General features: G+C 45.1%; 6 protein-coding genes across 12 annotated transcripts in view; 3 read left to right on the top strand and 3 right to left on the bottom strand.

The window, feature by feature from the left end:
- Positions 1–4,059, bottom strand: part of DDX56 (DEAD-box helicase 56) — an 18,492-nt gene extending 14,433 nt beyond the window's left edge. The window contains exons 1-2 of the mRNA XM_060787430.2: positions 3,951–4,059; positions 525–841 (exon numbers count right to left, since the gene is read on the bottom strand). Of these exons, the coding sequence (XP_060643413.2) occupies positions 525–841; positions 3,951–4,007 (374 nt within the window). The 5' untranslated portion in view covers positions 4,008–4,059. The remainder of the gene's footprint in view (positions 1–524; positions 842–3,950) is intronic.
- A 3,726-nt stretch (positions 4,060–7,785) lies between these two features.
- On the bottom strand, positions 7,786–12,158 carry TMED4 (transmembrane p24 trafficking protein 4). Its single transcript, XM_060787243.2, has 5 exons — positions 11,943–12,158; positions 11,754–11,854; positions 9,620–9,745; positions 8,934–9,080; positions 7,786–8,767 (listed from the first exon to the last, which is right to left on the bottom strand). Exons 1-5 carry the CDS (start codon positions 12,094–12,096, stop codon positions 8,618–8,620), a joined length of 678 nt encoding a protein of 225 aa, XP_060643226.2. The 5' UTR covers positions 12,097–12,158; the 3' UTR covers positions 7,786–8,617.
- Positions 12,159–17,962: 5,804 nt separating this feature from the next.
- Positions 17,963–25,144, top strand: LOC132782758 (interleukin-1 receptor antagonist protein-like). Of its 2 annotated transcripts, XM_067470722.1 has the most exons (5): positions 17,963–18,607; positions 19,144–19,186; positions 21,631–21,719; positions 23,290–23,414; positions 24,479–25,144. In XM_067470722.1, the coding sequence occupies exons 1-5, from the start codon at positions 18,568–18,570 to the stop codon at positions 24,695–24,697; spliced, it is 516 nt and encodes a 171-aa protein (XP_067326823.1). In that variant the 5' UTR covers positions 17,963–18,567; the 3' UTR covers positions 24,698–25,144. The 2 variants fall into 2 exon arrangements, with proteins under 2 accessions (XP_067326823.1, XP_060643650.2); XM_060787667.2 differs by lacking the exon at positions 17,963–18,607 and having other exon boundaries at positions 18,820–19,186.
- Positions 25,145–33,043: 7,899 nt separating this feature from the next.
- PSD4 (pleckstrin and Sec7 domain containing 4) lies at positions 33,044–68,067 on the top strand. 4 transcript variants are annotated; one of them, XM_067470719.1, is made up of 20 exons: positions 33,044–33,249; positions 44,851–45,743; positions 51,459–51,534; positions 51,691–51,795; positions 51,951–52,055; positions 52,211–52,315; positions 52,471–52,575; positions 52,730–53,174; positions 55,260–55,448; positions 55,549–55,629; positions 56,652–56,764; positions 60,480–60,538; positions 60,697–60,786; positions 62,423–62,466; positions 63,266–63,438; positions 64,982–65,052; positions 65,242–65,381; positions 66,462–66,606; positions 66,687–66,833; positions 67,519–68,067. In XM_067470719.1, the coding sequence occupies exons 2-20, from the start codon at positions 44,931–44,933 to the stop codon at positions 67,819–67,821; spliced, it is 3,309 nt and encodes a 1,102-aa protein (XP_067326820.1). In that variant the 5' UTR covers positions 33,044–33,249; positions 44,851–44,930; the 3' UTR covers positions 67,822–68,067. The 4 variants fall into 4 exon arrangements, with proteins under 4 accessions (XP_067326820.1, XP_067326819.1, XP_067326821.1 ...); XM_067470718.1 differs by lacking the exon at positions 33,044–33,249 and adding an exon at positions 39,922–40,018; XM_067470720.1 differs by lacking the exons at positions 33,044–33,249; positions 51,691–51,795 and adding an exon at positions 39,922–40,018.
- Positions 68,068–84,895: 16,828 nt separating this feature from the next.
- Positions 84,896–116,134, top strand: LOC132782753 (aldo-keto reductase family 1 member B1-like). The gene is made up of 10 exons (XM_060787661.2): positions 84,896–85,054; positions 96,366–96,533; positions 101,249–101,365; positions 101,463–101,540; positions 105,069–105,185; positions 107,942–108,048; positions 110,539–110,626; positions 110,718–110,801; positions 114,641–114,729; positions 114,960–116,134. Exons 1-10 carry the CDS (start codon positions 84,983–84,985, stop codon positions 115,000–115,002), a joined length of 963 nt encoding a protein of 320 aa, XP_060643644.2. The 5' UTR covers positions 84,896–84,982; the 3' UTR covers positions 115,003–116,134.
- Positions 116,135–118,613: 2,479 nt separating this feature from the next.
- On the bottom strand, positions 118,614–135,181 carry C7H2orf42 (chromosome 7 C2orf42 homolog). 3 transcript variants are annotated; one of them, XM_060787484.2, is made up of 9 exons: positions 135,074–135,181; positions 128,635–129,463; positions 127,424–127,540; positions 127,012–127,113; positions 126,427–126,531; positions 126,162–126,269; positions 124,735–124,835; positions 121,685–121,850; positions 118,614–119,205 (listed from the first exon to the last, which is right to left on the bottom strand). In XM_060787484.2, the coding sequence occupies exons 2-9, from the start codon at positions 129,449–129,451 to the stop codon at positions 118,994–118,996; spliced, it is 1,728 nt and encodes a 575-aa protein (XP_060643467.2). In that variant the 5' UTR covers positions 129,452–129,463; positions 135,074–135,181; the 3' UTR covers positions 118,614–118,993. The 3 variants fall into 3 exon arrangements, with proteins under 3 accessions (XP_060643467.2, XP_067326818.1, XP_067326817.1); XM_067470717.1 differs by lacking the exon at positions 135,074–135,181 and adding an exon at positions 135,034–135,058; XM_067470716.1 differs by lacking the exon at positions 135,074–135,181 and adding an exon at positions 133,934–134,347.
- Positions 135,182–142,372: the final 7,191 nt, after the last annotated feature.

Raw genomic sequence — 142,372 nt, 5'->3', positions numbered from 1 at the left:
AGAAAGGAGGGAGAGGAAGATTAGGAAAAGGAGAGAAGGAAGGCAAGCAGGAAGGAAGGAGAAGGGAAAATGTGAGGAAAGGAAGACAAAGAAGGGAAGAACGAATATACGAAGGAAGAGAGAGAAAAGGAGGGAAGTAAGTAAGGGAAAGACGGGAAAGGAAAAGAAGGAAGAAAGGAAAGAAAAGAAAGAAAGGATGGAAGAAGGGAAGGAAGAGAGAAAACAGGGAGGAAGAGAGAGAAGGGGAAGGAAATGAAGGGAAGAAACAAAAAATGATGGAAGAGAAATAAGAGAAGGATGGGAAGAAATGAAAGATAGAAGAAGGGGGGAAAGTGAGAAAAGGAAGTGAGGGAAGGTGGGAGGGAAGGAGAGTAAGAGAAAAGAAAGGATGGTGGGAGAGATGAAAAAGCAAAGGAGAGAAGGAATGAAGACAGGAAGGGAGAGAAGGGGGACTGTTTGCAGGGAGGGAAGAAGAAGGGCAGCCCTGCTCCCGCCTTCATTTCCTGCCCAGGGTCTGCACTCACCTTTGTGCAGCAGCCTCCTCGGTGCCTGAGAGGTCTGCAAGGCGGATGTCGCGGGCACAGAAGGTGGTGAGGCGGCGGAGCATGTCCCGGGCCTGCCTCCCAAGCTCCTTGGAGGGCACCAGCACTAGGCCCCGCACGGCGGCCTCTTTTCCCCCACGGCGGAGGAGGAGGAGGCGGTGCAGGAGTGGCAGGGCATAAGCGCCCGTCTTCCCAGAGCCTGTCCTTGCCCGTGCCAGCAGGTCCTTGCCCTCCAGTGCCAGAGGGATGGCTTCGGCCTGCACCAGAGTCGGGCGCCGCCAGCCCAGTGCCGCCACCGCCTGATGGGGAAAGAATAATAAACAAGTGGGTTGCTGTAAGTTTTTCGGGCTATATGGCCATGTTCCAGAAGCATTCCCTCCTGACGTTCCACCTGCATCTATGGCAGGCATCCTCAGAGGTTGTGAGGTCTGTTGGGAACTATAAACCCCCTTTTCCTAGTTTCCAACAGACCTCACATCCTCTGAGGATGCCTGCTATAGAAGTAGGTGAAGTGTCAGGAGAGAATGCTTCTGGAACATGGCCATATAGCCCGAAAAACTTACAGCAACCCAGTGATTCCGGACATGAAAGCCTTCGACAACACAATAATAAACAACTTTATTTATATCATGCCTCCATCTCCCAAAAAAGGGACTTGAGGCAGGTTACAAGGTACTGCAAGTGCAGTATAAACATCAACTGTTCATGAGTATAAAACAATATCACATAAAAGTTATAAATAACCACTATCAACACATAAAATAAAACACACAATTTAAAAACTCACGCCATCTATGGTTATAACTAACTGCCATCAATACTCAACTAAAGTGCCAAAGTGTCAATAACATTATAGGCATCACAGTGACTAGGGATGGAAGTCAAGGTGGTGGGTGTATGGGTGAGTGGGAGAGGGGTCAACTCTGGATGTGGGCAAGAGAATGGTCTTATATGTGGTATTGTGTGTGATATGTGTGGCATGTGTACTGTCTGCATTTAATATGTTTGTAAATATTCTTTTAAGCATAAATTCTCCCTCAAAGGAAAGAACTCCACATGACAGGCACACAGTCTTCACTAAGAAAGCCATGGCTCTGAATCTGCAAGACCTAAGCAGGGCAGTTTGTGATTGGGGTGCATCTACACCAGGCATGGGCCAACTTCGGCCTTTCCTCCAGGTGTTTTGGATTTCAACTCCCACAATTCCTAACAGCCAATTAAATGTTACTCAGGCTCACCAAATGCAACATCTGCACTTCCCTTAAACAGCCACGGGTCTGTGGAATGATGTCCAGAGTGGGGGAAAGAACCCTTGTCTGTTTGAAGCAAGTGTGAATGGTTCAGTTAGCAATCTTGAATAGCATGAGTGGCCATGAAGTTTGCAAAGTCAATCAGTGAGGGTATCTGCATAGAGGTAGCATGGTTTCCTCCTTTCTGTTGAACTTCTCCACGTCTGCTTGTGGATTTCAATGGCTTCTCTGTGTAGTCTGATATGGTGGTTGTCAGAGTGGTCCAGCATTTATGTGTTCTCAAGTAGTATTCTGTGTCTACGCTGGCTCATCAAGTGCTCTGCTATAGCTGAAGATGCCTCTAAACTAGTGGTTCTCAACCTGGGGTCCCCAAGTGTTTTGGCCTACAACTCCCAGAAATCCCAGCCAGTTTACCAGCTGTTAGGATTTCTGGGAGTTGAAGACAATTTCACCTTATGCCTGGAGGCTTTGTCAAACTGGCTACGTGCTAGCAGACTGAAGGTGAATCCGGCGAAGACTGAGATCCTGTGGCATGGCCGCCCGATAGGTCCGACCCATCCATTACCTACCTTTGATGGCGCTGCTCTATCTCCATCGCCTACCGTTAAGAGCCTAGGTGTCGTTTTGGATTCGCAGCTGACGATAGAGGCTCAGGTCGCTGCTGCCAACAAACAGGCCTTTTTCCATCTACGACAAGTGAGGCAACTGGCACCTTACCTGTCGGATGAGGCTCTGGCAACTGTCATCCATGCCACGGTCACAACTAGGCTGGACTATTGTAACACCTTGTATGTTGGCCTTCTTATTTCTACGACCCGAAAGCTCCGTATTGTCCAGAATGCTGCAGCCAGGTTACTCACAAAAACCCCCATGAAATGCCATATAACACCAGTGCTGCGGCATCTACACTGGCTCCCAATTGAGTATCGTGGTTTGTATAAGATGCTGGTCCTGACCTTTAAAACTTTATATGGCCAGGGCCCATTGTATCTTAGAGACTGTCTCTCCTTCTACCATCATCGGAGGTCGCCACGACCATCCCAACGCGATCTGCTCTATATACCGGGTCCTAGGGAAGTGCACTTGGAAAGCACCAGACGCAGGGCCTTCTCTATTTCTGCCCCTGCCTTGTGGAATTCCTTGCCTCCCTATCTGAGAACCATGCGTGACTTAGGGCATTTTATCCTAGCACTTAAGACCTGGCTTTTTACTAAAGCATTTGACCCATGTTAACTTTAATATTTGTATGTGTTTTATCCTGTGTAATTTCTGCAGTGTAAATCGCCTGGAGTATCTCGGATGGAGGGCGGTTAATAAGCAATTAAAGATGATGATGATGATGAAGACCAAAACATCTGGGGACCCACAGGTTGAGAACCACTGCTAGACAAAAACAGCCAGGCCAGCTCTACGCAGATACTCTCACTGCTTAACTTTGCAGCTGCAAGTCTACTCAATGCTAATCAAGATCACCAACTGCAACATCCACACTTGCTTCAAACAGCAAAGGGTCTGTGGAATGATGTCCAGGATGGAAGAAAGAACCCTTGTCTGTTTGAAGCAAGTGTGAATGTTGCAATTAGCAAGCTTTAATAGCTCTGAGTAGCCATGAAGTTTGCAAAGTCAATCAGTGAGGGTATCTGCATAGAGGTAGCCTGGCTGTTGTTGCCTGGAGGCATCCTCTGCTTCCTTTCAGACTACACAGAGAAGCCACTGAAATCCACAAAAGCACATGGACGATTTCAACAGAAAAAAAGAAAACCATGCAAATAAACAAAATCTGGCTTAGAGGATTAAAAAAACATCAGAATCAAAACAGTAAATAAGGGACACCACTCAGAAACAGGTGAACCCCAGATAGCAAACAATCAAGGGCCAGTTAATCTTCCCAAATAGAGGGTGCCTCCAGGCAACACAGGCCAGGCCACCTCTATGCAGATACTCTCACTGATTGACTTTGCAGTTTTATGGCTACTCGCTCACTGCACAATTCCTAACACCTGGAGGGAAGGCCCAAGTTTGCCCATGCCTGATCTACACTGTAAAAATAATGCAGTTTGACACCACTTTAACTGCCATGCTCCTGTGTTATGGAATATGGGGAGGAAAGAGGAAGGAAGAAAGGAGGCAAGCAAGCGCGAATGAACAAGGTCCAGACCTGAAGCAAACGGGGATCCAGGCCCAGGTGCTCGAAACTCGGCTCCTCGTCAGCCATGCTGCTTTCTACTCGCCAGAGGGCCAACTTCCGCCGGAAAACGGCGCCGCGCCTGCGCACATCAAGCACGGAGCATCGAGAGCAAGCTTTGCGACCAGAACAGCCCGATGCTGCCCCCTAGAGGCCCGGGAGGGAAGGGGGGCTCCCACCCAGCCTCTGAACATCAAACATCAAAGCCTTCCCCACAGATGGCCTTTCAGCCTCTGTATAGTATAATAATAATAATAATAATAATAATAATAATAATAATAATAATAATAATAATAATAATAATAATGGAAGAGCCTCATCAAAGCCTTCCCAACAGATGGCCTTCCAGCCTCTATTGTAATATATTAATCATCATCATTATTATCATGGAAGAGCCTCATCAAAGCCTTCCCAACAGATGGCCTTCCAGCCTGTATTGTAATATATTCATCATCATCATCATTATCATCATCATGGAAGAGCCTCATCAAAGCCTTCCCAACAGATGGCCTTCCAGCCTCTATTGTAATATATTAATCATCATTATTATCATGGAAGAGCCTCATCAAAGCCTTCCCAACAGATGGCCTTCCAGCCTGTATTGTAATATATTCATCATCATCATCATTATCATCATCATGGAAGAGCCTCATCAAAGCCTTCCCAACAGATGGCCTTCCAGCCTCTATTGTAATATATTAATCATCATCATTATCATCATGGAAGAGCCTCATCAAAGCCTTCCCAACAGATGGCCTTCTAGCCTCTATTGTAATATATTAATCATCATCATCATCATAATGGAAGAGCCTCATCAAAGCCTTCCCAACAGATGGCCTTCCAGCCTCTATTGTAATATATTAATAATCATCATCATCATTATGGAAGAGCCTCATCAAAGCCTTCCCAACAGATGGCCTTCCAGCCTCTATTGTAATATATTAATCATCATCATCATCATCATTATGGAAGAGCCTCAAAGCCTTCCCAACAGATGGTCTTCCAGCCTCTATTGTAATATCTTAATAATCATCACCATCATAATGGAAGAGCCTCATCAAAGCCTTCCCAACAGATGGTCTTCCAGCCTCTATTTCAAAGCAGAAGCTGGCACCCCATCTACACTGTCATAACTTAACATTTGGGAATGCCATTCCAACGCATGAAATAGAATTATATGAGCTTACACTGCAACAGAATGCAGTTAAACCATTCCGAAACTGCTTTCTCTGGCAGTGTAGATGGGGCCTGGCTCGTCATCTACAAAATGGAAGAGGCAGAAGGTGGTCCTCCTCTTTCTCCTCGAAATGGAAGAGGCAGAAGGTGGTTCAAGTAGGCCTGTCCAGCACTGAAGGAACGGAGGTCCGCAGGCTTGGGAAATTGCATTTCATAGCACCTTGGTTTTTTAAAAAATCCTGTTAAATTTGTTCAGATGGATTTGACTTTTGGAAACAAACTCCTGAACAGTCCTGAAAGCATTTGGCAGAAGAGCTAGTGCAGAATCCCTGTGTGCCTGAGGGACGGATCGATGAAATTGTATGATTGGAGTCTGGCTATGGCCTATTAAGGTCTGGCGAGATTGAAAATGCCACCCTAAAATTAAAACCCGAATATGATTAACTTTGGAACGAAAGTGCTTATGAGAAAACTGATGAGAATGGAGCCGAGAACTTTTTGTGTAAACAACACGTTTACATGGCCAGAGACAATGACTCTGCAAGTTAAGGAAGTTAAACAACATATCTTCTGGAACTGAAGAGCTTTGAGCAAGTCTAAGCTCTTCAATTCCTAATCAAGCAAGAACAGCAGCAAAAAAAGTTCTACATAAGGAGGCTCTTTTCCTCTTTGAAAGTGTGCCAGAACTGCAAGGAATGCAGATTTGAGTACCCACCTCCTTCTTCCAATGAAGCCTGATGGACTGAATGAAGAAGGATGGCGAGTATGAACATTGAACGAATGGATTATGAGTGAATTTTGGAGTAAATGTGATGTTCCCCTTTTGTCTGTGTAATCAATATAGGTAAAGAAGGTATGAAGGAAGGAAAAAAGGAGGGAAGTAAGAAAGAGAAAGAAGGGAGGAAAGAGGGAGAAAAGATAGAAAGTATGAAGGGAAGATAGATAAAAGGAGAGAAGAAGGAAGAGAAAGAAGGGAAGGGAAAAGAAGGGAGAGTAGAGAGAGAAAGGGAAGGGAGAGAAGCTATGGGTGGAGGTGAGGAAAAGAAAAAAAAAGAAAGATGATGAGGGAAGGGAGAGATGAGAAAAAGAAACGGATAAAGGGATGAAACAGGAAAGAAAGAAAGAAGGGATGAAGGAATAGAAGGAAAAGAGAAAAATGAGGGAAAGAAGGGAAAAAGCAGGAAGGAAGGAAGAGAAAGAAAGGATGAAAGGAAGAAGAGAACAAAATAAAGGAGGGAAGAAAGAGGAAGAAAGTGAAAGAAGGGATGAAAGGACGGGGAGAAGAGAGAATAGAGGAGGAAAGGGAAGAAACAGGAAGAAAGGAAGAGAAAGAATGGATGACAGGAAGGGAGAATAAAGGAGGGAAGAAACAGGAAGAGAAAGAAGGGATGAACGGACTGAGAGAAGAGAGAATAAAGCAGGGAAGGGAAGAAAAAGACAGGAAGAGAAAAGGGATGAAAGGAGGGAGGAAAGAGAGAGAAAAGGAGGTAAAGAAGAAACAAGAAAAGAAAGGCGGGATGAAAGGAGGGAGGGAAGAGAGAAAAAAGGAGGGAAAAAACAACAAGAGAAATTTATTTACAGCATTTATATACCGCTTTTCTCACCCCAAGGGGGTGATGAAAGAAGGGAGAAGAGAGAAAAGGGAGGGAAGGAAGGAAAGAAACACGAAGGAAAGAAGGAAGGGATGAAAGGTGGGAGAGAATCATAGAATTGGAAGGGACCTCGTGGGCCATCCAGTCCAACCCCCTGCCAAGAAGCAGGAAAATTGTATTCAAAGCACCCCAACACATCCAGCCTGTTCAAAAGCCTCCAAAGAAGGAGCCTCCACCACACTCTGGAGCAGAGAATTCCACTGCTGAACAGCTCTCGCAGTCAGGAAGTTCTTCCTAATGTTCAAATAGAATATCCTTTCTTGTAGTTTGAAGCCATTATTCTGCGTCCCAGTCTCCAGGGCAGTCTCTCTCCTCCCTATGACTTCCTTTCACATACTTACATATGGCTCTCATATCTCCTCTCAGCCTTCTCTTCTTCAGGCTAAACATGCCCAGCTCTTTAAGCTGTTCCTCATAGGGCTTGTTCTCCAGACCTTTGATAATTTTAGTTGCCCTCCTCTGGACACATTCCAGCTTGTCAACATTTCCCTTCAATTGTAGTGCCCAGAATTGGACACAGTATTCCAGGTGTGGTCTGACCAAGTCAGAATAGAGGGGGAGCATTACTTCCCTGGATTTAGGCACTATACTCCTATTGATGCAGACCAAAATCCCATTGGCTTTTTTTGCTGCCGCATCAGAAGAGAGAAACAAGGAGGGAAGAAATGGGAAGAAACAGGGAAGGAGGAAGGAAGAGAAAGAAGGGAGACTGTGTGTCTCCTTCTTTCTCTGAAAGTGCCTAATGCACTCTGTCCTACTGAAAACAGATTAAAGCACAATTTAAGGTGCTTTATTGATGACATGAGCAGCCCCTCGGTACCCTTTGCTGGGGCCTCTGGCCATGAACAGATTCCCCTCAGCCCCCCTCTCCGCCACCACCACCACCACCGATGGCTCCCTTTGGGCTCCCAGTGAGAAGAGGGGCCAGACTCAGGAGCCCAATGCAGCCCAAGGCCCTTTCGACACACAAGAAACAGTGCTTGCAGCAAAATGTTTATTTCACTCCAAAAACCGTAGCAAGGGACACTAGGAAGAACATACCCTACCGAACTGGGAAGCAAAGACTCCTTGGGACCAAAGCGGTGGGAGAGGGGGGGCGGGAGGGAACCTTGACACCATTTCAGGGTGCCAAAGGTCCAGCTCTGGCCCAGTCCAAGCAGAAACAGGAGGGGCCCTTCTCCCTTCTTCCTGACCCTCTGGGCCCCAAGGGTGACTGGCTTCCCTGCCAAGGAACCAGAGACAGCATCAGGAGGAGAACAAAATACTAAGACTCTGCATTGATCTCCTATTGACTCTTAAATGGTGAGGATGGCCTAGTCACTGGTGCTAAGAGTTGTTCCTCTTAAAGAGATATGCTACCCCTGCAAAGACAAGGATGTCCACAAATGAGCTCTGGCCTATGCTACCATCCCAAAAAATTGCACAAATGTCCTTCGCCCCATTTCCCCTGCGGCCCCAAGCGCTTATTGAAGCACAGTCACACAAAGCCAGTAGGAGAGGGGCACTTTGGGTCATCTCAGCCATCGGGCGACAGCACAAGGGGAGAAAGGAGGCCTCTTTACGCACGAGAAGCAACACCTTCTCCTTCCGTTGTCCTGCATTCCCTGAATTCCAGCTTCCTGAGCACAGGTCCAGGCTTAAAAAGGGCAGCCGGGGGCGAATGGTGGGCTTTGCAAAGGGGTATTTGTGGCTCAGCCAAGGGCAGTCTGTATTGGGCCTCCATTTCAGTCCAGTGCTTTAGGAAATCCGGAAGCGTGATGACACGTGCCGTAGTGGCCAAAGACGGGGGGCTTTTGTGTGCCACCGGAGGATCTAAACCAATTTCTTGGCCTCGAAGAAACTCTTGAGGTGCCTCATCTGCCAGATGCCCGTCAGGATGAGGATTACCGTCTGGGCGATGGACCACCACAGCACCCGCTGGTTGGTGCTCTCGCTGGTCATGCGGAAACGCTCCTCCCGGTACTGCAAAGCAGATGCACCCTGTCAGTGACAGAATCACAGCCCCGTGCCTCTCCACAGGACACCAATAAGACCCCAGCCAAGCCCAATGTGTGCCAAAGGCTAGGGACTGTGCTGCATAAGTAGATGGGGAGGGCAGGACTTGCAATGGAGGATTCTCCCAACTCACCCTTTGGTAGTTCTGCTCCTTCTGGATCTGCTCCACTTGGTCCAGGAGCTGCCTGGCCCTCAGCTGCAGCTCCGTCAACTTGTCCTTAGCTGCAATCTCCGGGTAGTTGTTGGCATGCTCCCCGACCTGCAGGTCCAAGTGGACACGCTGTGGAGGCACAAGGAAGAGAAAAAGGAGGAGAATAAGGAGGAGGAGGAGAGAGAGGAGGAGGAGAGGAAGGAAGGGGCAAGGAAATAAAAGAAGGATGGAGGAGGAAGGACAAAAAGAAGGAAAAAGGAGGAAGAGGAAGAAAGAAGGAGAAGAGGGAGGAAGAGAAGCAGGAGAAAAAAAGGAGAGGAAGAGAAGAGGAAGAAGAAGGAAAGGAAGAAGAAGAGTAGGAGAGGAAGAGAAGAAGGAGGAGAAGAGGAGTAGAAGAGATAAGAGGAGAAGGAGGGAGAAGAAAGAAAAAGGAGAAGCAGGAAGAGAAGTGGGAGGAGAGGAAGAGGTAGGAGAAGAGCAGGAGAGGAAGAGAAGAAGGAGGAAAAGTGGAAGGAGAAGGAGAGGAAGAGGAGAAGAAAAGGAAGGAGAGGAAGAAAGAGTGAAAGAGAAGAAGATGAGAGGAAGGAGTGGAAGGAGGAAATTAAATCAGCCTTGGATCAGGCAGATCCCCATGCCCCTGCCATCGCTTTCCGCAGCCCCTCACTCACCAGGGTGCCACCTGCGAAGAGGGCCAGTCGCGTAGAGTTGGAGTGAAGGCAGAGCTGGTGCTCCCCAGGCGTGTGGGAGGTGAAAGTGAAGCGCCCCTCGGAGCCATACTGCCGCGAGAGGACCACCTGCAGCAAAGGGGGAGGACAGGGGGGAGACGTTGGCTTTTGGCCCCAGGAGCCCCTCTCTTTTCCCTTCTTTCCTAATGGCGTATTGTGGCTCATTAGGGTGTGGGATTCAGCGCATAGGTGTGCCACATGAACACCATGAGAAGCCTCTGAGTCTATGTAAAATGAGCAATAATTCGTATATTTTTGAAAATACGAATAAAAGGTGTGTTTTGCTATATTACATTTTACTTGTCTTGTTTTATCCCTGCTGCACCCCAACTTGAACCACAAGGAGAGGCAGGTAAAATTATTATTACTATTATTATAATTATTATATTACAGTCTGTGTTCCTATCTCTCATAAAGGGTTGATTTAATCTCCAATTTGCTACTAAGAATGAACAGTTGTGACCCAAAATGATGCATTGCATCAATGTCATCTGATCAACATGAAAGGTATGTCTTGTTACATTCTAATAACCTTGTTTTATTGCTGTTTTAACCCTGCTGTCACCCAACTTGAATCATAAAGAGGCAGGTAAAAACTATTATTATTATTATTTTGACATCGCAGTTTGTGTCTGTGTCCCAAATTATTATTATTTTGAGATTACAATTTGTGTCTGTGTCCCAAATTAGTTTGACATTACAGTTTTATGTCTGTGTCCCAAATTATTATTTTCACATTAGTTTATGTCTGTATCCAAAATTATTAGTATTATTATTTTGACATTACAGATTATGCCTTTTTCCCAAATTATTATTTTCACATTACAGTTTATGTATGTGTCCCAAATTATTAGTATTATGACATTACAGTTGATATCTGCCTCAAATTATTATTATTATTATTATTATTATTATTATTATTATTATTACTTTGACATTACTGTTGATATCTATGTCCCAATCTTTCCCTAGTGGCTCTGTGGGTTAAACCGCTGAGCTGCTTAACTTGCTGACTGAAAGGTTGGCAGTTCAAATCCGGGGAGTGGGGTGAGCTCTCAATGTTAGCCCCAGCTCCTGCCAACCTAGCAGTTCGAAAACATGCAAGTGTGAGTAGATCAATAGGTACCACTCTGGAAGGAAGGTAACGGCACTCCATGCAGTCATGCCAGTGGTCGCATGACCTTGGAGGTGTCTACGGACAATGCTTAGAAATGGAGATGGGCACCAGAGTCTGACACAACTGGACTTAATGTCAGGAGAAACCTTTGCCTTCTTTAAGGTAAAGGTAGTCCCCTGACATTAAGTCCAGTCATGTCTGACTCTGGGGTGTGGTGCTCATCTCCATTTCTAAGCCGAAGAGCCAGCGTTGTCCATAAACACCTCCAAGGCCATGTGGCCGCCATGACTGCATGGAGCGCCGTTACCTTCCCACCGGAGCGGTACCTATTGATCTACTCACATTTGCATGTTTTCGAACTGCTAGGTTGGCAGAAGCTAGGGCTGACAGCGGAAGCTCACGCCGCTCCCCAGAATCGAACCTGCGACCTTTCGATCAACAAGCTCAGCAGCTCAGTGCTTTAACCCACTGCGCCACCGGGGGGTCCTTTACTGTGTCCCAAATTCTTAGTATTATTATTTTGACATTACAGTTGATGCCTGTGTCCCTATCTCTCATAAGGGGTTGATGTGATGCCGGTTTGCTACTAAAACCGAACAGCTTTGACGCAAAATGATGTATTGCGTCTGTGAACGGTTTGGGAAGTAATACCAGTTTGAAAGTGGGTTAAATACTCAGTGTAGATTGAGCCTTGGCACCACATTGTGTGCTTGCAACCCAGGAAAGTCCTCAGTTTAAAGACTGGCCAGTTTGGGAAGTAATACTAGTTTGAAAGCGGGTTAAATACTCAGTGTAGATTGAGCCTTGGCACCACATTGTGGGCTTGCAACCCAGGAAAGCCCCCCGTTTAAAGACTGGCCAAGGGATCGCCTTGGCTTCCTTGGCCGCAGCAGGGCACTGTTTGCCTGGCAAGCTCTGCCCCTCCTCCTGGATGGCCCGCCCCTTCCGCTTCCGGCTGACCTTCCCATCCGGGTCCTTGACCTCCACGAACATGCCCAGGCCGGGCGTCGAGGGCAGGAAGGCCTCGGCCTGCTTGTCCCACAGCTGAGTCCGGTAGTTACCTAAAGATGAGAGGAAATGACGTGTTTACTCTTCTTGGCCCCGCCCCTCGGCCTCGGCCCCGCCCCCGCCGCTTCTGCGCATGCGCACCAATGACCATGGTCTCGTCCGGAATCTCCTCGATGAAGCACCGCTTCTCGGTCTCCCCGATGTGGAAGTAGAGCCCGAGAGCCCCGCGGCTCGCCGGCAGAAGCAGCACGAGCGCCGCCGCCCGGAGCATCCGCCAGGCCGCACAGCCCGCCATGGACGCCGCCTTCTTCGCCTCAGCCAGCCGCCGCGCATGCGCAGCCGGGGAGCGGCGGGGAAAAACCAATCAGGGCAGCCCTGCGCATGCGCGGTGGGCAACTGGGCTGACTCGCTCTCCGGAAGGGGAGGGGGGACGCCACGCCTCCGCCATTAAGCAAGAGCGGAAAGTGTGCCTGTCCCTTTAAGCCTGTGAATGATGACGCCCAGGTTGGGAGGAAGAACCCCATTAGCCACATGAGTAGCCACCAAACTGCAAAGTCAATCAGGGAGGGTTTGGGAGGATTAACTGGCCCTTGCTGTCTGGAGTTGCTATTTCAATTCCTTCTCTAGTGTAAATGTTGCAATGAGCAAGCTTGCATAACATTGAGTAGCTATGAAGTTTGCAAAGGCAATCAGAGAGGATATCTGCATATAGGTAGCCTGGTAGTTGTTGCCTGCAGGCACCCTCTGTCTGGAAGGTGCTAACCGACCTTTCAAATGCTTAAAAAACAATACTTTTGGGTTTTTGGAGAGGCTTTTCCTGTGTCCCCTTTTTTTATTGCACAACAAGCAAGTTTCAGACCAGGGAAAAACTGTACAACCCAAATTCTTAATCTAAGTACATCGAAGAAGGATATGAGAAAGGTTGCATTACTGGAACAGTTTTTGTTGACCTTACAACAGCCTATGATACGGTGCAACATAGGAAAATGCTGCAAAAAGTCTACTATATTACCCGAGACTATGATTTTACAAAAACTATCCAGACTCTCCTAGAAAACCGTAGCTTCTATGGAGTTTCAAGGCAGGAAAAGTAGATGGAGGAGGCAAAAGAATGGCTTACCGCAAGGCAGCGTTCTTGCACCAACCTTTGATCGTTTGCTGTCCGGAGTTCCCCTCTTTCTGAGTGTTCTTTATTTACTGTCTTGATTTTGGTGTGTTTTTTTTTTCATACTGTAACCCAATTTTGTTCATTTTCATGATTCCTCCTTTCTGTTGAAATGGTTCAGGTGCTTCCTGCGATGCCTTGGTCGCTCTCTGGAATGGAGAGATGGCCAGGGCAATTGACACGATCGCTCCGCAACGTCCCCTCTCAAGTAGCCGAGCTAAACCAGCTCCTTGGTTTACTGAGGAGTTGGCAGTGATGAAGCGAAGGAAGAGGGAACTAGAGAGCGTGTGGCGTTCAGATCCGAGCGAGTCAAATCGAGCACGGTTTGTGTCCTTTCTAAGGGCATATGCCGCGGCAATAAAAGCCGCAAGGAAAACCTTCTTTGCGGCTACTATTGCGTCTGCAAGGAACCGTCCGGCGGAGTTGTTCCGGATTGTCAGAGGTCTTTTAACTCCCGCCACCTCAGGCGGGAGCCCTGACAATTCGGCCTCGCGCTGTGAAGCATTTGCTCGGTTCTTTGCAGACAAAGTCGCTTTGATCCGTTCTGGTCTGGACACCATATTAAATGCAGTCTCCGAGGATGTGACACGAGCACCTGCTTGTCCTATTTTGATGGATTCGTTTCAATTGGTGAAGCCCGAGGATGTGGACAAGATACTTGGAGGAATGAGGCCCACTACGTCCATCCTAGACCCCTGCCCATTCTGGCTTCTGAAGGAGGCCAGAGGGGGATTGGCTGAGTGGGTAACGGTGGTGGTTAACGCCTCCCTTCGGGAAGGCGAGATTCCAGCGAGCTTAAAACAAGCTATTATAAAACCGCTGTTGAAAAAACCATCACTGGACCCCACTAAATTTGACAACTTTCGGCCGGTTTCCAATCTCCCTTTTATGGGCAGTCATGGACAGCGTGGTGGCCTCACAACTCCAGGTATTCTTGAGAGACACGGATTATCTGGATTCGGCACAGTCTGGTTTCAGACCGGGACATGGAACTGAGACGGTCTTGTTCGCCTTAGTGGATGATCTGCGCCGGGAGCTAGACAGGGGGAGTGTGTCCCTGTTGGTGCTCCTGGACCTCTCAGTGGCCTTCGATACCGTCAACCACGGTATCCTTCTGGGGCGTCTTGCGGAAATGGGTCTCGGGGGCACTGTTCTGCAGTGGCTCCGGTCATTTCTGGAGGGCCGCACCCAGAAGGTGTTATTGGGGGACACCTGTTCAACACCACAGCCTTTGACTTGTGGGGTTCCACAGGGCTCTATACTGTCTCCCATGCTGTTTAATATCTACATGAAGCCGCTGGGTGAGATCATCCGGAGTTTCGGGGTGCGGTGTCATCTGTACGCAGATGATGTCCAACTCTGTCACTCCTTTCCACCTGCTACTAAGGAGGCTGTCGAGGTCCTGAACCGGTGCCTGGCCGCTGTAACGGTCTGGATGAGGGCGAACAAATTGAAATTGAATCCAGACAAGACAGAGGTACTCCTGGTCAGTCGCAAGGCCGAACAGGGTATAGGGTTACAGCCTGTGCTGGATGGGGTCGCACTCCCCTTGAAGGCGCAGGTTCGCAGCTTGGGTGTGATCCTGGATTCATCGTTGAGCCTGGATCCCCAGGTTTCAGCGGTGACCAGGGGAGCATTTGCACAGCTCAGGCTCGTGCGCCAGCCGCGCCCGTACCTCGGGAAGTCGGACTTGGCCACGGTAGTACACGCTCTGGTCACATCCCGCCTTGACTACTGCAACGCTCTCTACGTGGGGCTGCCCTTGAAGACGGCCCGGAAGCTCCAGCTAGTCCAGCGCGCGGCAGCCATGTTACTAACGGGAGCAAGACGCAGGGAGCATACAACGCCCTTGTTGTTCCAGCTCCACTGGCTGCCGATCTGCTACCGGGCCCAATTCAAGGTGCTGGTGTTGGTCTACAAAGCCCTAAACGGTTCCGGCCCAAAATACCTGTCTGACCGCATCTCGGCCTATGAGCCCACGAGGACTTTGAGATCGTCTGGGGAGGCCCTTCTCTCGATCCCGCCTGCCTCACAGGCACGCCTGGCGGGGACGAGGGATAGGGCCTTCTCAGTGGTGGCCCCCCGGCTGTGGAACACCCTCCCTGTAGACATCAGACAGGCGCCCTCCCTTATGACATTCCGCAAGAGACTAAAGACGTGGTTGTTTGAGAAGGCGTTTGACTAAGTGTTACAACAATTGGCAATGATGATTGGAACGGAACATGGATAACAACATTGGATTGTGATTCTATGATGAGACGTCGCGAATGATTTAGTGTAATTGTATTATTGATAGTGATGTTGTTATTGTTGTTTGTGATATTGCCTATATTGTAATTTGTTTTATATGTTGTACACCGCCGTGAGTCGCCCTAGGGCTGAGAACGGCGGTCTACAAGTGCAGTAAATAAATAAATAATAAATAAATTCTCTATGTAGCCTGACATTAAACAGAAGATGCCTCCAGGCAACAACAGCCAGACTACCTCTATGCAGATACTCTCACTGATTGACTTTGCAAACTTGGTGGCTACTCATGCTATTCAAGCTTGCCAACTGCAACATTAACACTTGCTTCAAACAGACAAGGGTTCTTTCTCCCACCCTGGGCATCATTCCACACACTACGTGGGGCTGCCATTAGACTATTCAGAAGCTTCAAGTAGTCCAATAGGCAGCAGCCAGATTTCTAACTGGAGTGGCGTACAGAAAGAGGACATCGCTTCTGTTGCACCAGCTCCACTGGCTGGCTGTTGCTACCGAGCACAATTTAAAGTGCTGGCTTTAGCCTATAAAGCCCCAAACAGGTCTGGCCCAGCTTACCTGTCCGAACGTATCTCCCTCTATGAGCCAGTTATGAAGTTAATATCTTCTGGGGAGGCCCTGTTCTTGGTCCCACCTGTTTTGCGCTGCAACTGTTGAGGACAAGAAGCAGGGCCTTCACAGCAGTGGCCCCTCAGCTATGGAACTCCCTCCCTAGTGAAATTAGATAAGACCTCTTCTCTCTCCTGACCTTTAGGAAAAGGCTAAAGACATGGATGTATGACCAAGCATTCAGTGAGTAATCCATCAGTGCAATAAGACAATATGGAATAGTGCAGTGAGAAATTGGAACGGCCGCAGACTACAATATCGGATTGTGTGATATTAAATAAGTGGTTTTAAATGTATTAATCATTGTTTTAAAATATATGTTTTTTATTATGTGTGTTTTTATGGCATCGAATCACTGCCTATATATGTAAGCCACCTTAAGTCCCCTATGGGGTTGAGAAGGGTGGGGTATAAATAGGTTAAATCAATTAAATAAATAAATAAAACATGGTCATTTTGAAATTACTCAGAGCCTGTTTCCCTTTTTGCCAGGCAGACAGCTGATATAAATCCCTGGAAATTCCAGGTCCCAGTTAGTCACCAGAGACGGATCTTTGTCCGTGAGTTTATTCGATCGCAATAAACATCACAGTGAACATTCGCAAATGGAGCGCCACGTCGTGCCTCAATCCAGCTTCTGTTTTATAGACATTTCGATTCTTTTGAAACGGTTCTGTTCTGTGCTCAAGTGTCAAAACTTATTACATCATTGTTTATTGAACTATAAATCCCAGCAACTACAACTCCCAAATGTCAAGCTCTATTTTCGCCAAACACCAGTGTTCACATTTGGACATACTGAGTATTCATGCCAAGTTTGGTCCAGATCAATCATTGTGCTCTTTACATGTAGGTGAACTACAACTCCAAAACTCAAGGTCGATGCCCACCAAACCCTTCCAGTATTTTCCTGTTGGTCATGGGAATTCTGTGTGCCAAGTTTGGTGCAATTCCATCATTGGTGGAGTTCAGAATGCTCTTTGATTGTAGGTGAACTATCAATCCCAGCAAGAATAACTTAGAAATGACAAAATCAACCCCAGCCCACTGGTATTCTGATTTGGGCATATCGGGTGTTTGTGCCCAATTTGGACCAGTGAATGGAAATACATCCTGCATATCAGATATTGACATGACGATTCATAACAGTAGCAAAATGACAGTTCTGAAGTAGCAACGAAAATCATGTTATGGTTGTGGGTCACCACAACATGAGGAATTGTATGAAGGTGTTGTGGCATGAGGAAGGTTGAGAAACACTGTTCTAAGAGGAGATATATGGCCTTCTATTCTCATTACCTCACCCTTTGTGTTTAGCAAAACAACTCATTCAACTGCCTTTGAAGTCCCATCACCCAGTCCAGCTGCCCCTGTTAGAGTTTAACTAAAACTAACTTTCAGTTGAGGTACAGAGCAGTGATCAATACCAATTTGCATTATTCTGTACACTTTGGGCTCCTTTTCTCAAAGGAATAAGGAGTGCATTTTGGAGTCACGATATGTTTGCAAGGAGTCAGATTCTGCTGTATGGAAAACAGGGATCTGATCCTTGGCATTTTAGCATTTTAGAAGCATTTTGGTGTTATAGAAGTTTTGGAACTATGAGTTGGCAGGCTTGACCTGCATTTTCTTTTGCAATAAGAACATTGATTTACAGGTGGAAGGTGGTCCCAACAAGGGTTGGCTTGATGTGCCTACTTCCTCTTGAGATGTTTATCCCTTTCGCTCTCCATTCGTACCTCTTCGAATTCCAGAGCACTCTTAGTCACAGCTGACACCAAGTGGGTACGCTGAAGGGCCAGGGCTTCTTAGTTCTCTCTCAGTGTCTCTGCAACTGTTTCTAAGGTCAGCTTCGAGCCCATCTTTCAATGTCTTTTCCTGTCCATCAACATTCTGTTTTCCATTCTTGAGTTGGGAATAGAGTAACTGCTTTGGGAGACGGTGATCGGGCATTCAGACAACGTGGTCAGTCCAGCCGAGTTGATGGCGCAGGAGCATTACTTCAGTGCTGGTGGTCTTTGCTTCTTCCAGCACGCTGACATTTCCCTGCATGTTTTCCCGAGAGATTTGCAGGATTTTTTGAAGGCAACACTGATGGAATTGTTACAGAAGTTGAGAGTGACGTCTGTAGATAGTCAATATTTTGCAGGCATATCGCAGGGTTGGGAGAAGAATAGCTTTATAGACATCTCCGTATGGATGTCCCAATTCTCAAACACTCTCTGCTTCATTCAGAAAAAGGCTGCACTTGCAGATCTCAGGTGGTGTTGTATTTCAGTGTCAATATTAACTTTTATGGAGAGGTGGCTGCCAAGGGAGTGGAAATGGTCAACATTGAACTACAAATCCTTTGAGAGGAGGATGTGTTTGACAACATAAGGACAACCTGAGAGTTGGAAGTCCAAACCTTTGGAGGGGCAGAGGTTTGACACCTTGGAGCCATAAAGTGCTAATGCTTTGCCTCTCCTCTGCTTTGCTTTCCCCTCTTGCAATGGGCCAGCCTTGGGGACACAGATGGCAAGGAAGCCTCTCAGAGGAAGAGGAACCTCCTGGTGGGAAGCTGCATCAGGGGGATTGGGTCTCACGCTCCTAGTGTTGTGTGGCGTCCCTCTTTCGCAAGGGCGTCTTCCCTTCACTGACGCAAGGGCCGCGTGTGCACTTCTCGCCATAAACAGTCTACCAAGTGAGGCCCAGCAGTAGCACAATCTACAGCTCTGGGACCAGACCATGGAAGACTGCACTGTGAAGAAGCCGCCACCTGTGCCAGGTATTCCATCACCCCGAAGCCTCCCAGCTGCTCTCTTCTCTGTCTTATCTCCCTGTCTGGTTCACCTGAGGCTGTGCTTTGGTGCTTGCCTGTTGCAAGAGTGGCTATGTCTTGGCTCAGTCTTTTGTCAGTGGAGAATGGGGCTTTATAGTGGTTTAGGGGTCCTTCTCAGCAGATAAGGGTGCAAGCAGGAGAGCATTAAGAGAAGGGGGAGGAGGCAGAGCTACTTCGGGGCTCTTTGCTGGGGACGGAAGCAGAGGGCCCAGGTTTCCTATCGTGTGGCCCTTTCGTCATTTTGCAGCAATGGGAAGTTACGCCAACGACGTTTCAAGGAAGTTTAATTTCGGCATTCGGCATTGCAACACCCATTGCGACACCGTGGAAAATGTGGGTCCTGGTGTCACAGGCTCCTCATGGACGATGCTGCCAGGAGATCGCGTTGTCAGGGAGAGCCATTTCCCTAGGGATGAGGGGCTCTCACAGACCTCCTTGGGGTAACCCCTTCCTCCTCTTCTTCCTTTCCATTCTCTTTTCAGAGGGAGAGAAAGCCACGGCCAAGGTGGTCATCTTCAAGTCCCGGTAAGTAAAGATGCAAGAAGCCTTGTCCCGAACCTCTGTTCTGCTGGGATGCCCTGGTTGGGGCCAACAACCTCCTCTGCCCCAGATCCCCAGGGAAGCAAAGGCCAAAGGGGTCTCCACAGGTGAGCAGGCCCCTGCTTGCTCTTTGCTGCCTCTAGTGGTATTTGGGGCAGTGGATCCACTCCAGACACTGGTTACAACTGTTGTAGTTCAGCCTGTGACTGTGATGTTCATGATAGGAATGGGGATGAGGGGTTTTCTGGACCTGGGTAATGTTGGCAATAGCGATGAGGGTTTGCCTGGGTCTGAGTTAAGCTCAGACGAGAGGCCCGAGTTGTCTCCTGCAGATTCACAAGGTCACATTCCTGGGGGAGACCCACAACAGTCTTTCTCTGGAAAACAACTGTCTTCTGAGGATGGTTTGTCAGGTGCAGAATTTAACAAGACGGCAAGACTTTTGTAAACAGAGGCAAAAGTACTCACACACATCGAAGGTCAATGGGTTTGCAACAAAAGAGAGATAAGAGATCCTTATGTTGTTGTAAGGGCAAGAGACATGCTTTCCTTTTGGTTCTGGGGTCAGGAAAAGCTTTATATTGTTACATAGGATAGAGTTGCCTCAGTCTCATCAACGTTGGAATTTCATGACTCTTGTTTCCAAGTATTCCTAGTTTCCTGTTCCAAGTTTTGCCAGGCTCCTGATCTGTGTATTGAATTTTCATGCTGCCTTGTTCTATGGTTTCATACTTTTGAATCTCGTGTGTTGCCTTATGCTTTGAAGTTCATTGACTATTCTTTATCTTGGGACTATACTGTTTCTTACCATTTTTATTGCTTTGCCTACATTTATTCTTCAATAAACTGCTTGCTGATTTTACCAAGCTGATGTGGTATTTAAGGTTAGAGTTCCTGCTCAGGAGTACAACAGCAACTTTCAGACTGATGGATCTCAGTGTTGTTGAAGGCTTTCATGGCCTGAATCACTGGGTTGCTGTGAGTTATCCAGGCTCTATGGCCATGTTCCAGAAGCATTCTCTCCTGTTGTTTCACCCACATCTATGACAGGCATCCTCAGAGGTTGTGAGGACAATTGAGAATTGAATGGAGAATACAGTTATAATGTATAGAAAAACCACAAATAAAGTTTAAAACTTGGCATTGTGCTAAATTTCCTTTGACCAGAAGTTGGCTACTTGGAGTGCCTCTGGTGTTGCTGTGAAAAGGTCCTCCATTGTGCATGTGGCAGGGCTCAGGCTGCATTGCAGTCAGTGATGTGTGGTTTGCTCTTCTCCACAGTCTCATGTTGTGGACCCCACTGCGTAGCCCTATTTCTTAAGGTTGGCTCTGCATCTAATGGTACCAGAGTGCAGCCTGTTCAGCGCCTTCCAAGTCACCCGGTCTTCTGTTTGCCCAGGAGGGAGTCTTTCATTCAGTATCAGCCACAGATTGACGTTCTGGGTTTGAGCCTGCCACTTTTGGACTCTCGCTTGCTGAGGTGTTCCTGCGAGTGTTTCTGTAAATCTTAGAAAACTATTTCTTGATTTAAGGTGTTGGCATACTGGCTGATATCTAAACAGAGGATGGGCCGGAGATGCCTTGGTCCTTTCATTGCTGGCTGCTACTTCCCGACAGATGTCAAGTGGTGCAATACCTATAAATATCCTGTAATAATGCGGCATGTCTCATTAAGAGCCACATCCACTGTTTTAATGTCGTGAGATGTATTCCACACTGGGCATGCATATTCAGCTGAGTAGCAAGCACAAGGACAGATGTCTTCACTGTGTCTGGTTGTGATCCCCAGGTTGTGCCAGTCAGCTTTCATATGATAATATTTCTAGCACCCACTCTTTGCTTGATATTGAAGTAGTGCTTCTTGTAAGTCAGAGCACAGTCCAGAGTGACTCCCAAGTATTTGGGTGTGCTACAATGCTTTAGTGGGATTCCTTCCTAGGTCATCCTCAGAGCTTGAGATTCTTGTCTGTTCATAAGGTGAAAAGCACATGTCTGTGTTGCAGATGAATTAGAAATCAGCTGGTTTTCCCTGTAATAGACAGTAAGAACACCTAAAGCTTCAGAGAGGTTCTGTTCAACCATTTCAAAGCTCCCAGCTTGGGCAGTGATGGCATAATCATCAGCATAGATGAAACTCTTTGTCCCTTCTGGCAGTGGCTGATCATTTGTGTAAATGTTAAACATTGATGGAGCAAGCATGCTCCCCTGAGGCAGACCGTTCTTCTGTTTCCGCCATCAGCTTCTCTGGCCAAAAAGCTCCTGTTTTGTAGCAGATTTGATTAGGTTTTTTGCTGTATATTTTATGTTGTTGGTTTGCATTGTTGTTGCCTTGTCAGCCAACCCAAGTCCCTCTGGGAAGGGGGGTGAGATGCAAATAAAGTTTATTATTGTTATTGTTATTGTTGTTGTTATTATTATTGTCATTGCAGGATCTGGGACATCAACCAGAAATCCCTCTATCTGCAGGACAATCAGTTGGTGGCTGGATACCTGCAAGGCCCTAACTCTGCAATGGAAGGTGAGTTGCCACTCAGAGCTCTGTTTTTCTGATGAGAAGTAAATAAAGAGGAGCAACAGTTCTTCCTTTGGCTGGACAGGTCCAGATTGGGAGCAGAGCCTTTGCGGAATGGGGCACCATTGACATTGTTTGGGAATTCCACCTTTTTGGGCAGTGAACCCAAAGAGAAGCAAAATAAGAGTTTGTCTCTCTCTTGACCCAGTGGATGCTCTTTTCTTTGACTCTTGGGTGGCCCTCAAGAACTACTATGAGGCCCATTAGTGCTCCTACCCGAACCAATATCATGTAATGATTGGTACTGGGCAGGACTGGGAAAAGATAGGTTCACACCTTCCCTTCCATATCTGCCATTTCTCAGTGCCGGCTTCCCCTTGAGGTTGTTTTTGATGACATGGAACGAGACAGAACACATGGGAAATGGAGGATGTGAGGGAGTGTCCACCACAAATATACAATAGTTTCAATTGTTGCATCTGATTTGTTTAAAATTGTCATTAGATTGTGTTGTTGTGAGCCATCTTGAGTACCCCACTGGGAGAAAGGTGGGATATAAAAAGAGCTAACAACAACAACAACGAGCTGGGTAGGTTTAAAGAATTGGGTCTGTTTAGAAGAGAAGGTTGAGAGGAGGCATGAAAACCATGTTTGAATATTTGAAAGGTTGTCCTAAGGAAGAGGGAGCAGGCATCCTTTCTGCAGCCCTGGAGACTGGGACTCAGTAGAGCCATGGGTTCAAATGACAGGAAAGGAGATACAATCTGAACATTAGGAAGAACTTCTAGAGCTCTTCAGCAGTGGAACTCTCTGCCTTGGAGTCTGGTGGAAGCCCCTTCCTTAGAGGCTTTGAAGGAAGAACTTCTAGAGCTGTTCAGCAATGGAACTCTCTACCTTGGAGTCTGGAAGCTTTAAGGAAGACTTCTACAGCTGTTCAGCAATGGAGCTCTCTGCCTTGGAGTCTGGTGGAAGCCCCTTCCTTAGAGGCTTTGAAGGAAGAACTTCTAGAGCTGTTCAGCAATGGAACTCTCTACCTTGGAGTCTGGAAGCTTTAAGGAAGACTTCTACAGCTGTTCAGCAATGGAGCTCTCTGCCTTGGAGTCTGGTGGAAGCCCCTTCCTTAGAGGCTTTGAAGGAAGAATATCTAGAGCTGTTCAGCAATGGAATTCTCTGCCTTAGAGTCTGGAAGCTTGAAGGAAGACTTCTAGAGCTGTTCAGCAATGGAACTCTCTGCCTTGGAGTCTAGAGGCTTTGAAGGAAGAACGTCTATAGCTGTTTAGCAGTGAAACTCTCTGCCTTGGAGTCTGGAGGCTTTGAAGGAAGAACTTCTAGAACTGTTCAGCAGTGGAACTCTCTGCCTTGGGGTCTGGTGGAGACCCCTTCCTTGGAGGCTTTGAAACAGAGGCTGGAGGGCTTTTCCTGCCTGGCAGGAGGTTGGACTAGATGGCCCACGTGGGCTCTTCCAAGTCTATTATCCTATGAATAGCAATAATAATACCAGAATGCTCCTGAGAAGCTGATGGCGCCTCTCTCTCTCTCTCCCTCTCTCCTTGCCTTTTCTTTCTTCATCCCTCAGAGAAGTTTTACTGGGTCCACAACCTGGCCTTTGAGCACCAGAAATCCCCAGTCATCTTGAGCATCCAGGATGGGAAGAAGTGCCTGGCCTGCTCTCCGGGGGCCAAGCCTGCCCTGCAGCTGGAGGTGAGCCGAGGCAAGAGAAGCCGGGGCCTCACCTGCACCCACCGCTTGCCTTTGTGGCCCCCACCGCCATATTCCCCACAAGAGAGTCCGCCTGGAAGGGGTGTCCGAGTGCATGTGTGCGCACATGGAGTCGGGCTGGCCCTGCTTGTCACCTGGTGATTCGTTCTGTAGCTTTGTTCTTAAGTTGTGGGGGGAATCCTTTGTTGGGAGGTGTTAACTGGCCCTGATTGTTTCTTATCTGGAATTCCCCTGTATTTTGAGTGTTCCTCCTTATTTACTGTCTTGATTTTAGAATTTTTTTAATACTGGGAGCCAAATTATGTTCATTTTTGTGGTTTCCTCCTTTCTTTTGACATTGTCTACATGCTTCTTGTGGATTTCAATGGTTCCCCGGTGTCATCTGACATGGTGGTTGTTAGAGTGGTCCAGCATTTCTGTGTTTCCAATAATAATATGCTGTGTCCAGGTTGGTTCACCAAGTGCTCTGCTATGGCTGACTTCTCTGGCTGGATTAGTCTGCAGTGCCTTTCATGTTCCTTGATTTATGATCTGTAGTTGAACTCATACATAAGTCAGAACAGGTACATATTAAAATGTAACTCTAGCCAAAACCATAGATTTTTTCACCTTTGGGTAGAATAGGGAAGGGTTAACACCCTTGTGGTGTTTCATTTGTTGTCTGTGTCCCTATTTAGAGGATTCCTCCTCACTTTCCATCCCTGTGAAGATTGGATTTTGGAAAATTTGGCTTCTTGTGGAAACAAGTATAGGTGATAAACCTTCAGTGAAGACCTCTTTACCCCATGATAATGACTCTTCCAGGAGTGGATTTTCCCTTCCTTCCAAGGGGAAGATTCCTTTCATGTCTTGTTGCCTCACCTTGTTCTTAACTAAGAGTCATTTGCAAGCTGGATGTTTGTATCTCGAGGATGGCATGCATGTTTGTGATGAGTGTGTCAGGGGCAAGTCTCTTCCTGGGCACCTGGGGCACTTCCAGGAGTGTGTGTAGGGGAGCAGCCCCTCTCCTCTCCACTTAACTATCCCCCTTTGCCTTTTCTTCGCAGAGTGTCAACATCACGGACCTGCCCAAGAAGGGCCACCCCCGCCAGGAGTCCACCCGCTTCACCTTCTTCCTCTCCAATCGGGATGGGATCTCGCGCTTCGAGTCGGCTGCCCACCCGGGCTGGTTCCTCTGCACATCGGCCAGGAGCAACGAGCCCCTCGGCCTCACCCGGGACCCTGGCCCCAACCACGTGGTGGACTTCTACTTCCAGCCATGCTGAAGCCTTTACCCCACAGATCCCCATGTGCCCCAGCACTGCAGAGCTGCTCCTATACAAAGATGCACCCTTCACTGTTCATTCTAGGCCAGGGGTCCTCAAACTAAGGCCCGCGGGCCGAATGCAGCCCTCTAAGGTCATTTACCCGGCCCTCGCTCAGGGTCAACCTAAGTCTGAAACGACTTGAAATCACACAACAACTACAACAATCCTATCTCATGAGGCAAAATCAGGCCCACACTTCCCATTGAAATATTAAGTTTTTATTTGTTAAAAGTGTTCTTCATTTTAATTATTTTATTGTTTTAAGAGTTTTTTTGCACTACAAATAAGATATGTGCAGTGTGTATAGGAATTCATTCATATTTTTTTCAAATCATAATCCGGCCCTCCAACAGTTTGAGGGACTGTGACCTGGCCCTCTGTTTAAAAAGTTTGAGGACCCCTGTTCTAGGCAGGATTTTTTTAAAATAATTTTTATTGTGGTTTAAAAAGTTTAAAAAGTGTAAGTTTAAAAAGACTCTGAGAAGGAAAAAGAAAGAAAAAAATAGAGAAGAAAGGGAAAGGCGGGGAAACAAAGAAAGGGAAAGAAAGAAAATGAGGAAAAAAAGGGTAAAATTATGGTGTTGATCTTCCCAATCTTCATCTTTGTGGTGAACATCAAATCATCCAGACGTCCCCTGGGCAACATCCTTGCAGACGGCCAATTCTCTCACACCAGAAGCGACTTGCAGTTTCTCAGGTCGCTCCTGACAAGACAAAAAAAAAAATCTTTGTGATTATATACTGTTCCTTCTGTTTTTGCTTTTCTATTTGCTCCTCTTTCACCTGATGTCTTGGAGTGGTCATTTATTTTTCTCTAATATTATTATTGTTATCTGCCCCTGAATATTATTTAAATCTTCAAATTAATTTAATCTCTTTCATGTAATCCATTACTAATGTCCAGTCTGTTGTTTTCAAGTATCTGCCTTGTGTTTTTGCTACTAAAAAGGTCAGTTTATCCATACTCAACAACAACAACTTTTTATTGGCGTTATCAAAACAGACATACAAATACATCTAGTCCTCTTAAAATAAAATACAAATATACAGATGTTTGTTACCTTGAATCTTGTCTATCCATAAGTCTGTAGAGGGTGTTTTATTTTGTCTCCACATTCTCGCATAGACGATCCCTCCGGGCCACAGGATAGACCATTGTGCTTTGGTATGCTTAATTCAGCACAGGGTCCCATTGGCCAGAGAGGGACCATCTTCCTGTCCCTTCAAAAAAATGTTTGCAATTCATTTTGCTTCTTTGTTATTGTTCATTCATTCAGTCGTTTCCGACTCTTTGTGACCTCATGGACCAGCCCACACCAGAGCTCCCTGTTGGTCGTCACCACCCCCAGCTCCTTCAGAGTCAATCCAGTCACTTCAAGGATGCCATCCATCCATCTTGCCCTTGGTCAGCCCCTCTTCCTTTTTCCTTCCATTTCCCCCAGCATCATTGTCTTCTCTAAGCTTTCCTTCCTTCTCATGATGTGGCCAAAGTACTTCCTCTTTGCCTCTACTATCCTTCCCTCCAGTGAGCAGTCGGGCTTTATTTCCTGAAGTATGACCTGGTTGGATCTTCTCGCAGTCCAAGGCACTCTCTATTTTGCTTCTATTGTTATGTAAATGTATTAATGCTCAAACCAATAGTCATATGCATTTGCACCAACAGAAGCAACATCTAACAAGCATCTATACAAAACACTGTAAAATCCAATGGTTAAAAGCAAATGGATACAAGCAGGGTTAAACAAAAAGTGCAAAATATACATTGTAAAGTGCAGCGACGCAAGCACGACTTGCAACATGCGCTCTGAACTGCACGTTCACAGATAAGAAGCCAGTATGAATGTTTATTCATATTCAAAACTTAAGAAAAAAAACCCTTAGGGATAATAATCTGTCCCACTCAGGCTAGATAAAAGCATCCCCGGCACAGTTGACAGTGATGTCCACAATCAGCCTTGCCCTGGTTTAAAAAGAGAGACCTTTTAAGTGACTGCGGATTTGGACTCAACAACAACGACAACAAATTATTATAGCCCAGAGACTCTTGCGTCATTGGAATCAGATAAAAGGTAGATCTTTTCTGCAACTGTGTCCGTTTGTAGATATCACAGAATAGCCCTAAGACTGTTTCTCAGCCTTCCTAACACCGCAACCCCTTAATACAGTTCCTCTTGTTGTGGTGACCCCCAATCACTTCAACAAATTTTGCTACTGTTGCGAATCATAATGTAAATATCGGATATGCAGGATTTATTTTAATTAACTGGACCAAATTTGGCACAAATACCCAATATGCCCCTAATTTGAATCCTGGTGGGGTTGGGAGATTGATTTGTTATATGGGAGTTGTAGTTGACACACAGAACTCCCATGACCATCAGAAAATACTGGAAGGGTTTGGTAAGCATTGACCTTGGGTTTTGGAGTTGTAGTTCGACTATATCCAGAGAGCACTGTGGACTCAAACAAGGATGGATCTGGACCAAACTTGGCATGAATACTCCATATGCCCAAATGTGAACACTGGTGGAGTTTGGGGGAAATAGACCTTGACATTTGGAAGTTGTAGTTTTTGGAATATATAGTTCACCTACAATCAAAAAGCATTCTGAACCCCACCAATGATAGAATTGTGCCAAATTTCCCACACAGAAACCCCATGCTTTGAAGGGACTTGCTGGCACAAGGCTCCCTCCAGCCTCGCATGTTCCCCCTTGCCAGTACATGCACACCACGCTGCCATGCACCGAGCACACCTGCCCTCCACTCTCCCTGCTTGAAGTCTCAGAACCAGCCCACCCCTTGGCGGAGATCCGGCCAATCACAGCAGGAGGAGAGCTTTTGGTGGGAGGATTCACTGTCTGTTTCCAAAAAGGAAGAGAAGGACAGGTGGAGAGATCTTCAGCCTTCTCTGCCAAAGGGATTCCTGAGACCATCTATATAAATAAAAATGTAATGTTCATTCGTGGGATTAACATAACTCAAAAACCACTGGACACATTGACACCAAATTTGGACACAAGACACCTCTCAGGCCAACAAGTGACCATCACTCATAAAAACACTGAAAAACACAGTGGAAGGGGCTTAAAAAGCCAAAAAAATAAAAAATACATTACAACCATGTGCATAACCTCATATATGCACATACACACACACATATATACACACAAAACACATATACACATATTGGGCCACAGCAACACGTGGCAGGGCAGGACAGCTAGTCGGAAATATATGTTTTCTGATGGTCTTTGGCAACCCTTCTGAAACCTGCTTGCGACCCACCATGGGTCCCAACCCCCAGGTTGAGTAACACTGCTCTAGTGTTTCAATGAAGGTCTCATCATTGAGTCTCAATCAATTCAACATATTATCAAAGGCTTTCCTGGCCGGAATCACTGGGTTGCTGTAAGTTTTCCGAGTTGTATGGCCATTGTAGCAAAATTGCTACTCTATGTTAAAAATTTGGTGTATAGCTCTATGTTTACATATGGCAGATAGGGAAGAATAGGCACAGACAGGATAGCAACAGCAGAGATAGGATTCATTTGCATATGGAAGCCGATTGGTCATATGCAGATTAGCGTAGGCCCAGGATTTGAACAGGTTGCTAGGCCAAAATGACCGTTGGGGAGAGCCAAGCTAAACATTCAAAAGGGGCGGAGCCAAAGTTTAAAAATAGGCAGCTAGAGAGTCAAAAGAGTTAGTTAGGATTTGCTGTTTGTGAGGTGCAGTTAGGAAGTTAGGAATTGCTGTTTGTGAGGTAAAGTTAGAGAGTTAAGGATTCCTGTTTGTGAGAGACAGTTAGGAACTTCTGTGAGAGAAAAGAGTTAGGAACTCCTGTTAGAAATAAACAGTAATGAAGATGTGTTAAAGACGTCTGATATATATGGAAGCAGTTAGTTAAATAGATCGCAAGTTTTAGGAACATAAAGAAAGCCAGTGGTGCTTTAGTCAGAACATAATTTCAGTCAAGAGTGTGTAAAGCAAGTAACATGTTTGTGAATGAGAAACATTGAAAGTCTATTTCAGAAAAGTAAACCAAGTATATTATACTGACTGTAAGTCTCAAGATTGCAACAAAACACAAATGTAACCACAAGCGTTTGGAGCCTGCAGTTATAAATAATCTGTGTTACTTTGTTATACAGAAGTGTGTCTCAGTGCCTGTACAAAGGTTAAACAGCATACAGAAAGTCCCAGCAAATATAAAAGAAGAAACTGAATCCTTATAAGAGTAAAGAGGATTTTCTTAAATAAAGAAATAGTCTCCCTCCCTCGCTACAATATAAAATGGTGGCAGTGGTGGGATAGAAAAGAAAGGTCTCCCCTGCCACACAACAGTGCCTATAATTCCTCACAGCCATGTTCCAGAAGCATTCTCTTCTAACGTTTCACCTGCATCTATGGCAGGCATCCTCAGAGGTTGTGAAATTTCAGGAGTAGAACAATAATTGTAAAGTAAGGACCACACTATTAAACATGAATAACTAACACTTTCAAACTAGGAGCACTTTCCCTGTCCTCTGCAGCACCAAAACTTGGCTTTGTTGGTAGATGGGAGGGAAGGAAGGGCCTTTGCAGCAAAAGTGGGTTGTTGTTGCTGTTGCTGCAACTGCTTCTGCTGTTTTTGTATGCCTTCCAGCTGTTTTCAGTATCCTCCTTGCAACTATACTCCTAAATAAATCCCCAGAAGTCGCATCAGGATCATCCAACAGAACTTTTGTATCTCACCTGTCTGCTTTTCCAAAGTTTTGTGTCTCCACAAAACTGTAGTATTTTGGGTGCTTTTTTTCATTTTATGCTTTAAATTGTACCGCTCTTTGTTGTTTTTTCCCATCTCTTCTTATGCTACTCACCAAAGAGCAATATGATAAGTGTTAATAAAAAAAATTAACACCATCAGGGCTGGATTGCTCTTCACGGCGTGCATTTCCTTGCACCTGCCTCTCTTCATTTTGATCATCATTTCCTGGGTTCATTAGAGTGGAACGCGTTCCGCTCCATGACAGGATGTTTGCTTCACTCTAGAACCCTGAACCAGGTCGTGGTGTTTCTTTTTCGACATTTATTTTTCTATGAAGTGATTACAGATTAATGAAAACCTAAGGAAGGAAAAGGAAAATGCAGCTTTTCCTGGGTTGGGGGGGAGGCTCCTGCTAAGGCTGAGAGGAAGACCAACCAATTGCTAGATGGAGGGGCTGTCTAGGTTTCCCAGGTCAGATGCACCACCAGGGGCTACAATTATTATTATTATTATTATTATTATTATTATTATTATTATTATTATATAAAAAATAATATAAAATAAATAATAATAATAATAATAATAATGATAATAATAATGTATTGTCGAAGGCTTTCATGGCTGGAATCACTAGGTTCTTGTGGGGTTTTTTCGGGCTATAGAGCCATGTTCTAGAGGCATTTCTCCTGACGTTTCGCCTGCATCTATGGCAAGCATCCTCAGAGGTAGTGAGGTCTCAGGAGGATGCTGAGGATACCTCTGAGGATGCTTGCCATAGATGCAGGCGAAACGTCGGGAGAAATGCCTCTAGAACATGGCTCTATAGCCCGAAAAAACCCACAAGAACCTAATAATAATAATAATAATAATAATAATAATAATAATAAAAGAGTCAGAAAGGTTTTGAAGAGCAAATTAAATGGCAGAAATACAATTAAGGCTCTCAACACCTGGGCCATCCCCGTCATTAGATACACTGCTGGGATTGTGAACTGGACACAAACAGAGCTGGATGATCTGGACAGAAAAACAAGAAAACTGATGACAATCCACTACGCATTACATCCGCGTAGTGATGTCAACAGACTTTACCTGCCCAGAAAATCAGGAGGCAGAGAGAGGGCTTCTGCAAGTGAAACAAACGGTAGAAGAAGAAAAACATGTGCTGGCAGATTATGTGAAAGGCAGTCAAGAACCAACATTGAGGGAAGTAAATAATAGAAAGCTGCTTCAAGTGCAAAAGACAAAGAGTGAATACCGTAAAAACACAATGCAGAGCAGAAGAGGAAACTGGCAAAAGAAGGCTCTCCATGGACAATTCCTGGCAAAAATTGAGAGCCAAATGGACAAAGAAAAAACATGGCTGTGGCTCACAAATGGAACTTTGAAAAAGGAGACGTAGGCCCTGATTCTGGCAGCCCAAGAACAAGCCATTCGAACCAATGCCATCAAAGCCAGAACTGAAAAGTCAACAACAGATCCCAAATGGAGACTCTGTAAGGAAGCAGATGAAACAATAGATCACATCCTCAGCTGCTGCAAGAAGATCGCGCAGACAGACTCCAAGCAGAGGCAGAACACCGTTGCTCAGATGATCCATTGGAAGTTATGCCACAAACACCATCTGCCTGCGACAAAGAACTGGTGGGATCACAAGCTGGAAAAAGTTACAGAGAATGAACACGCCAAACTCCTCTGGGACTTCCGGATTCAGACTGATAGTGTTTTGGAGCGCAAGACTCCTGACCTCACAATCATGTTAAAAAAAACAAAGTATGGATTGTTGATATTGCAATCCCAGGCGACAGCAGGATTGAAGAGAAGCAACTGGAAAAGATGACATGATATGAGGATTTAAAGATCGAACTGCAAAAACTTTGGCACAAGCCAGTTAAGGTGGTCCCAGTGGTGATCAGCACACTGGGTGCAGTGACTAAAGACCTTGGCCTGCACTTAAACACAATCAGTGCTGACAAAATTACCATCTGCCAGTTGCAAAAGGCCATTTTACTGGGGTCTGCATGCATTATTCGCCGATACATCACACAGTCCTAGACACTTGAGAAGTGTCTGACGTGTGATCCAATACAACAGCCAGCAGAGTGTCTGCTGTGGACTCATCTTCTTGTGCTTCAAAATAATAATAATAATAATAATAATAATAATAATAATAATAATAACAATAAATCACACAGTCCTAGATGCTTGGGAAGTGTCCAAAGTGTGATCCAATACAACAGCCAGCAGAGTGTCTGCTGTGGACTCATCTTGTTGTGCTTCAAATAATAATAATAATAATAATAATAATAATAATAATAATAATAATAATAATAGAATATAATGATATATAATAATAATATTGTAATATAATAATACTGATTTAATTAACTATAATACTACTGAATATATAAAATATATTCTGTTTTATTATTCTACATTTGTATATTTTAAGTTGTAATGTTTTAGATTGTTAGACAATTTGAGTCTCTGTATGGAGCAATAAAGCGGTGTGTATATATATATATATATATATATATATATATAGAACCCCCTGATGGGGCAGTTGGTTAAACCGCTGAGCTGCTGAACTTGCTGACCAAAAGGTAAGCAGTTCGAATATGAGGAGCGGGGTGAGCTCCTCCTGTTAGCCCCAGCTTCTGCCAAGCTAGCAGTTCAAAAAGATGCAAATGTGAGTAGATCAATTGGTACCGCTCTGCTAGGAAGGTAAGGCTACTCCATGCAGTCATGCCAGTGGCTCCATAGCCTTGGAGGTGTCTATGCACAATGCCGGTTCTTTGCTTTAGAAATGGAGATGAGCACCAACCCCCAGAGTCAGGCACAGCTGGACTTAATGTCAGGGGAAAACCTTTACATATACATGCACAGGGCCGTAGCCAGAGGGAGGGGTTTAAAAGTTCAACCCTGTCCTGAAATGTGTCAGGTTAAAAAAGAATTTACTCATAAATTGGTTGACCAGTTAAAATTCATGAATAAACCAGGGTTGGGGGGGGGGGGGGGTTAGAACCCTTAAACCCCCTCCCTCTGGCTACGGCCCTGGATACATATATATGTGTGTGTATAAATGTACTGTTCGTTTGTGGGATTAACATAACTCAAAAACCACTGGATGAATTGACACCAAATTTGGACAAAATACACCTATCAGGCCAATGAGTGACCATCACTCATAAAAACATGGAAAACACAGCAGAAGAGACTTAAAAAGCCAAAAAATAAAAAAATACATTTTAACGCATATGCAAAACCACTGCACAAACATACATATATACACATATACACAAATATATACACACACAAACACCTATACACAGACAGCCACAGCAAAGTGTGGCAGGGGACGGCTAGTATATATATACAACTAAAAATTCAGCAATAACCCCAAAGGGTGTTGGGGAAGGCACGCGACCTTGGGTCGCTCTCTTTGGTGTCAAAGTGGCTCCACAAGAGGAAGAGGAGGAAGCCGGGCCCCTGAATTGCATCAGGTTTCTGTGCGGTTGCCTCTACCGCTGGGACTTCCTGTTCAGAAGACAAGTGTTAGCGTCAGACGAGCCAAGTGTGGCAAGCGGGGGCCTTGCTTTGGGGGCCCCGGAGAAAGGGGAAGGCCCCGTCCTTCTGGGCCTTAGATGGTCCGTTTGCCATTCAGGAGGAGCCTGCTTCACAAGAGGCCCATTCCCTAAAGAGAAGCAGAGCCGAGCCACGGAGGAGCATCTGGCTCAGGAGCCCAAGCCGTCTGTATCTGGTGAGTCTATAGAAGGAGCAGGAGAAGGTCTCCAATGGACTACCTAGAGCTCAGATTGGGGGTCTTCACTAGGACCTTCCAAGGAGACTCCATTGGGTTACCTAGAGCTCAGACTGGGGGTCTTCACTAGAACCTTCCAAGGAGACTCCATTGGGTTACCTAGAGCTCAGATTAGGAGTCTTCACTAGGACCTTCCAAGGAGACTCCATTGGGCTACCTAGAGCTCAGATTGGGGGTCTTCACTAGGACCTTCCAAGGATACTTCATTGGGCTACCTAGAGCTCGGATTGGGGGGTCTTGACTGGGACCTTCCAAGGATACTCTATTGGGCTTTCTAGAGTTCAGATTGGGGGTCTTCACTAGGACCTTCCAAGGACACCCCATTAGGTTACCTAGAACTCAGATTGGGGGTCTTCACTAGGACCTTCCAAGGATACTCCATTGGGTTACCTAGAACTCAGATTGGGGATCATCACTGAGACCTTCCAAGGATACTCTATTGGGCTACCTAGAGCTCAGATTGGGGGTCTTCACTAGGACCTTCCAAGGAGACTTCTTAAGCTGCAGGAAACAGAAGGCGAAGAAGGAAAACAAAAAGGAAGAGGAGGATGGGCGGTTTTGGAAAATGCCATTCATAACTTTTTGGGGGAAACTACGAATCTTTTGGAAAGGCATGACCTTGTTAGAGATTGTAACCTTTCATAAAGTATTATCTTCCTTAGAATTCAAAACTCACTTGTGTCAACCTTCTCCTTAGTGGCAAATATCTACAAGTATTCATGCAAATTGGTCTCTGAACTGTTAGGAACAAAGATATGCCAATACACAAAAACATATATAGCAGAGTTTCAGAAGTGTCCTTTTCAGTTGACCCCCAAAATCTACTCTCCCTCAAAACATCTTAGTTTAAATCATGCTTTCAAGAAACCAAAAATAAGTAGATGTCATTAAATGTAACAGTTACTCACAAACATGTATTCAGCATGCATGTATATTGCATATCAATCCATTTACAGATAGAATTTTAAAAAGTGATATTTTTTGTGATGTGTCATCTGTTATATGTCTCTTTGTTGGTATTGAAAGTCTGCCATATGTGTTAGAAACCACCCAGGAAGATAAGGCAGTCAATAAATAAATTATTATTATTATTATTATTATTATTATTATTATTATTTGATATGCAACAAGATGAGTCCACAGCGAACAAGATCCCTATGCTGGCTGTTGTATTTGAACACAAAAGATCCCAGTAAGGTGGCCTTTTGCAGCTGACAGATGGTAATTTTGTCAGTGCCGATTGTTTTCAAGTGCAGGCCACGGTCTTGAGGCACTGCACCCAGTGTGCTGATCACAACTGGGACTTGCTTGACTGGCTTGTGCCAAAATCTTTGCAGTTTGATCTTTAAATTCTCATATCGTGTAAGTTTTTCCAGTTGCTTCTTGTCAATTCTGCTGTCACTTGGGATGATGATTACTTTCTCTGTGCAGATAACACAGGGCATCTTTCTTACAATCAATAGTCCAAAGCCTAAAGCATCTCACTGTTCTGAGAGTCTAATGGAGTCTTTTCTCTGAAGCATTCTGTTTCTACTTCTAAAATATATTATATACAATAATATAATAATAAATATAATTGTAATTATATAATGTAATATTATAATATAATAAAAATATAATATGCTATAGCAGGATGTCCCTCCTGCAGATAATTATTAATAATATTATAATAATTTAACACAATAATACAATAATAATAATATAATAATAATAATATAATATAATGTGCTATAGCAGGGTGTCTCTCCTGCAGATAATTACTAATAATAATACAATACAACAATATAATAATAAATACAATAATAATATATTATATTATAATAATAATGCATGTGCTATAGCAGGCTGTCCCTCCTACTGATAATTAATAATAATAAGAAGAAGAACAATAATAAAATAAATATAATTATAATAATATAATATAATAATGTGCTATAGCAGAATGTCCCTCCTTCAGATAATTATTAATAATAATATATAATAATTACAATAATAAACTAAATATAATTATTATAATATAATATAATATAATATAATATAATATATTGTGCTATAGCAGAATGTTCCTCTTGCAGATAATTATTAATAATACAATACAATAATATAATAATTATTATAATAATCATATAATATATTATAATATAATAATATAACATGTTATAGCAAGATGTCCCTGCTGCAATTATAATAATATAATAGTTACAATAATAGAATAATAAATATAATAATATAATATAATAAAGTGCTATAGCAAAATGTCGCTCTTGCAGATAATAATTGGTAATATAATACAATAATATAATATAATTATTGTATAATAATAATATAACGTGCTATAGCAAGATGTCCCTGCTGCAAATAATTAATAATATAATATAATTACAATAACAGAATAATAATAATAATAATAATAATAATAATAATAATCTATATAAATAAAATGCAATGTTCATTTGTGGGATTAACATAACTCAAAAACCACTGGATGAATTGACATCAAATTTGGACACAATACACCTCTCAGGCCAATGAATGACCATGACACATAAAAACACTGGAAAACACAGCAGAAGAGATTTAAGAATCCAAAAAATAAAAAATACATTACAATGCATGTGCAAAACCACATATTTATTTATTTATTTCGGGTACTTTTACCCCACCCTTCTCAACCCCGGATGGAGGACTCAGGGCGGCTTACAGAAAAGGCACAATTTGATGCCTGTACAAAATTACACACAATATACAAAACCATAATTAAAAACAGTTATCACAGTTAAAACAAACAACAACCAGTACATAACACATCATATAAAACATCATATCTACTATTCTCGTGCTCAGCGTTTCGTTTCCCAGAGTTCCATAGGTCTAATCCATTAATCATTCCTAGTCATCGTCAAAAGTTCTTTCTTTATCTGCCCGCTTGTCCGAATGCCTGGTCCCAGATCCACGGTTTTAGTTTTTTCCTAAAGGATAGGAGCGTTGTTGCAGATCTAATTTCCCCGGGGAGTGAATGCCACAGGCGGGGGGGCCACCACCGAGAAGGCCCTGCTCCTCGTCTCCGCCAATCTCACCTGTGATAGAAGTGGGGTCGAGAGCAGGGCCTCCCCAGACGATCTTAGACTCCGGGGTGGGACGTAGAGGGAGATCCGTTCGGACAGATACACTGGGCCAGAGCCGTATAGGGTTTTATAGGTGTATATATGTGTTAAACATGTTAAACATATATACACATATACACACATATACACACACACAAAACACATATACACAGACTGGGCCACAGCAACGAATGGCAGGGGACGGCTAGTAATATAATATAATATGCTATAGCAAAATGTCTCTACTGCTGATAATAATTATTAATAATATAATAGCAATATAATTATAATTATATATTATTATAATATAATAATATAATTTGCTATAGCACAAAATGTCCTTCCTGTAGATAATAATAATTATTAATAATATAATACAACAATATAATATAACTAGCTGTCCCCTGCCATGCGTTGCTTGTGGGTAAACAGTATTTCTTGCTTTTTCTTTGTTAGTGTTGATGTAGAGAGTGTCTGGTTTCCCTACTCTGGAACATGCAAGATATTATTGTTCTTCTTTAAGGATCCCTTTCAAATCTATGATACTATATCTGTGTGTGTGTGAATAATATCTATCTATCTATCTATCTATCTATCCATATCTCTGGCTGGATGGCTCTTTGTCAGGAGGACTTTGATTATGTTTTCTTGCCCTGGTGAAGGGAGTTGGACTTGATGGCCTTGAGTATTTTCTGTTGGTCATAGGGGTTCAGTGTGGGAAGTTTGCCCCATTTCTGTCGTTTGTGGGTTTCAGAATGCTCTTTAATTGTAGTGAACTATACATCCCAGTAACTACAAATCCCAAATGTCAAGGTCTATTTCCTCCGAACTCCATCTATGTTCATATTTAGGCATATGGAATATTCGTGCCAAGTTTGGTCCAGATCCATCATTGTTTGAGTCCACAGTGCTCTCTGGATGTGGGTGAACTACAATTCCCAAACTCAAGGTCAATGTCCACCAAACCCTTCCAGTTTTTTCTGTTGGTCATGGGAGCCCTGTGTGCTAAGTTTGGCCCAATTCCATCATTGGTGGAGTTCAGAATGCTCTTTGATTGTAGGTGAACTATAAATCCCAGCAACGACAATTCCCAAATGACAAAATCATTTTTTTTTAGTGGAGGACAAACATTGGACTGTTAGGTGTCTTGTGTCCAAACTTGGTGTCAATTCCCCCAGTGGTTTTTGAGTTCTGATGGTATCACAAACAAACACTACATTTTTATTTATATAGATTATGTGCTATAGCACAAAATGTCCCTCCTGCAGATAATTATTAATAATATTTGTTGTTGTTGTTCATTCGTTCAGTCGTCTCCGACTCTTCGTGACCTCATGGACCAGCCCACGCCAGAGCTCCCTGTCGGCCGTCACCACCCCCAGCTCCTTCAAGGTCAGTCCAGTCACTTCAAGGATGCCATCCACCCATCTTGCCCTTGGCCATCCATCTTGCCTCTTCCTTTTACCTTCCACTTTCCCCAGCATAATTGTCTTCTCTAGGCTTTGCTGTCTCCTCATGATGTGGCCAAAGTACTTCAACTTTGTCTCTAGTATCTTTCCCTCCAGTGAGCAGTTGGGCTTTATTTCCTGGAGGATGGACTGGTTGGATCTTCTCGCAGTCCAAGGCACTCTCAGCACTTTCCTCCAACACCACAGCTCAAAAGCATCGATCTTCCTTCGCTCAGCCTTCCCTAAGGTCCAGGTCTCACATCCGTAGGTTACTACAGGGAATACCATGGCTTTGACTAGGCGGATCTTTGTTGCCAGTCTGATGTCTCTACTCTTTACTATTTTATCGAGATTGGACATTGCTCTCCTCCCAAGAAGTAAGCGTCTTCTGATTTCCTGGCCACAGTCTGCATCTGCAGTAATCTTTGCGCCTAGAAATACAAAGTCTGTCACGGCCTCCACATTTTCTCCCTCTATTTTCCAGTTGTCAATCATTCTTGTTGCCATAATCTTGGGTTTTTTTTACGTTTAGCTGCAACCCAGCTTTTGCGCTTTCTTCTTTCACCTTGATTAGAAGGCTCCTCAGCTCCTCCTCGCTTTCGGCCATCAGAGTGGTGTCATCTGCATATCTGAGGTTGTTAATGTTTCTTCCAGCAATTTTCACCCCAGCTTTGCATTCATCCAGCCCCGCACATTGCATGATGTGTTCTGCATACAAGTTTAAAAGGTTGGGTGAGAGGATGCAGCCTTGCCGTACGCCTTTCCCAATCTTGAACCAGTCTGTTGTTCCGTGGTCAGTTCTGACTGTTGCTACTTGGTCCTTGTACAGATTCCTCAGGAGAGAGACAAGGTGGCTTGGGATGCCCATCCCACCAAGAACTTGCCACAATTTATTATGATCCACACAGTCAAAGGCTTTAGAATAGTCAATGAAGCAGAAGTAGATGTTTTTCTGAAACTCCCTGCCTTTCTCCATTATCCAGCGGATATTGGCAATCTGGTCTCTCGTTCCTCTGCCTTTTCTAAACCCAGCTTGGACATCTGGCAACTCTCGCTCCATGCAGATAATTACTAATAATAATAAGATAAAATAATATAATAAATATATTATGTTATTTTATAATAATAATATATGTGCTATAGCAGGATGTCCCTCCTGCTGATAATTAATAATAATAATATAATTACAATAATATAATAATTATAATAAGATAATATATGAGCTATAGCAGAATGTCCCTCCTACTGATAATTATTAATAATATAATTATTATATTATATTATAATAATATATTGTGCTGTAGCAGAATGTCCCTCCTGCAGATAATAATTATTACTAATACAATACAATAATATAATCATATTATTATAATTATATAATTTATTTTTATTATATAATAATGTAGCATGCTATAGCAAGATGTCCCTGCTGCAGATAATTATTATTAATAATATAATTACAATATAGAATAATATAAATATAATAACAATATAATATGTGCTATAGCAAAATGTCCCGCCTGTATATAATTATTATTAATAATATAATACAATAATAGAATCTAATATTATAATTATATATTATTATTATAATGTGCTATAGCACAAAATGTCCCTCCTGCAGATAATTATTAATAATATAATACAATAATAATCATATATTATAATAATGTGCTATAGCACAAAATGTCCCTCCTGCAGATAACTATAATTATTAATAATATAATACAATACAATATAATATTACAATATAATAATAATAATAATAATAATAATATGCTCTAGGAGGGTGTCCCTCCTGCAGAAACAAAGTTTGAGCAGTTTCACAAACTTTTCCCATCAATGTTCTTAGGCCAGAACCGCTTAGGCAATGGCATTGGCAACACAGGAACAAAAGTCACAGTGTTGTGTGGATATAATGTTGCAGTTTGTGTCCCAAGCCTTTTTGTTTTGGCCTTGAGACACACAGTGTCCTCCCCATCCCAAGGACGGCCAGCCTTCCTGCCTGTGTTCGAAGGGGGCGGGGCCAGGGGCGAGGGGCGGGGCTTCCTCCTCCTCCTCTTCCTCCTCCTTTTCCGGAGGGAGGGGTCCCACAGAGAGCTGCAAGACGCACCCCCCTCTTCTTCCTCTTCCTCTTCTTCCTCCTCCTCCGTGCAGGTAAATCAGAGCCTTTAGCCAAACTCTGCAATGTTTTGGGGAAGTTTCCGGGAAGAGAAAGGCCTTCCCTTCTCCGTCTGGCCATCTGTCGGGAGGGCTCAGGTTGTGTTTTTCCTGCTCTGTCAGAAATGAAAAGGGATTGGACTGGAGAACGGTTTTCAGCCTTTATCTACCTAATATAGCTCCATGGGCATCTGTCGGCAGGGTTTAGATGGTGCTTTTCCTGCTTGGCAGAAGAGAGTTGGACTAGATAGCCTTTGGGGGATTTTCCAGCTCTAGCATTCTATGGTTCTATTCTAATAATAATAATAATAATAATAATCAGAAGCTGGATGGTCATCTGTCGGGAAGGCTTAGATGGTGCTTTTCTTGCCTAGCAGGAGAGGGTTGGACTAGATAGCCTTTGGGGGATTTTTTCCAGCTCTAGCATTCTATGGTTCTATCCTAGTCATAATAATAATAATAATAATAATAATAATAAGAAGAAGAAGAAGAAGAAGAAGAAGCTGGATGGTCATCTGTTGGGAAGGCTTACATGGTGTCTTCCTACCTGGCAGAAAGGGGCTGGACTGGATGACCTTTGAGGCTACTTTCCAGCTCTGGCATTCTATGGTTCTATCCTAATCATCATCATCATCATCATCAGAAGCTGGATGGTCATCTGTTGGGAAGGCTTAGATGGTGTCTTCCTGCCTAGCAGAAAAGGTTGTACTAGATAGCCTTTTTGGGGCTCTTCCAACTCTAGTATTCTATGGTTCTATCCTAATCATCATCATCATAATCAGAAGTTGGATGGTCATCTGTTGGGAAGGCTTACATGGTGTCTTCCTACTTGGCAGAGAGGGGTTGGACTGGATGACCTTCGAGGCTACTTTCCAGCTCTGGCATTCTATGGTTCTATCCTAATCATCATCATCATAATCAGAAGTTGGATGGTCATCTGTTGGGAAAGCTTAGATGGTGTCTTCCTACCTGGCAGAAGGGGGTTGGACTGGATGACCTTTGGGGCTACTTTCCAGCTCTGGCATTCTATGGTTTGAATCAATAATAATACGGTAATAATAATAAACAGAGGCTACGAGAAGGCTTGGATGGTATCTTCCTACCATTGGGAGTCCCTTTGCACTCTAGGATTCTATATGGCTGGATGGCCATCTGTCGGGAGGACTTTGCTTGTGCTTCTCCTGCCTGGCAGAAGGGGGTTGGACTGGATGACCCCAGGGAGTCCCTTCCTATTATTATTAATATTATTATTATTACTAGCCATCCCCTGCCACACGTTGCTGTGGCCCAGTCTGTGTATATGTGTTTTTGTGTGTGTATGTGTGTGTGTATATATGTGTGTGTAAAAATATATGTATGGGTGTATATATATGTGTGTATGTATTTGTGTGTTTATATGTGTACATGCATATTGTGTATATGCATGTGCTTGTCTATATGCATATTCAGTTCTTGTGGGATTTTTCGGGCTATATGGCCATGTTCTAGAGGCATTTCTCCTGACGTTTCGCCTGCATCTATGGCAAGCATATTTGTGTGTATGTATGTATGTATGTATGTGGATATGTATTTGTATGTACATGTGTATATATATATATATTAGTCATGTCAGCAGCTCAAGTCGCTTCTGTTGTGACAGAATTGGCCATCTGCAAGGACGTTGCCCAGGGGACGCCTGGATGATTTGATGTTTTATCATCCTTGTGGGAGGCTTATCTCATGTCCCCGCATGAGGAGCTGGAGCTGATAGAGGGAGCTCATCCGCCTCTCTCGGGATTCGAACCTGTGACCTGTCAGTCTTCAGTCCTGCCGGCACAGGAGTTTAACCCACTGTGCCACCGGGGGCTCCTACATGTGTATATTTGTGTGTGTTTGTGCATATATATATATATATATATATATATATATATATACACATGTGTGTGTATGAATGTGTGCATGTGCATATGTATATGAGCGTATGTGTATATGGTGTTTTTTTTGGGGTGTTTAAGTCTGTTCCGCTGGAGTTTTGTGTGCACGCGTGTGTGTGTGTTTATGGGTGATGGACACTTGTTGGACTGTTAGGTGTGTTGTGTCCAAATTTCGTCAATTCATCCAGTAGTTTTTGAGTTATGTTAATCCCACAAACGAACATTACATTTTTATTATATAGATTATTATTACTTTTATTAAGCAGGAGCTAGATGGCCATCTGTCAGGAGGGATTGGATGGTGTCTTGCTGCTTGGAAGAAGGAGGTTGGACTGGATGGCCCTTGGGGGTCCCTTCCAATTGTTGTTGTTGTTAAGCAGGATCTGGGTGAGCATCTGTTGGGAGGGATTGACTGGTGCCTTCCTTCCTGGCAGAAAGAAGGGGGCTGGGCTGCATCACCTTTGGGGGTCCCTTCCAACTCTAGGATTCTATTATTATTATTATTATTATTATTATTATTTTATTAATATTATTGCTACTATTATTGTTGTTGTTGTTATTTATTTAAAAATGCAATACAACTGTTTGGTTTGCTCCTGACACGATAAATAAGTAATTATTGCTGCTACTACTAGCTTGGGTACCCGGCGGTGCCTGGGTTCTTTGAGAAAGATCTTGCTTGTCTGGGGTGTTTGTTCATATCATTTAGTTAATTAGTAGCACTATTTATTAGGAAAAGGCTACTCTGATTTCTGGGTTGCTATAGGTTTTTCAGGCTATATGACCATGTTCTAGAAGCATGACCATATAGCCCGAAAAACCTACAACAGCCCACTGATTCTAGCCATGAAAGCCTTGGACAATACTCTGATTTTGTTGTTTATTAATGCTTCCATTAGAAAATACATAGCAATGTGGGTAAACTACAGTTTCCAGAATCGTGGGCCAGTCCTCCCACAAACCAAGCCTGTATGCACAGCTGTTTGTGTGCCAAATGTGGTCCAGATCCATCATTGGGTGGGTTCAATGCTCTCTGGATAAGGGTGAACCACCATTCCCAAAATCAAGATCCATTCCCAGAAAGGCCTGCAGTATGTTCAGTTGGTCATAGGGTTTCTCTGTGCCAAGTTTGGTCCCAGTCCATTGTTGGTGGGGGTCACAGGATCTCTGGATGCAGGTGAACTCAATCACCCCCAAACTCCACTTGTGCACTAAGGCATATAGTGGGTCATTGGGGGGAGTGTGGCAAGTTTGGTCCAGGTCCGTCATTCGTGGAGGTCACACTATTATCTGGATGCAGATGAAAGTACTGCAGATCCCATCATCTGGGGTCCATCCTCCCCCAAACTGCACCAGGACGTAAAGTGAGTCATGGGGAGGGTCTGTATGCCAAGTTTGGTCCAGGTCCGTCATGCGTATGGGTCACACTAATATCTGGATGTGGATGAAGGTACTGCAGATCCCATCATCTATGCTCCATCCTTCCCCAAACTGCACCAGGACGTAAAGTGGGTCATGGGGAGGGTCTGTGTCCCAAGTTTGGTCCAGGTCCATCAGTCGTGGGGGTCACACTAATATATGAAGGTGGATGAAGGTACTGCAAATCCTATCATCTGTAGTCCATCCTCCCCCAAACCACATCAGGATATAAAGTGGATCTTGGGGGGGGGGGGGTCTGTGTCCCAGGTTTGGTCCAGGTTTGTCGGCAGAAGTCTCTTCCTGGCAGAAGGGGGCTGGACTGGATGACCTTAGAAATCCCCTTCCAACTAGGATTCTGTTATTATCGTCATCATCATCTTCAGTATTGATGGTGCCTTTCTTCCTGGCAGAAGGGGGCTGGACTGGATGACCTTTGGGGGTCCCTTCCAACTCTAGGACCCTGTTGTTGTTGTTGTTGTTGTTGTTGTTGTTACTGATGGTGCTTGCCTTCCTGGCAGAAGGGGGCTGGACTGGATGACCTTTGGGGATCCCTTCCAACTCTAGGATTCTATTATTATTATTATTATTATTATTATTATTATTATCGTCATCATCATCATCATCATCATCATCATCATCAGTATTGATGGCGCCTTTCTTCCTGGCAGAAGGGGACTGGACTGGATGACCTTTGGGGGTCCCTTCCAACTCTAGGATCCTGTTGTTGTTGTTGTTACTGATGGTGCTTGCCTTCCTGGCAAAAGGGGGCTGGACTGGATGACCTTTGGGGGTCCCTTCCAACTCTAGGATCCTATTATTATTATTATCATCATCATCATCGTCGTCGTCATCATCATCATCAGTATTGATGGCGCCTTTCTTCCTGGCAGAAGGGGACTGGACTGGATGACCTTTGGGGGTCCCTTCCAACTCTAGGATCCTGTTGTTGTTGTTGTTACTGATGGTGCTTGCCTTCTGGGTAGAAGGGGGCTGTACTGGATGACCTTTAGGAACCCCTTCCAACTCTATGATTCTGTTATTATTATTATCATCAGTACCGATGGTACTTTTCTTCCAGGCAGAAGGGGACTGGACTGGATAAACTTTGGGGGGTCCCTTCCAACTCTAGGATCCTGTTGTTGTTGTTGTTGTTGTTGTTATCATTAGTACTGATGGTACCTTCCTTCCTGGCAGACGGGGCCAAGAAACAATATTTATATTTCTTGTATTATATTTTATTTATATTTTACTGTTGTATTCACGTGTTGTATATTTGTATTGCTGTATTGTTAGGCTTGGCCTCATGTAAGCCACCCCGAGTCCCCTTGAGAAGATGGTGGCAGGGTTTAAATAAAGTATTATTATTATTATTATTATTATTATTATTATTAGGATCCTAGGCTTCTGCCAGGCTGTCCCCCAGGCCAGTGGCTCCCTGTCCTGCCTTTCCATTAAACGTTAACCCCGTGTTTGTCTTTCCTCCCCTCTCTTTTGCAGGTGGATCCCGCCATGGGCCTTGCTCAACCTTTTGCACTGGGGCCCCTGCGGCCAAAGGACCTCCGCTGGAAGAAGCTTCCATGGTGAGGCTTGGCATGGAGCCCTCTTTGCCTGGCGGTGACCCCGGACTCAGGGACGTCTTCTCAGACCGTTATGGAAGGGGAGGCGCGGACCACGGAGGCTTGGGAGAAACCCGGTCAAGCCCTCCGGCCGAAAGCGCGAGACCCTCCTCTCCCTTTGCACTGCTGGAAGACCTCGACCTGTGGCTGGATGGCTGGCAGGGAGCAGAAGGGGCCACCATTAACGAGGGGCCACCGTTAATGCAGGAGGAGAGCCCGCCCAAAACAGGCAAGGACCCTACACTGGATCTCTTCCAGGCCAGCATCCGCCAGGCCCAGCTCTGCGTCCTGGAGCTGCAAGGGGAGATCGACCGGCAGGTAGGGAGCCCCATGAGCCCCTCCCAGGAGCCTTTGCACTTGGCCACTGACAGTGAGGAAGAGGAGGATGAGAAGGAGGAAGAAGAGGAGGAAGGCATGCCAGAGGAGCAGGAGGAGGAAGAAGAAGAAGAGGAGGAGGAGATGGAGTGCCTGTTCTATGACAACCCCCTCTTCCAGGAAAGCCCTGGACCCGCAAGAAACACCGACAGCTTTGAAGACCCAACTCCAGAGGTCCAGGAAGTGAGGTCCCCACCTCCCGTCCCCAAAGAGATCCTGCTTGGCTGGAGAAGGCACCCTCCAACCACCTCTGCAAGTGACCCCAGCCCTCTCTTGACCAGTCTGCCCCAAAGCCACCCTCTTCCTCCGCTGGTGATCACCGAAGAAGGAGACGAAGAGGAAGAGCTGGTGCTCCCCCTGAAAGAAGAGGAGGAGGAGAAGGAAGAGGAAGGCATCAAGGTGAGGAAGCTGCCGGGGCCCCTTCCAGATGCAGCTCTGGGTGAATAGAATAGCTTTATTGTCACTGTATGTTGTACAGTGAAATTTATTTATTTATTCACTAGCTGTGCCCTGCCACACGTTGCTGTGGCCTATAGTAAAACTTATCAAAGTTGAGGTAGATATCTGGACTATTATGAAAGAGAGGTACCTACCTATTCCTTCTCTACCTCTTTCTTTCTTTCCTTCTTTCCTTCCTTCTTTCACTACTTGGTTTCATCCTTCTCTTTCCTTCATTCCCTCCCCCTTTCTTCCTTTACCTTTCTTCCCTCCCTGTTTGCTTCCTTCTTTCTCTTTTTATTTCCTTTTATTTCACCACCATCATAACAATAACAATAATGCAATGCATTGCTTCTGGGACCTGACACCTCTCCCATTCCCCCTAAAAGGGTCTCATAGGAATAATAGCATCATAATAATCATAGAAATAACAACCTTTACCCGCCATGCGTTGCTGTGGCCAACCTTCCCTCTTTCTCTCCTTCTTTCCCTCCTTCCTTCCTTCCCTCCCATCTTTCCTTCTCCTCCTCCTTCTCTATCTCTTTCCTTCCTTCCCCCTTTTTCTTTCTCTTCTGGTCTCTTTTCTTCCTTCTCTCTTTCCTTCTTTCCTTCCCTCCCTCTTTCTCTACATCTTGCCCCTTCCTTCACTCCCTCTTTCCTTCCTTCATTCCCTTTTTTCTTTCCTTCTCTCCTTCTTTTCTTCCCCCTTTTTCTTTCTCTACTGGTCTCTTTTCTTCCTTCTCTCTTTCCTTCTTTCCTTCCCTCCCTCTTTCTCTACATCTTGCCCCTTCCTTCACTCCCTCTTTCCTTCCTTCATTCCCTTTTTTCTTTCCTTCTCTCTTTCTTTCCTTCCCCCTTTTTCTTTCTCTTCTGGTCTCTTTTCTTCCTTCTCTCTTTCCTTCTTTCCTTTCCTCCCTCTTTCTCTATATCTTCGCTCTTCCTTCACTCCCTCTTTCCTTCCTTTATTCCCTTTTTCCTTTCCTTCTCTCCTTCCTTCCTTCCCCCTTTTTCTTTCCCTCCCTCTGTCTCTCATTTCTTCCTTCTCTACCTCTTTCCTTCCTTCCCCCTTTTTCTTTCTCTTCTGCTGTCTCTCTTTTCCTTCCATCTTTCCTTTTCTTTCCTTTTCTTCTTCCTTTTTTCTCTAACTTTCCTTCCTTCCCCCTTTTCTTTATCTCCCTTTCTCTTTCTTCCTTCTTTCCTTCCTTCCTGTCTTTCCTGGATTTTGACAGGGCGGGAAGGGGAGGGGTGGGGTTTGGAGGTGGCGTGAAGTAAAAGGAGGTAAGATTGGGGCAGGGGAGTGATGGAGTGTGGGGTTGCGTGTGTGTGTGCGGCGGCGGGAGGAGTGATGGAACATGGGGTTGCGTGTGTGTGTGCGGCGGCGGGGGAGTGATGGAGCGTGGGGTTGTGTATGTGTGTGCGGCGGCGAGGAGTGTGATGGAGCGTGGGGTTGTGTGTGTGTGTGCGGCGGCGGGGAAGTGGGGTTGCGTGTGTGTGTGCGGCGGCGGGGGAGTGATGGAGCATGGGGTTGTGTGTGCATGTGCAGCGGCGGGGGGAGTGATGGAGCGTGGGGTTGCGCGTGTGTGTGTGGCGGTGGGGGGAGTGATGGAGCGTGGGGTTGTGTGTGTGTGTGTGTGCGGCAGGGTGTGTGTGTGTGTGCGAAGCGGCGCGGCGGGTCTTGGAGTGGGCATGGCTTCCGCAGAGGGAACGTTGGCCGGAAGACTGTGTGCGCGCTCCAGGGAACTTGCTGCTGGGCACCAATGCGCATGCTCAGTTGTTTTGCCATTTTGTGAGTGTGTTGTTGTGTTGTTTTTCATTTTGAGTAGATATGTTTGTACCTTATGGGTTGTGTTATGGGCATGGGAATTTTGGTTAAGTTTCGTTGGGGGGTTTGTGAGTTTTGTTTTGCCGTTTTGTGAGTGTGTTGTTGTGTTGTTTTTCATTTTGAGTAGATATGTTTGTACCTTGTGGGTTGTGTTATGGGCATGGCAATTTTGGTTAAGTTTTGTTGGGTTTTTTTGAGTTTTGTTGTTTTGCCGTTTTGTGAGTGTGTTGTTGTGTTGTTTTTCATTTTGAGTAGATATGTTTGTACCTTGTGGGTTGTGTTATGGGCATGGCAATTTTGGTTAAGTTTCGTTGGTTTTTTTTGAGTTTTGTTGTTTTGCCGTTTTGTGAGTGTGTTGTTGTGTTGTTTTTCATTTTGAGTAGATATGTTTGTACCTTGTGGGTTGTGTTATGGGCATGGCAATTTTGGTACAGTTTCGTTGGGGGGTTGTGGAGTTTTGCTGTCCAGTTGAACCAACCTAACAGATTTATATATATAGATTTATTCACTATATTTATATACTCCCCTTTCAGCCCGCAGACGACTCAGGGCGGTTTACAGTCAGCACCAAGACCAAAAAAATACAATTAAAACATTAATATAAATATAAAACAAGTAAAAACAATCTATATCAATAAAAACATGCTTTCCCCAGCAAAATGCCCATCCCTCTGCATTCCTGCCACCACTGTACAGCCCCCAATGCCGCATCAATGCAAAGCCATGGCATTCAACATAGCCACAGCGATAGGATAAAAGCTTCTTCTCGGGCCTCTTCTACACAGCTGAATAATATCCCACATTATCTGCTTTGAACTGGGATATATGGCAGGGTGGACTCAGATATTTCAGTTCAAAGCCAATATTGTGGGTTATCTGCCTTGATATTCTGGGTTATATGGCTGTGTGGAAGGGCCCTCAGTCTGTTTGTCCTTGCCCTTGTCACTCTGTACCATCTGCCAGGTGACAATAATAAGCCATTGTAAGAAAGGCCTTCCTTCTCAGAGCTGGAGAAGGGAGAAAGTAGACAGACAGGGGTCCCAATGACACTCAAGCAAGACCGGGTATATACACATATACATAGAATAGAATAGAATAGAATAGCTATTGCTATTGCACAACGAAATTAAATGCCTTCCCCAGCACACCTCATAAAAAAGCACACCCCTGCACACTCACATCCCACTGCGCAACCTCCAATGCCACATCAGTGCAAAGCCATGGAGTTAAACATAGCCACAGCGCTAGGATAAAACTGTCTCTCAGTCTGTTTGTCCTTGCCTTTGTCACCCTGTACCGTCTGCCAGGTGGCGATAACAAGGCGTTGTAAGGAATGCCTTCTTTCTCAGAGTTGGATAAGGGAGAAAGTACACAGGCAGTGGTCCCAATGCTATCCAAGCAACACCAGGTATATACATGAATACATGAAACAGAATAGAATAGAATAGCTTAATTGTCATCTTGTCATTGCACAACAAAATTAAATGCCTTACACAGCACACAGCACAAGTATTTATTTGAATTATTGCCACCTGGCAGTCAAAGAAATAATATACTGGTTGAGATGGACGCCCAATCCATCCATCCATCCATCCATCCATCCATCCATCCATCCATCCTTGTATTCATCCATGTATCCATCCCCCTTCTTCTTTCTATGCTGTTTTCCCAATGGAGAGGTGAGCATTGTGATTGTTGTTTCCACAGGGCTTTGTGTTGGGTATCCTCAGGTCTCAGGATGACTGCATGCATGTCTTCATTGATGGTATCCATCTATCTTTTCTTTGGCCTTTGTCCGCATGGTCGCTGTCCTGCAATCTCCAAATGCAGTGCTGTAGTATCTATCCATTTTTCTATTTATCTATCCATCCATCCATGTATTCATACATGCATCCATTCATCTATCCACCTTCTTCTTTCTAAGCTGTTTTCCCAATGGAGGGGTTAGCATTGTGACTGTCGTATCCACGGGGCTTTGTGTTGGGCTCCCTCAGGTCTCAGGGTGGTGGCACGCATGTCTTTGTTGATGGTGTCCATCCATCTTTCCTCTGGTCTTTGTCCACATGGTCGCCATCCTGCAACCTCCAAATGCAGTTCTGTAGTATCTGTCTATGTATCCATTTATTTATCTACACATCCATCCATCTACTATTTATCTAACCATCTTTCTCTCCATCCATGTATTCATCCATCCACCCACCTTCTTCTTTCTATGCTGTTTTCCCAATGGAGGGGTTAAGTATAATGACTGTCGTTTCCACAGGGCTTTGTTTTGGGCAACCTCAGGTCTCAGGATGACAACACGTGTGTCTTTGTTGATGGTGTCCATCCGTCTTTCCTTTGGCCTTCGTCCACATGGTTGCCATCCTGCAATCTCCAAGTGCAGTGCTATTTGTGCTCCTGATATTGTTTCTCTTCTCGTGACACTGCTGTACCACCATAGTCTTACTTCCTGCATTCTCTTGCTGATCACTTTTATTCTTAGTCTTGACAGAAGTCATCATTTGTCACATGGTCAAGAAGTGCCCATCTCAGCATTTTCCATGGTGTTAAGGGCTTGTTAATGTTTCTTTGTTGCTGGCCACTGAGTGAACAACTACTATCAATCTTAGCCTTGAGTTGTTCAGGCATTTTTGAGTCACATAGAATGCCAGTAGTTTGCTGCCTGTATGCCTCTGTGCAGTTTCCAAACCATGCACAGATGCAGTAAGTTAGGACACACTCTAGAGCACAGTGGTAGAAAGTCTCCAGCAGTTTTCCATTCATTTGACTGGCCCTTAGAAGTCTCAGATAAGAATACAATCCCTGCTGGTGTCATACACCAGAGCAAGAGCACCTCTGACCTCAAACACCATACCAGTTGGATAAAATCAGGAAGCAGTTTATTGTTGAATATATGTAGGCAAAGCAGTGAAAAAAGTAAAACAGTAAAAGCCCAAAATCCAAGATAGTCCATAAGCTTCAAAGGAAAGCAAGGTCCATGAGTACATAGAAATCCATGAGACAAGACACTTGAAACCATGAAACAACGCAGCAGGAAAATCCCATAGGCAAAACCTAAGCTTGGCAAAAACTTGGTACATGAAACACAGAGCTCTTGAAAGGAAGACCGTGATAAAATAACAACATTGACTCGACTGAGGCAACTGTCTCTCATAAACCTTTTCCAAATTCCAAAACTGAAAGGAAAGCATTTTCCTTGACCTTCCCACCAGATAACGATTTGTTATCTCTCTTTTGCTGTAGCCGGACTGAACGCCTCAGTCTCTGAAAGCTCTGCCTCTGTTTACTAAAACTTCACTTTCTGTCCAGTGTATCACTGTCTTCTCCCTCATAAACTCCTGCACCTTGCAAATCAAACTCAGCATCATTTTGAGACAGTTGCTCTGAGAAAAGCAGTGATGGGCCTCTCTCAGGAATGTGGCCTTGGGAATCTTCCTGAAACAGTCCAGCCCTTTCTTCTGATCTTAGCTCAGGCCCAAGCAACACCTCATCCCCAATCCCATCAGGAACATTCCCATCATGAACATCAGCATGAACATAAATCCCATCATGAGCAGCAGTATGAACATCAGACACAATCACAGGCTGAACAGACTGACATACAACAGCTCTTCACAAACACTGCTGTATGAACGCTGCCCTAGGTTAGATCCTCCTTCACAGTGGCACCCAGGAACTTGAAATTGACCATCCACTCTACTCTGAGAGCTTGGCCTTCGGCGTCTTATTGAGGAGCTGGCTCTGCCCCTTCCTTCTTTCCGTGCTGCAGGTGGGCATTTGCCCCTTTGGAGTAATGGGGGGCTTCAAGGCTGCCATTGATTCCACTGACATCTGACTTTGCATTTCTGCAGATGCAAGCCCCACGGTGCTTCCCTCCCCAGCCAGATGGTGGTCTCTCCAGAGGTGTTTCCAAAGGTCCAGCCACAGGTGAGTTCCACCTCTGAGGAATGTGCATGGCCCCCCTGACCATTGGGACTAACTGTGGCGAGTGGGGCACATCTTCCACACATGAAGCAGATGCGAGGAGCCCTTCCAACCCCAGAAGAGGTAGTCCCACACCTGTCCCCCTCTCTCTTTCCCTAGGCGCCCACCCAGCCGGCCAAGGCCTCCAGATGCAAGCCCCACGGTCCTTCCCTCCCCAGCCAGATGGTGGTCTCTCTGGAAGTGTTTCCAAAGCTCCAGCCACAGGTGAGTTCCACCTCCGAGGAAACTGCATGGCCCCCTGACCATTGGGACCCATTGTGGGGAGCGGGACACATCTTCCACTCATGAGGCAGATGTGAGGGGCCCTTCCAACCCCAGAAGAGTTGGTCCCACACCTGTCCCCCTCTCTCTTTCTCCAGGTGCCCACCCAACTGGCCAAGGCCTCCAAATGCAAGCCCCACGGTGCTTCCCTCCACAGCCGGATGGTGGTCTCTCCGGAGGTGTTTCCGAAGGTCCAGCCGCAGGTGAGTTCCACCTCCGAGGAATGTGCATGGCCCCCTGACCATTGGGACCCACTGTGGGGAGCGGGGCACATCTTCCACACATGAAGCAGATGCGAGGGGCCCTTCCAACCCCAGAAGAGTTGGTCCCACACCTGTCCCCCTCTCTCTTTCTCCAGGTGCCCCCCCAACTGGCCAAGGCCTCCAAATGCAAGCCCCACGGTGCTTCCCTCCACAGCTGGATGGTGGTCTCTCCGGAGGTGTTTCCGAAGGTCCAGCCACAGGTGAGTCCCACCTCTGAGAAATCTGCATGGCCCCCTGACCATTGGGACCCACTGTGGGGAGCAGGGCACATCTTTCACACATGAAGCAGATGCAAGGGGCCCTTCCAACCCCAGAAGAGGTGGTCCCACACCTGTCCCCCTCTCTCTTTCTCCAGGTGCCCACCCAGTGGGCCAAGGCTTCCAGATGCAAGCCCCACGGTGCTTCCCTCCCCAGCCGGATGGTGGTCTCTCTGGAGGGGTTTCCGAAGGTCCAGCCACAGGTGAGTCCCACCTCCGAGGAATCTGCATGGCCCCCTGACCATTGGGACCCACTGTGGGGAGCAGGACACATCTTCCACACATGAAGCAGATGCGAGGGGCCCTTCCAACCCCAGAAGAGGTGGTCCCACACCTGCCCCCTCTCTCTTTCCCCAGGTGCCCACACAGCTGGCCAAGGCCTCCTCTTCTCCGCCTGCAGCTCTTCCCTGGTCTCCACGCTGCTGCAAGAGACCCCTGAGCACCATCCTCTGGAAGAGAGACCCCTCCCCATCTCTCCGCCCGCCAAAGAGACCCCTCCCTACATCCCCCCACTGCCCTTGGCCCTTAACGCAGAATGGGGCCCCCGGCGGCAGGAGCCTCTGCAACGGGCCTCCTTCCGGAGCCACCCACCCGCTTCCTGCGCATGGGCAGAGGGGCCCCAGGGAGCTTCCTGTCTGCGGGAGGAAGGCTCTGCGCAGGATCCGCACCCGGTTCCGCTCAGCAGCCCATTGAGGAAGTTGCCAGGTGCTTTGGACAGGTTGCCCACTGAAGTACCAGCAGAAGAGAAAGGTGCCGGAAACAAAGAGGAGGAGGAGGAAGGAGAGACAGCGGCCCCCCAGCAGTAAGTCTGCCTTTTGGAGGATCTCTGTAGCCCTCCCTCCTTTTCAGGCGCCTGTCTGTCAGCTGCCCACAACATCCTCCTGCAGTGGTTAGAGGCTGAGCGAGAGTCAGCAGGAGGAAGGGCCTGGTTTGGGGTGGAAGGGAGGCAGTTGAGGCCCCTTCGGGAGAGTCTCACGCTAGTGGAAAGTTTGGCACAGAGCACATGCATCAAACACTGGCCCACGGGACAGATCCGGCCCTCAGTGCCTTTCGATGCGGCCCTTCAGATGCTGGGCCCCAACTCCTGCATTCCTTATCATTAAGACATCAGGACTACCGCTGAGTTAGAATCATAGACTCATAGACTCATAGAGTTGGAAGAGACCTCATCCAGTCCAACCCCCTGCCAAGAAGCAGGAATGTTGCATTCAAAGCACTCCTGACAGATGGCCATCCAGCCTCTGTTTAAAAGCTTCCAAAGGAGCCTCCACCCCACTCCAGGGCAGAGAGTTCCACTGCTGAATGGCTCTCACAGTCAGGAAGTTCTTCCTCATGTTCAGGTGGAATCTCCTTTCTTGTAGTTTGAAGAAAATTGTACCGCGTCCTAGTCTCCAGGCAAGCAGAAAACAAGCTTGCTCCCTCCTCCCTGTGACTTCCTCTCACATATTTATGCATGGCTATCATATCTCCTCTCAGCCTTCTCTTCTTCAGGCTAAACATGCCCAGCTCCTTAAGCCGCTCCTCACAGGGTGTGTTCTCCAGACCCTTGATCATGTTAGTCGCCCTTCTCTGGACACATTCCAATATCTCTCTTCAATTGAGATGCCCAGAATTGGACACAATGTTCCAGGTGTGGTCTAACCAAGGCGGAATAGACGGGTAGCCGCCACATCACATTGTTGGCTCATGGGCTCTAGACACTAGACTCCTATTGATGCAGGCCAAAATCCCATTGGCTTTTTTTGCCGCCACATCACATTGTTGGCTCATGGGCTCATGAGTTGGCATGGGCCAAATTCGGCCCTCCCGCCAGGTGTTTTGTACTTCAACTCCCAACTCTTACCGGCTGTTAGGAATTGTGGGAGTTGGAGTCCAAAACACCTGGAGGGCAGAAGTTTTCCTATGACTGGCTGTTAGGTATTGTGGGAGTTGGAGTCCAAAACACTCAGAGGGAGGGCCAAAGTGGCTCTCAATAGAAATGGGGTTGAGAGCCCCGTCCCAGAGCCTTATGAGGGTCTAAGACAGGCATCCTCAACTTGTGGCCATGCAGCTTCTTAGTCCTCCAACTCCCAGAAGCCCTAATTGCCAGCTTGTTCAGTAGTTAGGGATTCAGGGAGTTCGAAGTCCAAACAGCTGAATGACTGCAGTTTGAGGCCTTGGTGGTGACAGCACTTTGGCCATGGAGGCAATGGGACTGCTGGGCATCTCCCTGCAGCTACAAAGAGGCTCTCACCAGAGACCCTGCATGGAGCTGGAGGGCTGGGCTCCAACACTTTGATTTGAGGTTTCCAGCATCATGGGACCTCTGAGTAAAGGAGTTATAGGCTTTCTTCCAGTGTGTTGTAGGACTTGAACCATGGAGTTTCAGTTGGGGAAATGTGCTGGGCTCCTTGGTGGCTCCTTGCAGTGGTTGGGTTTGGGGCCAGCCCACAGTGATGGGCCTCTCTCAGGAATGTGGCCTTGGGAATCTTCCTGAAACAGACCAGCCCATTCTTCTGATCTTAGCTCAGGCCCAAACAACCCCTCATCCCCAATCCCATCAGGAATATTCCCATCATGAACATCAACATGAACATAAATCCCATCATGAGCATCAGCATGAACATCAGACACAATCACAGACTGACATACAACTGCTCTTCACAAACGCTGCAGGCATGCTATGGCATGTCTGCAGAGAGGAGGACTACAGAGAAGAGCTTCAGATCTTCCACTGAGCCTGCCTCCTCTCACTGGGAGAAATCAGTACCTGGCAAATGGTTCTGGGTTCAAACGGTGGGGCCAAAGGGAGAGAAGGGGTCTACATCCAGGTGCCAGCTGACCCACATCTTCTGTTCATGACCAGGTGTCTAGTGGCTTCCCTGAGCCCTTCTCTTTCCCCCCGCAGCTGCCCCCAGATCCCCCCCGCAGACCCCACCCACATGGACCCGGGCTCCAAGGAGCCCTCCTGCAACGAGGGGCCACTCATCGCCAACGGTTCTTCGGGAGACCGCTCGGCAGCCCTGCGCTTGGCCACTCGCCTCCACCGCCTGGACGGCATCAAGAAGTCCCAGGTGGCCTCCTTCCTCCGGAAGAAGTACGAACAGGGTGATGGCGGGTGGGGACCCCTTCCCTACAGCCCCCAAGTTCCTCTCCAAGGAATTCTCCCTGAGTGCCCCTTCTGTGCTTCCCTACAGCAATGAGTTCAGCCGGACGGTGGCCGAAGCCTACCTCTCCTTCTTCGACTTCCAAGGGAAGACTCTGGACCAGGCCCTCAGGTAAGGAGGGACCCCTATCACAGGAAATTGGGGGGGGGGGGATGCGTTTTTTTGTTTAAGGGCAGCGTTTCTCAACCTTCCTAATGCCGTGACCCCTTAACACAGTTCCTCATGTTGTGGTGACCCCCAACCATAACATTATTTTTGTTGCTACTTCATAATTGTAATTTTGCTGCTGTGGTGAATTGTCATTTAAATATCTAATCTGCAGGGTTTATTTTCATTTGCTGGACCAAATTTGGTACAAACACCCAATATGCCCACATTTTTGGGATTTGTGGGGGGGGGGGGTTGATTTTGTCATTTGGGAGTTGTAGTTGCTGGGATCGATAGTTCACCTACAATCAAAGAGCACTCTGAACCCAGCCCACAATGGATCTGCACCAAACGTGGCACACTACCTACATGGCCAACATTGAATACTGCTGGGGTTGGAGAGCCATGTTTGAATTCTGGGAGTTGTAGTTCACCAACACCAAAAAGGAAGAGAAGGACAGGCAGAGAGATCTTCAGCCTTCTATGCCAAAGGGGTTCCTAAGACCATCAGAAATATGTGTTTTCTGATGGTTTTTGGCGACCCCTCTGAAACCCCCCTCACAACTTTGTCTTTTCCTTTCCCCCCCTAATGCGAATATGTAATGTTATAGTAAAGGTAAAGCTTTCCCCTGACATTAAGTTTAGTCGTGTCCATCTCTAGGACTGTGGTGCATCATCTCCATTGCTAAGCTGAAGAGCCGGCATTGTCCGTAGACACCTCCAAGGTCATGTGGCTGGCATGATTGCATGGAATGCCGTTACCTTCCTCCTGGAGTGGCACCATTTGATCTACTCTCATTTGCATGTTTTCAAACTGCTAAGTTGGCAGAAGCTGGGGCTAACGGTGGGAGCTCACCCCGTTCCCCGAGTTTGAATCACCAAGTTGAGCAGCTCGGTGGTTTAACCCACTGTGCCACCAGCATGTAATGTTATGCTCTGCGTATATAATCTATTACGGACTCCCCTGTCGGTCCATTCCAAAACAGGTCCTTCCTGAAAGCCTTTGTGCTCACTGGGGAGACCCAGGAGCGTGAGCGGATCCTGAACCATTTCTCCCAGCGCTTCCACAGCTGCAACCCGGAGGCCTTCCACAGCCCAGGTAAGGGATGCCTCCCTTTCACGCAGAAGCCCCCTCCGGGAAGAGGCGAGGGCAATGATGTTGTTATTGTGGTCCATGTGAGTGAGGAAGGGCAGGGGCGGCTCAACCCATTACGCAAAGTAAGCATTTGCAGTATAGTTGATTTTGCTCATGGACACTCTTGAGGCGTTCTTGGGGGAAAATAGACCTTGACATATGTGAGTTGTAGTTATTGGAATGTATAGTTCACTTACAATCAAAGAGCATTCTGAACACCAATGATGGAATTGAACCAAATATGGCACACAGAACTCCCACGATGAACAGAAAATATATATCAGTGATTGGTTTGGGGGGGGGGGGCAAAATACAGTTTGCTTACCGTTGAAAATTACCTAGGGCCGCCTCTGGGCAGGGGGCATCCGTCTAAGAACCTGGCCCTCTTCCTTTTGTTGAGACTCACTGCCATTCCCACTTCTTAATTAACTACAATAATAATAATAATAATAATAATAATAATAATAATAATAATAATAGAAATAATGAACTTTGTTTATATCCCACCACCAGTTCCCAAAAGGGACTCAGGGCACCTTACGAGACACTGCAGTGCAGTATATAACATAAACGGTACATGACTACAAAACAGTATCACATAAAAATTATTTTAAAAAACACTATCTATATAAATAAAAATGTAATGTTCATTTGTGGGATTAATATAACTCAAAAACCACTGGATGAATTGGCACCACATTTCGACACAAGACACCCACTAACCATCACTCCAAAAAAATGATTTTGTCATTTCGGAGTTGTAGTTGCTGGGATTGATAGTTCACCTACAATCAAAGAGCATTCTGAACTCCACCAATGATGGAATTGAAACAAACATGGCACACAGGGCTTCCATGACCAACAGAAAACACTAGAAGGGTTTGGTGGGCATTGACCTTCAGTTTGGGAGTTGTAGTTCACCTACATCCAGAGAGCACTGTGGGCCCAAACAATGATGGATCTGGACTAAACTTGCCACAAATATTCCATAGGCCCAAATATGAAAACAGATGGAGTTTGGGGGGGGGGGGGGGGGATAGACATTGACATTTGGCACTTGTAGTTACTGGGATTTACAGTTCACCTACAATCAAAGAGCATTCTGAATCCCACCAATGACAGAATTGGGGCAAACTTCCCACACAGAACACCGTCGACCAACAGAAAATACTTAAGGCCATCTAGTCCAACTCCCTTCATCAGGGCAAGAAAACGTAATCAAAGCCCTCCTGACAAAGAGCCATCCAGCCATAGATATAGATATATATATATATGATTCACACACATAGATATAGTATCATAGATTTGAAAAGGACCCCTAAAGAAAGACAATTACTGTATATAATCGAGTATAAGCCGACCAGAATATAAATCGAGGCACTTAATTTTACCACAAAAAACTGGGAAAACAGATTAACTCAAGTATAAGCCGAGGATGGGAAATGCAACAGATACTGGTAAATTCCAAAAAAAATAAAAATGGATACCAATAAAATTATATTAATTGAGGCATCAGGAGATTAAATGTTTTTGAATATTTGCATAGAACTGTAATTTTTACATAGAATTTGCATATCCTTCCAATAAAAATAAATAGAGTAAAATAATAAATGTAATAATAATAACAATAATAATAAATAGAGTAAAATAATAAATGTAATAATAACAATAATAAAGTAAAATAATAAATTGTAATAATAATAATAATAATAATAATAATAATAATAATAATAATACATAATACGTATTTATGGAGCCCCCGGTGGCGCAGTGGGTTAAAGCACTGTGCTGGCAGGACTTGAAGACCGACAGGTCACAGGTTTGAATTCGGGGAGAGGCGGATGAGCTCCCTCTATTAGCTCCAGCTCTTCATGCGGGGACATGAGAGAAGCCTCCCACAAGGATGATAAAACATCAAAAATCCTCCAGGCGTCCCCTGGGCAACGTCCTTGCAGACGACCAATTCTCTCACAACAGGAGCGGTTGCTCCTGACACGACAAAAAAATAATAATTACGTATTTATAACAGAGTAAAACAATAAGTAACCTTGACTCGAGTATAAGCTAAGAGAGACTTTTTCAGCCCAAAAAAAGGTCTGAAAAACTAGGCTTATACTTGAGTATATACAGTATATGTTGCGTGTTCCAGAGTGGGCAAACCAGACACTCTCCACATCAACACTGACAAAGAAACAGCAAGAAATACTGTTTACCCACAAGCAGAAAGAGATTATATATATTAGAAACCAATACTTTCTCATTACTTTATTTTCCAGATCACCAGACCAGGTCACAGCAACACCTGGCAGGGGACTGCTAGTCAACACATAAAAAAATACAATTTTAATCTCAAAACCATCAGTAATTAAAACTAGCTGCCATCGATTCAACTAAAGTGCCCGAGTGTCAGTTAGCCCCAAAACCTTCAGAGTTTTTTATTCAGTCAAACACTGAAGGCAAAAGAGGGCTGCAGCAAGTGTAATTGAACAAGTCACCCTGCTGGGTGGAGAGTGCCACACAAAATTGAGGTGCAGTTCAGTTTTTATTGCCAACACTTTTGAGCATGTGCAAAGTTCGGTGAACTGAGCCTCATCTTTTCTTTTCCTTTGCTCTCTTATATCAGTATCTTTGTGCCTGCTTTCCTAGCAGCTTGTATCCCGCTCCCCCTTCCTGTTTGTTGCTAGACCAGTGGTTCTCAACCTTCCTAACGCCGCGACTCCTTTATATAGTTCCTCATGTTGTGATGACCCCCAACCCTAAAATTATTTTCGTTACTACTTCATAACTGGAATTTTGCTACTGTTATGAATCGTTATGTAAATATCTGATAGGCAGGATGTATTTTCATTCTCTGGACCTTGGGAGTTGTAGTTAATGGGATTTGATTTACAATCAAAGAACATTCTGAACTCCACCAGAGATGGAATTGACCTAAACTTGGCACACAGAACACCCATGACCAGCAAAAAATAATGAAAGGGTTAGGTGAGCATTGGCCTTGAGTTTGGGAGTTGTAGTTCACCTATCTCCAGAAAGCACTGTGGACTCAAACAATGAGAGATCTAGACTAAACTTGGCACGAATACTCAATATGCCCAAATGTGAACGCTGTTGGAAGTTTGGGGAAAATAGACCTTTGACATTTGGGAGTTGTAATTACTGGGATTTATAGAATCATAGAATGGGCCATCCAGTACATGGGCCATCCAGTCCAAACCCCTGCCAAGAAGCAGGAAGATTGCATTCAAAGCACCCCTAACAGATGGCCATCCAGCCTCTGTTTAAAAGCTTCCAAAGAAGGAGCCTCCACCACACTCCGGGGCAGAGAGTTCCACTGCTGAACGGAAGTTCAGTCAAGAAGTTCTTCCTCATGTTCAGATGGAATCTCCTTTCTTGTCATTTGAAGCCATTGTTCCGCGCCCTAGTGTCCAGGGAAGCAGAAAACAGGCTTGCTATAGTTCACCTACAATCATTCTGAACCCCACCAACGATAGAATTGTGCCAGACTTCCCACACAGAACTCCCATGACCATCCTGATGGTCTTTGGCGACCCCTCCAACACCCCATCGTGACCCCCCCCCCCCGGGGTCCCGACCCCCAGGTTGAGAAACACTGTACTAGACAAAGAAACCTTTTGCTGGGATCTAGTTCTAGTTCTCTTCACTTTGTTTTCCACAGATGCTGTGCATACCCTCACCTGTGCCATCATGCTCCTCAACACTGACCTCCATGGGCAGGTAAGGCCCCAGAGTAGGAATGTGAGGCACCTTTTTGTGTCTTGGGTGGCACATAACACTGAGCCTGACCAAGTGTCCCCTTCTTTCTCTCCCCCTTCCCCCACCCCCAACATCTCCCCACTCCCTTCTCCTTCTCTTCCTGGCCTGCGAGGGAGCAGAAGGTGGGCAAGAGCATGTCCTGCCAGGCCTTCGTGGCCAACCTAGACGGCCTGAACGATGGGCAGAACTTCCCCAAGGAGCTGCTGAAGGTAACAAGGCTCTCATGGAGAGGTGGGAGACATTGGGTCACTCTTCAGGCCCTGGATGCCCTGTGGACCTCTACTTTTGAAGTGGCACTCAATGACTTTAAGGGAGACGGGTTGTCAGGGTTTTCTATGATCTAAAGCACTTTGTGCTTTTCCTGCACAGCAGGGGGTTGGATTAGATGACCCTTGGAGGTCTCTTCCAACTGTTATTCGATTATTCCACATTCCAGCAAGCCTACCTAGCCAGTTGAAAGCATGAATTGTAAACATATGTTCTGTCCAGCTTTCCCCTGGACATTAAGTCTAGTTGTGTCCGACTCTGAGGAGTGGTACTCATCTCCATTTCTAAGCCGAAGAACCGGCCTTGTCCATAGACGCCTTCAAGGTTGTGTCTGGCATGACCGCATGGAGTGCCATACCTTTTGATTTACTCACATTTGCATGTTTTCAAACTGCTAGGTTGGCAGAAGCTGGGGCTAACAGCAGGAGCTCACCCCAATCCCCAAATTTGAACCGCAGGCCTTTCGGTCAGCAAGTTCAGCAGCTCAGCGGTTTAACCCACTGCACCACCAGTGATTCCAAATGTTTATTTTGCAGAAATGCTTTGATCTGTATCTTTTATGGAACTGAATTTTAATGTGTGTTTGTTGAATTTTTATATAATATTTTATTTAGTATTTGTGTGCTTTGCACTGTGGTGTGATGTGTCGCGAGCTGGGGGAGAGGCGGGTAAGAAATATGATAGTGATGATGATGATGATGATGATGATAAACTTTATATACACCCCACCACCATCTCCCCCAACGGGGACTTGGGGCAGCTTCCATGAGGCCATGCCCAAACAACAAACAACATTATGATGATGATGATGATGATGATGATACCGATGATGATACTGATGATGATACCGATACCCCTGGGCCTTTTTTGTGGTCACTTTCGCTCTGAGTCCTGATGACTTCTAAAGCTGGCTGATCTTAGGGGGGCTCCCAACATCCTTCTGGAATCTTCTGGGGGGCATGATAAGGGGTAGGCCTGGGTAACAACGGAAAAATTTGTTTCTAAAATCGATTTGTTTTTTGGGGGTTTTTGCGTTTCGTTATTTAAAATAATTACAAAATTTTCCTTTTAAAAAGTTCGATATTTACGAAATTTCGTAAATGTGAAAAAAATTACAAAACATTAACGAATCGATTTCCGAAACAATAACGAATCGATTCATTAATGGCGGACGCGACCGCGAAATACGCTAAAAAACCTCCAAAAACTTCTGAAGCTTCCCTCTCCCTCTGTTGTTGACTGTTGGTGTGATATTATAATTTTTTTTCACTAATTAAACAAAAAACTTGCCCCAGACATGCGGAAATAATAACGAAACGACCTCAGAACAATAACGAAACGAATACAATAACAAAATACGAAGCATTTACAAAACGTGTTTAAAAATTCATTTTTTTAAAAAATTGCTCCAGAATGGTTCATTATCGTTTTGTAATTGAAAAAATTAACGAATTATTAACGAATTACAAATTAACGAAATGAAACCGCCCAGCCCTAATAAGGGGTGTTGCTGCGTAGCCCCGCCCCCATCACCATCTATCTATCTCTATTTATCTATCTCTTTCCCTCTCTCCCTAGGGCCTGTATCACTCCATCCGCCAGGAGAAGCTGGAATGGGCTGCGTAAGTCACTGCTATTGTAGGAGGGGCTTCCTTCCCCTTTGTGGATGTGGGAGATACTTCTGGTTGGTCCTTAGTGCTTCCTTTGGGAGGGCAAACTAAATGACCCTGCCAGGGCACCCCCATATAGACTTGCATGATTTCTCCATTGGCTTCCATTAAACTCTACCATCATGGAGGTTAAGATCTTCTGGGGAGGCCCTGCTCTCGGTCCCACCCTTTGCAACCACGATTGGTGGGGATGAGAAACAAGGCCTTCTCAGTGGTGGCTCCTTGGCTCTGGAACTCTCTCCCCAGTGAGATTAGATCCTCACCCTCCCTCCTCACCTTTAGAAAGAGAACAAAGACATGGTTATGGGACCACTTTTGACTAGTGAAATAACACAATACAAGAAACAAATATATAATATGGTAGGGTCCCACTTATCCGACCTTCACTTATCCGACATTCCATCTTATCCGACGCTCTTATCAGACGCCCCCCTTTTCTCCAGCATTTCCCTGCTTAAGGCTGTTAGGAATGGTGGGAGTTGAAGTCCAAAACACTTGGAGGGTCCAAGTTTGCCCATGCCTGTCCTAGAGTCTTAACCAATTCAATCTACTTTGTGGCAGCCACAAAAACAAAGTTACTGGCGTATAACAACAACTTTCAAAGTAAGGAGTGCACAATGAAACAGGAAATGGCCCTTGCAAACTAGGAACAGAACATTTTTTAAATGTTGTTCCATAGTGTTCTTGTTGTTGTTGTTGTTAAAAGGGACGGGGAGACCATGCTTCCTGACTCCTCTGCTTCGCTTTGCAGGGATGAGGAGGAGGAGGAGAAGGAGGGACACCCCAACGGGCCCCCAACCCCCTTGCTCTCCAGCCAGAAGAAGATCAACCCCTTCCTGACCCTGCTGCATGACCCCGGGGCCCGGACATACCGCCAGGGGCCCCTCTTCCGCAAGATGCACGCCGAGGCTGATGGGAAGAAGAGTGAGTACAGCTGCAGGAAGGGAGATGGGGGGACCTTCAGTTGGAGAGCTACTGCTGGAAGAAAGGGGCACTGGCTCCTCCTCCTCTTTTCCTCTGGTACTCAGCTGTGGGCAACAAGGGACTCCTGGGCTTTGTGTGGGGTGCCCCCTCCCATACCAGAGCACCCCTCCCAAGCACCTTTGGGTGAGTGTTTTGGGGTGCAAATTGAGGGCACCCACTTGACCAACCCTCCACTCCCTTCCTTAGGGGTTGTGCAATGGCAATTAGAATGTGGAAGGATGTCATGACCTCCTTTCGTGGTGTTGTGGGGAACCATGAAAGTAGGCCATGCCTTGGCCTGTAGCTCACTTGAAGCAAGGGAGATGGTGTCGTATGTTCTGCAGTTGATGGTGGTTGGTGGTGGAAGGGTTAATGTAAATATTAGTTCTAAAGGGTTTAATATTCTGTAAGTAAGAGTTCATGGGTGAAAGCAATTAAGGGTGGAGGTATGCAAGAGATGGGTTGCAGCTGGATGTTACTGGATTTAAGGAGCTAACCTTGAGACTGATCTTTGGAGAAAAGTATTCTGTCACATTGCCAGGGCTCTGCCTTATTTAGGTAGATATGAACCAAACTCCCAGTTTGATCAAACAATTTAATTAAAACAGCACTTACTTGGTGGCTGTTTGAATAGACCAAAATATAAAACATAAAAATAGCACTCAGCCACAGAATAAACAAAAACTGATAGCAAAAGCTACACCGTAGTCAAAGGGTCCAGTCCAGTGGTCAAAAGCCGAAAGTTCAATAAACAAAGTCCAGAGATCAAGAGTCTATACCGTAGTCAAAAGCCAATCCAAAGGTTCAAGGTTCCAGGGTTCCAAGATTACAGGAAACACATCAGGGTACCGAAAATCCAACAGAACTGAGGGAAAAACCAGCAGCATCCACCACCAAAATATGACAACAGATACTTTTCTCCCAAAGATCAGTCTCAAGGTTAGCTCCTTAAATCAAGTAACACCCAGCTGCAACCCATCTCTTGCATACCTCCACCTTTAATTGCTTTCACCCATGAACTCTTACTTACAGATTACTAAACCCTTTAGAACTAATACTTACATTAACCTTTCCATCACCAACCACCATCAACTGCAGAACATATGACAGATCGTTTCCATGGAAATGGTGCTGTGAAGGGCCAAAGTGAGGGATGTGAGGTGAGATGGAAACCAACTGTCAGATGGAACTTTGCTTGTAACCGTACTGTATGCTTTGAGAAATAAAGCCCTTCTAGTCTGTCTGTGAAGTTATTTCATTCTGCAGCATTGATGCATCCTCAGGTTTTCTTTTCAGTTGCTCTGACACTTTAAAGTAATGCACACCTTTTGGGGCCAAAAGACAACGAGGACACTTCTTGAAGCAAATACTTTTTTTGGTTTCAGGGTTTTGAAAATTGAGTTGCGCATTCGATTCGATGGCGCATGAGACTCGAGTAAATACGGGTAATTTCATTGTGCGGTTTACAATGACAACAAAGTCATTCTGTTCTATTCCTCTGCAGCGCCGTGGGGCAAGAGGGGCTGGAAGAGCTTCCATACTGTCCTGAAGGGGACCGTGCTCTACTTCTTCAAGGTAACAAAAGGAGGGTCTCAAAAGCCTTGAGAATGGGGGTCGGGATCTATAGAGGCTTTTCCCACTTCTTTCTGTGATCAGTGAGAGGGTCCTGGTGGGTGCTCATCGGCCCCTCTCGCATATAGTCTGCTTGTAAGAGAGTTTGGCCCCTTTCTGTTTGCACCCATTCAGTGCGCCTCTTTCCTCCAGGATGAGAGCTGTGTGGAGGCCTCAGAGGAGCCCATTGGGGTGCACCATGCGCTGGCGGAGCGGGCCAGCAGGTACACCAAGCGACCCCACGTCTTCCGCCTGCAGACGGCCGACTGGCGCATCTTCCTCTTCCAGGCCCAGTGAGTCCTATTAGGGAGACGGAAAGGGGGTCCCAGTGCTCTCCCTCTGCTTTGTGGTGTAATGTAAAAATAAACCACGTGTGGTTCACGTTTGATCAGCCCACACACTGCCTTGCCAGAGAGATAAACGATTCCACGCAGGTAAACAGTAAAGATCAAGTACCTTTTGTATCACAAAAATCACAAGTAGAACACTTCCAAAGCGTTTAGGGATGTGTAATGCATCGTTTCTCAACCTGGGGGTCGGGACCCCTGGGGGGTCACCAGGGGGCATCAGAGGGGTCACCAAAGATCATCAGAAAACACAGTATTTTCTGTTGGTCATGTGGGTTCTGTGTGCCAAGTTTGGCCCAATTCTATTGTTGGTGGAGTTCAGAATACTCTTTGATTGTAGGTGAACTATAAATCCCAGCAACTACAACTCCCAAAGTTCAAAGTCTATTTTCCCCAAACTCCACCAGTGTTCACATTTGGGCTTTTTGAGTATTCGTGCCATATTTGGTCCAGATCCACCATTGTTTGAGTCCACAGTGATCGCTGGATGTAGGTGAACTACAACTCCCAAACTCAAGGTCAATGCCCGCCAAACCCTTCCAGTATTTTCTGTTGGTCGTGGGAGTTCTGTGTGCCAAGTTTGGTTCAATTTCATCATTGGTGGAGTTCAGGATGCTCTTTGATTGTAGGTGAACTATAAATCCCAGCAAATACAACTCCCAAATGACAAAATAAATCCCTCCCAACCCCACCAGTATTCAGATTTGGGTATATCAGGTATTTGTGCCCAGATTGGTCCAGTGAATGAAAATACATCCTGCATATCAGATATTTTCATTACGATTCATAACAATAGCAAAATTACAGTTATGAAGTAGCAACAAAAGTAATTTTACGGTTGGTCACCACAACATGAGGAACTGTATTAGGAAGGTTGAGAACCACTGGCGTAATGTATTTTCGAATGATGGGCACAGATCCAAGTCTGGTGGCCTTTTGCAGTTAACAAATTGTGATTTTGTCAATGATTGTTGTTGTTAGTCTGTGTAAAGCAAGTCTGAACATTGCAATCACACTTCTTTGCAGAAGCACGGAGGAGATGGGATCGTGGATCTCCCGGATCAACCTGGTGGCAGCGGCCTTCTCCTCGCCGCCCTTCCCGGAGGCCGTGGGCTCCCAGCGGAGGTTTGTCCGGCCCGTCCTGCCCACCGCACCCTGCAAAAGTCCCCTGGTAAGAGCTTGCAAGGTGGGAGAAGTCATCCTTGGGATCGTGGGGGTCTTGACACCTTTGCCCCTTGTTTCTTCTGTCAGGAGGAGCAGTACCAGGCGCACGGGGGCTGTGCGGAGAGGGCCGCTCTCCTCCTGCAGGAGCTGCAGCGAAGCCTCCCAGGGGAGAAGCGCAGCCGCGGGCGGCACCTGGAGGAGTACCTGCTCAGGAAGGAGTACCTGCTGTATGAGGTAGGACAAAGGGAGTCCCTCAGCCACCCAAAACACTCTTTGGGGTAAGGCTCGAGGCAGATAATTGTTCCATCCAGAGCCAAGGGTGCGTCTCTGGTCTGGGCCACAAAATAATTAATAATATTGTCGAAGGCTTTCATGGCCGGAATCCATGGGTTGTTGTAGGTTTCTCCGGGCTATATGGCCATGTTCTGGAGGCAATTTTTCTCCTGACGTTTCGCCTGCATCTATGGCAAGCATCCTCAGAGGTAATGAGGTCTGTTGGAACTAGGAAAAATGGGTTTATATATCTGTGGAATGATCAGGGTGAGACAAAGGACTTTGTTTGCTGGGGCTAGCTGTGAATGTTTCAGCTGATCACCTTGATTTGCATTCAATGGCTTGGAAGCGCCTGGGGGGAATCTTTTGCTGAGAGTGATTTCATGTGCCTGTTTGTTTCCCCTCTGTTGTTTTGCTGCTGTCATTTTTGAGTTTTTTAATACTGGTAGCCAGATTTTGTTCAGTTTCACCTACAACAACCTATAATTAATAATAGTTTTGGAACATAGTTGCGTTGCGTTTAACTAGTATTTACTTATCGTGTCAGGAGCAGACCAAACAGTTGTACTGCACTTTTTAAACAAACAAACAAATAAATAAATGTAACCATATTCTTCACATCTCCCTCCCTTCTTCTCTTGCGCAGAAGCGGCGCTACGAGACCTACGTGCGGCTCCTGGGGGCCCGGCTCAGCCGCCCCATGTCCTCCCAAGACCCCCACGACCTGGAGGCCGGCTTGGAAGGGGGGCCCGAAGAGGAGGGGGAGGAGGAAGAGGGGGGCACCCCGCGCTTGCAGAAGTCCCACTCCAGCCCCTCCCTCAACGTGGAGGGCCAACCCGCAACAATAAGCGGCCGCACAGGGACCGGCGTGAAGGTCAAGCGCAACATCTCCGAGCGCCGCACCGTCCGCAAGATCCTCATTCCGCGGAGGAACAAACTCTTGCTCTGACCGCAACCCCCCCCCCTTTGACCTCCCTGGCTCTGTGGCCCTTTGGAGGGAGGGCAGGACCCCCTCAATGGGGGCACAAAGTGATGCCTGCCCTCTTGCGGCTGCCTCCCCTTCCTCTCCTTCCGCTTGGCCTCCCCAAGGCCTCCAAGACTCAGGGAAACGGTCCTGCCCTCCTGCTGTTTGTTTGTTTTTTTTGGGAAGGGCAATCGTAGTGGGATCTTTGTGCAATAAACAGGTTGGACTGGATCTGTGAAAGCTCATTTCAAACAGGGACCGAGGCCAGATCTTATGGCGACCCCATGCATTGAGTAGGGCTTTCTTTGGCAAAGGTGGTTTGGCCGGTTCCTTCCTCTCTCTGAAGCAGAGCCGGCAGCCTTGTCAGAGCCTAAAGAAACAGCCTCGAAGCCAAACCACATCACCTTTCCTCCCCTTTTCTTCTGCCAACAGCCTTTCCCCTTAATCCCTCTCACAACCTACACACAGCTTTGCAGGATGAATTAGCAAAACGTAAAGTAAAGCTGTGAGTAAGGCGTGACTAAGACCGTCCTCCCCCAAGTGCAAGGATAGGGCAAGAAGGAGGGCAACCCTAGGAAATGTTGGGTCTCCTGGGTTAGGAACAGTAGGCCCCTTGTTTGCAGACAATGTGGGATCTATGGGCCTTCAGGTCCCCTGAAGGTGACCCCATAAGTTTTATAGGGTTTTCTTAGGCACAGATGGTTCCTTCCTCTGAAATAGCGCCTGCTTGTCTCCCATCCAATTACTGACCAGGACTGGCCCTGCTTAGCATCCAAGCTCAAAGGGGATCTGGAGGCTTTACTGCAGCCATGGACAAACTTCAGCCCTCCAGGTGTACTGGCTGTTAGGAATTGTGGGAGTGGTAGTCCAAAACACCTGCCAGGCCAAAGTTTCCCCGTGCCTACTTTAGTGTATTTAGACCCATGGCTTGAATGTATATGTGCGCACTTTCATATCTAAATATAAGCAACATCACCTGGTATTCTTGGTCGGTCTCCTATCCAAGTGCTATCCAGGGCTGACCATGCTTAGCATCCAATATTAGGTATTTAGACTCCAGGTTTCCTAATTGGTTCTATCATTAAAACATAGGAAAAGTTTATGAAGCTGCAAAAAGTCCCCTCTACAAAATAATAATAATAATAATAATTATTATTATTATTATTTGCAAGAGGAACATCCTGCTGCAGCACAGTTTGCAATAGCTTTCCAATAAATATCTCAGAGAGTCTCAACCTTACTTACTTACTTAGGCGATCCCTCATTGGACAAGTAAGATGGTCTTCCATGATGGGATTCCTTGTGGATTCGTAGGTGGCTGTGGAGCCCTATTCTTGACCTGCATCTTCTCCCACAGTGAAGGCATAGGTTTCCAGGTGGAAGGCGGTCCCGGTCGGGGTTGGTTTGACGCGCCTTCCTCCTGGCACGTTTTTCTCTTTCACCCTCCACTCGTGCCTCCTCGAATTCTGCAGCACTGCTGGTCACAGCGGACCTCCAGCTGGAGTGCTCAAGGGCCAGGGCTTCCCAGTTCTCAGTGTCTATGCCAGAGATTTTAAGGTTGGCTTTGAGGCCATCTTTAAATCTTTTTTCCTGTTCACCACCGTCTCCTAAAGCAGTTGCTCTACTCTGAACTTAAGAACGGAAAACGGAACGTTGGAGAGTCTCAACCAATTCAGCCACAAAAGAAATTTCTGGAATATTTATCATCAGAAACGAACCGAGGGTACAGTTGTAATGTATTTAAAAACACAAAGTACAAAAAACTTGACATGATGCTAAATGTGCTTTGACCAGTAGCTGGCCACTTGGAGTGCTTCGGGTGTTGCTGTGAAAAAGTCCTCCATTGTGCATTTGGCAGGGCTCAGGCTGCCCTATAGTCGGTGGTCTGTGGTTTGCTTTTCTCCACACACTCATGTCGTGGACTCCACTTTGTGGCCCCATTTCTGAAGGTTGGCTCTGCATCTCGTGGTGCCAGAGTGCACTCTGTTCAGCACTTCCAAGTCGCCCAGTCTTCTGTGTGCCCAGGGGGGAGTCTCTCATCCAGTCTCAGCCATTGCTTGAGGTTTTAGCCTTCCACTTATGGCAGGCTAGGGAGGAGCTGCAGTGGAGGGTGACTGGGGAGCCTTCCTTTGCAAAGAAATACAAGAAAGTTGTGGGTGGCGAGAGAGACAAAGGGCCACAGGGACTGGATGCCCAAGGCCGGTGTCACCCGAGGAGAAGGCACTGCTTAATCGGGGTGAAGGGGTGCAAGAGCCCGCTTTTCCTGTGGCCCTGATCCCAAGAAGGAACAAACAAACGAATGAACGAACGGACAAAGAGAGGAAGGAAGTCAAGAAAGGGATGAATGAAAAGAAAGAAACCAGGGAGAAAGGCCTGGAGAAAGGGCCAATGGAAATCTGAATAGGGGCCGCAATTGGCCCCTGGGCTGTACTTTGGACTTGCCTGCCTTAGAGGTTCCTCTACTGCAGTGGTTCTCAACCTTCTACAAGCTGCCACCCCTTAATACAGTTCCTCATGTTGTGGTGACCCCCAACCATAAAATTATTTTCATTTCTACTTCAGAACTGTAATTTTGCTACTGTTATGAATCGTAATGCAAATATCTGATATGCTGGATTTATTTACATTCACCGGACCAAATTTGGTACAAATACCTGATATGCCCAAATTTGAATACTGATGGGGTTGGGGGAGGCTGATGTTGTCATTTGGGAGTTGTAGTGCCTGGGATTTATAGTTCACCTACAATCAAGGAGCATTCTGAACTCCACCAAGGATGGAATTGAACCAAACTTGGCACACAGACCTTTCATGACCAACAGAAAATACTGGAAAGGTTTGGTGGACATTGACCTTGAGTTTGGGAGTTGTAGTTCATCGACATCTAGAGAGCACTGTGGATTCAAACATTGACCGAAATTGGCACGAATATTCCATATGCCCAAATATGAACACAGATGGAGTTTGGGGAAAATAGACCTTGCCCTTTGGGAGTTGTGGTTGCTGGGATGTATAGTTCACCTAGAGTCAAAAAGCATCCTGAACCCCATCAACAATAGAATTGGGCCAAACTTCCCACACAGAAGCCCCATGACCAACAGAAAATACTGTGTTTTCCGATAGTCTTTGGCGACCCCTCTGACACCCACTCACGACCCCCTCTGGGGTCCCGACCCCCAGGTTGAGAAACCCTGCTCTACTGGCCTATAAAGGGCCCCTCACTGCAGCACTGAAGGTTCACCACCAGAGGGCAGCCAATACACAGAGGATAGCATTAACACAGAAATGATTAGTTTATTGATGGTCAAGCAGCAGCTCAGATTATAACAATACTAATAACAAGAACAAGCCTCACGAACAAATGCAATAAAAACAAGAACTGGAAAGTCCTACGATGACCAGAAGTGCCGTCTATTTATTTATTTATTTATTTATTTATTATTTGAACTTATATGCCGCCACTCCCCTGGGGCTCGGAGCGGCTTACAAGAATAGCTAAAATCTAACAAAATTTAAAAGTAATTTAAAACAATTTAAAAACAGCAATATCAAACATTAAAAGCCTGTCGAAACAGGTATGTCTTACATGCCCTGCAGAAAGCTGGTAAGTCCCGCAAGGCACGGACTTCAGGTGGCAGAGTATTCCAGAGTGATGGTGCCACTGCTGTGAAGGCTCTGCGTCTGGTTGCTGTTAGATGCAAGGTCTTGACACTGGGGACTTCCAATAGATCTTGGTCCTCAGAACGGAGGGATCTCTGGGGTTGGTAAAGGGTGAGGCAGTCCCTCAGATACATCGGCCCCAGACCATGCAAGGCCTTAAAGGTGAGTACCATCACGTTGAAAGTGATCTGGTGCTCAATTGGTAACCAATGCAGCTGCAGTAAGATTGGTGTTATGTGGCATCTCATCGGAATTCCCGCAAGAAGCCGAGCAGCTGCGTTTTGTACCAACTTGAGCTTCCGGATCACCAACAGAGGAAGGCCAATGTAGAGGACGTTACAGTAGTCAAGTCTTGAGATGACCATGGCCTGGATCACCGTAGCTAGGTCGTCCCAGGACAGGGAGGGGGCCAGCCGTCTAGCCTGCCACAGATGAAAGAAGGCGGTTCTGCTCACGGCAGATACCTGGACCTCCATCGTCAGCAGAGGGTCCAAAAGGACTCCCAGACTCTTTACTAATGATGACGGGCATAGCGCCTCGCCATCCAGGGTAGGCAGCTGGATGTCCCCACTGCCCGGTTGACCCAGCCATAGGATCTCCGTCTTTGCTGGATTCACCCTCAACCTGCTGGCATGCAGCCATCCAGTAACGGCCTTGAGGAAAGAGAGAGACGAGACCGTGGAGCACCTCATCGGCAGACTATATGGAATGTTACAAAAGGCGAGTAGCAATGGTGTACTGGAAACTTTGCAAGAATTATGGCCTCCCCTGCAGTAAAACCTGGGATGAGTGCAAGCTGGAAAAGGCCATAGAAAGCAAAGACGCAAATATACTCTAGGGGCCCGTCCAGACAGTACCTTTATCCCAGGAGCTTCTGCTGATCCCTTGAAGTGCCTCTGGTGTGGCTGTGAGAAGGTTTTGTGCATGTGGTGGGGCTCAGTCTGCATTGTAACAGGTAGTCTGTGGGTTGCTCTTCTTCACACTGGCATGTCGTGGACTCCTCTTTCTAGCCCCATTTCTTAAGGTTAGCTGTGCATCTCGCTGTGCCAGAGCGCAGTTTGTTCACCGCCTTCCAGGTCACTCAATCTTTTGTTTGTCTAGGAGGGAGTTTCTCATCCAGTCTCAGCCGTGGTTTGAGGTGCTGCCACTTTTGGATTCTCGCTTGCTGAGGTGTTCCTACGAGTATCTCTGTAGATCTTAGGACGCTGTTTCTTGATTTAAGGCATTGTCATGCTGGATGATATCTGAACAGAGGATGGGCCGGAGATGTTACTGCCTTGGTCCTTTCATTGCTGGATGCTACTTCCCGGCATATGTCAGGTGGTGCAATATCTACTAAACAGTGTAATTTCTCCAGTGGTGTTGGGCATAGACACCCTGTGATAATGCAGCCACATCCATTGTTTTAGCGTGGTGAGATGTCTTCATGCTGGGCATGCATACTCAGAGTAGCAAAGCGCAAGGGCAGATGCCATCGCTGTGTCTGGTTGTGATCCCCAGTTGTGCCAGTCAGCTTTTGTACAATATTATTTCTAGCACCCACTTTTTGCTTGATAGTGCTTCTTGTAAGTCAGAGCATGGTCCAGAGTGACTCCCAGGGATTTTGGTACGCTGTAATGATTCCTTCCCAGGTAATTCTCAGAGCTCAAGATGTTTTTCTGTTCTTAAGGTGAAAAGCACACGTCTGTGTTTTAGATGGATTAGGAATCAGCTGGTTTTCCCTGTCATAGGCTGTTAGAATACCTAAAGTACTGGAGAGCTTCCGTTCAGCCATTTCAAAGCTCCCTGCTTGGGCGGTGATGGCATGATCGTCAGCATAGATGAAGCTCTCTGCCCCTTCTAGCAATGGCTGATCATTTGTGTAAATGTTAAACATGGATGGAGCAAGCACACTCTCCTGAGGCAGGCCACTCTTCTGTTTTCACCATCTGCTTCTCTACTATGACTTGCAGTATGCCTTCCTTGCCCACTAAGAATTGCTTCCATTGGCCACTCTTTTCAAAAAATGCCAACAAACAGAGCAACGCCCTAAAATGGGATTATATGATGATGGTGGAAGGAGTGATATCTGAGCCGCTTAGGTTCCTCCCGGGGCGATTGTTTCAGCTTTGAGAAGGGATTCAAAGGAGCCCTTAAAAGCATAGGCTGTATATACAAAGCCACCCCTCCCAAGAATGGGAATAATGCAGCTGCAAGCTCCAACTTGGCTGCTCCGAACCCAGAATCCCTTGCTGTGATTGTCTGCGATGGGTTCCCACCACAACGGTCAGGGTCAGATTTCGACTAATTAACAGGACTGTAATAACACTATTTTGAAAGATGCCACTGCAAGGGCAAAGTCTGGAAAGGTCAATATTTGGTCAATCCGCGGCTAAAATGGCTAAAGGATTCGGCACATCTCAAGTTACCTGTTTGCTCATGGGGGCCCCATGGATCTCATAGGTGGTTTTGCCATCTCCTTCCTCCAAAAGAGAGCCAACAGCCTCAGGGATTCCCTTAGTTTTCAATTTGGCTTCAGGAATGGACGATTAAACTGTGCAACACAAATTTTGTTCATGGGTTATTAATAAAAACATGGGGAAAGTCCTGCACAAACTGTGTTTTTGCAGGAGGGACATCTTACAGCACATTAGGTAAAGGTTTTCCCCTGACATTAAGTCCAGTTGTGTCCAGTGGGGAGTGGTGCTCATCTCCATTTCTAAGCCGAAGAGCCGGCATTGTCCGTAGACACCTCCAAGGTCATGTGGCCGGCATGACTGCATAGAGCGCCCTTCCCGCTGGAGCAGTACCTATTGATCTATTCACATTTGCATGTTTTCGAACTGCTAAGTTGGCAGAAACTGGGGCTAACAGCAGGAGCTCATGCCACTCCCTGGATTCGAACCACCAACCTTTCGATCAGCAAGTTCAGCAGCTCAGCGGTTTAACTCACTGTGCCACCAGGGGGCGCCAATATAATAATATTAGTACAATATAACAATATAATATGGCCCCCGGTGGCGCAATGAGTTAAAGCACTGAGCTGCTGATCTTGTTGATCGAAAGGTCGCAGGTTCGATTCCGGGGAGCGGCGTGAGCTTCCGCTGTCAGCCCTAGCTTCTGCCAACCTAGCAGTTCGAAAACATGCAAATGTGAGTAGATCAATAGGTACCGCTCCGGCGGGAAGGTAACGGCGCTCCATGCAGTCATGCCGGCCACATGACCTTGGAGATGTCTATGGACAAGGCTGGCTCTTCGGCTTAGAAATAGAGATGAGCACCACACCCCAGAGTCAGACATGACTGGACTTAATGTCAGGGGACTACCTTTACCTAACAATATAATAATGGTATATTACATACTACATATAATATTACTAATAATATTGCAGTATAGTGGTATAATCTATATATATATAAATGCTCTGTGCATAATGAGTTCCTTAAAAACAAAAGAACCAATGAACGAAATCACACCAAATTTGGCAACAAAACGTCTCACAACACAAGGAGTGACCATCACTCAAAAATTATGATTTTGTCATTTGGGAGTTGTAGTTGCTGGGATTTATAGTTCACCTACAATCAAAGAGCATTCTGAACTCCATCAACAATGGAATTGAACCAAACTTGGCACACATGACCAACAGAAAATACTGGAAGCGTTTGGTGGGCAGTGTCCTTTGGTTTTGGAGTTGTTCACCTACATCCAGGCAGAACTATGGACTCAAACAATGATGGATCTGCACCAAACTGTACAAGAATACTCAATATGTCCAGATGTGAACACTGGTGGAGTTGGGGGCAAATAGAATCTTGACATTTGGGAGTTGTAGTTGCTGGGATTTATAGTTCACCTACAATCACAGAGCATTCTGAAACCCACCAACAATAGAATTGGGCCAAACCTCCCACACAGAACCCCCATGTGGGCTACAGCAACGCGTGGCAGGGTATGGCTAGTACAGTGTAATAATATATAACCTTAATATTGTGCTATGCTTATAACATGTTATATTTACATTTTTTTCATGTTAGGAGTGACTTGAGAAACTACAAGTTGCTTCTGGTGTGAGAGAATTGGCTGCCTGCAAGGACGTTGCCCAGAGGATGTTGCCCGGATGTTTTTGATGTTTTACCATCCTTGTGGGAGGCTTCTATCATGTCCCCACATGGGGAGGTGGAGCTGACAGAAGGAGTTTAACCCTCTCTCTTCGGATTCAAACTGCTGCCCTGTCGGTCAGCAGTCCTACCAGCACAAGGGTTTAACCCATTAAGCCACCAGGGGCAGTAAGAGTAACTAAAGCTTCAGAGAGCTCCTTTTCAACCATTTCAAAGCGCCCTGCTTGAGTGGTGATGGCACAATCATCAGCATAGATTAAACTTTCTCTCCTTTCTGACAGTGGCTGATCATTTGTGTAAATGTTAAGCATTGATGGAGCAGACACACTCCCCTGGGGCAGGAAGCAAGTGAGATCATATTAGACCTCCGACCTGTCTTTAGTCCTGCCGGCACAAGGGATGTGCCATCAGGGGCTCTATTTACATATCTATATAAATAAAAATTACTTCTTGGGAGAAGAGCAATGTCCAATCTCGATAAAATAGTGAAGAGTAGAGACATCAGACTGGCAACAAAGATCCACCTAGTCAAAGCCATGGTATTCCCTGTAGTAACCTACGGATGTGAGAGCTGGACCTTAGGGAAGGCTGAGCGAAGGAAGATCGATGCTTTTGAGCTGTGGTGCTGGAGGAAAGTGCTGAGAGTGCCTTGGACTGCGAGAAGATCCAACCAGTCCATCCTCCAGGAAATAAAGCCCGACTGCTCACTGGAGGGAAGGATACTAGAGACAAAGTTGAAGTACTTTGGCCACATCATGAGGAGACAGGAAAGCCTAGAGAAGACAATTATGCTGGGGAAAGTGGAAGGCAAAAGGAAGAGGGGCCGACCAAGGGCAAGATGGATGGATGGCATCCTTGAAGTGACTGGACTGACCTTGAAGGAGCTGGGGGTGGTGACGGCCGACAGGGAGCTCTGGCGTGGGCTGGTCCATGAGGTCACGAAGAGTCGGAGATGACTGAACGAATGAACAACAAAATAAATAAAAATGTAATGTTTGTTTGTGGGATTAACATAACTCAAAAACCACTGGACGAATTGATACCAAATTTGGACACAATACACCTATCAGGCCAATGAGTGACCATGATTCATAAAAACACGGAAAATCACAGCGGAAGAGACTTTAAAAGCAAAAAAACAGAAAATACATTACAACACATGCACAAAACCACATATATGCACAAACACACATGTACACAAATATATGCACATATATATACACACACACAAAACACATACACAGACTGGGCCACAGCAAAATGTGGCAGCCAACGGCTAGTTAATAATAATATTATAATGTAATACAATACAATATAATAATAATAATACAATATAATATATAATAATAATATTGTAATAATGTATTGTCGAAGGCTTTCATGGCTGGAATCACTGGGTTGTTGTAGGTTTTTTCGGGCTATATGGCCATGTTCTAGAGGCATTCTCTCCTGATGTTTCGCCTGCATCTGTGGCAAGCATCCTCAGAAGTAGTGAGGTCACAACCTTTGAGGATGCTTGCCATAGATGCAGGCGAAACGTCAGGAGAGAATGCCTCTAGAACATGGCCATATAGCCCGAAAAAACCTACAACAACCCAATATTGTAATATAATAATACTAATATATTAATATATTATTAATATATTATACATTATTAATATAATCCTACTGATAATATATAATATAATAATAATATTAATAATAATAATAATACTGATTTATTATTGTATATTTGAAGTTGTCATGTTTTTGATTGTGAGCCGCTTCAAACCTCCTTCTGGAGAGATAAAGCGGGATATCAACCAATCAATAAACACATAGAAGAATATAAAACATTGTAAGAAATCAGGTAAAACATAAATTGACATTTCAAACAGGGACCAAGGCCAGATCTTATGGCGACCCCATGCATTCAATAGGTGGTTTGACCGGTTCCTTCCTCTCTCTGAAGCAGAGCTGATAGCCTTGTCAGAGCCTAAAGAAGCAGCCTCGAAGCCAAACCACATCACCTTTCCTCCCCTCTTCTTCTGCCAACAGTCTTTCCCCCTAATCCCTCTCACAACCTACACACAGCTTTGCAGGATGAATTAGCAAAACGTAAAGTAAAGCCATGAGTAAGGCATGACTAAGACCGTCCTCCCCCAAGTGCAAGGATAGGGCAAGAAGGAGGGCAACCCTAGGAAATGTTGGGTCTCCTGGGTTAGGAACAGCAGGCCCCTTGTTTGCAGACAGTGTGAGTTCTATGGGCCTTCAGGTCCCCTGAAGGCAGCCCCAAACATTTGTAGGGTTTTCTTAGGCAGAGATGGTTCCTTCCTCTAAAATAGCGCCTGCTTGTCTCCCATCCAATTACTGACCAGGACTGGCCCTGCTTAGCATCCAAGCTCAAAGGGGATCTGGAGGTTTTAATGCAGTCATGGGCAAACTTCACCCCTCCAAGTGTATTGGACTATATAATAATAGACTACTGGCTGTTAGGAATTGTGGGAGTTGTATTCCAAAACACCAGCCAGGCCGAAGTTTCCCCATGCATGCTTTAGGGTATTTAGACCCATGGCTTGAATGTATATGTGCACATTTTCACATCAAAATATAAGCAACATCACCTGGTATTCTCAGCCGGTCTCCCATCCAAGTGCTATCCAGGGCTGACCCTGCTTAGCATCCAATATCAGGTATTTAGACTCCAGGTTTCCTAATTGGTTCTATCATAAAAACATGGGAAAAAATTATGAAACTGCAAAAAGTCTAAAATTATTATTATTATTATTATTATTATTATTATTATTAGAAACACAACAGAATGAGTCCACAGCAAACAAGATCACTCTGCTGGCTGTTGTATTGGATCACACGTCGGACACTTCCCAAGTGTCTAGGACTGTGTGATGTCTCAGCGAATAATGCGTGCAGATCCCAGTAAGGTGGCCTTTTGCAGCTGGCAGATGGTAATTTTTTCAGCGCCGATTGTGTTTAAGTGCAGGCCAAGGTCTTTAGGCACTGCACCCAGTGTGCCGATCACCAAAGGCACCACCTTAACTGGCTTGTGTCAATATTATTATTATTATTATTATTATTATTATTATTATTATTATTATATCTCAGAGAGTATTAACCAATTCAGCTACAAAAATCAAGTTTCTGGAGTATTTATCGTATCAGAAGCAAACCAAGGGTACAGTTGTAATGTATTTAAAAAACACAAAGTTAAAAAACTTGACATGATGCTAAATGTCCTTTGACTAGTAGCTGGCCACTTGCATTGTCTCTGGTGTTGCTGTAAGAAGGTCCTCCATTGTGCATGTGGCAGGGCTCAGGCTGCATTGTAATAGGTGTCCTGTGGTTTGCTCTTCTCCACACTCGCATGTCATGGACTCCACTTTGTAGCCCCATTTCTTAAGGTTGGCTCTGCATCTCATTTTTGCCAGAGCGCAGTCTGTTCAGTGCCTTCCAAGTCACCTCATCTTCTGTGTGCTCGGGAGGAGTTTCTCACCTAGTCTCAGCCATTGCTTGAGATTGCAGGTTTTAACCTGCCACTTTTGGACTCTTGCTTGCTGAGGTGTTCCTGCAAGTATCTTTGTAGTTTTTAGAAAGCTATTTCTTGATTTAAGGCATTTGCATGCTGGCTGATATTTGAACAGAGGATGGGCTAGAGATGTCACTGCCTTGGTCCTTTCATTATTGGCTGCTACTTCCTGACGGATGTCAGGTGGTACAATACTGACTAAACAGTATAATTCCTCCAGCGGTGTGGGGCATAGGCATCCTGTGAGATTGTGGCATGTCTCATTAAGAGCCACATCTACTGTTTTAATGTGATGAGATGTCTTCCATGGTGAGATGTCTTCCACAGGCCATACATACTCAGTTGTAGAGTAGCAAAGGGTAAGGGCAGATGTCTTCACTGTGTCTGGTTGTGATCCCCAGGTTATGCCAGTCAGCTGTCGTATGATATTGTTTCTAGCGCCTGTTCTGGAACAGCTGTTCCAGGAGCTCCAGATTTATTTGCTGTGTTTGAATGTTTGTGTGCAATCCCATGCTTGGGATTTTGCAGCAGGGGGTTTCCTGTTATGGTTTGCATTTATAGGGTAAGCCACCTGCCAATTATAGTTAGGATCCCTGGTCCCGCCCCCTTTTTGCTCTTTGGAGGGAAGGGAGCCTTTTCCAGACAGTCACAGCAAGGTTAGCCAATGTATAGAATGTGTTTACTTCCACTGTACAAAGGCTTCAACCTTTAAGAGCTCCAGGGAAAGAACGCCAGGGAAGCATTCCCACAGCTTTAAGGGTCTCCTAAGAACTCCAGGGATTCCTTCCTACAGCCTTGGGAGTTTCCAGGAAGACAGCCTTAAACTCTAAAGAACATCCATTGCCTGTCTCGTAGGTCCTCTCAGTGTTTCGAGAAGCAGTTTGGCCTGACAGAGGAGCCCACACCAGTGAGGGTTGGATTTTAGTTAGCCTTGGGAGAAGTTTTAGTTAGCCTTGGGGAATTTTCCTTTGAAGAAAGTTATTGAAGATAGTGCCTGTTCCCAGTGGACAAGTTTGAGAGAATTGATACTTTGCCAAGAAAGCTTTACAATTCCTGTTGGATTCATTAATAAAAGACTTTGTTGTACCTATTAAGCCATTTGAAGATTCCTTCTGTAAAGGAAGCCTCTGAGAACTTTTTCTAGGGTCCCTGGCTTCCCGCTGGGTAAAGGTTACACATCCTATATCTAAAGTCAACTAGCTATAGGCCCAGCGGCGACAAAACAGCACCCACTTTTTGCTTGAAATTCAAGCAGTGCTTCTTGTAGGCCAGAGCACGGTCCAGAGTGACTCCCAGGTATTTGGGTGTCCTGCAATGCTCCACTGGGATTCCTTCCCAGGTCATCCTCAGAGCTCAAGATGCTTCTCTGTTCTTGAGATGAAAAGCACACGTCTGCATTTTAGATGAATTAGGAATCAGCTGGTTTTCCCTGTAATAGCCAATAAGATCACCTGAAGCTTTGGAGAGCTTCTGTTCAACCATCTCAAAGCTCCCTGCTTGAGCGGTGATGGCACGATCGTCAGCGTAGATGAAACTCTCTGTCCCTTCTGGTAGTGGCTGGTCATTTATGTAAATGCTAAACATTGATGGAGCAAGCACGCTCCCCTGTGGCAGGGCGTTATTCTGTTTTCGCCAACTGGAGTAGAACAGCGACTTTCAAAATAAAGACAGCACGATTAAACAGGAATAACACTTTCAAACCAGGAACAGAATATTTTTCAAATTTACATAGCATTATCATCTGAAGCCCAATGTATGCCTTCTGCCAGAGTTCATGCAGTGCGCATGGAGTCAGCGTGGCTCCGAATGGGCTCATCTTTGGCACAAAGAGCATCAAGCATCAAATCTCTTCTCAGGGCAAGTCGGAGCAGAAATGGAGGGGCTTCACCTACTGGTTCTGAACTGGGAGGCGCCTGCCTTTTCTGCAGGAACAAAGCAAGAGGCTGACAGATCCCATCATCATTATCATCATGACTTGCCATTCTTTCCCATTGAGGCCGTTTCTTGCCTGCGGTTAAGCCCTGTGTGCCAAACCTGATCCCTTTCGCATCTCCACCCACCAAAGGCACATAATACCTTCCCTTGAGAGGCAGAAAGGCAAGACCAAAAGGAACCCAAGCTGAGTCACGGTGATGCCAAAGGCACATTCATGGGGTCCCTCCAGTTTCCAAGCTAGGGTCGCATCACCTGTGCTCACCTGTGCATGTCCTCCGCAGCTTTCCATCCTGTGCATTTCCTCCGCAGCTTTCCATCCTATTTCAGCTTCTAAAAGTGGAGTCTCTTCCATTTGTCCCTGTTGAACTTCATTGTGTTAGTTTCGGCCCATCATCTCTCACCTGGAGTTTTTAATTCTGCTCCTGTTTTCTGGAGTATTGGCTCTCCATCCCCATTCCTGCAAGGAAGACTCCAGCAATACATGGAACGAGATGAATGCAAAGCTGGGGTGAAAATTGCTGGAAGAAACATTAACAACCTCAGATATGCAGACGACACCACTCTGATGGCCGAAAGCGAGGAGGAGCTGAGGAGCCTTCTAATCAAGGTGAAAGAAGAAAGCGCAAAAGCTGGGTTGCAGCTAAACCTCAAAAAAACCAAGATTATGGCAACAAGAATGATTGACAACTGGAAAATAGAGGGAGAAAATGTGGAGGCCGTGACAGACTTTGACAGACATTTCTAGGTGCAAAGATTACTGCAGATGCAGACTGTGGCCAGGAAATCAGAAGACGCTTACTTCTTGGGAGGAGAGCAATGTCCAATCTCGATAAAATAGTAAAGAGTAGAGACATCAGACTGGCAACAAAGATCCGCATAGTCAAAGCCATGGTATTCCCTGTAGTCACCTACGGATGTGAGAGCTGGACCTTAGGGAAGGCTGAGCGAAGGAAGAGAGATGCTTTTGAGCTGTGGTGTTGGAGGAAAGTTCTGAGAGTGCCTTGGACTGCGAGAAGATCCAACCAGTCCATCCTCCAGGAAATAAAGCCCGACTGCTCACTGGAGGGAAGGATTCTAGAGACAAAGTTGAAGTACTTTGGCAACATCATGAGGAGACAGCAAAGCCTAGAGAAGACAATTATGCTGGGGACGGTGGAAGGTAAAAGGAAGAGGGGCCGACCAAGGGCAAGATGGATGGATGGCATCCTTGAAGTGACTGGACTGACCTTGAAGGAGCTGGGGGTGGTGACGGCCGACAGTGAGCTCTGGCGTGGGCTGGTCCATGAGGTCACGAAGAGTCAGAGACGACTGAACAAATGAACAACAACAACATCCCCATTTGGTCTATCTGCAAACTTGATGATCCTGCCTTCTAACCCTTCACCTAAGTCATGAATCAAGATCCTAAATAGGATCGGGCCCAGAACGGAACCCTGCTGACGGCACTCCACTCGCCACTTCTTTCCAGGATGAAGAAGAGGAAGCATTGGGGAGAATCACCCTCTGGGTACGATCGCTTAACCCAGTGGTTCTCAAACTTCATAATACAGCAACCCCTTAATACAGTTCCTCATGATGTGGTGACCCCCCCCCCCCAACCATAAAATAATTTTCATTGCTACTTCATAACTGTAATATTGCTACTGTTATGAACCATCATGTAAATATCTGCAATGTAGGATGTATTTTCATTCACTGGACCAAATTTGGCACAAATACCCCATACACCTGAATCTGAATACTAGTGGGGTTTGAGAGGAATTGATTGTGTCATTTGGGAGTTGTAGTTGCTGGGATTTATAGTTAACCTACAATCAGAGAGCATTCTGAACTCCACCAACAATGGAATTGAACCCAACTTGGCAGCCAGAATTCCCACGACCAATAGAAAATACTGGAAGGGACATTGACCTTGAGTTTTGGAGTTGTAGTTCATCTTCATCCAGACAGCACCGTGGACTCAAATAATGATGAATCTGGACCAAACTTGTCACGGATACTTAATATGCCCAAATGTGAACACTGGTGGAGTTTGAGGAAAATAGACCTTGATATCTGGGAGTTGTAGTTGCTGGGATTTATAGTTCACCTACAATAAAAGAACACTCTGAACTCAGTCCATGATGAATCTGCATCAAACTTGGCACACTACCTACATGGCCAACATTGAATACTGGTGGGGTTGTGGGATGTTTTTGTATTTTGGAGTTGTAGTTCCCCAACACCAAAAAGGAAAAGAAGGACAGGCGGAGAGATCTTCAGCCTTCTCTGCCAAAGGGTTCCTAAAACCATCAGAAATATGTGTTTTCTGATTATCTTTGGTGACCCCTCTGAAACCCCCCTCACAACCCCTTCAGGGGTCCCGACTCCTAGGTTGAGAAACACTGGCTTAACCAATGACAGATCCAGCTCACCATAGTTTTGCTTAGCCCACATTTGACTATCCTGGGAGTTGCAGTTTGTATTCTTTGGTAAGGGAAGGCCCAAGAACATCGTGTCAAACGACAGCTCAGATGATTGAGCCAAACGGGGATTCTCAGCCTTCTTAATGCCGCGACCCCTTAATACAGTTCCTCATGTTGTGGTGACCCCCAACCATAACATTAGTTCAATTCCTACTTCATAACTGTAATTTAGCTACTGTTATGAATCGCAATGTAAATATCTGATATGCAGGATGTATTTTCATTCTTCACTTGACCAAATTTGGCACAAATGCCCAATACGCCCAAATTTGAATACTGGTGGGGTTGGGGGGGGTTGATTTTGTCATTTGGGAGTTGTAGTTGCTGGGATTTATAGTTAACGTACAATCAAAGAGCATTCGGAACTCCAACAATGATGGAATGGAACCAAACTTGGCACACAGAACTCCCATGACTAATAGAAAATACTGGAAAGGTTTGATGCACATTGACCTTGAGTTTGGGAGTTGTAGTTCACCTACATCCAGAGAGCACTGTGGACTCAAACAATGATGGATCTGGACCAAACATGGCACAAATACTCAGTATGCCCAAATGTGAACACTGGTGGAGTTTGGGGGAAATAGACCTTGACATTTGGAAATTGCAGTTGCTGGGATTTATAGTTCACCTACAATCAAAGAGCATTCTGAACCCCACCAATGATAGAATTGGGCCAAACCTCCCACACAAAACCAACAGAAAATTCTGTGTTTTCTTATGGTCTTTGGCGACCCTTCTGACACCCCCTCACAACACCCCAGGGGTCTTGACCCCCAGGTTGAGAGACACTGGTATAGACGCGTCCTCTGGCCTTCCCTTCCTTTCAAGAAGAACCAGAAAGTTCTCTTATAGGAAGAAGACATTGCTGGGGTTGTTTTCTGCAGCTTAACTTTGCAGCAACCTTGACTGAGTTCGGCTTCCCGTTTGCTTACTCAAGAGGGCTGTGCATACATTTCCATCATCAGCTTTGTATTTTGATCCTTGTTTGGCTCCTCTCTTGAGTTTGCAAAGCCACTCTCACAAGTTATATTTGTTTATTTTTTCATGTGATTTGGAATGCTTTCTTGGGGAGAAAATGCTTATTACTACCACTCAGGGCCGAGCTTCAAAATATAAGTTTTTCTTGGAAACTTGGGAACATACCCAAACCTGGGGAAAAGTGGCATTTTGGCACAGAGAGTCGAGCTGGGAAAAAGTTGCCAATGGTGCCTTTATGTGCCTTGAAGGGTTGGGCTTTTGACAGATTCAAACAAACAAACAAACCAAAGATCCTTTCTTTTGATTGTGTCACCTCCCCGTGGCTTTCTGATCCAACCAATGACTGAATAAAATGTGGGTGTAGTTAATCCCCGGATCTGTGATCCACCCCATTGGACTGGGCATATAAGGCCAAGGCTTGGGGTTGCAAAGCTCCGAAGCTTCAGACAGATCTGCTCCGAAGGTTTCCAGAAGATCCCGAAATGGCTTCAACAACTTTCCTGACTCTTCCCTCTGGAAGGAAGATGCCCCAACTTGGCATCGGCACCTGGCTGGTAAGTCCAAGAGTGGCCTCTCTTTCTCCTCTTTGTCTATTAGGTGCATCTACATTGTTGAGTTAATGCACTTTGGCACCACTTCGACTGCTATGGCTAATGGGGATATGTGGGAGTTTGGTGAGGAACCAGCACTTTTGGACAGAGAAGGCTGAAGCTCCCAAGACTCCATCACATTGCATGACAGTCCAAAAGTGGTGCCAAACTGCATCAGTTCTCCAGTGTAGATCCAGCCGAGTTCACATTCCTAAATGTCAGTCTCTGCTCTCTATACTTTCCCCTGGTTTTGGGTGCAAAGGGTCACATTCCCAGTGTAAAATACTTCTAGAAATGTGTCTTTAGCTATCTTTTGTAAAAGCAAAGGCACATTGGGCAAAAGGAAAATATGGCCAGTGTTGTTACTGGGAGTAGTTGCCAACTCAAGTCCAATTTGTCATGGGGTGTTGCTTCTTTTTTGTGGCCAGAAGGGGTTTTCCATTGTTTCCTTTGAGGCTGAGAGAGTGTGACTCTAAGACAGTGTTTCTCAACCTAGGGGTCACGATCCTGGGGGGATCACAGAGGGGTCTCCAAAGGCCACCAGAAAACACAGTATTTTATGTTGGCCATGGGGATTTTGTGTAAGAAGTTTGGCCCAATTCCATCATTTGTGAGGTTCAGTGCTCTTTGATTGTAGGTGAACTATAAATCCCAGCAACTACAACTCCCAAATGACAAAATCAATCAAGGGGAGGGGAGATCAGGTTTGCTTGCCGCATGGCAGCATGGTGTGCATGTGCAGGCGAGGGAGAGTGTGCAAGGCTGGAGGGAGGCTCGTGCCAGCAAGAACTTCAAAGCATGAGGTTTCTGTGTGGGAAGCTTGGCCCAATTCTATTGCTGGTGGGGTTCAGAATGCTCTTTGATTGTAGGTGAACTATAAATCCCAGCAGCTACAACACCCAAATGTCAAGGTCTATTTTCCACAAACTGCACCAGTATTCACATTTGGACATATTAAGTATTTGTGCCAAGTTTGGTCCAGGACCATCATTGTTTAAGCCCACAGTGCTCTCTGGATGTAGGTGAACTACAACTCCCAAACTCAATGCCAATGCCAACCAAACCCTTCCAGTATTTTCTGTTGGTCATGGGAGTTCTGTGTGCCAAGTTTGGTTCCATTCCATCATTGTGGGAGTTCAGAATGCTCTTTGATTGTAGGTGAACTATAAATCCCAGCAACTACAACCCCCAAATGACAAAATCACCCCACCCCACCCCCCAATCTCCACCAGTATTCAGATTTGGGCATATGGGGTATTTGTGCCAAATTTGGTCCAGTGAATTAAAATACATCCTGCAGATCAGATATTTACATTATGATTCATAACAGGAGCAAAATGACAATTATGAAGTAGCAACGAAAATAATGTTATGGTTGGGGCTCACCACAACATCAGGAACTGGATTAAGGGGTCACGGCATTTGGAAGGTTGAGATTACAATGGGTTTCCATAGTTGAGCAGGGCTTCGAACCCTGATCTCTCAGATTCCTAACCCAGCACTCAAGTCACTATATTATGTAACACTGATTTTTTTTTTCCGGGGTTATAATTATCATTTCCTAATTGTCATTTAATAAACATGGGAAATGTTTATTAAATGACAACAGATTTGTTTTTGTGGGAGGGACATCATCCAACACATTTTGCTCTAGTTTTCAATTAATATCTTCATCATCGAGTCTCATCCAATTCAACATTTTTGTGGCCACAAAAACAAAGTTTCAGGAGTAGAACAACTACTTTCAATGTAAGGTCTGCACAAATAAACAGGAAATCTTCAAAGCAGAAACATATTTTTTCCCCAAATTTGGTTTACATGGTGCTATTAATGCACTCCTTTTCATGAATCATTCAAAAGGACTTTTGCATTGCCCTCCTTTGAGGCTGAGAGAGTGTCACTGCCTGAAGCCAACCGATGCTTTTTCCAAAGCCATGGATTTGAACTCTCCAGACTATGATACCATACTGAATTTTTAGGAAACCAGTAAACCTACTGCGTGGACCTGGGAAAGGCACACTCTCTCAGCTCCAGGAAACACCCTGAGATGTGCACTTAAGGGTCACGTTTGATGCAAAACTTAGATCGTTTCTTGGCTTTTCACTCAACCCAGTTTTTGCAGAGGGATGAGCATGGTATGTCTGTTTGCGGGGAAGTTAGGGGGTTTTGGAACAATGTCTCCCCACAAGAATTAAATTCAGGACTTTGGATAGTTCCAACTAAAACCCAGAGGGGATTCCAATGCTCCAAAGAGGTGGCATAAACCATCCATCCAAGGCACTTAAAATCCATCTCCAAAATCAGCTAGCTTGGATAGCTACATTAAAGTTCGGACTAAAACCCAATATGGACTTGCCACCCCATGGAGATGAAATCCCCCCTGTATCAACCCCAAAAATAGTTTCAGCTCTTTGGATAGTTCCCTTAAAGTTTGGACTAAAACCCAGAGCTAATGCACAATCCATTATCCACCATCCACCCCCAAAATAGGCCCAGCTCTTTGAAAATGTCTTTTAAAGTTCAGACCAAAACCCAGAGCGGATGCACAACTCATGATCTACCATCCATCCCCAAAATAGCTTCAACTCTTAGGAAATTTCCCTTAAAGTTCAGACCAAAACCCAGGGCAGATGCACAACTCATTATCTACCATCCATCCCCAAAATAGCTTCAGTTCTTAGGAAATTTCCCTTAAAGTTCAGACCAAAACCCAGAGCAGATGCACAACTCATGATCTACCATCCATCCCCAAAATAGCTTCAGCTCTTAGGAAATTTCCCTTAAAGTTCAGACCAAAACCCAGAGCAGATGCACAACTCATGATCTACCATCCATCCCCAAAATAGCTTCAGCTCTTAGGAAATTTCCCTTAAAGTTCAGACCAAAACCCAGAGCAGATGCACAACTCATGATCTACCATCCATCCCCAAAATAGCTTCAGCTCTTAGGAAATTTCCCTTAAAGTTCAGACCAAAACCCAGAGCAGATGCACAACTCATGATCTACCATCCATCCCCAAAATAGCTTCAGCTCTTAGGAAATTTCCCTTAAAGTTCAGACCAAAACCCAGAGCAGATGCACAACTCATGATCTACCATCCATCCCCAAAATAGCTTCAGCTCTTAGGAAATTTCCCTTAAAGTTCAGACCAAAACCCAGAGCAGATGCAGCATCCGTCCAGCTCTTTTTACAATACCCTGAAGGTTCAGACTAAAACCCAGCACAGATGCACAACCTGTGCTCCACCATCCATCTCTAAAATAGCTTCAGCCATTTCGATAGTTCGCTTAAAGTTTGGGCCAAAACCCAGAGTGGACACAGCATGCCATGGACCTCAGTCTACCTCCCAAATAGCTTCTGCTCTTTGGATAGTTCCCTTAAAGTTTGGACTAAAACCCAGAGTGGATGCAGCACGTCATGATCTCCAATCCATCCCTAAAATAGCTTCAGCTCTTTGTATAGTTCCCTTAAAGTTCAGACTAAAACACAGAGTGGACGCAGCATGTCATGATCTCCCATCCATCCCTAAAATAGTTTCAGCTCTTTGGAGAGTTCCCTAAAAGTTCGGTCCAAAACCCAGAGTGGACCCATCAGTTGCCCTTGGCCTTCACACTTATTTCCAAAACTGCAGGATCTGCATCAAATCCTCTTTTTCCTCCATCCAGAAAATCAATTTCCTTTGTTGACCCAAAAAAGCCAAAACGGTTGAAGTAAACCATTCCTTGAGGCCAAAGAGAGAGAATGACGCCAGTCTCATCCTGGCTTTGCAAACAGGCTAACCCAAAACAGATCTCCTCCTTATTCAATTTCCTACCTGATTTACCATGCAAAATTGGACTACTTATGCTCAACAAACAAAGGAACCAGAGTGCCTTTTAGGAGTGATGGGATTTATAGTTTGGTGCGGCACTGGCTCTTTGGTAAAACCTTGCAAGACTACAGATCCCATGATTCCATAACTTTGAGCATTGGCAGTTCAAATGGGAACAGGCTGCATTAATTCTGCAATGTAGAATTATTATTATTATTATTATTATTATTATTATTATTATTATTACCACCATTTCTATCCTGCCTTTCTCCCCATAGGAACCCAAGGTGCCTAACAATAACATTATTATTATTGTTATTGTTATTATTAATTGTTGTTGTTGTTGTTATTATTATTATTATTATTATTATTATTATTATTTCCATTTCTATTCTGCTTTTCTCCGTGTTGCAGTGGTTCTCAACCTTCCTAATGCCGCGACCCCTTCATACAGTTCCTCTTGTTGTGGTGACCCCCAACCATAACATTTTCGTTGCTACTTTCCAACTGTAATTTTGCTACTGTTATGAATAGTAGTGTAAATAGTATACCTGATATACAAGATGTATTTTCATTCACTGGACCACATTTGGCACAAATACCTGATATGCCCAAATCTGAATACTGGTGTGGTTGGGGGAGGTTGATTTTGTCATTTGGGAGTTGTAGTTGCTGGGATTTATAGTTCACCTACAATCAAAGAGCATTTCCAATTCCACCAATGGTGGATTTCAACCAAACTTGGCACACAGAACTCCCATGACCAACAAAAAAATCTTGGGTTTGGTGGACATTGACCTTGAGTTTGGGAATTGTAGTTCACCTATATCCAAAGAGCACTGTGGACTCAAGCAATGATGGATCTCAACCAAACTTGGCACAGATACTCAATATGCCCAAATGTGAACACTGATGGAGTTTGTGGAAAATAAACCTCGACATTTGGGAGTTATAGTTGATGGGATTTATAGTTCACCTGCAATCAAAGAGCATTCTGAACCCTACTAACAATAGAATTGGGCCAAACTTCCCAAACAGAACCCCCATGAACCCCCATGTCTTGAAGTGACTACCATAGCTGGTGTGAGCCTTCCTCCAGTCTTGCATGCTCTCCCTCACCCGCACATGCACACCACACTGCATGCCTGCTCTCCCATCCCTGCTTAGAGTCTCAGAAACAGCCCTCCACTTGGCTGAGAGACCTGCTTCCTCTCTGTTGTTGTGCCATGAAACCATGAAAATGAACAAAATCTGGCTACCAGTATTTAAAAACTCTAAAATTGCAACAACACAACAACAGAGAGGAAGCAGGCAGGGACATCTAATTACCTCTCAAAAAAAGTTTGCTCCAGGCACAGTCAGCCCATTGTATGCTAATCAAGGTGGTCAGTTGAAACATTCCCACCTAGCTCCAGCAGACAAGAGTCCTTTGTCTTACCCTGGTCATTCCACAGATATATAAACCCTTTTTCCTAGTTCCAACAGACCTCACTACCTCTGAGGATGCTTGCCATAGATGCAGGCGAAACGTCAGGAGAGAATGCCTCTAGACCATGGCCATACAGCCCGAAAAAACTTACAACACAGTGATTCCAGCCATGAAAGCCTTCGACAATACAATGATATTATTATTATGATTATTGTTATTGTTAAAATAACAGATCTCTTGGTCTGCAGCAATTGTTTGCAATGCTCCATGTCTATCCTAATGTCACATGTTTGTGAGAAAATGGCCTTGGTTTGCTCTCCTTGCTTCCAAAATGACGGCCGTTGGCTGGACTCCATCCTCAAATTCCAATCCGTTGCACTTGATTGACTATATTCTAAACAAGCCAAGCCCAGAACAAGCTGAAAACCAGTCCAGATGTTGAAAGTTTGGCAAGAATCCTGCCGTTTTCGTGATGCATTTAATCAAGCAAAGATGCATCGGGGACACATTGTTTTCGAATCAGGTGAAGCAAGAATTCAATGGTTTGAAAGCCTTTGGCGTCAGAAAATGACAGAGAGGAGGAAAAGCAACCTTAATTTTAGGAAAACCCATTGACACCTTAATATGAAAGGGATGCAATCTCTTAACCTATATATTGCAATTTTCTTGCAGGGATTTTATTTATTTATTTATTGTGTCAGAAACAAATTGAGAATACAGCTATAATGTATAGAAAAATGACAAACAAATGTCCTTTGACCAGAAGCTGGCCACTTGAAGTGCCTCTGGTGTCACTGTGAGAAGGTCCTCCATTGTTCATGTGGCAAGGCTCAGGCAGTCGGTGGTCTGTGGTTTGCTCTTCTCCACACTCTCATGTCATGGACTCCACGTTGTGGCCCCATTTCTCAAGGTTGGCTCTGCATCTCATGGTGCCAAAGCGCAGCCTGTTCAGCACCTTCCAAGTCACCCATTCATCTGTGTGCCCAGGAGGGAGTCTCTCATCCAGTCTCAGCCAATGATTTAGGCCTGCCACTTTTGGACTCTTGCTTGCTGAGGTGTTCCTGCAAGTATCTCTGTAGATCTTAGGAAGCTATTACTTGATTTAAGGCATTGCCGTGCTGGCTGATATCCAAACAGAGGATTGGCCGGAGATGTCACTGCCTTGGTCCTTTCATTATTGGCTGCTAGCTTCCCGCAGATGTCAGATGGTGCAATATTGGCTAACAGTATAATTTCTCCAGTGGTGTAGGGCATAGACATCCTTTCATAATGTGGCATGTTACATTATGAGCCACATCCACTTTTTTAGCATGGTGAGGCATGTTCCACACTGGGCATGTGTACTCAGCAGCAGAGTAGCAAAGCGTAAGGGCAGATGTCTTCACTGTGTCTGCTTGTGATCCCCAGATTGTGCCAGTCAGCTTTCGTATGATGTTATTTCCAGCACCCACTTTTTGCTTGATATTCAAGCAGTGCTTCTTGAAAGTCAGAGCACGGTCCGGAGTAACTCCCAGGTGTGCTGCAATGTTCAAATGGGATTCCTTCCCAGGTCATCCTCAGAGCTCGAGATGCTTGTCTGTTTTTAAGATGAAAAGCACACGTCAGCACTTTAGATGGATTAGGAATCAGCTGGTTTCCCTGCACCTAAAGCTTTGAAGAGCTTCTGTTCAACCATTTCAAAGGGCGGTGATGGCATGATCGTCAGCATAGATGAAACTCTTTGTCCCTTTTGGCAGTGGCTGGTCATTTGTGAAAATTAGGAAATGATAGGAGTTGCAATCCATCTGGAAGTCTATGCCATCCCACCTTGGGACTGATGGATGCCTCGCTTAAGAGGCTGAGGGGGAAAAGGAAAGGGCTTGAGGCTGTTAGGAATTGTGGGAGTTGAAGTCCAAAACACCTGGAGGGCCCAAGTTGGCCCATGCTTGGGCTATCGCAATGTGTACGTATAACCTTTAGGAGTCAAGTCCCTGGTGGATGTTTCTCTATGTATTCTTTGGCTCTGACCATGCCCAGATTTCCCCAAATTGTGTTGGATTTCTTGCAGTTGGATTGGCCCGCACAGCACCCTCCCTGCGGAACAGCTCCCAAACATGACTTCTCCAACCCAAGCCGTCAATGCTTTATTGTTCTGGACGGCATATGCATTATGATCAGGCCAAAACATCCCTGCCAAACAGAGGCCGGCCTTCTTTCCTGCCAGCCACATTCCTTGCTTGCCTCGGAGCAAAGGAACAGAACCAAGTTTTCGGCGCAAATATCTATTGCACGATGTTTTCTTGGCCTTTCCAGAGTTAGAGGCTCATTCGAAGAGGTTGGCTAAGGACACATCCATGCAAAGGGTGGTGGGTGTATCTACATCGCAGAATTAATGCAGTTTGACACTGTTCGGTTCAATTCTGTGGAACTCTATAGCTGCAGACCTTTGAAAACTGCAACTTCGAGGATCCCATAGCAGTCAGGGTGATGCCAAATTGCATTCATTTGACATCGTAGATGCAGCCTTCTTGGCCGAAAGATCAGAGTTACGCATGATAGTAAACTTATATCCATCAAAGCATCAAAAAAACAAGGATGTCACTCTCGGATTGAGGAGTATATCAGATTTCGGAATTTGGGATAACAGAGGTTTAGGTTTCCTAGCTGTTACAACTAGGGAAGTGGTGTGAAACAGCTGCAAACGTGCAATATAGATCATGGCTTCACATATATTCTGCTCATGCATGGAACTTTTCATTTTAGGGGAGTGGGGAGAGATTGTTGTATAAATATATAGGGCAAAAGTTGGTGTGCTTTTGCCAATGCAGATGGAGGAACCCAACTCTGGTGGGATGTGTCATGGTGTAATTAAAAGGTGGCGCAGTGGGTTAAACCGCTGATTTGCTGAACTTGTTGGCAAAAGGTTGTAGATTTTAATCTAGGGAGCAGGGTGAGCTCCTGCTGTTAGCCCCAGTTTCTGCCAGCCTAGCAGTTTGAAATAATGAAAGGACCAAGGCAGAGACATCTCCAGCTCATCCCCTGTTTGGGTATCAGCCAGCACGTCAACGACTTAAATCTAGACATAGTTTTCTAAGATCTACAGAGACACTCGCTGGAACACCTCAGCAAGCGAGAGTCCAAAAGTGGCAGGCTCAAACCCAGAACCTCAACCAATGGCTGTGTGCCCCCCTGGGCACACAGAGGACTGGGCAACTTGGAAGGCACTGAACAGACTGCACTCTGGCACCACAAGATGCAGAGCCAACCTTAAGAAATGGGGCCACAAAGTGGAATCCTCGACATGCGAGTGTGGAGAAGAGCAAACCACTGACCACCTGCTGCAATGCAACCTGAACCCTGCCACATGCACAATGGAGGACCTTCTTGCGGCAACACCAGAAGCACTCCAAGTGGCCAGATACTGGTCAAAGGACATTTAATCAACTACCAAACTCACAAATTTTGTATTTTGTCTGTTTGTTTGCTTTGTTCTGTTAGAAATTTAATATAATCAACTAGCTGCCCTGACACGATAAATAAAATAGTTTGAAAACATGCAAATGTGAATAGTTCAATAGGTACCACTTCTGCGGGAAGGTAAGGGTGCTCCATGACGTCTTGCCAGCCACATCACCATGGAGATGTCTACGGACAATGCCGGCTCTTCGGCTTAGCAATGGAGATGAGCACCAACCCACAGAGTCAGACACAGCTGGACTTAATGTCAAGGGGAAACTTTTACCTTTACATGCGGCAACAGAAAACCATCCCTTTTCCAGCAGAAGCTCTCCTCTCTGGTTTAAGAAGTAGACATACACCAATAGTCTTTGTAGTAGAAAAAGGACTTTATACAAAGGAATATTTACAATACAGAAGAATACTGGAACTCCTCAAACCTTTTTGCCAGCAACTCCCAAGCAGTTGAAGCCTTCTTGCTTGCAAAAGCTTTCTTCAGGAACTTTGCAGCTTTCTCTTAAACACACGCCTCCAACATAGACTCTCCTGCAACACCAAATCCCCATCACCAGCCTTCCAAAACCAACCCTCCAAAATACACAGAAAATTTATCTTCCTTTAGTACTTCTACAACTACTCCACCCTGGCTGCAGATTACATAAGATTAACCAGGTAGAATGATTCCCGCATGCAACCTTTTCCAGCTATGCATCTAATAAGTAAAGGTAAAGATTTTCCCCTGACATTAAGTCCAGTCATGCCTGACTCTGGGGTGTGGTGCTTATCTCCATTTCTAAGCCAAAGAGCCGGCGTTGTCCATAGACACCTCCAAGGTCATGTGGCCGGCATGACTGCATGGAGCGCCCTTACCTCCCCGCCAGAGCGGTACCTATTGATCTACGCACATTTGCATGTTTTCGAACTGCTAGGTTGGCAGAAGCTGGGGCTGACAGCAGAACTCACGCCGCTCCCCGGAATCGAACCTGCAACCTTTCAGTCAACAAGCTCAGCAGCTCAGTGCTTTAACCCACTGCGCCACCGGGGCTCCAATGCCTCTCATATGCATGGGCAATCCATGGTTCTAAAGTACTTACAAAACTAGAGGGGTGCTGGTTCTTTGCTTCTACAGTGTTGCTAAAGTTCTGGTAGTGAAAATTTCAGAAGTCTAACAAAACTTTCAAAATTTCATTATAAATGACAGTTCCTATCATAATTGGTTCTGTCATAAAAATTGCCAATAACAAAATAAGAATGAAATTTTGAGAGTTTTGTTAGAGTTCTGAAATTTTCACCACCAGAACTTAAGCAACACTTTAGAAGCAAAGCTCCAGCACACCCTAGTTTTGTAAGTATTTTAGAACCATTTAGAACAGTGTTTCTCAACCTGGGGGTCGGGACCCCTGGGTGGGTCGCGAGGGGTGTCAGAGGGGTCGCCACAGACCACCAGGAAACACAGTATTTTCTGTTGGTCATGGGGGTTATGTGTGGGAAGTTTGGCCCAATCTTATCGTTGGTAGGGTTCAGAATGCTCTTTGATTGTAGGTGAACTATAAATCCCAGCAACCACAACTCCCAAATGTCAAGGTCTATTTTCCCCAAACTCCATGAGAGGGTTCACATTTGGGCATATTGAGGATTCGTGCCAAGTTTGGTCCAGATCCATCATTGTTTGAGTCCAGAGTGCTCTCTGGAGGGAGGTGAACTACAACTCCAAAATTCAAGGTCAATGCTCACCAAACCCTTCCAGTTATTTTCTGTTGGTCATCAGAGTTCTGTGTGTCAACTTTAGTTCAATTCCATTGTTGGTGGAGTTCAGAATGCTCTTTGATTGTAGGTGAACTATAAATCCCAGCAATTGCAACTCCCAAATGACAAAATCGATCTCCCCCCAGTATTCAAATGAGCGTTTCGGGTGTTTGTGCCAAATTTGGTTCAATGAATGAAAATAGACCTTGCATATCAGATATTTACATGACGATTCATAACAGAAGCAAGATTACAGTCGTGAAGTAACAACAAAAATAATGTGATGGTTGGGGGTCACCACAAGATAAGGAACTGTATTAAGGGGTCGCGGCATTAGGAAGGTTGAGAAACACTGATTTAGAACCATGGACTGCCCATGCCTAGTAATAGTAGTAGTAGTTTTAGTAGTAATAATTATTATTATAAAAACAATAATAAGTTTGGCATGCATGGCAGGAGGGGTGGATTGAATGACCCATGCCATTTCTTCCAACTCTGTTATCTTAATAGTAGTAGTAGTAGTAATTGTTATTACTACTAGTAGTAGTGCTATCAGTAGTAGCTACTACTAGTAGTGCTACTACTACTACTACTAAGTTTGTCCCAGTGGTGAGCGGCACACTGGGTGCAGTGCCTAATGACCTTGGCCTGCACTTAAACACAATCGGCGCTGACAAGATTACCATCTGCCAGCTGCAGAAGGCCACCTTACTGGGATCTGCATGCATTATTCGCCGATACATCACACAGTCTTAGACACTTGGGAAGTGTCCGATGTGTGATCCAGCAGGGTATCTGGTGTGGACTCATCTTGTTGTGTTTCTAATAATAATAATAATACCTGTTGTTTTCAGTCTCCTGCAGGGATCGTCCAGGATGCCCTGGAAGTGGCGGTGAAGCATGGATTCCGCCACATTGATTGCGCCTATTTCTATGGCAACGAAGAGGCGGTCGGAGAGGGCCTCCACAATGTGCTGAAGAAAGGCCTGGCCAAGAGAGAGGACCTCTTCATCGTCAGCAAGGTCAGGCGCATGTCGGGAAACATGTGTTCTCCAGACAGAGAGGCCCATTGGGTGGTACCGTCTTGACTTGAGCCTCATGCGCCATCAGATCTAATGTGCACCTTGGTTTTCAAAACCCTGAAACCAAAGAAAGTATTTGCTGCAAAATGTCATGTGCAGTGGCAAAAAGTGCACTATTTTGGGGTGCATCTCTGCTGCAGAATGAATCCATTTTAATGGCAGTGGTTCAATGCTATGGCATTATGGGGGATGTAGCTTCACAAGGTCTTGAGCCTTCTCCGCCAAATGAGACTGATGCTTCACCAAACTACAAATCCCAGCATTGCATTCAGTCACTGCAATTGAATGAGAGATGACATCCCTCAAAGAGGAGCAGCCCCTGAGGTATCTTCCCCTTTTTGTTTTGACTCAGCACTAAGATGATTGTACAACACAACTCTAATGTGCAACCTCATTTTGGTCAGGTCATTGAGTCCAAAAAGGTGAGCATTAGATTCGAGTGAATAGGGTATTGTCCTGATCTTCAGTTTTCACAGAGATACTGGAAGGGTCTTATTTTTCAAAGCATACAGTACGGTTACAAGCAAAGTTCCATCTGACAGTTGGCTTCCCTCTCACCTCATATCCCTCACTATGGCTCTCTCTTTCACAGCTGTGTTTCCATGGAAACCCTCTCCCTTGCTTCAAGTGAGCTAAGGCAATGCTTACTTTCATGGTTCCCCACAACACCAGGAAAATGAGGTCATGACACAGGGTGACAAAGGCAAGGACAAAAAGACTGAAGGATAGCTTTTATCCTAGGGTTGTGTCACGAATACTTTTCAGACCTTATGTCCTGATCTACAGTTTTCTAGAGAAGAAGTTACCTCACAAACAGACTGGAAGGGCTTTATTTCTCAAAGCATGCAGTACGGTTACAAGCAAAGTTCCATCTGACAGTTGGCTTCCCTCTCACCTCATATCCCTCACTATGGCTCTCTCCTTCACAGCTGTGTTTCCATGGAAACCCTCTCCCTTGCTTCAAGTGAGCTAAGGCAATGCTTACTTTCATGGTTCCCCACAACACCAGGAAAATGAGGTCATGACACAGGGTGACAAAGGCAAGGACAAAAAGACTGAAGGATAGCTTTTATCCTAGGGCTGTGTCACGAATACTTTTCAGACCTTATGTCCTGATCTACAGTTTTCTAGAGAAGAAGTTACCTCACAAACAGACTGGAAGGGCTTTATTTCTCAAAGCATGCAGTACGGTTACAAGCAAAGTTCCATCTGACAGTTGGCTTCCCTCTCACCTCATATCCCTCACTATGGCCCTCTACTTCACAGCACCCTTTCCATGGAAACCCTCTCCTTTGCTTCAAGTGAACTACAAACCAAGGCATGGCTTACCTTCACGGTTCCCCACAACACCAGGAAAGGGGGTCATGACAGGTATATGGAGAGCAGTGGTTCTCTCCAAACAGAGTTTCCTAGACAAGCAAGTGCTGAACCACCACCATCCCACATCGGCATACAAGTTGGAGGATTAGAACTTAGGTTCTAATCTTACACTGATTGGTTTAAACCTACATCTCTGTATTATTATTATTTATTATTATTATTAACTTTCAGTTCTTGTGGGTTTTTTCGGGCTATATGGCCATGTTCTAGAGGCATTTCTCCTGACGTTTCGCCTGCATCTATGAGGATGCCTGCCATAGATGCAGGCGAAACGTCAGGAGAAATGCCTCTAGAACATGGCCATATAGCCCGAAAAAACCCACAAGAACTGAGTGATTCCGGCCATGAAAGCCTTCGACAATACATTATTAACTTTATTTGTACCCCGCTAGCATCTCCCGAAGGACTCGATGCGGCTTACACAGGCCGAAGCCTCAAAACACAATACAATAGAAAACATAACACAACAATAAACAAAGCAAATCAAAACAATTAAGCAAAATAACAACAATGACAATACATCAATACATCAAGACACTATTAAAACTGGTTCGGCCGGCGCAATGGGGTACAGGGTAAAAAGTGCTGAGATGGCAGGAGGAACGTAGGATTAAAAGTGCGGTGTGCAGCAACATTGGTTGTGATAAAGTGCTTCTAGGACTTGGGATGGGGATTCCTAATCTGCGAAGGCACATCGGAACAGCCAAGTTTTTAAGTTCCTTCTGAAAACTGCTAGAGTAGGGGCCTGACGAAGCTCTTTTGGAAGGGCATTCCAAAGTCGGGGGGCCGCCACAGAGAAAGCCCTGTCCCGTGTCCCCACCAAGCGCGCTTGCGACGTAGGTGGGATCACGAGCAGGGCCTCCCCAGATGACCGGAGCGAGCGTGTGGGTTCGTAGATGGAGATGCGGTCACGCAGGTAGGGTGGTCCCAAACTGTTCAGGGCTTTGTAGGTGAGCACCTGCACCTTGAATTGGGCTCGGAAAATAAATGGCAGCCAGTGGAGCTCCTTAAACAGAGGGGTAGACCTCTCTTGATAATGAGCTCCAGTTAGCATCCTAGCTGCTGCCCGCTGGACCAATTGAAGTTTCCGAGCCGTCTTCAAGGGCAGCCCCACGTAGAGCGCATTGCAGTAATCCATTCTAGAGGTGACCAAGGCGTGGACCACCCCGGCCAGATCAGCCTTCACGAGGTACGGTCGCAGTTGGCGCACAAGTCTCAATTGTGCAAAGGCCCTCCCAGATACCGTCGACACCTGAGCCTCAAGTGTGAGCGAAGAATCCAGGAGGACACCCAAACTGTGGACCTGTGGCTTCAGGGGGAGTGTAACCCCGTCCAGCACAGGTAGCCACCCTATACCCCAGTCCGGTTTACGATCGACCAGGAGGACCTCTGTCTTGTCGGGATTGATCTTCAGCTTGCTCTTCCTCATCCAGATCGACACAGCGGCCAGGCACTCATCCAGCACCCGAGAAGCCTCCTTGGAATTAGGTGGAAAGGAGTAGTAGAGTTGTGTGTCATCTGCGTAGAGATGGCACCCAACTCCAAAACTCCGGATGACCTCTCCCAGCGGTTTCATGTAGATGTTGAAAAGCATGGGCGACAGAATGGAGCCTTGCGGGACCCCACAGGTCAAAGGGCAGGAGTCAGAGCAGGCGTCTCCCAGCTTCACCATCTGGATCCGTCCCTCCAGGAAGGACCGGAGCCACAAGTGCCCTTCTGCAGAGTATCAACATTGTGCGTGGAATAGGGTCTCTGCCCATGTGCAGAGCGTAATAATTATGTTGTACAACCAGGGAACCAAATGGGACACTGGATGCAAAATCCCAGAATCTCTTAAAGAAGAATAGAAGTCCAACATAGGCTTTCTATTCTCTTTTTCCTCTTTCCAGCATCCATCCGGATATTCTTTGAAACGTTTCAGTGACTTTTCTTCTTGTTTTGATCCTGAATCCGGAAGAAACCAACAAGGGACATCCTTTTCATACTGTCATACACTGTGGAATTAATGCAGTTTGGCACCACTTTAACTTTCACGGCTGAATGCTAAGGAATCCTGGGAGTTGTAGTTTCCCAAGGTCTTTCGTTATCCCGGTCAAGGGATGTCGAACTAGAATTTCTGTGATTCCATTGCATTGAGCCATGGAAGCAGTGGTTTCAAACTGCATTGTAGGTGCACCCTTTGTCAAACTACAACTCCCAGGATTCCATAACATTGAGCCATGGCAGTTAAAGGTGTACCAAACAATATGGATGATAGTGGATGATGATGATTTTTTTTCATGTCAGGAGCGACTTGAGAAACTGCCAGTCACTTCTGGTGTGAGAGAATTGGCCGTCTGCAAGGATGATGCCCAGGGGATGCCCGGATGTTTTGATGTGTTGCCATCCTTGTGGGAGGCTTCTCGCATGTCCCCGCATGAGGAGCTGGAGCTGATAGAGGGAGCTCATCAGTGCTCTCCCTGGATTCAAACCTCCAATTTGTTGGTCTTCAGTCCTGCCGGAACAAGGGTTTAACCCATTGCACCACCAGGGTCTCCAATGATGATGATGATGATGATGATAGTGATGGTCAATTAGTAAATGACATTTATCACCCAGGAACAAAAAATGTTTTACCTAGAGTTATCATGATGATTTCTTTTTTGTCATGTCAGGAGTGACTTGAGAAACTGCAAGTCGCTTCTGGTGTGAGAGAATTGGCTGTCTGCGAGGACGTTGCCCAGGGGACGCCCGGATGTTTTATCATCCTTGTGGGAGGCTTCTATCATGTCCCCGCATGAGGAGCTGGAGCTGATAGAGGGAACTCATCTGTGTTCTCCCCAGATTCGAACCTGCGACCTGTCGGTCTTCAGTCCTGCTGGCACAGGGGTTTAACTCACTGCGCTACCAGGGGCCCTATCGTGATGATGATGGTGGTGGTGATGATAACACTATGTAAAACAATGTTTGTTCCTGGGTGATAAATGTTATTTCCTAATTGGTTCTATCCTTAAAATATGGGAAAAGTGTATTAAACTGCCAAAACTTTGTTTCTTCGGGAGGGACATCATGCTCCAGCACATTTTGCTAGTTTTCAATGACTATGTCATCGAGTCATAACCGATTCAGCGTAGTTTATGACACAAAAATGAAGTTTCTGGACTATAACAACTCTTTTGAAAGTAAGGACCGCACAATGAAACAGGAAATAACACTTTCAAACCAGGAACAGAGCACGTTTCAGGTTTTGTTACACCCATAAACAATTTTGTCTCCTTTCCTCCTCTTCTCTGCAGCTGTGGAATAGTTTCCACGATCCAAAGGATGTGAAACCTGCTTTGATGGAGACCTTGAAGCTCCTGAAGCTGGACTATTTGGATCTGTACCTGATGCACTCTCCAATGGGCATCAAGGTAAAAGGGAGGTCAAACGAGGTCAGGGAGGGGATCCATGCCACTGGCCATGTCCCATCGCCCACTGTGTCTCTTTGCCTCTCTCTTTTCCCTGCAGAACGTCAAAGGGGACCTCCTCCCGCAGAAGGATGGGCAGGTGATCTTTAGCGATGTGGATTATGTGGACACTTGGAAGGTGAGCCGGGACCTGAGTCCGAGATTCTGAGGGAAAGGAAGTTATATCGTTTGAGGATTCCATATTGAAATGCATGGAACCAGAAGCATTTTGGATTTGCTCCTCTGGGTTTTGGAATATCTGTACAAGCAGAGCATCCTTTATTCCAAATAGGACATAGGTGTTTGGGATTTAGGGTCTTTTTCCTCTGCATTTGAATCCACACACACACACACATATTCGGATATGAGATAAGCTGAGTTTTCAGTCCTTTTTTTCAGCTGAAAAAGCCTCCACCGGCTTATAATGGGGTCGATGCCCCAAGCCATAGTTTGCAATATATGATATATACTAACTGTACCCGCCACACGTTGCTGTGGAAAACTTTCCCTCCCTCTTTCTCCTCCTCCTTTCTTTCACTCCTTCCTTCCCTCCCTCTTTCCTTCCTTCCCTTTTTCTCTTTCTCTTCTTCTTTCATCTTTCTCTACCTGTTTCTTTTCTCACTTCCTTTGCTCTTTGGTTCCATCCTTCCTTGTCTCCTTCCTTCCTTCCTTCCTTCCTTCATTCATTCTTTCTCTCTTTCGTTCCTTCTCTCCTTCCTTCCTTTTTATTTCCTTCTCTCCTTCCTTCCTTCTCTACCTTTCTTTCTTTCCTTCTCTCCTTCCCTCTTTCTCGCCCACCTTCTCTCCTTCCTTCCTTCTCTTTCTTTCTTTCCTTCTTTCTCTCTTTCCCTCCTTCTTTCTCTCCCTCCTTCTCTCCTTCCTTCCTTCTCTACCTTTCTTTCCTTCTCTCCTTCCCTCCTTCATTCCCTCTTTCTCTTCCTCCTTCTCTCCTTCCTTCCTTCTCTAACTTTCTTTATTTCCTTCTCTCCTTCCTTCTCTACCTTCCTTCTCTCCTTCCCTCTTTCTCACCCACCTTCTCTCCTTCCTTCCTTCTCTACCTTTCTTTCTTTCTTACTTTCTTTCTTTCCCTCCTTCTTTCCCTCTTTCCCTCCTTTCCCTCTTTCTCTCCCTCCTTGTCTCCTTCTTTCCTTCTCTACCTTTCTTTCTTTCCTTCTCTCCTTCCCTCCTTCATTCCCTCTTTCTTTCCCTCCTTCTCTCCTTCCTTCCTTCTCTACCTTTCTTTCTTTCCTTCTCTCCTTCCCTCCTTCATTCCCTCTTTGGGCAATCTGCTTTCTAGGCTTTGCTGGTGTGGGCCCTACTCCTGGCTCCAAATTGCTTCTTGGGTACCCGAGTAGACCTACCAGCCAAGGCTCTGAAGAATTTCCAGCTGGAGTCCTTAGGATTTTTCCCACAAAAGTTGTAGGTCCGTTTCTCTAACCCCAACAAGGGTTATGCTGTAAAGCTGTTTCTCTTAAAAGGCTTTCTTTAGAGACTAAAGCTGTGAGGCTGTAAATTCTCCAGCCAGAGCTTTTGGGACTGTTTTCCCCTGGACTTTGTAAGAAACAAAGCTTCTCTACAGGTAGAAAACTTTCACGTCCTGTAGCTGAGCTTCCAACTGTAAGACTGAACTAAAATGGTTCCCTTTCCCTCCTGAACCTGGAAAAAAGGGCGGAACTAAAACTTAACGATGATAGACAGGTGGCTAGCCCCATGACTGCCTAGCAGGAACCATCCAACTGCAAAATGCATGACCAGAACAAGCACGTGCAAACGCTCAAAGAACGAAAGGGAGTTGGGAGCTCCTGGTACAGCCGTACCAGCACAGATTCATTGGCCTTTGCAAGCCCTATAGATCACATATATATATAGAGAGAGAGATGTCTAGGTAGATATAAACATAGATATATAGGGCTTGCAAATATTACAAGAGGGAGATGCACATATAGAGACAGGATTTGCAAACGTTTCAGGGGGAAAGGCATATGTGAAATTAGTATATATAATTACAGATCTATATCTAGCTCTGCATTGTTTATATAGGCATTGAATGTTTGCCTGTTACTATGTTGAAAGCCAGGGGGAGATAGGGCGGGATACAAATGAAGTTCTATTATTATTATTATTATTATTATTATTATTGATGCCATATTGTTTTTGTTGTCCCTACTTTCCACTTACCGAGCTAGTTTACTATTTTTCTTTGAAATACGGTAAATATTCAAAAACATTTAACCTCCTGATGTCTCAATTAATGTAATTTTATTGGTATCTATTTTATGGGAAATGTACCAGTGCCTGCTGCATTTCCCACCTTTGGCTTATACCTGAGTCAATACATTTTGCCAGATTTCTGTGATAAAATTAGGTGCCTCGGCTTATATTTGGGTCGGCTTATACTTGAGTATATACGGTACCTCGTGTTTGGAAAATTTAATTTAAAAACATGAAAAAATTACAGTTGATTGTCAATGTCTACCAGGTTCACCGAAAGCAATACGGCCCTTCAGAGAACCTGAAGTGGAGCCATATAGGCAGGGGTGGCTCGTCCATTACGCGAAGTAAGCGGTCGCAGAACACTTTTTTTATGCCAGGAGCGCAGAGGCGCCTCTGTAAATGCCCCTCGACTGCCACTTGAGGAGCGCCCCCTCAGCTCACAACAGCCCTAGCAGTCCGGGGGGAGCCTCAGCTTTCTTGCCTCGCTGCCGGGTGATCCTCTTCCCAAAGGGGCCGGACCCTTGAGCCTCACCTAGCCCCTCCCATTCTTGCTCCACCTGGCCACCGGGTGCGCGAGCAGAGCCAGCGCTCAATCGTTCTCTGTGTTCGATCCCTTCCCCATGACCGGCTCCCTTTCCCGATCCCCCGGCGCTCCACCTGCCTCTTCTCCTCTCCCCAATCCGCGGGTGGGCCAAGGAGGCGTGTCTGAAGACCCCAGCGGGTCCAGAGGCGTGTCTGAAGACCCCAGCGTGCGCACCAAAAGTTGCCTCTTCTCCTGACTTTCTCTTCAGCCATTGGAACCAAGAGAGAGAGAGAGAGCCCCTCCAGCTGGAGGTATCTCCCACCTCCGCTCCCTCCTTTGTTTTTGCGCCTACCTTCAGGAAAGGTGGGCATCTCCACCTCTGTGTCCCTCTCTCTCTCTCGGGAGCAAATGCGGCAAGTGTAGTTACTGGAATGTATAGTTCACCTACAATCAAAGAGCATTCTGAATTCCACCAATGATGGAATTGAACCAAATATGGCACACAGAACTCCCACGACAAACAGAAAATATATATCAATGATTGGTTGGGAGGGCGCCAAAATACTGTTTGCTTACCGTTGAAAATTACCTAGGGCTACCTCTGCATAAAGGTCTTTGCAGGACAGAACCTGGAAACAGGTTGGCAGTCAGTGGAGCTGCTGCAACAGCAGAGTTGTGCGCTTCCTTTATCCAAACCCATTTAGCATCCTTGCTGCCACTCTTTGGACTGACTGAAGCCTTTGAGCCCTTTGAGCCCCATGGAAAGCACATTGCAGTTGTCCAACCGGGATGCCACCAAAGTATATACCACCGTGGTCAGATCTGACTTCTCCAGTAACGGGCACAGTTGGCACACTGGCTTTCCTTTGCAAAAGCTTTCCTTTGGCCCACCCAATGATGCCCTAAGCACTCCTTTTCTTTCCTTTGCAGGCGATGGAGAAGCTGGTGGAGGAAGGTCTGGTGAAGTCCATCGGAGTGGCCAACTTCAACCCACAGCAGTTGGACCGGCTGTACGCCCATGCAAAGATCTGCCCCGACGTTGTCCAGGTTGGTGTTAATATTGTTGATGTTGTTGAGCCTTTGGATGCATCTACACCAGGGGTCCTCAAACTAAGTCCTGGGGGCTGGATACGGCCCTCCAAGGTCATTTACCTGGCCCTCTCTCAGGGTCAACCTAAGTCTGAAACGACTTGAAAGCACACAACAACAACAATCCTATCTCATCAGCCAAAAGTAGGCCCTCACTTCCCATTGAAATACTAATAAGTTTATCTATATAAATAAAAATGTAATGTTCGTTTTGTGGTATTAACAGAACTCAAAAACCAGTGGGCCAATTGACACCAAATTGTCAATACATACACCTAACAACCCAATGTGTGTCCTTAACTCAAAATTGTTTGGTTTCGTCATTTGGGAGTTGTAGTTGCTGGGATTTATAGTTCACCTATAACCAAAGAGCATTCAATGATGGAGTTGAACCAATCTTGGCACGCAGGACTCCCATGAGCAACAGAAAACACTAGAAGGGTTTGGTGGGCATTGATCTTGAGTTTGGGAGTTGTAGTTCACTTACATCCAGAGAGCATTGTGGACTCAAACCATGATGGATCTGGACCAAATTTGGCACAAATACTTCATGTGCCCAAATATGAACACAGATGGAGTTTGGGGGAAATAGACCTTGACATTTGGGATTTATAGTTCACCCACAGTCAAAGAGCGTTCTGAATCCCACAAACGACAGAATTGGGGCAAACTTCCCACACAGAACCCCCATGACCAACAGAAAATACTTAAGGCCATCCAGTCCAACTCTCTTCACCATGGCAAGATAACGTAATGAGCTCTCCTGACAAAGAGCCATCCAGCCATAGATATAGATAGATATGATTCACACACACACAGATATAGTATCATAGATTGGAAAGGGACCCCTAAAGAAGGACAATGATATGTTGCATGTTCCAGAGTAGGCAAACCAGACACTCTCCACATCAACACTGGCAAAGAAACAGCAAGAAATACTGTTTACCCATAAGCATCAAGACATTACATATTTTACTTTATTTTCCAGATCACCAAACTGGGTCACAGCAACGCGTGGCAGGGGATGGCTAGTATTTGTTAAAATTGTTCTTCATTTTAATTATTGTATTGTTTTAAGTGTTTATTTTTGCAAATAAGATATATGCAGTGTGCATAGGAATTCATTTATGTTTTTTTGCAAATTATAATCTAGCCCCCCAACAATTTGAGGGCCTGTGACCTGGCCCTCTGTTTAAAAAGTTTGAGGACCCTTGATCTACACTGTGGAATCAATGCCCTTGTATTTTCACTCCTTCGATATGTCTATCTTCTCTGATCTTAACATTTAATACTTCTAACGTCCATGGTAATATACATGATATATATTCCGCTCTGTCTCCCCAAGAGGACTCAGAACGGATTACAGAGTAAATATATGGCAAACATTCAATGCCGTTATACATTTATTTATTTACTTACTTACTTACTTACTTCATTTGTATACCGCTTTTCTCAGCCCTTAGGTGACTCAAAGCGGTTAACAACAGCAAAAATTCAATACTAAACATAATAAAAACAGTTAAGGGACAGACAGTTAAAACAGTAACATAATAAACAATTAAGCATCTATATAACAAATCATTAACATCTCATCGGTAGAATCAAGATCCAATCTCATCATCCGTTATTCTGTATTCCTATATTCATTACACTGCCTATTCAAATGCGTGCTCGAACAACCAGTTCTTCACTTTCCTCCAAAATGCCAATAGGGAGGGGGCTGATCTGATATCTGTAGGAAGGGCGTTCCACAGCCGAGGGGCCACCACTGAGAAGGCCCTGTCTCTCGTCCCCGCCAGGTGTGCCTGTGTTGCAGGTGGGACTGAGAGCAGGGTCTCCCCAGATAATCTTAATGTCCTAGCTAGTTCATAGGAGGAGATGCATTCGGACAGGTAAGTTGGGCCAGAACCGTTTAGGGCTTTATAGGCTAACGCCAGCACTTTGAATTGTGCCCAGTAGCAGACTGGTAGCCAGTGGAGCTGGCGCAACAGAGGAGTTGTATCCTGGCTGCCGAACGTTGGACCATTTGAAGCTTCCGAGCAGTCTTCAAAGGCAACCCCACGTAGAGAGCGTTGCAGTAGTCTATCTGAACACGAGGAAGAACTTCCTGACTGTGAGAGCTGTTCAGCAGTGGAACTCTCTGCCCCGGAGTGTGGTGGAGACTCCTTCTTTGGAAGCTTTTAAACAGAGGCTGGATGGCCATCTGTCAGGGGTGATTTGAATGCAATATTCCTGCTTCTTGGCAGGGGGTTGGACTGGATGGCCCATGAGGTCTCTTCCAACTCTTTGATTCTATGATTCTATACGGGATGTAACCAGAGCGTGGACTATCGTGGCCAAGTCAGACTTCCCAAGATTCGGGCGCAGCTGGCGCACAAGTTTTAACTGTGCAAATACTCCCCTGGTCACTGCTGAAACCTGGGTTTCCAGGCTCAGTGATGAGTCCAAGATCACACCCAAGCTGTAAACCTGCGTCTGCAGGGGGAGTGTAACCCCATCCAACACAGGTTGTAACCCTATGCCCTGTTCAGCCTTGCGACTGACTAGGAGACAACAAAGACAGACAGTACATAAACAAAGGCTTCCCTCTTTTGTTCACCTCCGGCATCTGGAGGCTGTGCTCGACTCGACCATGGGGAGGAGCTGTTGTTGCATTTTTCCATACCAAGGAGCCTGTTGTCCATGATCGAATTGCCTCCCTCCTTCCTCTGCAGGCTGAGCGCCATCCGTACCTGACTCAGTGCGAGTTTCTTGAATATGTCAAGAAGAAAGGCATTGCTTGGGTCTGCATCAGCCCCTTGTCTTCCCCTGAAAGCCCTTTGTAAGTATCCTCTCCATTTTTATTTTTCCTGTCCGCTTTCTTCCCTATCCAGCTTTTGCAATCAAGCATAGAAAGGGGGAAATACCATGGCACGCACCATCCTTTTTTACAATACATTTTTATTGTGGTATAGGAAGGGAAAAAAAACATAGTCTTCAAAACTCAATAATTGAGAAACAACTTTTATTTCCCCATTCCCACCCATGAGCCCCACCCATGACTTCCAACACCACGCCATATGGAACTAACCAAATTCTATTCTTATCATCTATATAAATAAAAATGTAATGTTAGTTTGTGGGATTAACATAACTCAAAAACTATTGGACGAATTGACACCAAATTTGGACACAAGACATCTAACAACCCAATGTATGTCCTTCACTCAAAAAATTTGATTTTGTCATTTGGGAGTTGTAGTTGCCGGGATTTGTAGTTCACCTACAATCAAAGAGCATTCTGAACCCCACCAATGTTGGAATTGAACCAAACTTGGCACACAGTTCTGCCATGACCAACAGAAAATACTGGAAGCGTTTGGTGGGCATTGTCCTTTGGTTTTGGAGTTGTAGTTTACCTACATCCAGAGATCATTGTGGACTCAAACAATGATGGATCTGGACCAAACTCTACAAGAATACTCAATATGCCCAAATGTGAACACTGGTGGAGTTTGGGAAGAATAGAATATTGACATTTGGGAGTTGTAGTTGCTGGGATTTATAGTTCACCTACAATCTCAGAGCATTCTGAACCCCACCAACGACAGAATTGGGTCAAACCTCCCACACAGAAGCCCCATATGGGACACAGCAATGCGTGGCAGGGGACAGCTAGTTACATTAATAAATTCCCCATGTGGCTATTTCAAAATCTATTTTTGTCCCCCTTTTAAATACCCAAAGACAAGTTATGGGGAGGAAACAATGAAGACTGTGTTAGAAAATGAAGATTTTCTAACAAAGTCTTCATTGTTTCCTCCCCATAAGTCATTGGAGAGTTTGGCCATTTGGATAGACTCAATTAGTTTTCTTTTCCCAATAGTTAATAGCTAGTTTTTTCCCTCCTTCCAAGATGTTGCTATTGTGATTCTCACAGCCGCAAAACTATATTGGTATATTCTAGATCATCTTTACTTATTCTCTCTTATTTATTTTATTGTGTCAGCAGCAAACCGAAGATACAATTGTAATGTGTTTTAAAAACACAAAGTTTAAAAATCTTGGCATTATACTAAATGTCCTTTGACCATAAAATGGCCACTTGGAGTGCTTCTGGTGTTACTGCGAGAAGGTCCTCCATTGTGTATGTGGCAAGGCTCAGGTTGCATTATAGTAGGTGGTCTGTGGTTTGCTCTTCTCCACACTCGCATGTCATGGATTCCACTTTGTAGCCCCATTTCTTAAGGTTGGCTCTGCATCTCATGGTGCCAGGGTGCAGTCCGTTCAGCACCTTCCTGTCTTCTGTGTGCCCAGGGGGGAGTTTCTCATCCGGTCTCAGCCACTGATTGAGGTTCCGGGTTTCAGCCTGCCACTTTTGGACTCTTGCTTGCTGAGGTGTTCCTTAAAGTATCACTATTTCTTGATTTAAGGCATTGGCATGCTGGCTGATATCCAAACAGGTGATGGGCCAGAGATGTCACTGCCTTGATCCATTCATTATTGGCTGGTACTTCCCGATGGATGTCAGGTGGTGCAATACCAGCTAAACAGTATAATTTCACCAGTGGTGTAGGGCCTAGATATCCTGTGATAATGTGGCATGTCTCATTAAGAGCTGCACCCACTGTTTTAACATGATGAGATGTGCAGAGTAGCAAAGCACAAGGGCAGATGTCTTCACTGTATCTGGTTGTGATCCCCAGACTGTGCCAGTCAGATTTTGTATGATATTATTTCTAGCACCTCTTTTCGCTTGATAGTAAAGCAGTCCTTCTTGTAAATTCAGAGTGATTCCCAGTTATTTGGGTGTGCTGCAATGCTCCAGTGGGATTCCTTCCCAGGTAATTCTCAAAGTTCAATATGCTTGTTTGTTCTTAAGATGCAAAGCACATGTCTGTGTTTTAAATGGATTAGGAATCAGCTGGTTTTCCCTGTAATAGGCAGTAAGAGCACCCAAAGCTTTGGAGAGCTTCTGTTCAACAATTTCAAAGCTCCCTGCTTGAGCGGTAATGGCACGATCGTCAGCGTAGATGAAACTCTCTGTCCCTTCTGGCTGATCATTTCCTTAAAGAATAAACATTGATTTACCAGTGTATATATATATATATATTTAAAGGCTGATGAAATCTTATCAGCATTGCAGGGCATAAACAGTGCAACTCTGACAATTTCAGAAAATAATCAATTTATTTATTTATCGTGTCAGGAGCGATCCAAAATGTTGTATAAAGAAACAAAACACAAAGTTTGCAAGCTTGGTATTCTATTAAATGTCCTTTGACCAGGACATTATATTAATCAAGATTTTAAAAATCTATTTCCTCTCCAGCTGGAAAGAGAGTCCCCATCCAAAAAATGCCATGGAGGATCCGGTGGTGAAAGCGGTTGCAAAGAAACACGGGAGGAGTCCCGCTCAGGTGCGTCCAGGTGGAAACAATGCAGGTGGATTCAGGGCCTTTCTGGAACCTACTGGCTCTATAGTTTCACGGCCCTTTGTTCTTTCCGCAGATTCTGATCCGCTTCAACCTGCAGTGCGGCTTAGCTGCTGTTCCTAAGAGCCAAAACCCCAAACACATTGAGGAGAATGCAAAGGTGAGAGGAGACCTCCCCAAAACCCTTTTGGGCAACCTTTTTCCAAGCAGTATTAAAGTTGTGTCTATAGTATGAGCAATACTTGCAATAAATAGCAAACACAGGAGCCTCTTTCCACAGGAAGGATTTATCTTTTGTTGCAGCTATTTACAGTATTCAAAGCTCTCTCCAGACTCTTCCAATTCACCAGACATCATCGCATCACCCAATCCCAGCTTACTCTGTTGGTGTTCTTATATTTATTATTTATTTTTGATTATTTACAGTATTTATATTCCGCCCTTCTCACCCCGCAGGGGACTCAGGCAGATTACAATGTACATATACATGGCAAACATTCAATGCCATAGACACACAACACATATAAACAGACAGTCTGAGGCATTCCAACTTCTGGCCACCAGGGGAGCTGTTGCTTCACCATCTATCTGCGACACCGATGAACTACTTTCCGCATTCCCCGCATGCTTTTGCTGGAGATTTTTTATGGCCTTGTAAATTTGTTAAGTTAGCCTCCCCGCATATGCAATACCTAAATTTCCTACTATCCAGCTTTTTGATGAGGGTATTCTGGCTACCAGTGGAGCTGTCGCTTCATTGTCCAATTGTGACACTGTTGAAGTACTTCCTCATTCTTTGCATGCTTGCTGGATATTTTTATGTCATCGTAAATTAGTTAAAATAGCCTCCCCGCATACGCAATACCTAAATTTCCTACTTTCCAGCTTTTTGATGAGGATATTCTGGCCACCAGTGGAGCTGTCGCTTCATTGTCCAATTGTGACACTGTTGAAGTACTTCATTCTTTGCATGCTTGCTGGAGATTTTTATGTCATCGTAAATTAGTTAAATTAGCTTCCCCGCATACGCAATACCTAAATTTCCTACTTTCCAGCTTTTTGATGAGGGTATTCTGGCCACCAATGGAGCTGTCGCTTCATTGTCCAATTGTGACATTGTTGAAGTACTTCCTCATTCTTTGCATGCTTGATGGAGATTTTTATGGCATCGTAAATTAGTTAAATTAGCCTCCCCACATATGCAATACCTAAATTTCATACTTTACAGATGCAACTGTCTTTCGGGTTGCAAAGGCCGACAACAAGCTACACAAATTGGCCGGAAGCTCACTCCGATCCAGGCTGGCTTCGAACTCATGACCTTTCGGCCAGTAGTGATCTTAATGCAGCTGACTCCCAGCCAGCTGCGCCACAATCCCAGTGCTTATATACACTTGCAATGTTCCATTCATGCATTCATTATCTCTTACGCCTAATGCAAACCTAACTTCAGGGCCTCTTAGGAAAACTCTTAGCAATATGTCCTCAAACGCACTTTAATACTGATTTAGGATTGTTTACATGCCCCCATCTTCCTTTGAAAACCCTATCCTAGTTTACCTTACCTTGTTTCATGCCCAGCATTTTTAAAAATTATAATTACTACATTTGGCCCAGCCATAGGTTTTTAAATGCTGTATGTTATTGTTATTGCTTATTGCTTATTGTGTATTTTTTGTTTTTGAGTTTTATTTCAACTGTTTGTATTGATTATTTGTTATCGCTTTTGTTTATTGATGTGTTGTGGGCTTGGCCTCATGTAAGCCACACCGAGTCCCTTGGGGAGATGGTAGTGGGGTACAAATAAAGTATTATTATTATTGTTATTATTATTATTATCATCATGCTTAATCAACTGTAACTCTGATTCAGCACTTACACTTAAAGTAACCAAACATTTTATCTTCAAAATAGTATATTTTGAGAACACCAACACTTCCTTCTAGAAAGCCCAAAGTTTAGAAGGAGGAGGATGCTTGAAGCCATGGCAATTGATGGGTGCATCCACACTGTAGGATTGATGCAGTTTGGCACCATTTTAACTGCCATGGCTCCATGCCAGAGAATCCTGGGATTGTCTTCACAGTCATTGGAGGGTAAACAAGGGACTCTGTTTGCAAATCAGGGGCACAAATAGTGAGGAAATCAGAAATTGGGAGCATGCCTTCTGTATAATATTGTATAACATTGCAATAATCCTATATAGCACGGTCCCAAATGAGGGGTTTTCAAAGAGCAGCTCACAAGAACATTGATTCTGTCCTTCGTCACTTGGCCTTCAAATCTGAAGGGGAACGTTTGCTGGTTCTTAATGCAAATATTAAGGGGCATTTTATTGTCTTTGGCAATGGTTTCCAAGCAAAGAAGCACTCAGGTCTTGAGTTTACAAACTCCAGGTTCTTGGGGATGTTTTCAGATAGATGGATGGATGGGTGGAGGATGAATGGATAGACAGACAGACACAGAGGGAGGGAAGGATGAGGAGATGTATGTATGGATGGGTGGATACATAGAGGGAAAGATGAATGACGGATAGGTGATCAGAAAGGTGGTTGGATGGATGCATAAAGAGATAGATAGATAGATAGATAGATAGATAGATAGATAGATAGATAGATAGATAGGTGCTCAGAAAGATGGATGAGTGAATGGATGAATGCATAGAGGGATATGTAAATGGATAGATAGACAGACAGACAGATAGATAGAGGGATGAAATGGATAGATGGAGGGATGGATGAATGGAAAGATACATGATGTATGGATGGTCGGGTAGGTGGCTAGATACAGAGATGATGTATGGATGGTCAGGTAGGTGGATGGATGCATAGAGAGATAGATAATGCATGGATGGATGGTCAGAAAGATGGATGAGTGCATGGATGAATGCATAGAGGGATAGGTAAATTAATCCATGAATTGCCAGATAGATGGATGAATGGATAATTAATAGATAGATAGATAGATAGATAGATAGATAGATAGATGGAGGGAGTTAGAGAAGAATGAGAAGATAAATGGGGGGTTGGTTGGATGGATGAAAGATACATGATTGACTTATTGATGGATGGATGGTCAGGTAAGTGGATAGATGCACAGAGAGATGATGGATGGATGGATGCATAGAGAGATAGATGATGGGTGGTTAGAAAGATGGATGAGTGTATTGATGAATGCATAGAGAGATAGGTAAATGGATGGATGAATGGCCAGATAGGTGGATGGATGGAGAAAGGGGGGGGGGGGAGGATGAAATGGAGGGATGGATGAATGGAAAGATACATGATGGGTGGATGGTCAGGTAGGTGGATGAGTGGATTGATAAATGAATGGATAGATAGGCATCCAGTCTGTCTTATAGAGGGTGGGAAGGATGAGATGGATAGATGGAGGAATGGAGGGATTGATAGATAGATAGATAGATAGATAGATAGATAGATAGATAGATAGATAGATAGATGGATGGATGGATGGATGGATGGATGGATGGATGGATGGATGGATTATCAGGTAGGTGGATAGATAGATAGATAGATAGATAGATAGATAGATAGATAGGAGGGAGGGAGAGAGATGATGGATGGATTATCAGGTAGGTGGATAGATAGGTAGATTGGAGGGAGGGAGGGAGATAGATAGATAGATAGATAGATAGATAGATAGATAGATAGATAGATGGATGGATGGATGGATGGATGGACGGACGGATGATGGATGGATTATCAGGTAAGTGGATAGATAGACTGGATGGATGGATGGTCAGAAAAGGAGTTGGATAGATGGATGGGTGCATAGAGGGATAGATAAATGATGGCTGGATGGATAGTCAGAAAGATGGATGAGGGATAGGTAAATGTAATGGATGGTCAGATAGGTGGATGGATAGAAGGAGGGAGGGAGGATAGACAGATGGACGGATAGGTTTGCTCTTCTTCTCCTGCAGGACCGCTTTTCTAACTCTCTCTCCTAAAACAACTTGCTCTCATCCCTCCTTTGCAGGTGTTTGACTTCTGCCTGGACGAGGAAGACCTGAAAAAACTGGCTGCCCTGAACTGCGGGGCGCGGGCTGTTCCTTGGGACCTTTTGGGGTACGTCAGCCCTATTAAAGAGCATGTAAATAGAGCATAATAGGGGGGCATGGGGCAATGGCTGGGTAGTTTGGGAGACTGTAATAAGAGCGGGAGACTGTAATAAGTGTGGGCTGGGAAGAGATCCTGGCTGTGGTTGCTGTTGTGTACCTTCAAGTCATTTCCGCCTCACAGTGACCCTGTGGTGCTTTTCCGGTGCTTCACGGTGCCCCCTTTCTTTTCCTTCCTAGGATGGGCAAGCACAAATATTACCCTTTCTGCAAGAAGGAGTGATCCTTTCCAGACAAGCGCAAACAGGCCTCGCCATTCCAAGAGAAGCACAGAAGTGGTGGGGCCAGCTTCTGCCTTTCATATCTAATCAAACTGAGAAGTTACCTTTCGCCAGTCCCAACTCGTCTTAGAGAGGCCAAAAATGCACCTTCAAGTTATTTACCTGACATTAAGAGTTATCTGTATGGCATCTATCTGACATTAAATTTACCTGGATGGCATCTACATGATGTTAAGAGTTTCCTGTATGGCATTTGGTGTTAGATTTACCTGCATACTATCTATCTGACATGTGATCTATGTGACATCCACCCGACATTCTATTTACCTGTATGGTATCTGACATTAGATTTATCTGTATAGAATCTACCTGACGTTAGTGTTACCCATATGGCATCTACTTGACATTAGATTTATTTGTATGGCATCTATCTGACATTACAGTTGCCTGGATGGCATCTATCTGATGTTAGAATTACGTGTATGACATCTACCCAACATTCAATTTACCTGTATGGCATCTGACATTAAATTTATCGGTATGGCATCTACCTGACGTTAGTGTTACTTGTATGACATCTATCTGACATTGGAGTTACCTGGATGTCATTCACCCGATATCCAGTGTATGGCATCTATCCGACATGTTATCTATATGGCATCTACCTGATGTTCGATTTACCTGTATGGCATCTATCTGACATGTTATCTGTATGGCATCTACCTGATGTTCGATTTACCTGTATAGCATCTATCTGACGTTAGAGTTACCTGTATGGCATCTACCTGATATTAGATATACCTGTATGGCATCTACACATTATTCGATTCACCTGTGTGGCATCTATCTGATGTTAGATTTACTTGCATGACATCTACCCGCTGTTCAATTTACCTGTGTGGCATCTACCTGACGTTAGTTACAGGGATGGCATCTACCTGATGTTCGATTTATTTGGAATAGGACATGTCAGATGGGCAACTTGAATGTGAAAGGACCGATTTCATTTCCATGCTTGCTTTTTATGAATTTACCGCAATCGCATATTTCAATGGTGTGTGCCTTTGAGGGTTGCAAAGAACACCAGTGCTTTGCATTTTTGTTTCCTTTTCCAATAAAAACAGCAAAATGTGATCATGTTTGATTATTGGTTTCCAGTGTTTCCAGTGTCATCTCGCTCACAACTGAACTTACCTTGAAATCTCCAATGAGTTTAGGGATTCACAGAAATCTTAAACTGAAGTTGCATCTACTACACCAGACATGGACAAACTTGGGCCCTCCCTCCAGGTGTTTTGGACTTCAATTCCCACCATTCCTAACAGCCTTAGGCCCCCTGCATTTCCCCCCTCAGCCACTTAAGGTGTTAGGAATCATGGGAGTTGAAGCCCAAAACACCTGGAGGAAGGGCCCAAGTTTGCCCATACTTGTACTACACTGTAGAACAGATGCAGTTTGGCACCACTTTCACTACCACAGCCATGTTTGTACCTCCAAGCTGTTTCTAACTTAATTGATCAATCCTAAGGCAAACTGATCACTGGGTTTCCTTGGAAAGATCTGTTCTTTTCCTGATAAAGAAACTTAAGGTGACAAAAGCCACGGAGGCAAAAACAGATTCCAGCCTTGCCTTTGTCTGAAGGCAGATACATAGAGCAGGGCTTCGGAAACATTTTCCACTCATCATCCCTTTTGGCCCAAGATATTTGTATGTGACCCCAGATATATAGGTAAATAAAATAAGTAAAAACATCCAACTTATTTTGATTTTAAACAATCCATATTTGACAGACTTGATGGGCTGATTCTCCCTTTGTATGAAGTACAGCTGAAGCATCTTCTGCAAAGGCACAAAGGCAAGGAGTAGTATTACTATAATGCATCTCCTGCAGAGGCAAAGAAGCACAATGGCACGTAGATAAGACAGTAAAAGAGGAGTATTCCTGTCTTATTATGCAAGGCTTGCTAAACGGGCCAATTGTCCTTTTTTATGAAGTACATCTGAAGCACCTTCTGCAGAGGCACAGAGGGAAGGAATAGTATTATTTTAATGCACCTCCTACAGAGACACAAAGGCAAGGAGGGTTTTTTTTGTTTGAATACAAGGAGGTCCATTGGAAAGGAGGAGGAGTCTCGTTTTTAATTGCAAGGCTTGCTAAACAGGCTGATTGTCCCTTTTTTATGAAGCACAGCTGAAGCATCTTCTGCAAAGGCACAGAGGCGAGGAATAGTATTATTTTAATGCACCTCCTGCAAAGACACAAAGGCAAGGAGGGGTATTTTGTTTGAATACAAGGAGGTCCATTGGAAAGAAGATTCCTCTGTTTTTAATTGCAAGACTTGCCATATAGGCTGATTATCCTTTTTTATGAAGGACAGCTGAAGCATCTTCTGAAGAAGCAAAGAAACACAAAGGTGTTACCAGTAAACGCTTGATTTGAATGGGTTGCTTACCTGTAACCATGTTTCTTCAAGTGGTCATCTATGAAATCTGCACATATGGTCATCTATGAAATCTGCACAATCCGCGTCTGCGCAGTCGGTTTCGGACCTCTCTAGAAGTTCTTATGATATACAATTTGGCGGTAGCCCCACCCACTCTCTCCTCAATGATATATAGCCAGTGGGAGGGGCTGCCACCAAAATGTTATCTCATAAGAGCTAAAGAATTCCAAAACTGCGCAGGCACAGGAGACCCATATATGCAATTTCACAGGGACCATGCAGAAGAATATATGTATTTTATATAACTATATGCACTGTGAAAGCCATCCACTACATGGCTACCAGCCTCCTCCCAGTCTACTCCTCCCAGTAGACTCAAATCAAGGGAAAGCTTTATGAGAACTACCACTCCTCTTGGCGTCCCCCCAGCAACAGCAAGGGTGTCCCTCTGGGCAGCTAGACCAGGAAATCCCAACTGGATGCCCCCCCGCAAGGGTCTTCCTCCAAGGGCAAACCAATAATGGGCAACTTGGAAGTCTCTGAACAGACTAAGAAGTGGAGTGGGCAGATCAAGAGATAACCTGGAGAAATGGCACTACCTAAAAGAATCCCACACCTTGTGTGACTGTGGAACAGAACAGACAACTCCACATCTGTATGCTTGTCCACTATCCCCTGCCTCATGTACAGAGGAAGAATTGTTAGGAGGCTACAGACAATGCCACTGCTGTTGCCCGTTTTTGGTCAAAAGATATTTAGCCACCTGAGCGCCTTCTATTTTTATCAGTTTTATACTAATTTATGCAATGTTTTTGATACAAAATAAATAACCTATATACTAAGGGTCATATAAACAGTTTGGCATGCAAAAAGGCAACATTCTGGAGCTAACACTGCCCTCTGGTGCTGTTACATAGTACTGCCTTTTTATTGACAATAAGCAGAAGGTATTTGGGGTCCCCTCCTCCAAGAAAGAGGATGCACATGCCTACAAGTCTCCTCTTGACTGATGGCAACCCCAACCATCTCCTTGGGGTTTTTCAGGCCAAACAGACTCAAGAGGTAGTTTCCCCAGTTTTCTTCAGCCAAGGACTCCTCAGAAGTGCTTTTGCCATCCCTCCCTCTATTTCCCACAAGAAGACGCACCTTCACGGTTTAGAGAGACTGATCCCTTCCAAAATGAAACTGAATTTAATTGTTTAAAAATAGAATGTGCAGCAAAGAAAGAGCAGAGCAGGACACTTTGAATGTCTAAACATTCTGCTCCACTGGGGAGTGGCAGGGATATGCCAACTCTGCAAAACGGTTTCGAATAAACCACCATCGAAGACTGGAAGCGGGTTCGGCTCCAGCAAAAAAGGGAGAACCCGCACAGATCTTAGAACACAGAAATGGAAAAGAAAGAGACATTACTTCCTATTGAATCTCCTGCAGCTGCTGTTGTGACGCCGCTTGTGATGAGCTCTCTCCAACCATGAGTATGGCAACCATGATGGCCACCAAGCGGGTGTGTGGAGGCCAAGCCCATCTGCAAAGTGCACCCGCCGTTCAAGGGAATGTGATAGTGGTGAGAGGCATGAGCTCAAACGTCTGTTCGAGGGAAGGGCGCTGCTGCTCCTGGCCCTCTGCGCCGTGTCCATTCCTGTAGTGTCCATACTCAAACCGGATCCGGAGTTCGCCGATTTTGGAGTGAGGGAGGATGTCCGGGATCCACTCGATGACAAAAGGTGTGGGCTCCTTCTGGTCAGGGGAAGTGTGGCCTAGAATCACAGAAACATAGAATGGGAAGGGACCTCAAAAGGGCGTCTAGTCCAACACCTTTATATTTATTTATTTCGTATACTTCTACCCCGCCCTTCTCAACCCCCGAGGGGGGACTCAGGGCGGCTTACAAAAAGGCACGTCTTGGTGCCTGCACAAATACAATAACATATAAAACCAGCAATTAAATGGTCAACAATTAAACAATTAAAACAACAATATATCACACAATCAATAGCCAATCTCAAGCACAGCGTTCGCCAACTCAGAGTTCATATTTCGTTCCACCGTTGTCCAATTCCTATCCATCGTCACAGCCTTTATTCATCTGCCAGATTGCCCAAACACCTGGTCCCACATCCATGTTTTTAATTTCTTTCTGAAGGAAAGGAGGGATGTTGCTGATCTAATCTCCCCGGGGAGTGAATTCCATAGGTGAGGGGCCACCACTGAGAAGGCGCTGCTCCTCGTCCCCACCAACCTCACTTGTGACAGAGGCGGGGTCGAGAGCAGGGCCTCCCCAGAGGATCTTAGACTCCGAGATGGGACGTAAAGGGAGATGCGTTCGGACAGATACGCTGGGCCAAAACTGTATAGGGTTTTGTAGGTCAAAATCAGCACTTTGAATTGTGCTCGGAACTGGATCGGCAGCCAGTGGAGCTGACATAACAGGGGGGTGGTATGCTCCCTGTATGATGCTCCAGTGAGCAATCTGGCTGCCCCCCGCTGGACCAATTGAAGTTTCCGAACAGTCTTCAAAGGCAACCCCACGTAGAGCGCGTTGCAGTAATCTATCCGGGATGTAACAAGAGCGTGGACCACCGTGGCCAAATCCGACTTCCCAAGGTATGGGCGCAGCTGGCGCACAAGTTTTAATTGTGCAAAAGCTCTCCCGGCCACCGCCGAGACCTGGGGTTCCAGGCTCAGTGATGAGTCCAGGATCACTCCCAAGCTGCGAACCTGCGTCTTCAGAACCCTAGAGTTGAATCAGAGAACCCTAGAGTTGAGAAAGACATCATGGGCCATCCATTCCAACCCCATTCTGCCAAGAAGCAGGAAAATCGCGTTCAAAGCTATCCAGAGAGATGGCCATCCATCCTCTGCTTAAAAGCCTCCAAAGAAGGAGCCCCCACCACACTCCAGGGCAGAGAGTTCCACTGCTGAATGGCTCCAACAGTCAGGAAGTTTTTCCTCATGTTCAGATGGAATCTCCTTTCTTGTAGTTTGAAGCCATTGTTCTGTGCCCTAGTCTCCAGGGAAGCAGAAAACAAGCTTGCTCCCTCCTCCCTGTGGCTTCCTCTCACATATTTATACATGGATATCATGTCTCCTCTCAGCCTTCTCTTTCTCAGGCTAAACATGCCCAGCTCTTTCAGCCGCTCCTCATAGGGCTTGTTCTCCAGACCTTTGATCATTTTAGTCGCTCTCCTCTGGACACATTCCAGCTTGTCAATTGTGGTGCCCAGAATTGGACACAGTATTCCAGGTGTGGTCTAACCAAGGCAGAATAGAGTATGGGAAGCATTACTTCCCTGGATCTAGACACCGTGCTCCTATTGATGCAGGGCAAAATCCCATTGGCTTTTTTTGCTGCCACATGACATTGTTGGCTCATGTTTAACTTGTTGTCCACGAGGACTCCAAGATCTTTTTCACACGTACTGCTCTCGAGCCAGGCATCGTCCCCCATTCTGTATCTTTGCATTTCGTTTTAAACTTGGCGAACTGTTTTTAAATGTATATTTATTATCATTTTATGTAATTGTGTATTTTTATATTGTTGGAAACCGCCCTGAATACCTCGTTGGAGGTCACGAATAGGACGGGATACCAATGTTCTAAATGATAATACATAATAGCATGACTTCCCTGGATCTAGACACTACACTCCTATTAATGCAGGCCAAAATTCCATTGGCTTTTTTAAGTGCCACATGATATTGTTGGCTCATGTTTACCTTCCTGTCTAAAAGGACTAAAATATGTTTTCACATGTAACCTTTGAAACCCCATTAGTTTAACCAGTGTTGTATCGCATTTCCCTTGTTCCTCTTCTCTGCTGTCATGGAGTCGTCTGCTGTTTTGGCACATCAGAGCTCAACCATGCCAGTTTTGAGGCCAGAGAGAGAAATGTGTAAATATCTGGATATCTGCAGGCTCTGAGCATGAGAACTGACTGATAAGAAATAACTTGGCCTGTGAATTGAGTGATAGTGGGAACTGGTTCAAGCTGCTTGGGAGGCTGGCAAACAAAGTTCAGGGACCTCAGCGGGAGGGGGTTTGAGTGGGTAGAAAAAGCAGGGATTTCACACACAACCTTTATTAGCAATTTTACTGAGGTTAAAGTTGATAATTCCAAGAACCATTTATGAGTGACTTCAGTTGCCAGGGGGTTTCTGTAAACCATCACACTGAGAGGAGCTGGACTATATGGCCCAAAGACCACCTTCCAAGCCTATGAAGCTTCACCAAACTCACCAACTTTGAGGAAGGTCTTGACCTCCAAGGGCCGCAGCACCGGCTGCTGCTTCTCCATCCGTCCGTAGGCTTCTGGGATGCTCTCCACCTCCACTTTAGGGCACTTAAAAGGCTCGTAGCTGCCATCCCGGTTCTGGATGAAGCTGCGGGTGATTTCCAGGGGCATCTAGGAAGAAACATCAGGAAAAAGTGGGTGAGAAGAGGGTCCCTCCAATGGCGCCCTTCTCCAGCAGGGTCTCTGAAGTTAGTGGTTGATGTCACCCAGAAAAAAACGCATGTTAAGCGGTCTTAAAGGTAGTAGATGGGCATTTTCAGAAAATGCATGCCAACCTACAGAAATACAGAGTTTTGGAAGCCAGCTCTTGCTTTGTTGTTAATAACAAACCTTGGGCCGGAGGTTTAGCACAGCTCGTAAATCATCAGCAATTATAAGATCTATCAACCAGAAGGTTGCAAGTTCAAATCCCTGGATTGGCATGAGCTGCCAACTGTCGGCCTAGCTCATTGTTTACCTAAGCAATTCAAAAACAGCTTTAGATGTGATAGAGAAATTAGGTACCGCTAAAAAGCGGGGGAGATGTTTTACGACGCCATAAAGAAAGAAGATAAGAAAATGCTGGGCGACCAAAAGGAAGGAGGAAGTCCTGACGGCTCTTCGTCATAGAGGATAGAGCAACAGCACCCCCTGGATTCAATCCCAACCTTCCATGGCACCTCCTTCTGATCTGTCTGTGTATTGTCTATACAAAGCGGCATTGAATGTTTGCCATGTATGTGTACTGTGATCCGTCCTGAGAAGGGCAGAATATAAATAAAGTATTATTATTATGTTGTTGTTGTTGTTGTGTGCCTTCAAGTTGTTTCTGTTGGACGAGTGGGCTTATTAACAAAAGACCTTCCTCATGAATGTGTAGCAGAGTAACTTATTAGCAGCAGCGTGACCCAGAGCCAGTAGCCCAAAGTGATAAAAAGAACAAAAACACACATATCAATGTTGTCTCTTCTAAGGGAGGCTATTCTTTATAGCCAAATAATATGGTTGCACTATTTACAAGAACAAAGTTTCCATAACACAAATAAAGCCCTTTATACTTCCTTCTTTGCTTCCACACTGGGTTTCTTCCACATGCAGATAAACAGTTATGCTCCCACAGAGCTTCCTCACACAGAACGTAATAGTGGAACTTCACACAGTAGCTTTTTGCACACATCAGCCTTTACACAACAGTCTTCACACTGAAGCGTCTCTCACCTGACCACCTGCTGCAATGCAACCTGAGCCCTGCCACATGCACCATGGAGGACCTTCTTGCAGCAACACCGGAAGCACTCCAAGTGGCCAGATACTGGTCAAAGGACATTTAACCAACTACCAAACTCACAAGATGTGTATTTTTCTGTCTGTTTGCTTTGTTCTGTTAGAAATGTAATGTATAATGGACTGGTTGCTCTGACACGACAAATAAAAAACCAGGCCTTTTCACACCCAGGCTTCGAATAGACTAAGGCCTACCTCATACTGTGAGGCCTACCTCACACAGAGGCTTCTCTCACAGACTAAGGCCTACCTCACTCTGTGAGGCCTGCTCATAGACTGAGACCTTTCTCCCACTGAGATTTACCTCAGACTGCCAGCTACTATGCTACAGGCACACCTGCTTATATAGAACTTCAGCTTTTGCTGAGTCACTGCATCCATTTAACCCTTGCATTGCATCCATTTAACCCTTTCAGTGCTTGACTCACATTTTGCTGACTCATGTTTATCACTGGTGATTAAGCTTAGTGAAATATACTATTTAATTGATGAGTTTCCACAATAATTGAAATTAGTTTTAAACTGTACTGTCTACCTTTGTTAATTGTATAATGGCACTGAATGCCATATATATATATATATATATTCTGTAATCCGCTCTGAGTCGCTTCAGGGAGATAGAGCAGAATATAAATAAAGTATATTATTATTATTATTATTATTATTATTATTATTATTATTAGAAACACAACAGAATGTATCCACAGCAAACAAGATCACTCTGCTGGCTGTTGTATTGGATCACACGTCAGACACTTCCCAAGTGTCTAGGACTGTGTGATGTATTGGAGAATAATGGGTGCAGATCCCAGTAAGGTGGCCTTTTGCAGCTGGCAGATGGAAATCTTAGAATCATAGAATCAAAGAGTTGGAAGAGACCTCATGGGCCATCCAGTCCAACCCCCTGCCAAGAAGCAGGAATATTGCATTCAAATCACCCCTGACAAATGGCCATCTTGTCAGCTCCGATTGTGTTTAAGTGCAGGCCAAGGTCTTTAGGCACTGCACCCAGTGTGCCGATCATGACTGGGACCACCTTGACTACTTATTATTATTATTATTATTATTATTATTATTATTATTTGTATTTAAAAACATCTTTTTAATTTTTAATATTTCTGACAGTTTCCAACTTATGGCACCCCCAATATGACCTTATCATGGGGTTTTCTGGGGCTGAGAGAGTGTGACTCACCCAAGGTCTTCCATAAGGATTCGAACCCGGCTCTCCACAGTCCATGACTCAAACTGCAGCACCACATTGGTTCATCGCTCTTTAATCTTGTATGTTTTTAACGTATTTCAATTTTAACAGCACGGCCCTTTAATTCACCTTCCACTTTTGTAGAGTAAGGTTTTGTAGCTGAACTTTTATTTTGAATTACAAGCATCCCTCCATATTAGCAGTTTGGATTATTCATACATTGGATTTAGAATGTTCTCTCTAGGAACCTCTGGGTCCTCCAATGTGATTCGATGTTCAGTTTCCAGAAGCTGAACACCAAATTGTGCTGGAAGACCTAGACATTCATACAGAGGGGTTCTCTCAGGTAAAATGAAAAAGCAATTCCTTTATTTGCGGGTTGTCACTTCTGCTCCTAAACCCAGCGTATTGTATTGTAAAGCCTGTTAGGTCCCTTCGCAAGAGAAAAACAAGGAACGACAGTGCCTCCTCCAGTCTGCCCACATTGCATCAGAGAGACAGACAGACCAAAGCCCAAACAGTGCTCACCTGGAGCGTATCGAAGATCTGTTTGACTTGCAAGATGTTGGTGATGTGCCAGGTGTATTTGGAAAAGGTGCCCAGGGGCAAGGCATCCTTCCGGACGAATGCTGGAAACAAACCAACATATTAGGAAAGCAGGTGGGCAACACAGTTCCTCTCTTGCTATTGCTGGCCACCAACTCACATGGGAAGAAGAGCATGTGTCTGTGTGCCTTCTACCTGCAGCACTCACTGTTGAATGTCAGACCTCAGAAGCACCATCCACACTGACCATTTAATGCAGTTCAAAGTTCGTTTCAAACTGTGACAGCTAGGCAACAAACTCCCATAAAACCATGCAAAAGGTAGTCCTTAATACACACCATTTGTATCATCACCACCTCGACCTTCCAGGGTTTCCTACAGAATCAGCAAAACCACTTTATGCAATACCGGTTTGAAACGCCTATCTATGTGACCGCATTTCTGTGTACGAACCCACACGATCTCTTTGATCATCCGGAGAGGCCCTGCTCGCGCTCCTGCCTCCCTCGCATTGGTGGGGACAAGGGTGAGGGCCTACTCGGTGGTGGCCCCCCGACTCTGCAACTCACTTTCAAAGGATATCAGGCATGCCCCAACATTGGCAGTCTTTAAGAGGAGCCTGAAAATGTGGCTATTCCAGTGTGCCTTCCCGGAATAAAGGAATAACTCCCAGCAAAATGTCTTACAAATGCACTTTAACCATTGGGTTGCGTTGGACTGTACCCCTCACTTTTTTAAACCCTCACTTTTTAAAACCATCCTACGAGATATATCTTATCTTGTCATACCCAACGTTATTTTTTAAATTCTAAATCATTACATCTGGCCTGGCTGTAAGTTTTTAAATCCTGTGTGTTATTGTTATATGTAATTTATATTATTTTGTATTGCTTTGTATTGTTGTTATTGCTTTTCTGTTGTGATGTGTTATTGGGCTTGGCCTCTTGTAAGCCGCTCCGAGTCCCTTAGGGAGATGGTGGCGGGGTATAAATAAAGTATTATTATTATTATTATTATTATTATTATTATTATTATACTGCATTAACTGTTCAGTGCAGATAGGGCCAAAGTCACCCTGGCCTCAACCTGCCCTGAGTTTGCTCACGTCAGCAACAGAATCACAGAGTCCTAGACTTGGAAGAGACCCCAAAAGTCATCCAGTCCAGCCCCCTTTATTTTGCCAGGCAGAAAAAGCACAATCAAAGCACCCCCAAAAGATGGCCACCCAGCCTTTGTTGAAAAGCCTCTAAGAAAGGAGCCTCCACCGGACTATGAGGCAGTGAGTCCCAGCATAGAGTCGCCATCAGGCTGTGAAGGGCGGTATAGAAATATAGTAAATAAATAAATTGAACAGTTCTTATGGTCTGGAAATTCAGTCCCTTTTTTCACCACATTTCATGACAAGGTACCTGTGGTTGAATTGGGGAGCCGCTTCTTGGCGCTCCCGACAGAAATCCTCTTCTGCAGGGCCTCAAAGAAAGTGTGCGGGATGTGGAACACCAGCGGCTCCGGTTTGCCTGCAGAACGCGGACGGGAAAGGAAACCATGATCTCGTGTCCTCACACAATAAGGTGCATTAAAGCTCAGTGGCTTTCTCAGCTTGAGCCTCTAGTATAGAGAAACAACCAAGGGAGAGACCTGGGCCTGTCCTCTATGGATTTAAAGAGGGCTTACCATCGAACTGGTAATGCATCGCTTGGTGGATCCGCTCCGTGACACTGGCCAGCCATTCCTGGAAGGACATGCTCACCTGTGACTCATCCGGCCCTTGGCTGCAGGCTGAGTGAGAGAAAGACAATGCTGGAGGTCATTGGTTTCTATCTAGTGGACCAAAAGAGACGCAACACACCCCGGGACAGAGGTACAGGCATTGACTCTCAAAAGCATGACAAGTAAAATATTCTTAAGGCAGGTATGGGCAAACTTGGGCCTTCCCTCCAGGTGTTTTGGACTTCAACTCCCACCATTCCTACCAGCCTCAGGCCCTTTCCTTTCCCCCTCAGCTGCTTAAGCGGAAAAGGAGAAGAAAATGGCCTGAGGCTGTTAGGAGTGGTGGAAGTTGAAGTCCAAAACACCTGGAGGGAAATCCAAGTTCGCACATGCCTGTTACTCTAGTCCTGATTAGGGCTTGGATTGGAAACCACCAAAGAATCCCTGGGTTTCATGGAGATTAACAGAATGCCCATCCTTACGATGACACCGTGTGACCTTTTGGTGTCTCATTTCGACTTGTGTGCTCTTCTTGGACCAAAAACTCACCTTGCCTCTTAAGCGAAGCAACTGATGTCTTCTTCAGGCCGCTTTTCCGCAGGTTGCTGTTTGCCGGGTCTTGTGACAAGAGCGGGGTATTGCTTTGCAGGCCTGGAATTCAAAGGTGAGACCATTTTAGAACCAGAGGTACGTTCTGACCAATTTCTTTTTTCTGACATTGGAAGAATATCCTCAGGGCACTTGTGGCTATCAACCAAGACATTTTTATAAATGTCCCACACTAGTTAACAACAACAATGTCAGTCCTGCTTGAAGCCTCAGCCAAGGCTTCCCAAAACACTCGTCCCTGGTTCACTGGCAAACACTGTGGCCAGAAGGGAGAGCCATCAATATGCAACACAGACCCTCTCTGGAGAGGAATGGCAACAAGGAAAAAGAAGCCCAAACCCATTCTTCTCACCCAACACTTCCTCCTTTTTCCTCCTCTTTGTTTTGGTCGCAGGGGCATCTGCAGAGTGCAGGACGACTTCCGGCTGGCCAACAGGCGGGCATCCTATGGTCGGCTTCAAATCTCCTGCTGCAGAAAATAAGAGACTCTATGACAGGCATGGGCAAACCTGGGCCCTACTGGTGTTTTGGACTTCAACTCCCACAATTCCCAACAGCCTCAGTCCCTTACTTTTTCCCTCTCCGCAGCCTCAGTCCCTTTCCTTTTCACCCTCAGCCACTTAAGCAGCTGAGGGGGAAAAGGAAAGTGCCTGAGGCTGTTAGGAATGGTGGGAGTTGAAGTCCAAAATACCAGGAGGGCCCAAATTTGCTAGCTCCATCTTCTCCATAAAGGACCATGAAATTGCTATCCAGTAACCACTCAGTCTCCTCCTCTCCAGACTAAACCTCCCTGGCTTCTTCAGTCATTCCCCATAATAAGTCTTGCCTTCCAAACCTTTGTCCGACTTGGGGTGCATCTCCATTGAGGAATTAATGTAGTTTGAAACCACTTTCACAACCTTGGCCCCTTGCCTTGGAATCCTGGAATTTGTCATTTTGCAACAGACCTCGCAAAACGACAGCTCCTGGGAATCCATAGTGTTGGAGCATGTAAGAAATCATTTAGTGTGTGTGCGTCAACTGTAAAATAATATGCATGAAGCCAACTGGTCAGGCAATGCTCAGGGAGCTAGCTGAGCCAGGGACTTTGGATACTGTTACATTTTTTCAGGCTTTAGCTATGCAGGTGCTTGCAGAGAAGCAGAGAGTGAAGCAAAGAGAGACAGAGTTTGGAGTGTGCTCTTGCTGAAGGAGTTTTTTCACACGGACAAAGAAAGACCATTTTAAATCTCTCTAAAAGGACATTATGTGAGTCGATGCAACTGATCACGATTGCAAATATGTTGTTTTGAATTATGAAGAGTAAACTACTTGTTTACTGTTCACCTGCATGGCTTTTTTTCTTTCTCTGGCAAGGCAGTGTGTGGACTGATCAAACGTGAACCACACATTATTTATCTTACATTATGCCACACATAGCATGGAGCAATGGTGGTGTCAACATACATTAATTCTCCATTGTGCATGCTCTCCTGGTTCCCCTTCTGTGGTCCATACTGGTGCTTCCCCATCCCCACATCACCTGCCCTGCCAGTTGGATATATCCACACCTGACTTCCTTACCACTGGAATTGCAGCTGAGAAAATCGGCAAACTCCTGGGCCAAAGCATCGTCGCTGGCGAAGGCACAAAGGCAGGCGAAGAAGTGGAGGCACTTCTGCCCGGCCTCCTCTTTGGCCGGAGGGGCCTTGCTGGCTTTGGAGGCCTGGCAGGCGCAGGAGAAGCGTGCCTCCGCTGCGTTCTTGAGCCCAGCCTTCTGCGCGGAGAAGGAGGCATGGAGGTAGCCCAGGCTGTGCTTCTGACTGGCTTTGCACTTGACCACCATGATGTTCCGGGTGATCCTCTGCACTAGGGGCCCCGTGGGCTCGGTGGCCAGCTGCCAGAGGGTCTGCTTGGTTTCGGCCGGGGCCTGCATGGCGTTCAAGACGGAGCTCTTCAGAGTCAGAGGGGTGGCCTCTGCCTGGCAGTTTGCCGCCAGCTTAATGTGCTGGCACTGGTTCTCTGCCACCCCTTGGGAGGCCGCCTTCGAGCAGGGCGCCATGTGACAGCGTCCAGAGCTTAGCCGCGTCAGGAGGGTCCCCTCCGCCGTCTGGAGGGCTGTCTCTGAGACCCGCAGCTCCACGAAGCAGCGCCCATCCGGGCCTCGGTCCCTCTGCCGCACCGAGAAGACCTGCGCCTCCGAACCTGTGACGATCTTCACGGCGTCGGCGGCTGCCTGCTTGCGAGCACCATAGCGGAAGACGGTGCCACAGGTCTTGTTCTTGCAGCTCAGGCCCCGGGTCCCGTTGTAGGTGCCACACCGGGGACACTTGCGGATGCCTCTCAAGGTGGCCTTGCCCAGGTCCGACAGGAACGCTGGCACTTTGCTCCTAGGCTCCATTCTTCAAGGAGTCTGGAAGGAAGGGAGGGAGGGAGGGAGGGAGGAAGGACGGAAGGAGGAAAGAGGGAGGGAGGGAAGAAGGAAGAAAATAGGGAGGGAGGGAATAAAAATAAAAATAGATAAATAAGCAAGCAGAAATGGTACAACACTATACACATCTATCTTCTATACTCATAATAAAAGTGAAAAATGTGTATGTGGTGGAGGCGTCCACTGACGTTGCAGGTTACAGTGAGTGGCACGAGCATGAAGTCCAACCCCTGCCAATGTCCTCCCCAAACACTACATCCCAGCACCCAAGGAATGTTTTCATTGATGGAGAATTTCTGACATGTATCCTCCACCACAGGTAGGCATCCCAGGGTTCCATGTGTGGAAATTGCATGACCCTGGCCACTGCCTCTTCCTTAACCCTTTCCTATGGCACACAACAAACACAGAGGAATTGATCAGCTTCTGAACAGATTGGAGGGGTTTGGGGGACTGAGACCAATTGTAAATACTGGCAGGATTTGGGGGTGATTGTCCCTGGTATATGGGAGATGTAGTTCACCTTTATCCAGAGAGCACTAAACACAACTGATGACAGATCTGGACTACATCTGGCACACTGAGCCAATATGGCCAACTGTGAATACAGGCCTGGTTTGGGGAGGACTGACCAATGATTCTAGGAATTGTAGTTCACTCAAATCATTATGTATTTTCTAATGAGAGCATTCATAAAAAATGAGATCACATTCTGGCTGTTTCCTAATGAAAAGTGTTACTAACTAACTAAATGATATGACCTAACACCCTAAAACAAACAATGGCTTTTTCAAATCACCCGGGCACCTCTGGGTACCCAAGCAAGTCTATATAAATACAAATGTAATGTTCGTTTGTGGGATTAACAGAACTCAAAAACCACTGGACGAATTGACACCAAATTTGGACACAAGACACCTAACAACCCAATGTATGTCCTTCACTCAAAAAATTGATTGCTGAGATTTATAGTTCACCTACAATCAAAGAGCATTCTGAACCCCACCAACAATAGAATTGGGCCAAACCTCCCACACAGAACCCCCATGTGGGCCACAGCAATGCGTGGCAGTGGACGGCTAGTACATAATAAAAATGAAATACACAGATTGACAATCATGCAGAATTTCAGGAGCTGAGTAGCACTCCCAGCATTCCTTGCCCTTGGTTATGCTGCTTTTTCTCATAAGCTGCTTTACGTCTCCTTTGTGGAGAGAAAAAGCAGGGCATAAAGAAACATAATACAATTGGCAACAAAAACCCTTGTGCCGGCAGAACTGCTGACCGACAGGTCAGCAGATCAAATCTGCAGAGATTGGATCGAGCTCCCTCTGTCAGCTCCAGTTCCCCATGTAGGGACATGAGAGAAACCTCCCACAAGGGTGGTAAAAAATCAAACACCTTTAGGGAGTCCCCTGTGCAATGTCCTTGCAGACGGCCCATTCTCTCACACCAGAAGAGACTTGCAGTTGCTCCAGACACACACAAAAAGATAGAACCAATGAGGAAATGACATTGATAACCCAGGAACAAAAATCGTGTTGCACAGGGTGATAATACATTCAGACTCTATGCTACATTTCATCACCAGGCTCCGTTTCCCATCAGAATAAAGGCTATCCTTGAAGGTTCACCATGTATCACTGGAACTCTGAATGTGCCATAAGACTCACATAAAGTGCTGCAGAGGGGCCTCCATTGCAAGACCCCCTCTTTGCCTTTCTAGGCATCCCAGGGAACATCATGCGCCCATTGTGCTTGTCCCTCGCTGGGAGAATGGAGCAAGACATAGAGTCCATGAGACGCCTGTCTGACGTGGTCCCGAACAAGATAAACAATGGCATTCAAGGGAGTTCCAGGGAGAACAGCCAGCCCAGTGGCATCATAATTCAATAATTCAGAACCTCGATGATGTTGTCTGAGTGAGATCATAATACAGACCAACGTATGTACAGGTTGTCCCCGAGTTATAAGCATCTAACTGACAAACGACTCCTAGTTTAGAATGGGGCTGAGACAACAGGAAGTGAGAGGAATGGGTTGTTGTAGGTTTTTCCGGGCTATATGGCCATGTTCTGGAGGCAATTTTTCTCCTGACGTTTCGCCTGCATCTATGGCAAGCATCCTCAGAGGTAGTGATTCCGGCCATGAAAGCCTTCGACAATACAGTGAGAGGAATCTTCTATTATATTACTATTTTGCATTTTATTACTATTATTATATCATTATTTTATATATATACAGGCAGTCCCCGAGTTGCAAACATCTAATTTACAAATGACTCCTAGTTAAGAACGGGGCTGAGACAGTAGGAAGTGAGAGAAATCTCCCCCTCGGATTGAAGGGAATCCACATCTAGAAGAGTTATGATCATGGGGAAAAGGGATCTGCAATAAAGCTTTATCTCCAATCCTTGTCTCTCCAACAAGCCACATTTTCCAAAATCCAAAATCACAGGAATGGAAAGGAAGGGGAAATCTGAACAGGAGCACAGACAGCAAAGAAAACATCACAGAATGGTTAACCCTTTCTAATGCCATCCAAAGCTTATAGATATTATGGTTTGAGGACGATTTTTTAAATGGTGGTAATGCTTTTTTGTTTACGTGTTGTTTGCCACTTTGAGCTCTGATCTGGGAAAAAAGCTGGATAGAAATCATTCAATAAATAATAACAATATGTGTGTGTATACTACTGCCAACAAAGCAGGTTAAACTGCTGAGCTGCTGAACTTGTACTGAAAGGTTGGCTCGAATCCTGATGTTAGCCCCAGCTTTTGCCAACCTAGCAGTTCATAAGCATGCAAATGTGAGTAGATCAATAGGTACTGATCTGGCAGGAAAGTAACAGTGCTCCATGCAGTCATGCCAGCCTCATGACCTCCGAGATGTCTATGGACAACGCTGGCTCTTTGCCTTAGAAATGGAGATGAGCACCAACCCCCAGAGTCAGACACGACTGGACTTAATATCAGGGGAAATAACATATATTATAATGTAATACAATATAATACTCATACTAATAATAATATATTAATTATGTATTGTATATTAAATGTAATATTGCTAATGCTATTACAATATAGTGGTATAGTACATTATAGTAATATATAATACTAACATTGTGCTATGCTAATAGAATCATAGAATCATAGAATCAAAGAGTTGGAAGAGACCTCCTGGGCCATCCAGTCCAACCCCATTCTGCCAAGAAGCAGGAATATTGCATTCAAATCACCCCTGACAAATGGCCATCCAGCCTCTGTTTAAAAGCTTCCAAAGAAGGAGCCTCCACCACACTCCGGGGCAGAGAGTTCCACTGCTGAACGGCTCTCACAGTCAGGAAGTTCTTCATCATGTTCAGATGGAATCTCCTTTCTTGTAGTTTGAAGCCATTGTTCTGCGTCCTAGTCTCCATGGAAGCAGAAAACAAGCTTGCTCCCTCCTCCCTGTGGCTTCCTCTCACATATTATACATGGCTATCATATCCCCTCTCAGCCTTCTCTTCTTCAGGCTAAACATGCCCAGCTCCTTAAACCGCTCCTCATAGGGCTTGTTCTCCATACCCTTTATCATTTTAGTCACTCTCCTCTGGACACATTCCAGCTTGTCAATATCTCTCTTGAATTTTGGTGCCCACAATATTCCAGGTGTGGTCTAACCAAAGCAGAATAGAGGGGTAGCATGACTTCCCTAGATCTAGACACTATGCTCCTATTGATGCAGGCCAAAATCCCATTGGCTTTTTTTGCCGCCACATCACACTGTTGGTTCATGTTTAACTGGTTGTCCACGAGGACTCCAAGATCTTTTTCACATGTACTGCTCTCAAGCCAGGCGTCCCCCATTCTGTATCTTTGCATTTCGTTTTTCCTGCCAATATATTGTATGTACATTTAACTTTTAAGCTGCTCCGAGTCCCCTCCAGGGTGAAAGAGAGTGGGGTATAAATGTAGTAAATAAATAAATAAATAAATAAATAATATTGCCTTGGCGGAAAGGTAATGGCACTTCATGCAGTTATGCCGGCCACATGACTTTGGAGGTGTCTATGGGCAATGCCAGTTCTTCAGTTTGGAAATGGAGATGACCACCAACCCCCAGGATTGGACACGACTAGACTTAATGCCTGGGGAAACCTTTACCTATACACACATATATACAGTATTTATTTATTTATTTATTTTGGTCATTTGTACCCCGTCTTTCTCACCCCCTAGGGGGGACTCAAGGCGGCTTACATCTGGCACAATTCGATGCTCACAATTACAATAAAATGCAATAACAATAACACAGTAGATTAAAAACAGACAATTAATACAGTACAATATAACACAATACAATATCAACTAAAACCGCTCTAAAGCCTGCGCTCATCGTGTTCTAAAATCCGTCAATCCGTTTAGCATTGCCATAGTCCTTTCCAACTCTAGTCATCTCTAGTCATCATTACATTGTTACCCTGCCAGACTACCCAAATGCCTGGTCCCATATCCATGTCTTCAGCTTTCTCCTGAAGGAGAGGAGGGATGTTGACAACCTAATTCCCCCGGGGAGTGAATTCCACAGGTGAGGGGCCACCACTGAGAAGGCCCTGTCTCTCGTCCCCACCAGCCTCACTTGTGATAAAGGTGGGGCCGAGAGCAGGGCCTCCCCAGAAGATCTTAAACTCCGTGGTGGGACATAGAAGGAGATACGTTCGGACAAGTACACTGGGCCGGAGCCGTAGAGGGTTTTAAAGGTCAAAACCAGCACTTTGAATTGTGCTCGGAACTGGATCGGCAGTAGAGTCTCACTTATTCAACTGAAATAGGCCGGCAGTACGTTGGATAAGCAAAAATGTTGGATAATAAGGAGGGATCAATTCCATCGTTGGTTGAGTTCAGAATACGCTTTGATTGTAGGTGAACTATAAATCCCAGCAACTACAACTCTCAAATGACAAAATCAAAAAAAATTGAGTGAAGGACATACATTGGGTTCTTAGGTGTCTTGTGTCCAAATTTGGTGTTGACTTGCCCACTGGTTTTTGAGTTCTCTGAATACCACGAACGAACATTACATTTTTATTTATATAGATTATTATTATTATTATTATTATTATTATTATTATTATTATATGTATTGATACCCCCGCTAAACCAATGCTAATGTATACCAAAACCTCAGACCATACACTCTACACCAACCCTGAGCCAATTTGGGCCCTCCAGGTCCTTTGGACTTCAACTCCCATCATTCCCAACAGCCTCAGGCCCTTTCCTTTTCCCCCTCAGCCGCTTAAGCGGCTGAGGGGGAAAAGGAAGGGGCCTGAGGCTGTTGGGAATGATGGGAGTTGAAGTCCAAAGGACCTGGAGGGCCCATGCCTGTTCTACACTGTGGAATTAACGCGGTTTGACACCGGTTTCACGGCCTAGCTCCATGCTGTGGCGCCATGGGAGTTGCAACCCCTTGGCAGAGGAGGCTCAAGGCCTTGCAGAACTACACACAGCCCTCTCTCCCCCAGTTGCCCCCGACTGGCACTCTGCGTATGCTCAGGAACCCTTCGCCCACCGCCTTTCCGTAGGAAGAGGAAACTGCGAAAACCCTTTACCTTCTCCAACCCGGCCTCCGCGGTGGCTCCTTACAAAGGGTTCTGCGACGCTCTTCTGTAACGGCCTCTCCGATTGGCCCAGCCCGGTCACGAGAGCGGGTTGGGGCCGACGCGCCGAGCACGACGGGAAACGTAGTCCTGTTGTCGCCTTTCAGTGCTTCCGGGTTTGTTTTTTTTAAAGGGCCAGTCTTCCTTGGAGGGGAAGCTCAACCTCCAGAGTCAATTCTGTTCTTAACTCTTTCCTGTTTAATCCTACTTCAATATTTATACCCAGCTAGCTCTCCGAAACTTTAGGTGTTCTTACTGCTTATTACAGGGAAAAATCTATATATAAAGAAATGCTCTGTGTGTAACCAGTACCCTAAAAACAAAAAACTACTGGGCCAAATGATCCCAAATTTGGCAACAAAACTCCTCAAAATCCAAGGAGTGACCATCACTGAAAAAAACCCCCACAAAAATACCTTTAAATTCAATATATTACTATATTAAATATTTATTTATTTATTTGCTTTATTTCTATACCGCATTTTTCAGCCTCAGGCGGCGACTCAATGCGGTTTACACAGTGCAATTTATCATAACAATAACAAGTGGTTAAAACACATCATAAACAACAGACAACGACAATTAATTATCCTATCAATGCCTCAATACAATCAGAATCCGTTTCTCAATATCCTTATGCCATTCCAGTGTTCGATATGCCGTCTTCTTAAGTTTAGTTGCACCGTTTAGCCAAACGCTTGCTCATAGAGCCACGTCTTGACCTTCTTCCTGAACGCCAGCAATGAAGGGGCCTGTCTGATGTCAGCGGGTAGGGCATTCCATAGCCGAGGGGCCACCACCGAGAAGGCCCTGACTCTCGTTCCCGCCAACCACGCTTGTGACGCAGGCGGGACCGAGAGCAGGGCCTCTCCGGACGATCTTAATGTCCTAGTCGGTTCATAGGTGGATATGCGTTCGGAGAGGTAGGTGGGGCCGGAACCGTTAAATAGACTCATAGAATAGAATTAGAAGGGACTCTACCATAGTATTGCAGGAGCACAGGAAGGAAAGAGAGAATTAAGGAGGGAGGGAAAAAGGGAAGGAATGTAGGAGGGAAAGGGGGAAGGAAGGAAAGAGGGAAGGAGGGAGGGAAAGAAGGAGAGAAGGAAAGAGGGAAGGAAGGGAGAGAAAGAAGGAAGAATACCAAGCAGAAAGGAAAGAAAAAGGGGAGGAAAGGCAAGAAAGAAGTAAAGAAGGAAGGAAGGAGAAAAGGAAATAAAAAGTGAAAGAAGGAAACAGGGAGGGAAGAAAGGAGGCAAAGGAAGAAGTAGAGAAAGGGGAAGGGAAGGAAGGAGAGAAGGAAAGATGAAACCAAAGAGGAAAAGAAGGAATGAAAAAAGAGGTAGAGAAGGAAGAAAGGAGGGGAAGGGGAAGAAAAAGGGGGGGAAAGGAATAGGTAGGTACCGCTCTTTCATAATAGTCCAGATATCTACCTCTACTTCGAAAATTCTTACTATAGGCCACAGCAACGCGTGGCAGGGCACAGCTAGTATTTTTATATATTTACCCCGCTATACCAATGCTAATTTATACCAAAACCTCAGACCATACACTCTACACCAGGCCTGAGCAAACGTGGGCCTTCCAGGTCCTTTGGACTTCAATTCAATATGTATGTATGTATGTATGTATATCCTGCTTTATCTATCCTATACTGAGACTCAAAGCGGCTCACAATTAAAAAACATTACAACTAGAAATATACCAATATGCCATAATAAAACAGTATATAACAGTATGTATTATTATATATGATCAATATTAATTATATTTAATATATTAGTATTACTATATTACAATATTATAGCCTCAGGCCCCTTTCCGGGGCTGTGACACATATAATTAGTAGCCAGCTGCATTAAATCACTACTGACCTATTGATCTACTTGCATTTGCATGTTTTTAAACTGCTTGGTTAGCAGAAGTTGGGCGTTAGGCGTTAGTGGGAGCTCACCCTGCTCTCTGGAATCAGACCACCAACCTTTTGGCCAGCAAGTTCAGCAACTCAGCGGTTTAACCCATTGTGGAACATATCTCACCATGCTAAAACAGTGGATGTGGCTCTTAATGAGACATGCCGCATTATCACAGGATGTCTACGCCCTAGACCGCTGGAGAAACTATACTGTTTAGCTGGTTGCAACACCTGACATCCATTGGGAAGTAGCAGCCAATAATGAAAGGACGAAGGCAGTGACATCTCTGGCCCATCCTGTTCAGATATCAGCCAGTAAGCCAATGGCTTAAATCAAGAAACAGCTTCCTAAAATCTACAGAGATACACCTCAGCAAGCTAAGGTCCAAAAGTGGCAGGCTAAAACCCAGAACCTCAAGCCATGTCTGAGACCAGATGAGAAGCTCCCTCATGAGCACACAAAAGGTGGGGAAACTTGGAAGGCGCTGAACAGACTGCACTCTGGGACGACGAGATGGAAAGCCAACCTTAAGAAATGGGGCTGCAAAGTGGACTCTACAACATGAGAGTGTGGAGAAGAGCAAACTAGACCACTTACTACAATGCAGCATGAGCCCTACCACGTGAACAATGGAGGACCTCTCGCATCAACACCCGAGGCACTCCAAGTGCCAGCTAAGAACATTTAACATCACACCAAGTTTTTGGCTTTGTCGTTTTTTATAAATCATAAGTGTATTCTCAATTCGCTTCTGACAGGATGAATAAAAATACAGCAAGTATTTAAGCATGAATTTTAAACTCGTGTCCTTTGCTTCATCTGTTTTGTGTATTTTAATATGTATTTTATAGAAAACTGTTTGAATGTGTATCTTTTATAGAAATACACTTTAATATGTGTATTTGCAGTATTTTTACAATGTTTATGTGTTTTAATTATTCTGTGACCCACCTTGAACCAGAAGAAGAGGCAGGTAAGACATAGTATTATTATTATTATTATTATTATTATTATTATTATTATTCTGACACAAAAGCACAGTATGTCACAGCAAACGAGATCTAGATGCTGGATTTTGTATCACAAAATCACAAGTCAAACAATTCCCAAGCGTCTAGGACTGTGTGATGTATTTTTGAATGATGCACACAGATCCAAGTCAGGTGGCCTTCTGCAGTTGACAGATCGTGATTTTGTCGATGTTTATTGTTTCCAAATGCCGGCTGAGATCTTTTAGCATGGCACCCAGTGCGTCAATGACCACTGGGACCACCTGTACTGGTTTATGCGAGTCTTTGCAGTTCAATTTTGAGGTCTTGATAGCGGCTGAGTTTTTCCTGTCGTTTTTCCTCAATGCGACTGTCACCTGGAATGGCGACATCAATAATCCAGGCTTTTTTTTTTTTTTTGCACAATCATGATGTCTGGCGCATTGTGTTCCAAAACCTTATCAGTCTGGATTTGAAAGTCCCACAGTATTTTTGCATGTTCATTTTCCATGACCTTTGCAGGTTTATGATCCCACCAATTCTTTGCTGCTGGCAGGTGGTACTTGTGACATAAGTTCCAGAGAATCATCTGGGCCACAGAGTTGTGTCTTTGCTTGTAATCCATCTGTACAATTTTCTTGCAACAGCTGAGGAGATGGTCCATGGTTTCATCAGCTTCCTTGCACAGTCTACATTTTTGGGTCATCTGTTGATTTTTCAATCCTGGCCTTCATTGCATTGGTTCTAATGGCTTGCTCCTGGGCTACAAGAATCAGGCCTTCTGGGTTCTCCTTCTTCAGGGTTCCATTCGTGAGACATAACCAGGTCTTCTCATCAACTTTTCCTTCAATCTTCTCAAGGAACTGCCCATGCAAGGCTACATTATTATTATTATTATTATTATTATTATTATTACATTTTGTAGGTTTAAAATTGTAATTAAACTCACGCAGCATAATTGATGACTGGTGATGTAATGCACTTCCTTCAGCCCACATTGTGCTTTGATCCTCATATGTAAACTACCAACACTGGAATTCAGGAAGGAACTTGCTTCACAAATCTGCATTATGTCCAAGAGAAGTGTTCCTTTTGCTACAGCTTTTGCTTTCAGCGCAAACAAACAAACAAAAAAAACCCACATTCGGAAGGTAAAGACAAATAGCCTTTGAATAAACATTGGCAAGAAAGCTTTATGGTAAGGTTGCCATACATTGGAAATCATGTGAAGATTTTTAGAGGATTTTAACCATTTAACAATTATCTTTTAATGTTTACGAGGGGCATTCACGAAAGATTTTCCCTGACCCACTTCTATTTATCACAGGACTCTGAAATTGCACATGTGTAATGATATAAGTCTCTACAGGCTACATGTCAATTTGCAACTTAGGACTGATAACGGTCTTGATTGTACAGGTGCTGAAGTGCTGTGAGGTTTGAGAATGAACCCAATGGAAGACTGAGCAGTCCTCAATTTCCTTTCCTTGAAAGGCCACACACCAAGAGAGACATTCGAGATGAAAGTAGTTTATGCTGAGGATTCCCCATCATATGATGGAGACAAGAACTGGCATCGTCCATTCCAATGTGGTCAGACTTCAGTGCAAACAGCTCCAATTCTCTGCTACTGATTAACACACCATTTAGCAAGTGGAGGTCACCATTTTAGAAAATCCCCACATAACCATTGGCCACCTAGCCCAAAATGTCAAGAGGAGTGTGGGGTCTGTGTAAAAAATCACCCAAGACCATCTTCCCATGCATAAAGTATTCTATTGCTGGGTACCTGGCTGCTCACACCTGGCCAGAAGCAGGAACAAGTCAAATGCTCTCAGGTTCTCTTGACAATGACGTGCCATGGAAACCAGGACTTTTTCAATCGATGCAATGGAAGAATCACAATTCACCGCCTCCAAATCTGCAGACAAGGTCATGCTCACAGTATTTTGGGACCAGCATGGAGTAGGATTGATGGATTTCCTGGCAAAGGGGCCATGATCACCATGGCGCATACTATGCTTCACTGCTGCAGAAATTGCAGGACACCATCAAAACCAAGAGACAACATGGCACGCTCACCAAAGGTGTCCGTTTCACCTTCTGCAAGACAAGGCACCAGTTCCCAACTCCTATGTTGTCCAAATGGAAGAAGCCTGCTCCGGTGGCTTTGAAATTCAGCCACATCCCCTATTCACCACCTCGCACCATTGGACTTCCACGTCTTTCCAACAAGGAAGTTATTTTTTTGAAGGGAAAGCATTTCTCAGGTGATGAGATGACGTGGCTTTTGGAGCAACCTGTCGACTTCTCCAGTGTTTACAGTTGTTTAAAAGATGGGAGAAGTGTGTGTCCCGATGTGGCACCGCTAGATAGGAGGACTCAGAACTGGGCCAAGTTTCACTGCTCTCAGTCCATAGGAAGTGGCTCAGGGGAAATCTTTCATGAACACCTTTCGTATATGCCATGGGTTTCAAATTACTAATTTATACTTTTTTGAGTGTTATGAGCTACTACTGAGTCTTGTTAAGAGAAGAAATCAGGATATAAATAACTACACCAATAACAGTAATGATTTCAGGGGAAGGACCTGGCAAAAGCACCTCTGAGCATCCCTTTCCTATGCAATTCCAAGGATCATTAAGTCAGAAGGCAGAGAGAGAGACGCAAATGCAATTGGTACCTTTTCAAATTTAGAAAGAAAAAGAAGAATCATTTCATTGGCGCCCTTTTGGGATTACTTTAGGATGCTTTTTAAAATGTTCCTTCCAGCCATAAGGTCATTTGTCCCTTTGGTTTAAGGAAGGCTTTTTCTCTCAGGTGGGCGTTTAAGACAAAGCAAAGTGAACTTCCAACTCTGTAGGGATCCACACATTTCTTTCAAACCTAGAAATGTTTGGGAAAATGGCAAAAATAAGCAAAAAATATTAAAGATGGAATCAGCAAACTCACATCTTTTATTAACATCTTAATGGCTTTGGGAGGGAAGTCCACAAACTTCGAGATGAACTTTATCAAAACACATCCATCCGAATGAAACAAGACCAAAATGGGTTGTATTTTTCAAAACAAACAAAAAGTTTGAACAGAAAACACCTCATCGTCCTCCTTTGTTAAATCCCATCAATAGGATTTCATTTCGTTTATGGATCTCTTCACTAAAGCGAGTCCTTTAAAAACTGTCAAGCCTGCCAGACGCTGGAACTAAGGAAAGGGCTGATGAAACCAACTGAAATAGATTTGGGTTGCTGTGCATTTTTCAGACTGTACGGCCATGTTCCAGAAACATTCTCTCCTGTCATCTATGGCAGGCATCCTCAGAAGTTGTGAGGTCTGTTGGCAACGAGGCAAGTAGGGTTTATCTATATGTGGAATGTCCAGGGTGAGGGAAAGAACTCTTGTCTTTTGGATGCACGTGTGAATGCTGCAACTGGCTAGCTTGATTAGCATTGAATGGCCTTGCAGTTTTTGAACCAACTGGGCACAGCATATTGTTTGAGAACACAGAAATGTTGGACGGCTCTAATAACTACCATGTCAGATTACACAGAGAAGTGATTGAAATCCACAAGCATGTGGACAATTTCCACAGAAACGAGGAAACCATGAAAATGAACAAAATCTGGCTCCCAGTATTAAAAGAAAACTCTAAAATCAGAACAGTGAATATAGAACATTAAAAAAACAGAGGAATTCCAGACAGGAATAAATCAGGGCCAGCTAATCACCTCCCAACAAAGGATCCCCCCAGGCAGTAAACAGCCAGACCTTGAAACTGAAAGGCTGATCAATGCTAATCAAGATGGCCAATTGAAACATTCACACCTGCCTCAAACAGACAAGTTCCTTCTTTCTCCCACCCTGGACATTATTCCAGATATCAAAACCTCACTGACTTAGCTCCTAACAGACCTCATAACCTCTGAGGACTTCCATAGATGCAGGCAAAACGTCAGGAGAGAATGCTTTGGAACATGGCCAGACAGCCTGAAAAACCCACAGAAACCCAGTGATTCTGGCCATGAAAGTCTTCGACAACAGAAACAGATCTTGTCAACCCAGTTTTCTTTAGCGCCACTTTAGGACAGCAGAGGAGGAAAATCCCATTGCAAATGCCAGGCTGACCATCAGTTCATTCTCTCATCCCATTTGAATGGCTAATCAAGAACTTTCAAAACTAATGAGGAGCCGTGACTTCGTCCCTTTCTTCTTCACCCCCTTCAAATAATGCATTGCTTTCAAAAGGCGTTAAAGCTTTAATTGTCATAAACTGGTGCCAAATACACAGAGAAAGAAAAAAAGAGAATCTAAGGTTAGAAATCGGCATGGACAAGACACAAGAAACC

This window comes from Anolis sagrei, chromosome 7, assembly GCF_037176765.1.
Source record: "Anolis sagrei isolate rAnoSag1 chromosome 7, rAnoSag1.mat, whole genome shotgun sequence".
In the NCBI taxonomy this organism is placed as follows: Eukaryota; Metazoa; Chordata; class Lepidosauria; order Squamata; family Dactyloidae; genus Anolis; species Anolis sagrei.
The sequence above is the reverse complement of the archived record's forward strand: the minus strand, read 5'-3'. Positions and strand labels throughout refer to the sequence as shown.

Coding starts and splice junctions, on each gene's coding strand:
- TMED4 (XM_060787243.2), bottom strand. CDS start 12,096: ATGGCGGGCTGTGCGGCCTGGCGGATGCTCCGGGCGGCGGCGCTCGTG. Junction 11,855..11,942: donor GGACGAGACCATGGTCATTG/GTGCGCATGCGC, acceptor TCTCATCTTTAG/GTAACTACCGGACTCAGCTG. Junction 9,081..9,619: donor TCTTCGCAGGTGGCACCCTG/GTGAGTGAGGGG, acceptor GTGCCTCCACAG/CGTGTCCACTTGGACCTGCA.
- PSD4 (XM_067470719.1), top strand. CDS start 44,931: ATGGTGAGGCTTGGCATGGAGCCCTCTTTGCCTGGCGGTGACCCCGGA. Junction 52,056..52,210: donor TTCCGAAGGTCCAGCCGCAG/GTGAGTTCCACC, acceptor CTCTTTCTCCAG/GTGCCCCCCCAACTGGCCAA. Junction 55,630..56,651: donor ACTCTGGACCAGGCCCTCAG/GTAAGGAGGGAC, acceptor ATTCCAAAACAG/GTCCTTCCTGAAAGCCTTTG.
- C7H2orf42 (XM_060787484.2), bottom strand. CDS start 129,451: ATGGAGCCTAGGAGCAAAGTGCCAGCGTTCCTGTCGGACCTGGGCAAG. Junction 127,114..127,423: donor GAAAAAGGAGGAAGTGTTGG/GTGAGAAGAATG, acceptor TTTGAATTCCAG/GCCTGCAAAGCAATACCCCG. Junction 126,270..126,426: donor GATGCATTACCAGTTCGATG/GTAAGCCCTCTT, acceptor CGCGTTCTGCAG/GCAAACCGGAGCCGCTGGTG.
- LOC132782758 (XM_060787667.2), top strand. CDS start 18,993: ATGTGGGTCCTGGTGTCACAGGCTCCTCATGGACGATGCTGCCAGGAG. Junction 19,187..21,630: donor GTGGTCATCTTCAAGTCCCG/GTAAGTAAAGAT, acceptor TTGTCATTGCAG/GATCTGGGACATCAACCAGA. Junction 21,720..23,289: donor CCCTAACTCTGCAATGGAAG/GTGAGTTGCCAC, acceptor TTCATCCCTCAG/AGAAGTTTTACTGGGTCCAC.
- LOC132782753 (XM_060787661.2), top strand. CDS start 84,983: ATGGCTTCAACAACTTTCCTGACTCTTCCCTCTGGAAGGAAGATGCCC. Junction 101,541..105,068: donor ATTATGTGGACACTTGGAAG/GTGAGCCGGGAC, acceptor TTTCCTTTGCAG/GCGATGGAGAAGCTGGTGGA. Junction 114,730..114,959: donor GTTCCTTGGGACCTTTTGGG/GTACGTCAGCCC, acceptor TTTCCTTCCTAG/GATGGGCAAGCACAAATATT.